Genomic DNA, 139,131 nt, shown 5'->3' with positions numbered 1-139,131 from the left:
TGGTGACTCAGAGATGGAGGAAACATGATTTGAAATGGTGATCAAGAAAAATATGAAAGAGAGGCCTTTAGGTGGCTGATGATGAGTGTTAACAGTGTGAGTAAACTCTGTGCTTCTGGGTCCCAGGAAACACCGACAGAAAGTGCCACACATGCTCTGCTGGCACAGCTGGCAGGAACAAGTGACCTCCCTTCAACCCACGCCCCCTTTATTTAGGATTCCCGGCTGCCCTGGCCCCTCTGACATCGTGAGCAGCTTCAGAAAGGAGGATCAGGACAGCCAAGGCTCCCCACCTGGGATGCCCCGGTGTCTCAGAGGCAGGAAGGCTTTGGGGTCTCGGGGCAGTATGGGACAGTGAGGGACACTCCTGAGATGGCCTCTCCCAGCTGGAAAATGACTCAGAGCCTCCAGGGGAGTTTGGTCATCATGGTGCCCACTGGGTAGGTTTGGGTGGCAACACTGACCTGCTAGGACACATCTTCACCCCACCGGGTCAGCTGTGAGAACTCAGGGCAGAGAGGCCCAGGAACAGGCGGGTCACAGCTCTTACATCAATGCAGTGGCTCTGCTCCCGTGAAGGTTTTGGGAGATGTAAGGTGGATTCGGAAAGCTCAGGCTCCACAGCAGAATGTCAGGAAGCGGAGTCGCATCTGAACCATACCTGGGGCTCCTGTCTTTACCCTCCTCACTCACTGTACAGAGGAGGGGGCACCTCACCTGGGGACAGGGGATCCACAGTCGGATCTGCTCCACACACCCGCCCTCCTCACTATGCTGATTCTGACTCACAGTCCCTCCCCTCTGTCCAATTTAGGGTCTGTGGCCCAGGCAGGGCCGGCTCAGCCACCCTCAGCATCCGAAGGTTCTGAACAAATGCCACAGCTGTCTGCACTGAGGACAGCAGCAACACTGGCAATGCTGACAGCTGGGGCCAACATGACACATTCTTCACATATACACATTGTGAGTATTTTCTGTCACTGCACTTTTTAAGTCATTTCCTTAAAGGGGACTTTTGCTACGCCAGATAGTTTCAATACTTATGTAGACCAATGCTTTTTTCTCAAGATCAGTATTTCTGTGTCCTAAAACAACTATATATGTGTGTGTGTGTATGTGTATATATATACACAACTATATATAACTGTATACATGTGTATGTGCATATATATACAACTGTGTATATACACATACACACATATGTATATAGTTGTATATATACACATACACACATATATGTTCATATAAAAAACAGAATTGTATCTCAAAGTTGTTAAAAAAAAATGAATGGCTTGATATTCTAGTGCTAAGGGATGGCTTTATTTAAAACATAGTTTCTAGTAGATTCCTTTAAAAATATAGCAGGGATTTCCAGATCCCCCTGACCCCCACCTTTTTATAATTTTTGACTATTTTCCAGAGTCTTGAATTCAATGAAGTGAAGGTGGAAAAAAGCATTTCGAAAGCCAGTGGGTACAGGAGAGCTGGGGTCGGGGGAGACAAGAGTGGGGAGGGATGCTCCTTTAAATGGAAGCCTCTGGAACCCGCAGAAAGCAAGGGTGAGGTGGGCCATCTTCCTGCAGAGCTACCAGAGAAAGGCTTTAGACCCAACACTCCTGGTTCACAAACACAGACAGAGGCACCTGTTTTCTTAAAACAATTCTTTCTATATAGAAATAGAAATAATTAAAAGGAGAAAATAGTGGTTTAGTTATTTCATTCAATTATTCACAAATAACTTATGAAACAAAAACTGTAAAAGTGGAACTCAAATTATTTAATAATCAGGACATGTGGCTCATATACAGACTGAGCAAAACAGCTGCAGACGATGCCTCAGCTGGGGAAGATGACCCCAGCTGTGGATGATGACCCTGATGCTCCAGCCGTGGATAATGACCCTGGTGCTCCAGGCGTGGATGACCTTGATACCCTACCCGTGGATGATGGCCCTGATGCCACAGCTGTGGATGATGGCCCTGATGCCACAGCCGTGGATGATGACCCTGATGCCACAGCCATGGATGATGACCCTGATGCCACAGCCGTGGATGATGACCCTGATGCCACAGCCGTGGATGATGACCCTGATGCTCCAACCGTGGATGATGACCCTGATGCACCAACCGTGAATGATAACCCTGATGCCACAGCCGTGGATGACGACCCTGATGCTCCAGCTGTGGATGATGACCCTGATGCCACTGCCGTGGATGATGACCCTCATGCTCCAGCTGTGGTTGATGACCTTGATGCCACAGCCATGGATGACACCACAGCCGTGGATGATGACCCTGATGCCACAGCCATGGATGATGACCCTGATGCTCCAGCCGTGGATGATTATCCTGATGCCACTGCCGTGGATGATGACCCTGATGCCACAGCCATGGATGGTGACGCTGATGCTCCAGCCGTGGATGACCTTGATGCCACAGCCGTGGATGATGATCCTGATGCTCCAGCAGTGGATGATGACCCTGATGTTCCAGCCATGGATGATGACCATGATGCCACAGCCGTGCAAGATGACCCAGATGCTCCAGCCGTGGAGGATGACCCTGAGGCCACAGCCGTGGATGATGACCCTCATGCTCCAGCCGTGGATGATGACACTCATGCTCCAGCCGTGATTGATGACCTTGAGGCCACAGACATGGATGATACCACAGCCATGGATGATGACCCTAATGCCACAGCCATGGATGATGCCACAGCCATGGATGATGACCCTGATGCCACACCCACGGATCATGACCCTGATGCCACAGCCACAGATGATGACCCTGATACTCCAGCCACGGATGACCGTGATGGCACAGCCGTGGATGATGACTCAGATTCTCCAGCCGTGGAAGATGACCCTGATGCCACAGCCATGGATGACCCTAATGCCACAGCCGTGGATGACCATGATGCCACAGCTGTGGATGATGACCCTGATGCCACAGCCGTGGATGATGACCCTTATGCTCCAGCCGTGGATGATGACTCTGATGCTCCAGCCGTGGATGATAACCCTGATGCCACAGCTGTGGATGACCCTGATGCTCCAGCTGTGGGTGATGACCCTGGTGCTCCTGCAATAAATGATGACCTTGATGCCCCAGCTGTGGATGAATACCCTGATGCCACAGCCATAGATGATGCCCCAGTCATGGATGATGACCTTGATGCTACAGCTGTGGATGATGCCCCAGCCATAGATGATGACCCTGATGCCACAGCCGTGGACGATGACCCTGAAGCCCCAGGCGTGGATGATGACTCAGCTGTCGATGAAAGCCAACAGCTGTTTTCAAGAAAAGTCTCGTACACAAGTCATTAGAGAGATTTATCAAGAAAAAGGGGAAATCACAAAACTAATATCAGAAATTAATAGGAAGACATAACCACAGAGAGAGCAGAGATGACAAAACAGTGAGTGGACAGTATGAAGACATAATTTGTTTTAAAGCAATGTTTAGTTTCACTTGGGCTGGTGGCCATATGCTGCAGTAGCCAGCCAACAGTGAGTGTCTCCTCATGGAGGAGGCTTGGGTCGAGGCTGAGGGTCTTCAACCCGCATGCTCAAGTGAGTTCCCACGAGGGGATGGAAACCAGACTACCACCCAAGTGCTGCACAGAGTTCCTGCCTGTCCCTCTCCTCACCATTTTCAGCTGGCAGGGCTTGAGCACTTTAGGGCTTGGGAAGATACTACTACTAAATCTACTAAAAGACACCACCGATCCTTATGTGGTCCTACCAGCTGCTGAGCAAATGAACTTCACAGCTGAAGTGGGCAGCACTGGCCCGTGTGGTCCCCCAGTCCTCTTAGAATTTGTGAGCTTGGGGCCGACTGGAGGGTGGACTGTGGGAGGAGGCGGAGGATCAGGAAAATAACATACTAGGCTTACTATGTGGCTGATTAAGTAACCTGTGCCGCAAACCCTCATGACACACGTTTTATGTATGTACCAAACCTGCTCATCATGCACAGGTTCCCATGAAATTAAAAATTAAACAGAAAAGGATCCATGAGCTGATCCAAACACATGGGTATCTTTGTGCTTTTCACACTGATGACTACACCAGAGGGTGGGAGATGTGCCTGTAACTGCCCTGGGTTGTGTGACCACAAAGGCCACTTTATAACGATGGGCAGTGTCTGGGACCTCCTTAGGGCTTATACACGACTGCTGGACTCCCTGTGTGGTGGCGAACACTCCCCGACTAAGAGCATGCCAGTAGTTTCCAGTGTCAGCACAGGCCCACACTCCTGGGCTCGTGTTTTCATATTTTCATTCAGGAACTCGGGAGCTGGGATCACCCCTTGGCCCTTCAGGGTCTCCACCTGAGCAGTGAGGATAATCAATGGCTCTGGTGAGGGTGGAGGAGTCACTATACAGACAGAGTAGAGTGGGGCTGGATTTTAGTTTTTAGAAGTGGACATGGTGAATGGGCTGTGTAAACGGGAACTCTCTCCTGAGAACACACACCGCCTCGCCTGCACAGAAGCTCCACATTCACATCACATGATGCAGCCTCACACGAGACACCGCCAATCCTCATGCACCCAACTCAGTGCCACCCAAAAGGGAGCACAGCTGCGGCCTCAAAATGTGGCCATGATTTTTCCCTGGGGAATTCAGGTTTTCACAAAACCCTTTCACTATGCTTACTCCTAACACAATCCCAGAATCAGGGTGGCACTTCACATTGAAACCAGCTTTTCTTTTTTCTTGACAATGATACCAGAATACTTACCAGAGTCACACTTCAGAGGGAACACCGGCACTACCTGCAATGCAGAAACAAAGCTTTATGAGGGCACGTCGTGCTGTGGATCATTTGCACAACGTTCTGTTTCTCTCAATGAATACTGAAAACCTGATCAGAAACGTAGTCAACTGCTACAGTAATCAGAACAGCATGGTACTGGTACCGAAACAGAGACTTAGACCAATGGAACAGAACAGAGCTTCATTGGACAGGACAGAACGGGCAGCCACAGAGGCCTGGGATAGATGTTTTGTCCCCACAACACAGCAGGGAGCACACTTCATGGCGTGCTGATGCTTACTGAATGGTACAACTGAGGACTGGGTGATTCTGTTTGACACGGCAAGTCTACTTCGCCACGACAGGCAGTGCAGCACGTTAGTTTATAGATTAGCCTTTGGTGTTAGAGAGATCCAGCTCTGGGTGTGTCTCGTGAATAATTTACTTACCTGAGACTCACATTCCTCATCTGTATAATGAATAGAACCGAACTAATAATGCCTCAAAGTGATTGTGATGCTTCAAGGAGGCAACATAGAGAAGCGATCATGTAGTATCCAAGACTCAAATGTGTATCAGTTATCCTTTTCATTTTAATAACTTAAGCAGCTGTTACTAAGAACAGTCATGTGGCAAAGTGACATTTTGATCAATGATTACTTACATGGCTGGGGTCAGACGGGCGTACACAAACCTACTGGCCTGCATCATTAGATTAAAACAAAATTTTTGGTTAAACATTTTAAGTAAGATGCTATACAAATGAAAGACTAAGCACAGTGAAGGAATTTTTTTTTTTTTTTTGAGACGGAGTTTCGCTCGTTACCCAGGCTGGAGTGCAATGGCGTGATCTCGGCTCACCGCAACCTCTGCCTCCTGGGTTCAGGCAATTCTCCTGCCTCAGCCTCCTGAGTAGCTGGGATTACAGGCACGTGCCACCATGCCCAGCTAATGTTTTTTGTATTTTTAGTACAGACGGGGTTTTGCCATGTTGACCAGGATGGTCTCGATCTCTCGACCTCGTGATCCACCCGCCTCGGCCTCCCAAAGTGCTGGGATTACAGGCTTGAGCCACTGTGCCCGGCCCAGTGATGGAATTTTTAGGGAGAGATGAAACTAAGTTCACAAGGATTTGGAGAAATGTCTCCTCAAATATGCTGCTACAGGAGCATGAATTAGCATCACCATTTTGAAAAATATTTGGCAGTATTCATGTCAATAAAAGATATGTTCCGTTCTAACAATCTGCTTCACAGAAATGAGTGCCAGTATTATTCCAAAACCATTGACAAAAATAATCAAAGCAACAACTTCTCACGGCCATAATTATTTAAAAACAGAAAAAGAAAATTCGATGTCGATCAACAGTAGAGTGGATAAACTGTAATATGTGACTAAGGTGGAATGGTGTGCAACAGGGAAATGGAAGAACTACAGTTACACTTACGAACATGAATGAATTTCAAATCATAATGGGAGCGAAAAAGCCAGACACCGAGAAACACATACTGACTTATTCTATGTGTAACAGTCCAGACCTGGAGAGGTCTGAACAAGTCATTAGCAGTCAGAGCAGGTCCCTTAAGGGAGAAGATTAAAGGAGGGAGATTTCAGGGAGGGACAGGGATGTCTGCACTTGTGCCATCTCACCCTCTCAGACGTCACGGTCCCAAAAGAGGGTGCTGGCAATATTTAGGTGGTTCAAAGGTGTCATGAAGAAAAGCAAATGACACACAGCAGCAAACTCAGGTCTTTAATGAAGTGCCCCAGACTGGATAGAGGGTGCCCACTTAGTTTTGTATCTTATTATGTAAAATGAGGATCCTCCAAAGAGAAAAATGTCATCCGTAGCATGGACAGAATTATGTGCTATCAGCACATTTTATCATAGGAGTTTCCTGCACAACTTTTAGAAATCTGTGAATAAAAGGTCCAGAACTTAACTTATAAATATCAACTTAGAGAACACGGAAGCCTGATTTTTGAAGACAGGAAATAGTGTAATGCCATCTTCTGTGGGAAGGAACTCTTGGTTTCCCCAAAAATTAGGGGACTGGAGAGAAAGAAGCCTCATCTTAGAATCCGTGGTAGGGGTGGGAAGTGGAGGCTACAAATGTGATCAAGGTCAGACTTCTCCCGCCTTCCCAGGAGACCGGAGATGTATCAGTGGGCCCAGAGTGAACATTCACTCTGCCATCCACCCCTGGGAGACCCCTTTAAACAGAGAGGACAGAAACATAAATGTGCTCTAACAAGTCTTAAGAGTTTAGAGGGTGATTATCAATTTTCCCTCGGCACACAGCAGAACATTTTTCTCTAAGTTCAAGTAAATGCCTGTGAGAGAGATGTTCCCACAGATTCCTTCCTTCCTTTACAGATGACACTCAATGCTCAGCCCCGCATCCCTTGTGCATAATCCCAAGGAGTGCTGATTAATCCAAACCAAAGGTTTTAATGTTTCCCTGGGCAGAAAAGAGCAGGTGTACTGCAAAGATCATCTCTAATGAACACAACACCCTCACAGCCCAGAGAGACAGTTCCTACCTTTATGACAACAAACTTTGAAAAGAACAAACCCAACCTCACACACATTTTCATTTTCTTCCTGATTTCATACCCCCTTCTTCAGCCCCTCAAGCAGCAGGGATAACGTGAAGGCTCTCAGCAACCCTTTCCCATCAGGTCCTACCTGGAAAGTAGTTCCCTACCTTGGGGGTCGTCTTCAGTGAGCCTGAAGTCGCTCCCCTAAGCCAGCCTTTAGAAACAAAAACATCAGGACAAGTCATTAGAAAGAGTGACTCACCCACACCTCTTCCTCCAGCTGAAGCCACGCTGCCTCGCACATCATTCCCTGGTCTTTGCTCTGGGTAGACACACCTTCCTACAGCCTCCCTGGCTGGAGTTCTATATTGGCCAAATCACTTTCTCTCAGGAGACCCCCAATCCTCCTTCCCAGCGGGATCCCAGAATCAGGTTTCTATACACTCAAGCAGCAAGTTGGTCCCTCATGAAGTGAGTTACTTCACGGTACTTACTTCTCACTCTCTCCTGGGATAGTTTCTGCAATTAAACAAAAGAAAACATTATAAGGATGAGATTCTGCGGTGCCCTTCACATAGAGCTGTTGTTCCCTTGGCAAGGGTAGAAAACCAGAAGCGGGACAGTGGCTGAGCCACAGGTCAACAGCCCCAAAACCATGAGGATGCTTATGGAAAGATAAGATCTTTACTTACAGAACTCACCTTTAAAGAGAATTTAATGGGCAAACACACAATGTTTAATCCACGGAGGAAAATGTGTTGAGGACAGTGCCTCTGCATTACAGCCCATAATGGATGCTGCCACTTGAAAACCTCCCAGTGTATTGCGTGTTAGTTGGGAAGATATTCCCACTGAGTTGCAAACCCACAGAGAATTGCATATGCTGTACCTAATGTACAATTTCAGACTTTCATATCAAAATTAATTGAGAATAAATCACAAAAGCAAATGTCTTTAGAAGACAAAGAAAAGGAGTCTTACATAGAGGCTTTGCTCCTCCAGGTCTTCTTCCTCTTCCCAGGATCTGAGTCCGACCGTGCTCGCCTGGTCATCTGAAGACACTGGAAGGACACAGAGGAAAGCTCAGCACCCTGGTGGTTGGTGGCTGTGAGTTACTCAGGGAGCTCTGCTGGATGTGGGGTATGGAGCTGGGTGATGATCAAGCACGGACTGAGTTGCTGCTGGGCTGTCCCCATGGGTGGAAGAGGGCTGGCCAGGGAGGGCAGCAGGAAGGAGATGAGACATGGAGATCTCCGCCTCGTACTGGAGGCATCATGCAGCAACACAAGGGTCAACCGAAAATGAAACTCAAAGGCACACTAAGGTTCAATGGAAGAGTGCCCTTCTGCCTATCACACGTTTTGAAGCTCTTTTAAACAAACAGCATATTCAAGACTATGTCAGTACTCTAGGACCCAATCATGCTGGTGCCAGATTTAGCATCAGTTTTAAAGATGCATAATAAAAACCTCGGTCTACCCAGTCCCTTATCTGAACCCAGAGACTTTCTTCTATTGATTCCAGGTTTTAAAACTCTTTCAACTAATTGACAATCAGAAAATCTTGAAATCCTTCTTACGACCTGGAGCCCAAAACTTCTCCCACTTTCCGTGGTCCTGTCTTTCTAAACGGAAGAAATTTACATCTTACATGTGTTAACTGATGTCTTACGTCTCTAAAAACCAAACTGTAGCCCGATCACCTTGAACATACGTACTCAGGACCTCCTGGGGCTGTGTCACCAGCATGTCCTTAACCTTGGCAAATTAAACTTCTAAATTGAGACCGGTTTTAGATAACTTTTTGGTTTGCAATGTGTAATCATGGTGGGGTTTATTTTTTAGAAGAGGACACTAGCGATTTATTGTGTCAAACGGAAATAACAACAATATTTATTTATATGATTTACGTCCCAAGAATATTTTTCCATTTATGGATTCACATAAAGGGAAATGGCTGTCACATAAATGGCTGTCAGTGCAGTTCTGTTTTCTAAACTTTTCAATCCTTGAATAAAAGCTAAGTTGAACAGACAGATGGATTCAATTCTAGGCAAAACAGTCTATTGTAGTTATGTACTAAACTTTTGTTACAGTCGATGATGGAAGATTCGAAAATATTGGAATTATATTCTATAGAACAGCCGGTGTTAATCATGCGAGAGTCCCTTCTTCAGTCCACCTTTCCTTTGTCATGCATGTGTAGTAATCGCCTAGGGAGGATCCTGTCTTTGTACTCGCCAGTCCATTGAGCATAGTGTATTTCAGGAAGGGAGACATGGTCTGGATGCTGACGTGTTTTAACTGCAGTGCGGAGCTGCAGTGAGTGTGGTGAACTAGTAACCCAATGCTTTTTTGCTGTCTTAATTGTCATTGTGTCTAATGAAGGTAGTTTTCAGGTTTTGATCATTTTTCGGTCTTGTGGTGATAAGAGTTTTCAACTATCTCAAAAAGTATTTCATTCATCTTATTTGTTTGGGGCCAACTGCTGAGGAATGTTCCTAGCATTGAAAGGAGTTTTTCAATATTTCTAAGTACTGCTTCCTAATATTGAGAACTTGCATTTGACCCTGTTGTCAGAGGCATATGGGACAGCTCTGTATTATTCACACCAATGGCTGTGCCATATCCTGCAGTTACATTCACTGTTGTCTGCCTTAAGCCACGTGACTGCTGCAGCCATCTTGGAATCATAGACAGTGTTTGGGATCTCCGTAGACTCATGTAAATATAGGACTAGCATGTGTGAGGGAACCAACCTATGGCGACCTGTGATGGCAGGGTTGACAGCCATCCTCCTCAGGATAATAACCGCAGTTCAACAATTCATTATCAATTCAGCGTTAGAGCAAATGGAGTGTGTGGATAGTAAACAATCACGGTTTAGGTGAGGTCTGTAGTGAGGATTGAATGGGTATATTAAAATAAACTGTGTATTGTAGATCTTCAGAATGGTAAATTGAAAAAGAACTGACTTGCTTGATATCTTAAAGCTTAACATCTTTCAGAGCTGCATGCAAACCCAAGAGATAAGCTCCCAAGTCAGGGGTGGTGCCATAATGTACAACTGCTCTGTCCAAAAACAGTCATTTCAACTTCACTCTAACCTTGGGACAAAAGAATGAGATACGAGTGTCAAAAATGCTTTTGGTGACATCCTGATTCCACACAGTAGCTACTTCTGAAAAAAACAAACAATTTAAGTGCATGTTATCTACAAAATGAGCCAGTGACCTGAAGAAAGATCAACAGATACCTATTCAAATGGAACGACCACCAGTTTACTTGGGGAGAATTATCTGCCATAATGGAAGGTTCTAAGCATGTGATATCATATCCTGTATGATTTCTTTCTCTTAAATGAAAAGTGGCTCCAACTGAGGCTGCTAACAAGTTATGGAGATGACCGTAGCTTAGCCTTGGAAAGTGCTCTGGATAGTGTCACGAGAGACCTGATTTGTGCATTCCTTCTTTCTGAGGAGGGTCATAGGTTGGGTGAAAGCATATTATTCATATCTCTGTACATAGGGAATTTTGAATAATCCACAAAAGTATGTTTAAAACTATGTTTTGGTAAGTAACCTGGCCTAGACACAGATATTATCAGTATGTATTTGGGAAAACTTATGATATGAGAAGCAACACGCTCTCAAATACTGTGAACGAAACATACATTCAGGCTGATGTAAGGAGGGACGCCATGGGAATAGCAACATTAGGTTTCTTTCTTGTGCATTTTCCTTCACACTTCCACGTTCCAGATTCACTTCAGATTCTGAAGTCTAGAGTTTAAAAGATAATTGATGGTGGAAAGACAGAAGCATAAGAGATGTTCCTATATTCTTCCAATCAACACGAAGAGGGAAGTTAGGTATGCAGAATCTAACCAGAAATACTGCATGTTACTCTATGGAAAAATAATAAATACAACAGCATGAACAAAGAATTAAAACTAGAAATTATGGAATAAGTAGGCAAAGTATTTCCCGAACAACCTTACAATGCCAATTGGAAGGTCACCATTCAGTAGGTGAATATTAACAGACCTTCACAGTAACAATATACTTGAGAAGAGAGGTATGAAGCTGAGAACTTCTTGAATATTCTGTATATGGAACATCGGAGATAGTCTACAAGAGTGCTATTCATGCTAATAAATGCATCAAAATTGCAGAGTACAAGGTTAACACTCAAACGGCAGTTGTTTTAATATGCACTCAATATAAACAATTCAATAGAAAGATTACCAATGTAATTCCATGGATAACCTCTGAAATCATTAGATACTTAGAAATAAATCTAACCAATGAGAGAAAATACTCGTAACCTGGTAAGAACAGAATGTGACTGAAAGAAGTAGAGAGGGTACAAATAAAAGAAAAGGCATCCTGTATTCACAGACAGGAAGACAAAACCTGACTAATACACAATACTACAAAATGATCCAAAGACGTACAACTACTACTATCAAACTGGTAACAGCCATCTGTGCAGAAATGGAAAAGACAACCCAAAATTTCTTATGAATTCTTATATGTCTCAAATAATCATAATAATGTTGAAAAAGAACAGCGTTGGAAGATACGCATTCATGAGACTGAAATCTACGAGAGGAAAAGATACAGAAATTCAGACAGCAGGGTCCTAGCATGGGGGCACCAATAAGTATTGGAGATATGGAACAGAGAGCCCAAAATTCAATGCATGCATACACAGTCAACTGATCTTCAACAAAGCTGCTGAGAATACACAATGCGAAAAGGCAGGCCTCTTTAGCAAATGATGGTAAAATTCCATATTCTCATTTAAATAACGAAGTTGAGCAGCGTGCACAAGGTTGTGCTTCTTCCTCCGTTTACAAGACACTGGAGCTCTGCAGTGAGCCCAGAGCGAATCTTCATCCTGTCCCCCACACCCAGAGAGGGCCCTTGATATCAGGAGTAAACAGCAAGGACAGACAAATGAATGTGCTGCCATGAAACCTAACCGTTCAGAAGATGAGGATCAGTTTCTCCCAAGCATCTGGGCACACTGTGGAAGAACTGTTGTCTCCAGGATTAAGTAACTGCCATGACAGAACTGTGTCCCAAACCAAGGGCTTTAACAGTTTGCAGTGGCAGAGGCAGAAGAGAGGTGTCCTCAGAAAGACCATCTTTAAATAATAAAGCAAGAAGAGGTGATCGCAGACAGGTACTCACACTTCTCACCACTATAACATTAAACTTTGACAAGAACAAACCTCGTCCATACTTTCTTTCTCTTCTCTTTCTACATGCTCGCTCAGCCTCCCAAGCAGCAGGCGGAAGCTGAAGATTCCTGGGAACCTGCTTTATTAGATTCCACCTATAATCTTGTTGCCTACCTGGAAAGGCATCTTCTTCACTGTTGAGATTTTCCAGAGTCCATTCTTTAGAACCACGAACATCAGAGTAAGTCAGAGAGGTGCACTCACTTCTACTCCCGCTGAAGCCACGTAGGCTCACACAACATCCCCTGGCTGGTCCTCTGGGTTCACATGCATTCATACAGCTCCTCTGACCAGTTATACACTTGCACAATTATTTGCTCTCACTAGACTCCCAATATTCTTTAACCGAAACCCAGATCAGGTTTCTATATATTAAAACCAGCCAGTTTGTTCCTCAGCAGGTGAGCTACTTCAGGGTACATACCATAACCACGGAGTGATGAAATCTGCAATTAGACAAAAGACGATGCTATGAGGATCAGATTAATTTTTCTGCACGCCCCCTCCCCGCCCCAGATCTGTTAGTCTCTTGATGACTTCAGAAAACTAGTTGTAAGACAATGGTTGAGTCAAAGACCAAGAACCAAACGTGCTAGTATAGAGGACACCTGTGGAAAAGACAAGCCCTTTTCCCACAGAATTTATCTATGAAGTTGATTTACATTGGCAAATACATAATGCCTAAACCAAAGAGGAAAACTGGTGTTGAGGAAAATTCCTCTGCATTACAGTTGATAATGGATGCTGTCATTTAAAAACATTCTAATATATAATGTATCCGACGGGAAGACACTCCCACTGAATTCCACCCCCACAAAGAGAATTGGACATGTCCTACATAATGTGCCTTCTCAGATTATCATAATTAACAGAAGGAAAGGAATCAGGAAAGAAACAATTCTTTTTAAATTTTGTTTTCTTTTGAGTTTAAGTCCCAGGATGCATGTGCAGGACTATGTAGGTTTATGACATCGGTGAACATGTGCTATGGTGCTTTGCTGCATGTATCAACCCATCACCTAGGTGTACGCCCCGCGTCCATTAGCTATTTATCCTGATGCTCTCCCTCCCCGATCCCCACCTGACAGGGCATTCTTTAGAGGACAAAAAAAGGGGTTCCTACCTCGTCATCATCCTCAGAGATGGTGCTCCTGGAATCCTCAGGAGGAGCTGGAGGGAGACAGAGTAAAAGTCAGTGCCCTGGTGGCTGGAGACTGTGAGTAACTCAGGGAGCTTTGCTGCACGTGGCATATGGAGTGTGGGACTGAAGATTCTGAGACCATCTCAGAGAAACAACTATGTTCAAATAGTACCGGGAGGGAGTCTCACTAGGTATCTTTCATCTTAAACAATCCCAAGACCTATTCATACTCTTGCTTATTCCCAATTCCCAAGAGATATTAACCAATCAAAAAGCAAGGTTTAGATATCTGCTATGACATAGGCAGGAAAAACTGGTCTCCTGGGAAAAGTAATCACTAAATATCAGAGCAAGAAACGATGGTTACAAACACAGCCCACAAAGCCCATGGACACACATCCTCTCATCTCTATCTTATTAAAATACAACAGGAACAAGTCAGACCTCTACAGCTTTTATTTATTTTTTTTTGGTTCTGGCTTCATAGCCCCCTTCCTAGGTTCCAAAGCAACAGGTGTAACCCAACTACTCCCAGAAATACTCCTAGGGTATCATTTTTGTTTGTTTGTTTGTTTGTTTAAGACAGAGTCTTGCTCTGTCACCAGGCCCCAGGCTGGAGTGCAGTGGCGGGATCTCGGCTCACTGCAACATCCGCCTCTTGGTTTCAAGCAATTCTCCTGCCTTAGACTCCCGAGTAGCTGGGACTACAGGCGCACGCCACCACGCCCAGCCAATTATTGTATTTTTAGTAGAGATGGAGTTTCAGTATGTTGGCCAGAATGGTCTTGATCTCTTGACCTCGTGATCTCCCGACCTCAGCCTCCCAAAGTGTTGGGATTACAGGCTTCAGCCACTGCGCCCAGCCTAGGGTATCATTTATACCTGCAAATTGTCCTATTGCAGCTTCCCTCATGGATGGTGCCCACTGGCCAGTCTCTAGAGACACACATGTCAGCAAGAAGTTATTTCAGAGAGTGACTCGCCCACCCTCCTACTCCAGGTGAGGTCACACTGGATTACATGAGATCACCCTGAGCTTTCCTCAGTCTTCTCAGAATCTCTCTAGGCTCTGTGGAGCCAGACGCCTTCAACAAGGCATTGCTCACACTTTCCAGCATTCAAGTGAGAATGAAGAGCTGAAGGAATCACCTTTCCATTTTTCCTTCCACTGGCCCATTACAGTTCTCACCTCCAATCCCACAACCCTGAGATCCCGACTTCTATGTGCACGCTTTCAGTGAGATGAGTCCAACAATCAGACCCTGGGCCAGGCTCACAGCAGACATGCAAGATAGCGTTCTGTGGGGATGGAAATGCTCTCTGCTGTATGGCTGCTGGGCCATTGCATGGTGGCTGTTGCGAGGAGGTTTTGAATATTTCATTGTAGATATTTTAGTTTATTTAACCAGAAAGAGACATGTATATGACAGAAGCACACTAGATGGGGCAGCTCCAGAGATCCAGACATGAGGAAGAGCTGACTCCCCTATTCTGGTGTTTTTTGCAGAATCGTTTGCGGCTCTGATCCTACCACACATTTACGGTTACTTCCTGGGCATCTGCACAAGGGCCAGGCACTGTGTGGGGCTGGGGGCATAGGACAGTGTGGACAACATCCAGGTCCAGAAGGATTCTAGCAGGGATGCGCTTACACCCAGTGGAAGAGGGAGGCCCTGCACATCCTGTCTAGACTAGATCAGAGCAGCAGGAGCAGAGGCGTGGGGGCATCTCACTGTCCTCAGGAGCTTGCCCTCATCTCCAGGGACCCTGACTCAGAAGCGGGGCAGGCTCCAGGATGAGTGCGGGGCTCAACAGGCTGGGCAGGCTGAGAAGAACACCTTTCCACACCTGCACGAGATCCCAGCCCAGGGGTGACCTAGAGCTCATCCCAGGCATGTGTTCATTAACACATCCATGGAGCCTAACATGTCCTTCCCAGGACTGAGCTCTGGGGTAAGGACAAATGAGGAAGACACGGTCACTGCCCTGCTAGTAAACACCCACAGCCAGGGTTCCTCTATTCACCTGTGGGAAGACTCTGACTTTGAGACGGAAGATTTTAAACCATCTCCAAAATAAGTGGAAACTGAGATGTTATGGATTCTACGCAAGAGTTGAAAGGATGACCTGGACTCTGGGATCAGTCCCCATCGTTTGCTGAGATCACCCTGCACTGGAACTCATGTCCCTCCCCACCTGCCCTGCTACTTGGGAGTGCCACAGCTGCCCAGGCCAAGAGCTGGGGGACTCTGTCCAGTTCAAAAGCATTTCTGGGCCAGAAGACCCTTGGCCAACAGGGTCTATTGAAGAAACATTCCTCAGGAGACTTCCAGAAGAGGTGAAAAATAAAAACTTACCTGTCTTAGCCCCAAAAAGATCAGGCCTGGGACCTCTGTGTGTCTGGCCTGATCCTGAGGTCCATTCCTACTGACTCGTGTCCTGTCTGCTCTGTGTCAGAAAAATGGGGACCTGATTCCTGTTCTGCCCTTCTCAGCAATTTCTGCTGGGGTCATTGCCATCATCACACAGAGATGGAGAGGACATGGGTCAGGAAGGAAGCTCCTTTCTCAAGGCATTTAGAGTGATGTTCACACCAAGCTTTCGACAGAGAGGAAGGCCAAGTGCTACTCACTCCTCCGCAGAAGGGGTCTCATATCCAGCTTGGGCCCCAGTGATGATGCTTAACTGATGCTCCTAATACTGCAACCTTGACATTCTCTTTTAACAATGTCCTAAATGTCCTCACTTTTTCCCCTCTGATCCTCTAAATCATGTTCCCCTTCATGTCTAGCGTGAGGCTCTCTCTTGCTCTCTCCCTTGGAGCCCAGTGAGCAGCTGTCCATGAATTCTGAGAACCTCAATGTTGGTAACACTGACATTTTCCTTGACTCACAAACAGCAGCGCCCCTGTAGCATTGGTAACACTGACATTTTCCTTTACTCACAAACAGCAGCGCCCCTGCAGCACCACTGGGAAGCTTCGTCTAGCTCAGGCATCCCCAAACTACGGCCCGTGGGCCACATGCGGCCCCCTGAGGCCATTTATCTGGCCCTCTGCTGAACTTCAGGAAGGGGCACCTCTTTCATTGGTGGTCAGTGAGAGGAGCACAGTATGTGGCGACCCTCCAACGGTCTGAGGGACAGTGAACTGGCCCCCTGTGTAAAAAGTCTGGGGATACCTGGTCTAGATTAAAGATGTCTAGGACAACGCAGTCATGAGAAAAATCACTTCTGGTGTGAACAAGTGACACTGCCCAATGAAACAGTTTCATTTTTTTGTTCCATTGGAAAAATACTGACACAAATAGGACAATCAAATTTTACTGAAAAGCAAATACATTTCTACAGAATGCATGCTCCAAAAAAACCCCTCAAGGACGGAAGGCAGCAAAGCACACTGCCATGTGTGTACCTATGCAACAATCTTGCATGTTCATCACATGTACCCCAAAACCTAAAATGCAATAAAAAAAAGAAAAAACAAACAAACAAACAAACAAAAAACAAAAACAAAAACCCTCAAACCATCATGTGGTCCACGTGATCTTCATCATGACCTAAAGCAGCTATCTTGGCTCTGTGTGTGTGTGAAGGTTTTCAGAAGGAAACAAAAACCTATTTCAACAGTAGCATCAATAGGGCATGATGGAGATTCTCCCATCCTAGAGCCGCGTGCTTCATGGAGACATCTGTTTCTCACACCACGCCCCAGATCCTCACACCTATCAGGAACCTGAAGCCAGGGGGTTCTCCAGACAAAAGCGAGCAAGAAAATCCCCCAACTCATCACGTAGATTTCTCATTAGGAAGAAAGTGGTATTAGAATGTGTACAATGTTAGAGAGGGGAACAACACACACTGGGGCCTGCTGCGGGGGAAGTGGGAGGGAGAGCAGCAGCATAAAGAGCTAATGCACGCGGGGCTTAATACCTACGTGGTGGGTTGACAGGTGCTGCAAACCACACCACACTTTTACCTACGTAGCAAACCTGCACATCCTGCACATGTATCCCGGAAATTAAAATCAAATTTAAATTAAAAAGGAAATTGCCAGAGTAGGCAAATCTAGAGAAACAGAAAGTAGATTAGCGGCTGCCGAGGGCCAGGGCTGTGGGGCTTGGGAAAAATGAGAAGTGACTACTAATGGCTATGGGGTTTCTGTGAGGGGGAATGAAAAGATTCTAAAATTAGATTGTGACAATGGCTGCACAATCCTGTAAATACAGTAAAAACACTACATCACCCACTTTAAATAAGTGAATTGTTTTGCATGTCAACTGTGTCAATAAAGAGGTTTAAAAGAAAAAGAACACTTACGGTGGTCACTTGGGGCTGCAGCGGTGTTCTGCAACAAGAGAAACAAACACAAAACACCATGAGCATCAGATCATGCTGGCTGCGGCTGGTGCTGGTCTTTCCACTTGGTGACATTAGAAAACCACATGTCACTGGTCCCCAAATAAAGCACAGAAGATGCTTGTTGAAAAGGTAGCGGGTGTTTTGGAATATTTAGCAAGTATTCGTGTCAGCTGGCAAATACAAAATAATTTTTGAAAAAGACAAGGGCGCTCCAGAGAGATATGCTCATGACCAGTTTGTAGGTGATGCCCTCTTTTGATGGACATCGTCCATCAGGCCTCAGTTGGTCATAACCTCCAGTGACCAGTCGCTAGAGTCCACGACCCCCTAAGGCCTGATTTATGATGGCAGTCAAAATCATATTCATTTCATAGTCTAGAAGTCCCACACACAAAAAAATTCCAGACAAAGAAATGTAGGTACCATGTCAGAGGCCACCTCCTCCTCCTCACTGCCAAATGGACACTCCTCTGGATGGTCAACAGGAGCTAGGAGAACATAGAGTGACAGTCAGTGCATTGGTGCTGCTGAGGAATCTCACAAGGAGCTTTGGGGAATGTGGACGGGGGCTGGAGTGTGTGGAGCAGGGCGGCTGACAAGCACGGACTGAGCTGCTGCTGGACCATTCTCCTTGGTGCTGAAGGAAGGCAAAGGAGAGGGACAGAGAGAAATGAAAGAGCCTTGGCTTCCTATGTGAAACAGTCACCTTAAGAACCGGTTAATACAGAAGGGCAGTGTACTATAGAAATAGGAATTAGATTAGGGCTGCCTAGAACCATGGGTGTGGGGTTTGGGGAAAACAGAAGAGTCACTACTAATGCAGTTTTCTGAGGGGGAATCAAGAGATTCTAAAATTAGATTGTAACAATGGCTGCACAACCCTGTAAATATAGTAAAAACACTGAATCACCTACATTAAATAGATGAATTGGTTTGCATGTCAACTACATCTCAGTAACTCTTTAAAAGAAAAAGAATACGTACGGTGGTAATACTGGGCCGCAGGCTTCTCCTGCAATAAGAGAAAAAGAAACACCGTGAGGATTACATCATGCTGGGTCCCATTGGCACAGGTCTTTGATTCATTGGTGACATTAAAAAAAAAAAAAAAAAACAGATGGCAGGCTGGGCGTGGTGGCTTACGCATGTAATCCCAGCAGGTTGGGAGGCCAAGGTGGGCAGATCATGAGGTCAAGAGATTGAGACCATCCTGGCCAACATGGTGAAACCCCGTCTACACTAACAACTACAAAAAAGCTGGGTGTGGTGGTGACGAGCCTGTAGTCCCAGCTACTCGGGAGGCTCAGGCAGGAGAATTGCTTGAACGCAGTAGGTGGACGCTGCAGTGATCTGAGATCACAGCAATGAACTGTAGCCTGGTGAAAGAGAGACTCTGTCTCAAAAACAAAACAAAAGAAAACAAAACAAAAAAACTAAACAAAACACAAAACCAGATGTCAAACAGTGATCAAGTCACTACCGCAAATGACAGATAGAGGATGCTTGCAGAAAATGCAGTGTGTTTGGAATATTTAGCAAGTATCTATGTTGGCTGGGAAATACAAAATTATTTTTCAAAAAGAAAATGGTGCTACTGGGCTGGTCGCGGTGGCTCACGTCTGTAATCCCAGCACTTTGGGAGGCCGAGTCGGGTGGATCATGAGGTCAAGAGATCGAGACCATCCTGATCAACGTGGTGAAACCCGGTCTCTACTAAAAATACAAAAAATTAGCTGGGCATGGTGGAGCGTGCCTGTAATCCCAGTTACTCAGGAGGCTGAGGCAGGAGAATTGCCTGAACTCAGGAGGCGGAGGTCGCGGTGAGCCGAGATCGCGCCATTGCACTCCAGCCTGGGAAACAAGAGCGAAACTCCGTCTTAAAAAAAAAAAAGAAAAGAAAAGAAAAAGAAAATGGTGCTACTGAGTAATATGCTTACAGCCAGTTTTTAAGTTATGTCATCTTTTGACTGACATCGTCGATCAGGCCTCAGTTGGTTGTACACTCCAGTGACTGGTCACTGGAGTCCATGACAACCGAGGCCTGATTCACAATGGCAGACAAAAATGATATTCACTTGATATTCTAGAAGCCCCAGAAAAAAACATTTCTCTTCAAGATGAAGAAATGCATCTCACCAGGACAGAGGGCAGCTCCTCCTCCTCCACGTCCTCCAAAACCAGGTCCTGCAGGACCTCAACAGGACCTAAGAGAACACAGAGTGACGGTCAGGGCATGGGTGCTGCTGAGGAATCTCACAAGGAGCTTTGGGGAATGTGGACGGGGGCTGGACTGTGTGGAGCTGAGCGGCTGACAAGCACGGACTGAGCTGCTGCTGGACCATTGTCCTTGGTGCTGAAGGAAGGCAAAGGAGAGGGGCAGAAAGAGATGAAAGAGTTTTGGCTTCCTGGCTAGGGCAACCTCATCAACGTGAAATACTCATTTGAAGAACCGGTGAAAACAGAAAGGCAATGTACTATAGAAACAGGAAGGAGATTAGGGCTGCCTAGAACGAGGGGTGTGGAGGTTGGGGAAAACAGAGGAGTCACAACTAATGGGGTTTTTTGAGAGGGAATCAAGCTTCTAAAATTAGATTTTAACAATGGCTGCACAACCCTGTAAATATAGTAAAAACACTGAATCAGTTTTTTTTTTTCACTGAATTTCACTGAATCAGTGAATTGGTTTGCATGTCAACTATGTCTCAGTAACTCTATAAAAGAAAAAGAATACGTATGGTGGTGATACTGGGTGGCAGCCTTCTCCTGCAATAAGATTAAAAGAAACACCGTGAGGATTACATCACGCTGGGTCCCGTTGGCACAGGTCTTTTATTCACTTGGTGACATTAGAAAACCAGATGGCAGGCCAGGTGCGGTGGCTTACACATGTAATCCCAGCAGGTTGGGAGGCCAAGGTGGGCAGATCATGAGGTCAAGAGATTGAGACCATCCTGGCCAACATGGTGAAACCCCGTCTACACTAAAAACTACAAAGAAGATGGGCATGGTGGTGGCGTGAGCCTGTAGTCCCAGCTACTCAGGAGACTGAGGCAGGAGAACTGCTTGAACTCAGTAGGTTGAAGGTACAGTGATCTGAGATCACACCACTGCACTGTAGCCTGTTGAGAGAAATGCTGTCTCAAAACAACAGCAACAACAACCACAACAATGAGATAACCAGATGTAGAACAGTGATCAAGTCACTGTCCCCAAATAACACACAGAGGATGAGGGGCAGAAAGAAATGAAAGAGCCTTGGCTTCCTAGCTAGGGCAACCTCATCAATGTGAAATAGTCTAGGAACCGGTGAATACAGAAAAGCATTGTATTACAGAAATAGGAAGTAGATTAGGGCTGCCTAGAACCAGGGGTGTCGGGGTCGGGGAAAACAGAGGAGTCACTACTAATGCAATATTTTGAGGGAAAATCAAGAGCTTCTAAAATTAGATTGTAACAATGGCTGCACAACCCTGTAAATACAGTAAAAACATTGAATCAGCAACATTAAATGGGTGAATTGGTTTGCATGTCAACTATGTCTCAGTAACACTTTAAAAGAAAAAGAATACGTACGATGGTGATACTGGGCCTCAGGCTTCTCCTGCAATAAGAGAAAAAGAAACACCGTAAGGATTACATCACACTGGGTCCCACTGGCACAGGTCTTTTATTCACTTGGTGATGTTAGAAAACCAGATGGCAGGCCGGGCGCGGTGGCTCACACATGTAATCCCAGCAGGTTGAGAGACGAAGGTGGGCAGATCATGAGGTCAAGAGATTGAGATCATCCTGGCCAACATGGTGAAACCCCGTCTATAATAAAAACTACAAAATAGTGGGACATGGTGGTAGCATGAGCCTGTAGTCCTAGCTACTTTGGAGACTGAGGCAGGAGAACTGCTTGAACCCAGTAGGTGGAGGTTACAGTGATCTGAGATCAGACCACTGCACTGTAGCCTGGTGACAGGGACTTTGTCTCAAAACAACAACGACGACAACCACAACAATGAGAAAACCGGATGTAGAACAGTGACCAAGTCACTGGCCCCAAATGATGCATAGAAGACGCTTGCAGAAAATGCAGTGGGTTTGGAACATTTAGCAAGTGTCTATGTTGGCTAGGAAATATGAAATTATTTTTTCAAGAAGGTAACACCGCTAATGAGAAATATGCTCACGACCAGTTTGTAGGGATGCCCTCTTTTGATGGACATCATCCATCAGGCCTCAGTTGGTCATAATCTCCAGTGACCAGTGACTAAAATCCATGACCCCCTGAGGCCTGATTTAACATGGCAGTCAAAAATTGTATTCACTTCATAGTCTAGAAGCCCCATATACAAAAAATTCCCAGGCAGGGCCGGGCACGGTGGCTCAAGCCTGTAATCCCAGCACTTTGGGAGGCCGAGGCGGGTGGATCACAAGGTCGAGAGATCGAGACCATCCTGGTCAACATAGTGAAACCCCGTCTCTACTAAAAATACAAAACATCAGCTGGGCATGGTGGCGCATGCCTGTAATCCCAGCTACTCAGGAGGCTGAGGCAGGAGAATTGCCTGAACCCAGGAGGCGGAGGTTGTGGTGAACCGAGATCGCGCCATTCCACTCCAGCCTGGGTAACAAGAGCGAAACTCCGTCTCAAAAAAAAAAAAAAAAATTCCCAGACAAATAAATGTATGTTACCATGTCAGAGGCCACCTCCTCCTCCTCACTGTCAAATGGACACTCCTCTGGATGGTCAACAGGAGCTAGGAGAACACACAGTGACAGTCAGGGCATTGGTGCTGCTCAGGAATCTCACAAGGAGCTTTGGGGAATGTGGACAGGGGCTGGAGTGTGTGGAGCTGGGCGGTTGACAAGCACGGACTGAGCTGCTGCTGGACTATTCTCCTTGGTGCTGAAGGAAGGCAAAGGAGAGGGGCAGAGAGAAATGAAAGAGCCTTGGCTTCCTGGCTAGGGCAACCTCATCAGTGTGAAATAGTCTAGGAACCGGTTAATACAGAAAGGTACTGTATGGCTCAGCGAGAGCATCTCATCACACCTGCTGTCCATGTGAAGGTCCAGGCAAATCCCCACGTTTTAGGAAAGGTTACAGGTTTATTTATCTTCTGTGGACCTACATATCCTGCTACTACATTTATCATCTAACATGGTGTATTTTAAAAATTGTAGTAAATATATTTATTATTTTAATTAAGTGTGCCTTTTTATGATATTTTATGCAGTGAGTCATATTCATGATGATGTGTCAATAATGAGAAAAATCTACATTCACAATCTAGCTTCCACCTGTGGCAATGAAAGAAAAACAGCAGTGTAATGTCCAACAGAGAAAAAATAAATAATGACTGCAAAAATTAATGGAATAAAAAACAGGAAATCATCAGAGAAAAGCAACGAAACAAAAAACCCGTTCTTTTAAAAGATCAGTGACGTTGATAAACCTCTAACTTGTCTAACCACAAAGGAAAGAAGGAAGTTTCAATGTAGTAATAGTATCAGTTCAAGAGGAGTGAACTCAAAAAATAATAATAAAGGAATATTCTGAACACATATGTGCTCACACTTAGATACATCATACGAAGTGAGCTAATTTTTAGGATCTGTTTCAGAGGGTTAAGTCTTCTCAGGACAAATTAATCAACTGAATAGGCCTATATTTATTTTAGAAACTGAATCAATAATTAGTATCTTCTCAAAAGAACAAAAACACTACCTTCAGATGATTTTACCAGTAAATTCTACCAAAATTCTTACAAAGAAACATGTAGTCTTGCCATACAAGCAAGTAATCATAATTTTAGCATTGCCTTAGTTACATTTTTGAAATTATGTTTCCAAACAAGACACAAGAAGGTTTATAATTGCTGTATTCATAACTGCCCAAACTGAAAGCAAATGTCTAAACATTTGAGATGCCCTTTACCATCAAAAGTGAACCAAACCTGGGCAACAGGGTGAAACCCCGTCTCTACAAAAGAAATTAAATTTAAAATAAAAAGCTTGGTATAAAGGCATGTGCATTACAGCCATCTGCTTGGGAGGCTGAGGTAGAAGAATCACCTGAACATGGGAGGTCAAGATTGCAAGGAGCTGTGATTGCACCAATGCACTCCCAGTGACAAAATGAGACCTTTTCACAAAAACAAACAAACAGACAACGTAACTTTACTTGTCTGTAAAAAACTAAGTAACAAACTAAGTTGTCAATGTAAGTTTCCTTGTGTAGTTGCATCACCCACCATTGATTTAATGCATTTAAATGGGCACAAATGCAATAAATGAAGAATATGACATAGCATTTACTGACTTTCTCTAATATGGGACACTGGATGAGTAAACTCTACCCTACCTTCACTTTCAGTGCGGCAAGTTTTCTTAGGCTTCCACTTTTTTTTTACCCAGCTCTTGGCGCGGCCAGCCAAACCTGCAAGGTAGAAATGTATCATAATAAAGACAGTGCTTGACATCTTGCTGGCAGAGGACCACAAAGAAATTAGTAAAAACTTATTCACAGTTTAAACTTTTGATCCTGTTTTTCACCAACTGCTTTTCAACTCTACCTGAATTAGATCTGGGTTCTAGGAAGATTTGTTTGTGTAGGCAGATACCTTTATTCAGATGAGACAATATAGAAAAGCAGAAGATCCAAGTTACCGAGAACAGGCTGGGTTCAAATCCTACTTGGAATCTGCACATACCTGGGAGAGGGATAAGAACCCATCTGTGCCTCTCTTCCCTATTCTGAAATATGGAAACCTTAGTAGGTCTGTGCTACAGACCTACTAAGGTCCATAGCGCCTGAAAGAATGAAATGCAGATAAAGACGTAAAAGGACTCAATGTTTTTGTAAATGCCCTAAAATGTTCAATCAATGTTGAGAAGAATAATCCAGATATTTGGTAGAGGTTGAATACAGAGAGGGAGCCTGCATGTCTCCTGTGCAGGGGAGGATCGGATGGAAAGTGACTTCTGTGATTTCCCTGATCCCCACATCAGACCCAAGGGACAGGCAGGGAAGGGGCTACAACCCATATTTTCCAATTCAGTGAATTAAAACTCAGACATTTTGAGTGACTTGTCCAGAGTCACCACAGTGAGGAGTGACAGATCTGAGGTAAGAATGTAGTTGGTTCCCTGGGGATAGAGATCCCGGAACACCTGAGTCCTCTAGATCATGGCCTGAACCCTGGACCGAGAGCTCTTCTCACAAGCTTTGTTAAATCCTGCTGCCCAATATATCTGTGGGATGGTTGATGCTCTGGAGACATGGCAGGTGGCTTACCGCATTCACTGACCTACTCTTTTATCTGTATGTTGTCGCTTTTACTACTTTTATGACCCATAAGGCAAACATTTTAAGTCTCTCAGTTACGATACACGGTCTGAGATTTTACCTGAATCTACTCTTTCCACCCGTCAGGTGATTCTCATCTGCTGGGCTGCAGCTGGTCTCCCGTAAAAGAGGACACACGGCACACCACGGAGCCGCTGCGTGCCCCACTCCCGCGTACACGGCACACCACGGAGCCGCCGCGTGCCCCATCCCCGTGCACGTGGCACACCACGGAACCGCCGCGTGCCCCACTCCCGTGCTCACGGCACACCACGGAGCCACCGCGTGCCCCACTCCCGCGCACACGGCACACCACGGAGCCGCCGCGTGCCCCACTCCCGCGCACACAGCACACCTCGGAGCCACCGCGTGCCCCACTCCCGTGCTCACGGCACACCACGGAGCCGCCGCGTGCCCCACTCCCGTGCTCACGGCACACCACGGAGCCGCCGCGTGCCCCACTCCCGCGCACACGGCACACCACGGAGCCGCCGCGTGCCCCATTCCCGTGCACGCGGCACACCACGGAACCGCCGCGTGCCCCACTCCCGTGCTCATGGCACACCACGGAGCCGCCGCGTGCCCCACTCCCGCGCACACGGCACACCACGGAACCGCCGCGTGCCCCACTCCCGTGCTCGCGGCACACCACGGAGCCGCCGCGTGCCCCACTCCCGCGCACACGGCACACCATGGAGCTGTTGCGTGCCCCACTCCTGTGCACACTCTTACCTTGCTTTTGCTTTCCCAGCTCTGACAATCCTAATTCTGGCTTCCAAACCAATCCTGTACGTCCCTCTCAGTTCTCAGAGGTGCCTGAACCGTTGGATATTTTAATCACTGCTGTAGTGACCATGACTGAATTGTGAATTTCATTTACCATAGTACATGTTTATCTTTTTATATATTTCTTTTTTTTTTTGAGATGGAGTTTCGCTCTTGTTACCCAGCCTGGAGTGCAACGGCGCGATCTCGGCTCACCGCAACCTCCGCCTCCTGGGTTCAGGCAAGTCTCCTGCCTCATCCTCCTGAGTAGCGGGCACTACAGGCACGCGCCACCATGCCCAGCTAATTTTTGTATTTTTAGTAGAGACGGAGTTTCACCATGTTGACCAGGATGGTCTCGATCTCTTGACCTCGTGAGAGACCTGCCTTGGCCTCCCAAAGTGCTGGGATTACAAGCGAGAGCCACGGCGCCCAGCAAGCCACCGCGCCCGGCCTACATATTTCTTAATAGCATTTAACTTATTTCTTCAGACTTTTACGAACATTTCTGGGCTAGGTGTGCTGGCCCATGGCTGTAATCCTGACATTTTTGGAGGCTAAGGCAGGACGATTGCTTCATGTCAGAAGTTTGAGACCAACCTGGGCAACACAGTCAGACCTCGTCTCTACAAAAAATCTTCTAAACATTACCAGATGTGGTGGTTAGCCCTTGTATCCCCAGCTACATGGAAGACTGTTGTGGGAAGCTCATTTGAGCCGAGGAGATTGAGGCTGCAGTGAGCTATGATCACGTCACTGCACTCCAGCCTGGGTGGCAAAGCAAGACCCTGTCTCTTCAAAATAAAAAGCATTACTGTGTTACAAGTATACCCATTTCATTTCTAACTATGTAATATTGCTGTTTTTATCCTGAGGCTTAATTGCTTTAGTAAGCTAAAAAAAAAAAAAAAAAAAAAAAAAAAAAAGTTTTTTTTTAGAAAAGGTAGTATTTGAAGCAGGCCATATGCACACCTTTTTATAAATTATAGTTGTATATGCCATATATTTAGAATTACATTCTTGATATACTCAGTCTTCTTAAAACCAGCCTCCTCATATGTAACACAAGCATAATTCCCATTTTACTCCTAACTCAAAACATTGAGAGCATAAAATAAAATTAAAGAGCTGTGTGTATACTACGTAATGCACAATAAATTACAAAGCAAAGCTTTCTCTAATTAACTCAAAGGCGAAAAGTGCACAGTTAACATCCTTTGCAGAACCCAGAGCAAAATAACATTTTGAGAAAACACGCACTTTGGCTGCCCAGTGAAGTTAAGGAGAAAGCTGTCACAGGTCTTCATCGAGACCTCAAAAACGTTGGCTTTTATTTTTAAATAATGAAATACACATCATTTTCCCTGCTTTCTTTCATGTATATTAATGCATGTTCTTTTTTCTTTTCTGCGTACCCTATCTTGGGAATCACTCCATAGCAATAAAAAGACATCTTACTCTTTTTGACAGCTCCATACTTCTCCTCTATGTAGAAGCACCAGCTCACTTTACTAGTCCTTTACTAGGCATGTCAGTTATTTCCAATATTTAACTATTGAAAATAATGCAACGAGAACTTTGTGCATAGTTTGTTTTACATTTATGGAGTATATCTTCAGGACAAAATTCCTCAATGTTGGATGTCTGGTTTAAATGCATTTGCAAGGTTGTGAGATTGTTGCCAAATTCCCCTTCATGGAGCTGAGCCTTTTTGCATTTCCACCAGCAATCTAGGAATGCAACTTTTCTTACAGCCAAACCAAAGAACGTTCTGCCATGTTTTTGGAATTTCCCTCCATAGGAGAGACAGTAGAGCTGTCATTTGCCTTTCTCTTATGAGTGAAGATGTGTTTAAAAATCGCCTGCATTTCTTTTTCTGTGACTGGTCTATTTACCGCTTTATCATCTACTTTGAGATTCACTTGATTTTCTCAAGTCAGCCTCTTTCAGGTCATCGTTACTCTCCTCTTCGCTGTCGGCTCTCACCTGAACTACTGCACCAGGCTCCGAGCTGCTCTTCTGCTTCCACCCGTGCCTGTATTACAGCATATTCGCACGGAGCCGCTGCTCAGCCTTTTTCTTAGAGAATTAACAGTAACCCCTGGGCTATAATCCTCCAGTGGTTTTCCATCGCAACTGAAGTCCACCTTCTCTGTGAGTGCTCACTACGTGTACAAGGCCGTCACCCACCTTATCCATCCCAGCGCCCTTTCACTCTGCTGCAGCCACCCTTGTGTCTTTCTGTCCTTTGCCTAAAACGACGTTTCTATTTCAGGAATTCCAAAGCAGATATCCCTCCTGGAAGCCCTCTCCCATCATCCTCACAAGGTTCCCTTCACTTTTTTATTTTTAAAAACTATCAAGATGGGGTGTCTCTGTGTTGGCCAGGCTGGTCTTAAACTTCCAGCCTCAAGGAATCCCCTCATCCTGGCTTTCCAAAGTGCTGGGATTAAAGGTGGGAGCCCCTACACACAGCCCATTTCACTTTTAAGACTGTTCACGTGTCACTTAAAGAGAACATCCAGCTCTTACCCAAAACCCTCCATAAAACTGCCCTCCTCTTTAATCGATCACCCTGTTTTACTTTCTTCCCAGCACGTCACTACCTTCACTGTTCATGTGCTATCTGCCCTTACCTCCCGATCGAATGTAAGGGTCAGACTTGGAATGGGGCTCTATGTTGTGGTCCACTGTATGCCCCGCATCTGCAACACTGCCAGGCCATTTAAAAGTGCTCAAGAAATAGATTTCATTTTACCCCAAACTAGAATTCTCCCAGATCTGCTAAAGTTGTCTTTTGATTCACCATCTAAGACAGCATCAGATTTTTTAAACTGGTAGCTCTTTAGAATTAAAGACACAAGCTATCAAGATCCACAAAAACATAAATGAAGAATGTTAATGTCTATTTAAAAGTCAACGGTAACTGCAGTTTGACACAAGTGTATTTAATACTAAAATACCTTAAATACAAAATGACTCATCTCTTGGGTTTAATTATGTCACAGAAAAAATAGATTATCTGAATTTTATCACAAGATATCATGCATCTGTCATCAAGATGTGCTTTATGTGCGTTCTTAGAATCAAACTAACAGGATTGTGTCTGACTTTATGAAAAAAGACGGCCAATCGCAAAGGGTAGGTAAATAAATAATGCTCTAACCCGTCCGTAGTACACCAAGCAGTAATTCAAAGTCATCAGGTAGAGCAGGGTGCCCTGGCAGGCAAAGACATCCTGGAATGCTCGCTAGGTGTCAAGTACAGTTTGAGAAACTTATGCCATTATTTCACTGCTTTAAGAAAAAATTACAAGGCAGCACATAAAATGATCAAAAGGTTTTATTTTGGCTGGGCGCGGTGGCTCAAGCCTGTAATCCCAGCACTTTGGGAGGCCGAGGTGGGTGGATCACGAGGTCGAGAGATCGAGACCATCCCGGTCAACATGGTGAAACCCCATCTCTACTAAAAATACAAAAAATTAGCTGGGCATGGTGTCGCGTGCCTGTAATCCCAGCTACGCAGGAGGCTGAGACAGGAGAATTGCGTGAACCCAGAAGGCGGAGGTTGCGGTGAGCCGAGATCGCGCCATTGCACTCCAGCCTGGGTAACAAGAGCGAAACTCCGCCTCAAAAAAAAAAAAAAAAAAAAAGTTTTATATTACAAAAAAAGTTTGTCGAATAAAATATGATATTCGAATGCATACCAAAAATTTCCAAAAGAACCAGTACTCAAATAGTAACACAAGTGAGCTCTGGGTATTCTGAGTATAATAAATAATTTTTCTTTATTTTCTACTTCTTTTACATGAAGCACACTGATAGTTATTTTAAAAGGAGGGTTGAAAATAGCTACTAGAAAGCAGAAAGACCTGCTGCTCAGAGGTGTCTACATCGTATGCCCATTCTTTCCCTTCCCTGACCCCTCACTTGAGAGAGCCCGCAAATTAGCAGCGCTCCTAAGGTGAGAACACAGAAGGCTGCATGGAGAGTTGATGGGTCATGATAAAATGGGATATGAGCTCTTACTATCTTAATCTGTGTTACTTATATTACCCCCAGTCATATTAGATACACTGCTAAACAAAGGCAAGATAAGAGGAAATATGCTTGAGTCTGTCTGAGATCTAAAGTAGGTTCTTAGAACGTCTCTTTGAAATGGCTTCATGACACAACGTTCTTTTGAAATACTTCAGAAGAGAACAACGAAGCAGAGCATCATTTATGGCATGAGTTCCTGAAACTGGACTTGCCACCTAGAGAGCACTCCAGGATGTCTTTCCACAGCAGTGTGCCCTGCTCTACCTGATGACTTTACATGACTGTTTAGTGTGCCACAGAATGGTTGGAGCACTGGTTGCTGTGATAATTTGTGTAAGTCACCAAAAGAATTCAATTCCTCATTACAGAAACGCTAAAATGTTTCACATCTAAATAGGAATGTATCACTTTCCAAGAAAAGTGATACACAATTTTCTGAATAAAGATATTAACAACAAACTTGGAATGTGCCTATACTTTATATTGAGTGTTCTCAACATGTTTCTTTCTTGTTTTATTTGCCCAGCCAGGCTGGAGTGTATTGGCGCGATCTCGGCTCCCTGTAACCTGCAACTCCCGGATTCAAGCGATTCTGCTGCCTCAGCCTCCCAGGTAGCTGGGATTACAGGTACGTGCCACCACGCCTCAATAATTTTTTGTATATTTAGTAGAGACGGGGTTTCATCACGTTGGCCAGGCTGGTCCCCAACTCCTGATCTCAGGTAATCCGCCCACCTCGGCCTCCCAAAATGCTGGGATTACTGGCATAAGCCGCCACGCCTGGCCAAAGAATAAACACTAAAATTGAGGTTTCTGTTATCCCTCTATTGAATACCACAAAAATACATTTGAAGAGACATATGGAAACTGACTCTCATGCACATACACATAAAACAGTAGATTCTGTGCTCACAAACTACTTTTCCTTCAACTGCTCTGACCTAACACTTCTGACTCGTATCCTGTGCTGAATGTGTGGGGCTTTACCTGCCCTCTGGCCAGCTTTTCCTGACCATGGCATTCTCAGCTTCAAATCAGTTAGCAGAAGAAACTCTCCAACATTTATTAAACTGTTGATTTGACTGGTAAATTTAGGCCATTTTGTTACCTCTATTTTTATCCTTATCCATTTCGATAAATGTATAGACAGAAGGCAGAGCCAGGAGAGACGGTACAGGCCTGTACTGTCAGCTCTTCTACAGGCTGAGGCAGCAGGAGTGCTTAAGCCCAGGCCAGGAGTCAGAAGCCGGCCTGTGCCTCACAGCGAGGACCCATCTCTTTAGGACGAAAAATGGAGAGGTAAATGTTGCCTGTACGTTGTGTAAAATAAAATGCAAAAGGAACTAATCAAGATGAAAGTAACTTCTAAGAGAGCTCTATGTTATGGGTAGACCTTACAAAATAAGGCATTCTGGAGTTTGTCAAGTTCTTTAAGAACTGAGTTTGGCATCGCTATGACCTCCATGTCTACTTTGACGACTTAGAACCTCAGTTCTGTTCAGTAGCTGTCTCACAGTCCCTCCAGATCTCTAAGCCTTCCTTTCTGCATCAGCAACATAGGGAGAATACACACAGGTCTTATGGTACTTGGAAGGTTCCGATAAGATGTACATGAAAACACGTTTTACATCCAAAAGAATAATGAAAAGGCTCACTTTGTTCTTTCACTACCTCATCTACCAAATTGTACAGACTATGACACACAGGCTTCCCGTACACACCAAGCAAGGAGTTTCCACAGCTACTTGCATGCTTGTGTATAAAGTACAGTCTATTTTTTTTTTGTAGACGGAGTTTCGCCCTTGTTACCCAGGCTGGAGTGCAATGGCGCGATCTCGGCTCACCGCAACCTCCGCCTCCTGGGGTCAGGCAATTCTCCTGCCTCAGCCTCCTGAGTAGCTGGGATTACAGGCACGTGCCACCATGCCCAGCTAATTTTTTGCACTTTTAGTAGAGACGGGGTTTCACCATGTTGACCAGGATGGTCTCGATCTCTCGACCTCGCGATCCACCCGTCTCAGCCTCCCAAAGTGCTGGGATTACAGGCTTGAGCCACCGTGCCCGGCAAGTACAGTCTATTAAGTCTCATCATTATTTGTTCATTCTTTCACAGTTTTTCAATATTCTGAAAAGGGAGTACAGCACTTCCTCGTTACAAAGGCACACCCATTGTGAGGCTTAATTATTCTGTGAAAGAAAGTAAGAGCTAAACGGAAGTTTAAATACAAGAGCGGTTAAGACATTTTCTCCATACTAATAAAATCTTTGCCATTAAAATGAAAGAAATGAGCTGATCATATTGCTGTGTCTTTATGATATAATGTTTTCTATTTCAGTGGACTTAGATTTTGTTCAAGGAACTGGTTACCCAGAATTATCTGTAGCTAGATTCATCTATTTCTAAAATTCTAAGGGATTTTAGACTGAAGGCTGCTGGCCCTGGCTGATGCCTATCACCCAAAAAGCCTATGTCACCCGGTTACCAGGAAACAACCAAGTCAGGCTAGTGGCTCTCAATGCCCCGCCCCACAGCCCCACCCAATGGCTCACAATGCCCATCCCTGCTGCTGCCCACCTTGTGGTCACCTGCCCCAATGTGTGACTGCATTATTCATCCTGGGCTGCCTGAGCTTTCCACTCCTGAGAACAGTGTGTGTGTGGAGGGGAGGGTGGTCGTTATCCGAAGTCACTCTGGGCGCTGAACTCAGCAGAAAACCCTCGTTACTAATGTCAGTTCCATTAGCATCTCGGGTTTTCTGAGTCCGGTAGCTTTCATTTGCTCAACAGGTGCAGTGATACACAATGTTTGACTGATTTTGTAACTGAATGCTCCTCTCCTGTCCTACAAGTGTTCGTTTTTGGCTTCAATTTGACCATAGCAAAAAAATGGAACGTTTCCTCCCTCCTCCCCTTTCCCATCCTGTAGGAAGGGGAGCCATGAAAGCAAACTGTCCTCCACAGGCAGGGGCTGCCTTCCCACTCTCAAGTCTCTACCCTACAAATTCAAGTCTGAAGTCATTTCATCTCTTTTGGAACCTGTAACCATGAGCTAGCTCTATCTGTCTCTCAGAACAAGGAGGTGAACAAAGCCCATGAAGTTACTGGGGTAGGGCTGAAGAGTCATTCATGTCAAAGTGGGAATTTTAAAGTACTCAGAGCTCCACGGCTAATCTTTTGGGTACAACCAAAACAAAAACCACTTTTTTTTTTTTTTTTAGAGATCTGGCAGCAACATTTCAAACCTTTTGCAGTCATTTTAAGCATGTCCCTCAAGTTTGCCTTCAGTTTTCAAATTACAATTGGAAGAAATAAAGCTGCTTCTGTCAAGGTGACTTAAAACCATCTATTAAGAACAACATGTAATCTCTTCCATGGCAAAGTCTGTTTTAAATTTAAGAAGTCTCCAAATATTTGAGTCTGAATTATCCCAATTAGTAGCTTCCTTATCGAATAGGAGAAAAGAAACGGCCGGGCCTTTAACCGGCTCCTTCAGTGAGGTACCAGCCTAGCTGGATAGGCCAGGCCAGAGGATGGGATGGAGACTCCAAAACTGGAGTCTTTGAATTTTCATCGAGGAAAGAGAGAGACTAGACCAAAAAGGCCTCAAACAAGAAGGCTCAACACCAAAGACAAGAGGCAGGACTAGCCTTTGCCCCCCATGCCCAGCCCTGGGAAAGGTGGCTATAGGCAGGAGGGAGCTGGAAGCTGAGGATGTCTCTGGGGTGACGGGATGGGAAGGAAGTGGGAAGGTGGTGGCCAGAGATGTGCCAGAGAGCAAATGGCACCCGTGGCTTCTTTACCTTTGCGCCTCTCTGAGTTGATGCGCCGCAAATACTGGACATCCACCACTCTGGGATATGACATGGCAGGCTCTGCAGTGGTGGATGCTGGCCCTGCAGCTGCCACAGACCGAGTCTCGGATTCACAGCACGGCACCACCTTCTGCCTGCAGCAGGCACAACAGAGGCCAGCCCTGGGGCCTACGCAGGAAAGGAATGTATTTCCCATGCTGATATAGAAGGGGACCTTCAAAACAAAGCGCCACACACACAAACACACACACAAAAATCAAAACGAACAAACAAACACAAAAAACAACAAAGGGAAAAAAAACAAAACAAAGCAACACACACACACAAACACACACACACACACACACACACAAAAAACGACCAACAGAAAAGAAACAAAGCAACAGAGCAAGCGCCAAGGGCACAGACGCTTCCGTGAGAGCAATCGGAGCTCCTCCTCTCCCCACAAACAGCTTCCGACTGAAGGCTGCTGGCCCTGGCTGGTGCCTGTCACCCACAAAGCCTCCTATGTCACCTCGTTACCAGGAAACGACAAAGTCAGGCCAGTGGCTCACAATGCCATGCCCCACAACCCCATCCAATGGCTCACAATGCCCATCCCTGCTGCTGGCCACCTGTGGCCACCCTGCCCCTCTTGGTGACGGCATTACTCATCCTGGGCTGCCTGAGAAATTCCATTTTCACTATACGCCTCAAAGGGCTCTGAAATGTCCCTTCATAGATTCTGTACAGAGAGCGTGTCTAACCTGTGAATAAAAACTAAGGTTTCATTCTGCGTGATAAACCCACAAACACAAAGCATTTTCCCAGAATCCTCTGGGGCCCACCTCTCGCCTTCAGCTTCCTGCTCCTGGTTATCTGGGCTTCTGTCTTGTGTGCTCTGTCAGGTTTAGGCCTTGTAAGGGTGGGTTCCATGTCTCCACTCATTTATACCTGCCCAGTAGGGCTGGCTCTTGGGAGGGTCTTCATGGTGACTGAGGCCATGGATCCTTCACACTCTTCCTTGAATACACTTGACATGAAATACTCATCCTGAAACGATGCTTTGAAAGTGATGCTTCCAGTGAATTATGGGTCCACTGTATTATGGGTCCCTAGCACCCAATACATGGCACGTAAGAAACAAATGAAAAGTAGTGAGTGAATGAACAAGTGTGCCTACAAGGTGAGAGAAAAGTGGTCCTACTTACTAGGTGTGCTACAAAGGCATGTGGGACTGTTGGATTCGCTATTTCATAGTAGGCCTGGGGCTTTGAAGCCTGGCATTTCCTCATTCTAAGCCTCAAATTCCAATAAATTACCACCAAGTGGACAGAGGTCCACGGGCCAGAGCTCTTGGTGTGAACAACGGACCTTTTTTGGGTGTGATTAATGGACAGGGACTACACAAAACTAAAAACAATGGTTGTGTGCTGACTACCTGCAAGCCACGGTGATAAAGCACTCTGTATACATGATCTTATTCAATGCTTGTTACAAATCCATGAAGTGGATTTTTAGACAAGCTTTCTATTCTGGAGCTTTTTGAACAAGAGGCTAGTGTAGTGAGCTTTCCCCTACTCAGCAGCAGATTCAGATATTTGTTATCTCATGGCCAATCTTGTTACATGTACACTCCTACATGCTTCTCCTCTTCCTCTCATGATTTTATAGCAAATCCCACACATCATATAACTTCCCCCCGACTGTCTTGGTATATGTCTGTAAAAGGTATGATTCTTGTTTGTTCGAGACAAGGTCTCTGTCACCCAGGCTGGAGTTCAGTGGAATGATTTTGGTTCACTGTGGCCTCTTCTGCCTCAGCTTCCTGAGTAGCTGCAACTACAGACTCACACCACCATGCCCAGCTAATTGTTTTATTTGAATTTTAGTAGAGACAGGGTCTTGCTATGTTGCCCGGGCTGGTCTAAAATTCCTGGATTCAAAGGATCTTCCTGCCTTGACCTCCCACACTACTGAGATTATAGGTGAGAACCACTGTGCCCGGAGACAAGAACTCTTTAAAAAATGTAATCCCAATACCATCATCAACCAACCTTCTCACACCACTGCTCTTTATCACTGTCAACTCTCCTGCTAGCTCCAGATTTCCAGTCATTTCATATATTTATAGTTTGAATCAGGATCCAAATAAAGTCTCTCTTTGGCATTGTTTGATTCACCTCTTGGGTTGTTTTTGATCATGACAGCTTCCCACTTTGATCTCTGTGTTGTCCCTTGCAGTTCATTTATTGAATAAATCAGGTCGTTTCCCCATAGTTTGGATTATGCTAAGTGTATTCTCATTATGCTGTTTCCCATAATGTGAATTTTGCTAATTGTATCTTGCGATGTTGGTTAACTTGCTCTTCACTTTGTTCTCGTTTTTATAAATTAGTAGTTGGATCTCAACACTTGGTCATATTCAGGTTGGACTTGAGGGTCAGGACAAAAAGACTGTGCTAGTTTCTTCTGAGAGGAGGTGTGTACTCACTGAACATCTTTTCTTTTTTAATCAGTGATGTTAATGGCCATTGATCAATGATGGATTGAACAATGAAGGTATTGCTGTATCATTCCTTCTTCATTTATGAGCTGCCATACTTCCAGAAAGAGATACTGCTACCCTAAGAAGGGCCTTGCATGAAGAAAACAGTAACGTAAATATAAAAAAGAGATGCTGCTTCTTATAAATGGTATTACTCACTTGTACAATTTATATAGAAAACGCCAGTTCGTGGCTTGATTTCTTCTGTTTACCATTTTTCAAAATGATGGGCTGTTTCATTTACATCCTTCAATGGTCACCACTTCTATTAGTTAATTTATGTAGACAGGGAGGGTCTAGCTGTGTTGCCCAGGCTGGTATGCAGAGAAGCAGTCATGCCACTACAGCCCCAATCTTCTAGGCTCAGGTGACCCTCCCATCTCAGCTTCCTGAGTAGCTGGGACCAAAGACACGGGCCCTCATACCCGAGTAATTTTTAAAATGTTTTGTAGAGACAAAGTCCCCCTGTGTTGCACAGGCTGGTCTTGAACTCCTGGATGAAGTGATCCTCCTAACCTAGCCTCCTAGAGTGTTGAAATTACAGGCATCAGGAACTGTGCCAGCCCACTTTTATTTTTTCAAAAGGATCACTATGAATGCAGACATTCAAACATATCTGATATACCTCAATTCACTGAAACTATTATCCTGATTAATGCACAAAATGTCCTATCGTTGGTTAGAAGGAGTCCCTTCAGATTGGCCCTTCAGACATGTTGAAATCATCCTAATGATCTTTGATGGATTCTCTGCTCTCCAGAGTGACAGTATGTTCCAGGCTCCTTACACATTTCTGACCTAGACCTGGAATCAGCACTTTCTCCAGGAAGGCTTGTTTTCTTTCATTGGGCAATGGTATTTTGAGCCTACAACCTTAGCGCTAGGGGTAAATAGTTTAATTTTAAAACTTAAAACACTGCCTGGCTCATGCCTGTAATCCCAGCACTTCGGGAGGCTGAGACGGGTGGATCACCTGAGGTCATGACTTTCACACCAGCCTGGACAACATGGTGAAACCCCATCTGTACTAAAAATACAAAAAATTAGCCAGGCATCATGGTGGGAGCTTGGGAGGCTGAGGCAGAAGAATCACTTGAATCTGGGAGGCGGACGTTATGGTGAGCTGAGATTGCGTCATTGTGCTCCAGCTTGGGCAAAAACAGCAAAACACTGTCTCAAAAAAAAAAAAATTAAAAGAATTAACAGCTTTATAGAGGTGTAATTTACATATTAAAATTTACCCATTTTAAGTGTACAATGATGTGTGTGTGTGTGTGTGTGTGTCAGAGAGAGAGAGAGAGAGAGAGAGCAAGCGAGCGAGCCAGGGTTCTCGCTCTGATACCAAGGCTGGAGTGCAGTGGTGCCATCATGGCTCACGGCAGCCTCAAGCCCTTGGGATCCGGTCATCCTCCTGCCTCAGCTTCCTGAGTACCTGAGACTACAGGCTTGTGCCACCACACCTGTTTAAGTGTTTAAATTATTTGTAGAGATGGAGTCTCTCTCTGTTTCCCAGGCTGTTCTTGAACTCCTGGGCTCAAGTGATCTTCTTGCCGTGGCCTCCCAAAGTGCTGGGATTACAGGTGTGAGCCACTGTGCTCGGTCCAATTCAATGATTTTTAGTATATTTACCGAATTATGTAACAATCACCAAAATCTAGTTTAAGAGCATTTCATCATCCCAGAAAGAAACCTGTGCCCATCAGAGTCACTTTTCAGTCTCATTCCCAGCCCTAGTCAAACAGTAAGCTGCTTTCTATCTCTATGTTAGGCTGTTCTGGACCTCTCATATAAACAAAATCATGCGATGTGTGTTCTTCTGCATCTGGCTTCTTTCACGAAGCATTGCGTTGTTGAGGTTGACCACTGTGGTAGCAGGCCTCAGAACTCATTTTTGATTGCTGCATAGTATTCCTTTGTATTTCCCACATGTGAATTCCTTTATCAGTTGATGGGCATTTGGCTCGTCTCCACTTTTTGGTTCTTGAGAGTGTTGTTGTGAACATTCACCTACAAGTCTTTGTGTGAACAACATTTTCATTTTTCCTGGTTTGATACCTAGAAGTAAAGTTGCTGACTTTAAGGCAAATTTGACTTTATTTTACTAGGATTTTTGTCTTCAGCCCTTGGCAGTTCTGCTAGAGAAGGCAATCTTATTTTTAACAATTTTGAGAAACTGTCAGACTATCTTCCAAAAAAGTGGCTGTACCATTTTACATCCCCACGGGCAGTGTATGAGGGTACTGTCCTCCACATGCTCTCCAGTGCTTGGTGTTATGCGTCTGCTTGGTTGTAGTTATTCTAGTGGGTGGAAAGAGACATCTCATGATGGATTAATTTGCATTTTCCTAGTGACTAACGATGTTGAACACTTTTTAATGTGCTTATTGGACATTAAAATATTATCTTTGGAGAAACGTTTCTTCATGTTCTTTTCCCATTTTCAATTGGATTGTCGTTTAATATTGAGTTGTAAGAGTTCTTCTGGATATCTCAGTTATTAGACATATGATTTATAAATATTTTCTCCCATTCCGCGGGCTGTCTTCCCCTTTCCTGATTGTATCTTTTCATGTGCCAAAATTTTAAATTCAGCTGATGTTCAGTTTTTTTTTTTCTTGCTTTTTCCCTCTCCTCCTTTTCCAGGTCTCATTAGGTAGCCCTGACTGGTCTTCAACTGTGCTTTCAATGTTGTATCTAAGACATCAGTGCCTTACACAAGAGCACAAGAATTTACTCTCATGTTTTCTTCTAAGAGTTTTATTGTTTTAGTTTTACATTTAGGTCTGTGATCTGTTTTCAGTTAATTTTTGTGTATGGTGTTAGGCAGGGACCCAGATTAATTTATTTGTACATGAATACCCAGTTGCCTCAGCACCATTTGTTGAAAAGTCTATTTGTGGTTGGAAACCGTGGTTCATGACTGTCATCCCAGCACTTTGGGAGGCCAAGGACGGAGTACTGCTTGAGTCCAGGAGTTTAGGGCTAACATTTGCCTAATTCTCCCCAGAATTTCTCCAACAACTGCCTAATTCATCCCCCACACCCAGCCCTGGGTAACCACCATTCTACTCTCTGCTTCTGTGAGTTCAACATTTTTTCTTTTTCTCCTTCCGTTCCTTCCTTTCTCCCTCCCTCCCTCCCTCCCTTGCTTTCTTTTTTTATCAGTTCCTAAGCCATTCTACTCTCTGCTTCTATGAGTTCAACATTTTTTCTTTTTTTTTCTATTTCTCCTTCCCTCACTCCTTTCTTTCTCTCTCTCGTTAATTAATCAATTCCTAAGCAGAGTTCAACTTTTTTTTTTTTTTTTTTTTTTTGAGACTGAGTTTCGCCCTTGTTACCCAGGCTGGAGTGCAATGGCGCGATCTCGGCTCACCGCAACCTCCGCCTCCTGGGTTCAGGCAATTCTCCTGCCTCAGCCTCCTGAGTAGCTGGGATTACAGGCACGCGCCACCATGCCCAGCTAATTTTTTGCACTTTTAGTAGAGACGGGGTTTCACCATGTTGACCAGGATGGTCTCGATCTCTCGACCTCGTGATCCACCCGCCTCGGCCTCCCAAAGTGCTGGGATTACAGGCTTGAGCCACCGCGCCGGGCCGCAGAGTTCAACTTTTTAAGGATCCACACATGAATGACATCATGCAGTATTTGACTTTTGGTGCTCTGCTTATTTCACTTAGCATAATGTCGTCCAGTTTCTTCCATGTCATCGCAAATACAACAATTTTTTTTCTATTTTAAGGCTGAATAATATTCCATTGTGAATACAGAAACATATATTCCTCTATTCCTCACAATTCTGTGTTAAGCCTCAATAGTATGCCATTGTGACTACAGGCATACATATTCCCTTTTTCCTTACATTTTATTGTATGCAAGGATTGTATTTTCTCCACATCGTCACCAACACGTGTTATCCTAATCCCTGTCACAATTCCAGTGGTATTCCCCATTGAAATAGAAAAAACTATGTCTAAAACTTATATGGAAGCACAAAAGATCCTGAATAACCAAAGCAATTTTGACTGAACACAAGAACAAAGCTGGAGGAATCACACTACCTCATCTCAAAGTCTACTATAAAGCCATAGTAGTGAAAAAAGCATGGTACTGCTACAAAGATAGACATGATCGACCACTGGAACAAAACAGAGAGCCCGGAAATAAATCCATGGATTTACAATGAACGAACCTTCCACAAAAATGCCAAGAACATGTAGCCCAGAAAAGACATTCTGTTCACAAAATACTGTTGGGAAAACCTAATATCCACAGGCAAAAGAATAAAATTGAACCTCTCTTTCACCCCATATATAAAAATCAACTTGAAATAGGTTAAATGCTTAAATGTAAGACCTGAAAAGATTCTTGACATTGGTGTAGCAAAGATTTTATGGATATGACCCCAAAAGCACACGGAACAGAAGCAAACACAGACAAATGGGCTTTCATCAAACTAAAACTTACACGGAGCACAGGAAACAACAGAATAAAGAAACAATCTACAGAGTCGCACTTCAGAGGGAACACCGGCACTACCTGCAACGCAGAAACAAAGCTTTATGAGGGGCACGTCGTGCTGTGGATTGTTTGCACAACGTTCTGTTTCTCTCAATGAATACTGAAAACCTGATCAGAAACGTAGTCAACTGCTACAGTAATCAGAACAGCGTGGTACTGGTACCGCAACAGAGACGTAGACCAATGGAACAGAACAGAGCTTCATTGGACAGGATAGAACGGGCGGCCACAGAGGCCTGGGATAGATGTTTTGTCCCCGCAACACAGCAGGGAGCACACTTCATGGCGTGCTGATGCTTACTGAATGGTACAACTGAGGACTGGGTGATTCTGTTTGACACGGCAAGTCTACTTCGCCACGACAGGCAGTGCAGCACATTAGTTTATAGATTAGCCTTTGGTGTTAGGGAGATCCAGCTCTGGGTGTGTCTCGTGAATAATTTACTTACCTGAGACTCACATTCCTCATCTGTATAATGAATAGAACCAAACTAATAATGCCTCAAAGTGATTGTAATGCTTCAAGGAGGCAACGTAGAGAAGTGACCACATAGTATCCAAGACTCAAATGTGTATCAGTTATCCTTTTCATTTTAATAACTTAAGCAGTTGTTATTAACAACAGTGACGTGATATAGTCACATTTTGATTAATGATTACTTATATGGCTGGGGTCAGACAGACGTACACAAAACTACTGGCCTGCATCATTAGATTAAAACAAAATTTTTGGTTAAACATTTTAAGTAAGATGCTATATAAATGAAAGACTAACCACAGTGATCGAATTTTTAGGGAGACATAAAACTAAGAGTTGACAAGGATTTGGAGAAATGTCTCCTCACATATGCTGCTACAGAAGCATGAATTAGCATCACCATTTTGAAAAATATTTGACACTGTTCATGACAATAAAAGATATGTTCCCTTATAACAGTCTACTTCACAGAAATGAGTGCCAGTATTATTCCAAAACGACTGACAAAAATACTTAAAGCAACATTACTTCTCACAGCCATAATTACTTAAAAACAAAAAAAGAAAATTCTGTGTCAAACTACAGTAGAGTGGATAAACTGTAATATGTGACTACAGTGTAATGGTATGCAACAGGGAAATGGAAGAACTACAGTTACATTGACGAACATGAATGAATTTCGAATCATAATGAGAGCAAAAAAGCCAGACACCGAGAAACACATACTGACTTATTCTATGTATAACAGTCCAGACCTGGAGAGGTCTGAACAAGTCATTAGCAGTCAGAGCAGGTCCCTTAAGGGAGAAGATTAAAGGAGGAGGGAGATTTCAGGGAGGGACAGGGATGTCTGCACTTGTGCCATCTCACCCTCTCAGACGTCAGGGTCCCAAAAGAGGGTGCTGGCAATATTTAGGTGGTTCAAAGGTGTCATGAAGAAAAGCAAATGACACACAGCAGCAAACTCAGGTCTTTAATGAAGTGCCCCAGACTGGATAGAGGGTGCCCACTTAGTTTTGTATCTTATTATGTAAAATGAGGATCCTCCAAAGAGAAAAATGTCATCCGTAGCATGGACAGAATTATGTGCTATCAGCACATTTTATCATGTGGGGTTTTCTGAATAATTTTTAACAATCTGTGAATAAAAGGTCCAGAACTTAACTTATAAATATCAACTTAGAGAACAACGGAAGCCTGATTTTTGAAGACAGGAAATAGTGTAATGCCATCTTCTGTGGGAAGGAACTCTTGGTTTCCCCAAAAATTAGAGAACTGGAGAGAAAGAAGCCTCATCTCAGAATCCGTGATAGGGGTGGGAAGTGGAGGCTACAAATGTCATCAAAGTCAGACTTCTCCCCTACCTCCCAGGAGACTGGAGATGTACCAGGGAGCCCAGAGTGAATATTCACTCTGCCATCCACCCCTGGGAGACCCCTTTAAACCCACAGAGAGGACAGAAACATAAATGTGCTATAACAAGTCTTAAAAGTTCAGAGAGTGATTACCAATTTCACCTTGGCACACAGCAGAACTTTTTCTCTAAGTTCAAGTAAATGCCTGTGAAGAGAGATGTTCCCACAGATCCTTTCCTTTTATTACAGATGACATTCAATGACAGCCCTACATCCCTTGTGCATAATCCCAAGAGTGCTGATTAATCCAAAGCAAAGGTTCTGATGTTTCACTGGGCAGAAAAGAGCGGGCATAGGAGCAAAGATCATCTGTAATGAACACAACACCCTCACTGACCAGAGAGACAGTTCCTACCTTTATGACAACAAACTCCGAAAAGAACAAACCCAACCTCACACACATTTTCATTTTCTTCCTGATTTCATACCCCCTTCTTCAGCCCCTCAAGCAGCAGGGATAACGTGAAGGCTCTCAGCAACCCTTTCCCATCAGGTCCTACCTGGAAAGTGGTTCCCTACCTTGGGGGTCGTCTTCAGTGAGCCTGAAGTCGCTCCCCTAAGCCAGCCTTTAGAAACAAAAACATCAGGACAAGTCATTAGAAAGAGTGACTCACCCACACCTCTTCCTCCAGCTGAAGCCAGGCTGCCTCGCACATCATTCTCTGGTCTTTGCTCTGGGTAGACAAACCTTCCTACAGCCTCTCTGGCTGAAGTTCTATATTGGCCAAATCACTTTCTCTCAGGAGACCCCCCAATCCTCCTTCCCTGCGGGATCCCAGAATCAGGTTTCTATACACTCAAGCAGCAAGTTGGTCCCTCATGAAGTGAGTTACTTCACGGTACTTACTTCTCACTCTCTCCTGGGATAGTTTCTGCAATTAAACAAAAGAAAACAGGCTAGGCATGGTGGCTCACGCCTGTAATCCCAGCACTTTGGGAGGCCGAGGCGGGTGGATCACAAGGTCAAGAGATCGAGACCATCCTGGTCAACATGGTGAAACGCTGTCTCTACTAAAAACACAAAAAATTAGCTGGGCATGGTGGCAGGTGCCTGTAATCCCAACTACTCAGGAGGCTGAGGCAGGAGAATTGCCTGAACCCAGGAGGCGGAGGTTGCGGTGAGCCGAGATCGCGCCATTGCACTCCAGCCTGGGTAACAAGAGCAAAACTCTGTCTTAAAACAAACAAACAAACAAACAAATGAAAACATTATGAGGATGAGATTCTGCGGTGCCCTTCACATAGAGCTGTTATTCCCTTGGCAAGGGTAGAAAACCAGAAGCGGTACAGTAGCTGAGCCAGAGGTCAACGGCCGCAAAACCATGAGGATGTTTATGGGAAAATAAGATCTTTATTCACAGAATTCACCTTCAAAGTTGATTTAATAGAGAAACACACAGTGCTTAATTCACGGAGGAAAACGTTTTCAGAACAGTGCCTCTGCATTACAGCCCATAATGGATGCTGTCATTTGAAAACCTCCCAGTGTATTGCGTGTTAGTTGCGAAGACATTCCCACTGTACTGCAAACTCACAGAGAATTGCATATGCTGTACACAATGTACATTTTGAGATTTTTGTATCAAAATTAATTGACAAGAAATCAGAAAAGCAAAATGTCTTTAAAGACAAAGAAAAGGAGTCTTACATAGAGGCTTTGCTCCTCCAGGTCTTCTTCCCCTTCCCAGGATCTGAGTCCGACCGTGCTCGCCTGGTCAACTGTAGACACTGGAAGGACACAGAGGGAAGCTCAGCACCCCGGTGGTTGGTGGCTGTGAGTCACTCAGGGAGCTCTGCTGGATGTGGGGTATGGAGCTGGGTGATGATCAAGCACGGACTGAGTTGCTGCTGGGCCGTCCCCCTGGGTGGAAGAGGGCTGGCCAGGGAGGGCAGCAGGAAGGAGATGAGACATGGAGGTCTCCGCCTCGTACTGGAGGCATCATGCAGCAACACAAGAGTCAACAGAAAATGAAACTCAAATGCACACTAAGCTTCAATGGAAGAGTGCCTTTCTGCCTCTTAGACGTTTTGAAGCTCTTTTAAACAAACAGCATATTCAAGACTATGTCAGTGCTCTAGGACCCAATCACGCCGGTGCCAGATTTAGCATCAGTTTTAAAGATGCATAATAAAAACCTGGGTCTACCCAGACACTTATCTGAACCCAGACACTTCTATTGATTCCAGGTTTTTAAACTCTTTCTACCAATTGACAATCAGAAAATCTTGAAATCCTTCTTATGACCTGGAGCCCCGACCTTCTCCCACTTTCTGTGGTCCTGTCTTTCTAAACGGAAGAAATTTACATCTTGCATGTATTAATTGATGTCTCACGTCTCCCTAAAACATGTAAAAACCAAACTGCAGCCTGATCATCTTGGAAATATGTACTCAGGATGTCCTGGGGCTGTGTCACCAGCATGTCCTTAACCTTGGCAAATTAAACTTCTAAATTGATTGATTTAGATACTTTTTGGTTTGCAATGTGTAATCATGGTGGGGTATATTTTTTAGAAGAGGACACTAGGGATTTATCGTGTGAAACAGAAATAACAACAATATTTATTTATATGATTTACGTCCGAAGAATATTTTTCATTTATGGATTCACATAAAGGAAAATGGCTGTCACATAAATGGCTGTCACTGCAGTTCTGTTTTTTAGACTTTTCAAACCTTGAATAAAAGCTAAGTTGAACAGACAGATGGATTCAATTCTAGGCAAAACAGTCTACTGTAGTTATGTACTAAACTTTTGTTACAGTCGATGATGGAAGAATCAGAAATACTGAAATTATATTCTATAAAACAGCCAATGTTAATCACGCAAGAGTCCCTTCTTCAGTCCACCTTTCCTTTGTTATGCATGTGTAGTAATCGCCTAGGGAGGATCCTACCTTTGTACTCGCCAGTCCATTGAGCATAGTGTATTTCAGGAAGGGAGACATGGGCTGGATGCTGACATGTTTTAATTCTGCAGTGCAGAGCTGCAGTGAGTGTGGTGAACTAATAACCCAATGCTTTTTTGCTGTCTTAATTGTCATTGTGTCTAATGAAGGTAGTTTGCTGGATTTGATCATATCTAGGTCTTTTGGTGATAAGAGTTTTCAACTGTCTCAAAAATATCTCATTCACCTTATTTGTTTGGGGCCAATTGCTAAGGAATGTTCCCAGCATTGAAAGGAGTTTCTCCGTATTTCTAAGTACTGCTTCTTAATATTGAGAACTTGCATTTGACCCTGTTGTCAGAGGCATATGGGGCAGCTCTGTATTATTCACACCAATGGCTGTGCCATATCCTGCAGTTACATTCACTGTTGTCGGCCCTAAGCCACATGACTGCTGCAGCCATCTTGGAATCATAGACAGTGTTTGGGATCTCCGTAGACTCATGTAAATCTAGGACTAGCATGTGTGACGGAACCAACCTATGGCTACCCATGATGGCAGGGTTGAGAGCCATCCTTCTCAGGGTAATAACTGCAGTTCAAGAATTCATCAATTCAGCGTTAGAGTTATATCCGTAGGTTCATATCTTGCCTCCTTCCTTTAGGGGCTTAGAAGCAAGGGCACATTCATTAGCCCTTTGGTTTCTCCATTCAAGGTGTGTGTGGATAGTAAACAATTACTGTTTAGGTGAGGTCTGTAGTGAGGATTGAATGGGTGTATTAAAATAAACTGTGTATTGTAGATCTTCAGAATGGTAAATTAAAGAAGAACTGACTTGCCTGATATATCAAAGCTTAACATCTTCCAGAGCTGCATGCAAACCCAAGAGATAAGCTCCCAAGTCAGGGGTGGTGCCATAATGTACAACTGCTCTGTCCAAAAACAGTCATTTCAACTGCACTCTAACCTTGGGATAAAAGAATGAGATACGAGTGTCAAAAATGCTTTTGGTGACATCCTGATTCCACACAGTGGCTACTTCTGAAAAAAAGAAACAATTTAAGTTCATGTGGTCTACAAAATGAGTCAGTGAATTGAAGAAAGATCAACAGATACCTGGTCAAATGGAATGAACGTCAGTTTACGTGGGGAGGAGAATTATCTACCATAATGGAAGGTTCTAAGCATGTGATATCATATCCTGTATGATTTCTTTCTCTTAAGTGAAAAGTGGCTCAAACTTGAGGCTGTTGCCAAGTTATGGAGATGACCGTAGCTTAGCCTTGGAAGGTGCTCTGGATAGTGTCACGGGAGACCTGATCTGTGCATTGCTTCCTTCTGAGGAGGCTCACAGGTTGGGTGAAAGCATATTATTCATATCTCTGTACATAGCAAATTTTGAATAATCCACAAAAGTATGTTTAAAACTATGTTTTGGTAAGTAACCTGGCCTAGACGCAGATATTATCAGCATGTATTTGGGAAAACTTGTGATATAAGTAGAAGCAACACGCTATCAAATACTGTGAACTAAACATACACTCAGGCTGATGTAAGGAGGGACGCCATGGGAATAGCAACATTAGGTTTCTTTTTTGGGCATTTTCCTTCACATTTCCATGTTCCAGATTCACTTCAGATTCTGAAGTCCAGAGTTTAAAAGATAATTGATGATGAAAAGACAGAAGCACAAGAGACATTCCTATATTCTTCCAGTTAACATGAAAAGGGAAGTTAAGTATGCAGAATCTAATCAGAAATACTGCATTTTACCCTATAAAAAAATAATAAATACAATAGCATGAACAAAGAATTAAAACTATAAATTATGGAATAAGTAGGCAATGTATTTCTTGAACAACCTTACTACACCAATTGGAAGGACACCATTCAGTAGGTGAATATGAACAGACCTTCACAGTAACAATACGCTTGAGAAGAGAGGTATGAAGCTGAGAACTTCTTTGACATTCTGCATATGGAAAATCGGAGAGTCTACGAGAATGCTATTCATGCTAATAAATTCAACAAAATTGCAGAGTATAAGTCTACCCATCTGACAAGGGGCTGATATCTAGAATTTACAAAGAACTAAAACAGATCTACAAGAAAAAAACAAACAAGCCCATTCAAAAATGTGCGAAGGATATGAACAGATACTTTACAAAAGAAGACATACAGGAGGCCAACAAACATATGAAAAAATGCTCATCATCATTGGTCATTAGAGAAATGCAAATCAAAACCACATTGAGATACCATCTCACACCAGTTAGAATGGCCATCATTAAAAAATCTGGAAACAACAGATGCTGGAGAGAATGTGGAGAAATAGGAACACTTTTACACTGTTGGTGGGAATGTAAATTAATTCAACCATTGTGGAAGACAGTGTGGCGATTCCTCAAGGACCTAAAAATAGAAATCCCATTTGACCCAGCAATCCCATTACTGGTATATACCCAGAGGATTATAAATCATTCTAATACAAGGACACGTGCACACAAATGTTCATTGCAGCACTGTTTACAATAGCAAAGACCTGGAACCAACCCAAAAGCCCAACGATGATAGACTGGATAGGGAAAATGTGGTACATATACACCATGGAATATTACGCAGCCATCAAAAACAATGAGTTCACGTCCTTTGTAGGGACATGGATGAACCTGGAAACCATCATTCTCAGCAAACTGACACAAGAGCAGAAAATCAAACACCGCATATTCTCACTCATAGGCGGATTCTCACTCATAGGCAGGTGTTGAACAAGGAGAACACAGGGACACAGGGAGGGGAGCACTACACACTGGGGTCCGTTGGGGGGAAATGGGGGAGGGACAGGGGGGTGGGGAGTTGGGGAGAGATAGCATGGGGAGAAATGACAGATACAGGTGAGGGGAAGGAAGGCAGCAAACCACACTGCCATGTGCGTACCTATGCAACAATCTTGCATGTTCTTCACATGTACCCCAAAACCTAAAATGCAATATATATATATATATATAATTGTTTATATAAAAAAAATTTAAAAAAAGAGACTGCAGTCTAGAAAGCTGAAACCTACATTATGAGAGACATTCCAAAAATGATTAAAGCCTTTTTTCTTTTTTTCTTTTTTTGGTGAGAGTTTCACTCTTGTTGCCCAGGCTGGAGTACAATAGCATGATCTTGGGTCACTGCAACCTCCACCTCCCGGATTCAAGCGATTCTCCTGCCTCAACCTCCCAAGTAGCTGGGATTACAGAGATACACCACCACATCTGACTAATTTTTGCATTTTTTTGTAGAAACAAGGTTTTGCCATATTGCCTAGCCTTGACTTGGACTCTTGAGCTCAAAGTGATCTGCCTACCTTGGTCTCCCAAAGTGCTGGGAATACAGGTGTGAGCCATGGCACCTGGTCAGTTTCTGTTTTTTTTTTTTTTCTTTTTATTGTTACTTTGTTTGTTTGTTTAATAAAACAGTAGTATGAGAATTAGGACACTGGAGAAGCAATATGAGCCAGAATCCTTATAGATTTATACAAATTCCCATCTCTTAACTTGGTAGTTATAATTCCCACACCTCATTTGAGATTAAAAATAAATTGCCAGGTGAGGTGGTTCACAACTGTAATCCCAGCACTTTAGGAGGCAGCGGCGGGTGGATCATGTGGTCAAGAGATGGAGAGCATCCTGGCCAACATGGTGAAACCCTGTCTACTAAAAATATAAAAATTAGCTAGGTGCGGTGGCACACACCTGTAGTCCCAGCTACTGGGGAGGCTGAGGCAGGAGAATCACTTGAACCTGGGAGGTGGAGGTTGCACCGAGCCCAGATCGCACCACTGCACTCCAGTCTGGCAACAGAGCAAGACTGTCTCAAAAATTAAAGAAGCCGGGCAAGGTGGCTCAAGCCTGTAATCCCAGCACTTTGGGAGGCTGAGGCGGGTGGATCATGAGGTCCAGAGATCAAGACCATCCCGGTCAACATGGTGAAACCCCGTCTCTACTCAAAATACAAAAAATTAGCTGGGCATGGTGGCACGTGCCTGTAATCCCAGCTACTCAGGAGGCTGAGGCAGGAGAATTGCCTGAACCCAGGAGGCAGAGGTTGCGGTGAGCCGAGATCGAGCCATTGCACTCCAGCCTGGGTAACAAGAGTGAAACTCTGTCTCAAAAAAAAAAAAAAGAAAAAATTATCTTTAATGGTGCTTTCCAAAGGATTCAACTTAAATTTGGTATTCAAAGCTCACCTATTTACATATTTTTATATTATTTTAAATTATATCTCATAAATGCACAGCTGGCATAAACTGGACTGGAAATACTGCTGACTTGCTGAGTATTCAACTGGTAATTGGATATATTAATAACAGGCATAGCCTACTTAGTGGTACTTGGATATATTAATAACAGGCATAGCCTACTTAGCCTGTATGTGAACATCAGTGGTGTTCTTTTTTTTGAGACGGAGTCTCACTGTCATCCAGGCAGGAGTACAGTGATATGATCTCAGCTCACTGCAACCTCCGCCTCCAGGGTTTGACCAATTCTTCTACCTCAGCCTCCCAAGTAGCTGGGACTACAGGTACATGCCACCACGCCCGGCTAATTTTTTATATTTTTAGTCGTGTTAGCCAGGATGGTCTTGATCTCCTGACCTCGTGATCTGCCCGCTTTGGCATTCCAAAGTGCTGGGATTATAGGCGTGAGCAACCGTGCCAGGCCAGTGATGTTTTTTAGAGAGAATGTATGCTTTCCCTTAACTGGTTAAGATAAGGGATCTGTCTACAGTAGGCCAGTGAGATTAAATAGCTGTAAGTGGCCGGCTAGTTTGGTTAAATGGCTCAATTAGTAATTAAATTCAGAGCTACAAAATGAATTTTGAGCCATTCAAGTTAATTTCATAAAGATTAAGAAACCAATTATCAGAAAGGATTACTATCAAAAGGCAAATAGGTGTGAATAAACCTCCACGACTCACATTTGGTATTTGTACAGGTTTCCCACTTGTCACTGTCATCAGTTTATATCTGATAATTGCATCAGTCATGATTCAATTACCCATAGTAGACACTGCTCTGGTTAACTTAAGCAGAAAGGGATTTGATATTGACTAGTGTTAGAGCACTGTTGAAGGTTGCAGGAGCCGGCTTTCATCTGGATCCCCACGGGGTGTCGCCCAGAACATTGTTGCAGCAAGAGCTGTCAAGGGAACTGTCATTGCTACTACAAATAGAAAACTGAATAATCAGGGTCCACGTTCATAGAACCTTTACTGAGATGTGGGGAGCAGGAAGTTGCTGTTTCAACTGTTTCATGAACACACCATATTAGTTAAGATTTGGGGGTCAGGAATTGTGCCACAACTATTTCTTCAGAACCAAGCTACTTCTGCTAGATCTGCTCCAGTAAGAAGAATGCCTTACAGGTGTCCACTCTCTTCATTCTACTCAGTTATGAATTCAAGTCTTTCCATGCTGAAAGACTTTAATCAGACCTGTGAAGTGGTCATGCCTATAATCCTAACACTCTGGGAGGCCAAGGCAGGTGGATCACCTGAGGTCAGGAAATCAAGACCAGCCTGGCCAACATGGTGAAATCTCGTCTCTACTACTGCACACCAGTCTGGACGAATGTGAGACTCTTTCTCATTAAACACACACACACACACACACACACACACACACGGCGAATGTGAGACTCTTTCTCATTAAACACACACACACACACACACACCTGCCCCTCAAACTTCTACCTAGATAGATGAATCTCATAAATGTAACATTGTTGAGACAGTCTTGCTCTGTCGCACAGACAGGAGTACAATGGTGCAATCACAGCTCACTGCAACCTCTGCCTCTTGGGTTCAAGCAACTGTCTTGTCTCAGCCTCCCAAGCAGCTGGTAGTACAAGCGTGAGCCACCAAGGTGGACTCTAATTTTTGTATTATTAGTAGAAACTGGGTTTCACCAGTTGGCAAGGCTGATCTTGACCTGACCTCAGGTGATCCACCCTCCTCAGCCTCCCAAAGTGCTGGGATTATAGGCATGAACCACCACCCCAGCCTTAGAAAAATTATTTGATAAATCTTTGTATTTAGGTACAGGAAGTAGAGAGTTATCACTTGAGTGAATGAATTATTTAGTTACAAAGGCCTAAAAACCAGGATGGGTGGGGTGGCTCATGCCCATAATCCCAGGACTTTGGAACGCCCAGGTGGGAGGATGGTTTGAGGCCAGGAGTTCAAGACCAGCCTGGGTCACAGACCCTGTCTATGTAAATATTTTTAAAAATTAAAAGGCTGGGTACGGTGGCTCGTGTCTGTAATCCCAGTACTTTGGGAGGCCAAGGTGGGTGGACTGCCTGAGATCAGAAATTCAAGACCACTCTGGCCAACATGGTGAAACCCCGCCCTCTACTAAACACATAGAAACTAGTTGGGTATGGTGGCATATGCCTGTAATCACAGCTACTAGGGAGGCTGAAGCAGGAGAATTGCTTGAACCCAGGAAGCAGAGGTTACAGTGAGCCGAGATCTTGACACTGCACTCCAGCCTGGGTGACAGAGCAAGACCTGGTCTCAAAAAAATAAAAACAAAAATTAGCCAGGTATGGTGGCAAGCCTGTAACCAGCAGGAGGCTGAGGTAGGAGGATTCCCTGAGCCCGAGTTCAAGGCTGCAGTGAGCTATGACTATGCCACTGCACTGCAGTCTGGAAAAAAGAGTAAGATCCTCTGTATGGGGGGAAAAAAAGAAAGGCCCCAAAATTTGTATGTTTTGAAGAAAAATGACGGGACTAGTTAACTTGACTGTCAAACTGAAAATTTTCAAGTTAAAATGGTTTGCAACTGGAAACCATTTTAGTCTTCAATTATAAACCATTTTAAATCTAGAGGATGGCTTGTTAAGAATGTTACATTTGAGGCCGGGCACGGTGGCTCAAGCCTGTAATCCCAGCCCTTTGGGAGGCCGAGGTGGGTGGATCGCGAGGTCAAGAGATTGAGACCATCCTGGTCAACATGGTGAAACCCCATCTCTACTAAAAATACAAAAAATTAGCTGGGTGTGGTGGCGTGTGCCTGTAATCCCAGCTACTCAGGAGGCTGAGGCAGGAGAATTGCCTGAACCCAGGAGGCGGAGGTTGCGGTGAGCCGAGATCGCGCCATTGCACTCCAGCCTGGGTAACAAGAGCGAAACTCCGTCTCAAAAAAAAAAAAAAAAAAAAAAAAGAATGTTACATTTGATTAGCCAAACATGGTGGAGGCAGGTGGAGGTTGCAGTGAACCAAGATCTCCCCACTACACTCTAACCGGGGCAACGGAGCAGGACTCAGTTTAAAAAATTAAAAAAAAAAAAAAAAAAAAAGGCCAGGTGCAGTGGCTCTCACCTACAATCCCAGAACTCTGGGAGGCCAAGGCAGGTAGATCACGAGGTCAGGAATTCAAGACCAGCCTGGCCAAGATGGTGATAACCTGTCTCCACTAAATATACAAAAAAAAAAATAGCCAGACATGGTAGCGGTCACCTGTAATACCAGCTACAGAGAACTGCTTGAACTCGGAAGGCAGGAGTTGCAGTGAGCCAAGATCAAGCCACTGCATTCCAGCCTGGGTGATAGAGGAGACTCAAAAAATAATAATTTCAAGGACCTGGGGGCAGTAAGGAGGAGAGAGATAACAACTTGTTTGTCTCACACAGGTGAAGGGAACAATCTCAAAAATGTAAAACACAGGCACTGACGACTGAAAGAGCTACACCCACTGCAGAGAAGACAAAAGGAAGCACAGGACATCGTCATTCTAAAAAGGCCTCCCATCAGTCCTGGAGATGTGCACAGGCTGAAGCTGAAGGAAGGATGTTTGTGTAACTAACAGTTGGGGCAGCTAACATTTAAGTACTTAACATGAATATCAAGAGGTGAGCAAACTACTCAAAATCAGCCTTGAAAAGGTAAAAATCTAGGAGTTACTGAGATCCTGCTGAGAACTTAAGTAGCAGAAAGGTGTACAGAGCTTTGGGTGCTTCAGGTTGGCTTCCACCCTGCTGTAGGTGAAGAAGTCAGAAGTATATTAATAAAAAAAAATTCTTCCCAGATAGCTGCCTAAATTGACCAGAATCCAAAGGAAATCAACAACAGCAATAGAGATTAAACAACTGACAAGATTCCCTTCCTCATTGTTACAAAGTGAAAACCCTTGAGCAGAACAAATTTTACTGAATGGCTGGAAAAACAAAACAAAACACAACAGTGAAAACCCATTGTTTCCTTACTTGAGGACGGGGTGAAAATACATCAGGACGAGGAATCCTGGCAAAGTTGACAAGACAACAAAAACTTCAGAGTCAAATTCAAGATACAAACGTAAGTGCTATAGGAATTCCTGGGGAAAAGACAAGACTACACATGGGCACTGTAGGAGAAGGCTTTAAAGCGTGGGTTTCAGATGGGCCATGAAGATAAATGGGACATGAGCCAAAGAAAGATGTGCTGAGCTGGGCATGGTGGCATGCACCTGTAAAGCCTATAGTTCCAGCTACACAAAAGGCTGAGGTGGGAAACTACCTTTAGCCCAGGAGCTCAAGGATTCAGTGAGCTATGATCTCACCACCACACTCTAGCATAGGAGACAGAGTGAGCCTCTGCCTCTAAAAAGAAGAAAAGGAAAACTTGTGTTCTCCTTCATGGGGTATAGAGAACACACAAAAATAATTTTTAATTGTTCATGTATCAAAAGTAACAATGGGCTGGGCCCAGTGGCTCACACCTGTAATATCAGCACTTTGGGAGGCCAAAGTGGGAGGATCGTGAGGTCAAGAGTTCGAGACCAGCCTGGGCAACATGCAAAACCACATCTCCACTAAAAACACAAAAAATAAAAATTAGCTGGGCATGGTGTCAGGCACCTGTAATCCCAGCCCAGCTACTCAGGAGGCTGAGGCAGGAGAATTGCTTGAACCCAGGAGGCAGAGGTTGCAGTGAGCCAATATTGCCCATTGCACTCCAGCCTGGGCAACAAGAGTGAAACTCTGTCTCAAAACAAAAAAAGCAACAACGGTTCTCAGCCAGGGGTGATTTTGTATGCTTGGGAACAATGGCAATGCCTAGACACATCTTTGTCACAACATGAAGAGTACAAGCGGCATCTAATGGGTAGAGGCCAGATATGCTGTTAAACATAGGAAAGTACCCGCAACGAATAATTATCAAGCCCCAAAACATCACTAGTTCAACTGTTTAAAAAGCATTTGAAAGGGCCTAGAGAAATTCTAGCAAATGTTCAACAGTAGACATGTACAGTAATGTTCATTGCAGCATCTTTGTAAGAGCTGGTCTCAAACGATCTGCCCATCACTCAAGCAATCCCTCACAAAATGCTGGGATTACAGGCATGAGCCACACCACGCCTGGCCTAAAACTATTCTTTAAGAAGAAATTCTTCTAGGACTGGGCGCCGTGGCTCACGCCTGTAATCTCAGCACTGAGAGAGGCAGGCGGATCACCTGAGACCAGGAGTTCAAGACCAGCCTGGCCAACATGGTGAAACCCCGTCTTTAATAAATAAATTTTTTAAAAATTAAAAAATATAAAAAATAAAAATAAAAAAAGAAATTCTTCTATATGCTAAACAATTACTCGAGTTTTTAATCTTGACAATTCCATATGTTTGTATATTACCTAAAGCAAGACAAACCTGCAAGGTGAATGAAGACCCCAACAGAAGACTGTAAACTGTTTTGCATTCTATTTTGTTACATTACTTTAATTTTTTTTTTTTTTTTGAGATGGACTCTCACTCTGTCACCGAGGCTGGAGTGTAATGGTGAGATCTCAGCTCACTGCAACCTCCACCTCCCGGGTTCAAGCAATTCTCCTGCCTCAGCCTCCGAAGTAGTTGGGACCACAGGCGTGAGCCACCACTCCTGGCTAATTTTTGTATTTGTAGTACCGATGGGGTTTCACCATGTTGGCGAGGATGCTCTCCATCTCTTGACCTCATGATCTGCCCACCTAGGCCTCCCAAAGTGTTGGGATCACAGGAGTGAGCCACCCCACCCAGTCCATATATTACTTTAATTTAAATGCCTAGGGCAGGCGTCCCCAAACTACAGCCCGAGGGCCGCATGCGGCCCCCTGAGGCCATTTATCCGGCCCTGCCACACTTCAGGAAGGGGCACCTCTTTCATTGGTGGTCAGTGAGAGGAGCACAGTATGTGGCGGCCCTTCAACGGTCTGAGAGACAGTGAACTGGCCCCCTGTGTAAAAAGTTTGGGGATGCCTGGCCTAGGGTGTCTCATCGATAGGCTGAGAAGAAAAAAAAATGCCTACGGTGGCCAGGCATGGTGGCTCACAACTGTAATCCCAGCACTTTAGGAGGCTGTGGCAGGTGGATCACTTGAGGTCAAGAATTCAAAACCAGCTCGACAAATATGGTGAAACCCCATCTCTCCTACAAGTACAAAAATCAGTCAGGTGTGGTGGCGTATGCCTGTAATCCCATCTACTCAGGAGACTGAGACAGGAGAATTGCTTGAACTCAGGAGATGGAGGTTGCAGTGAGCTTAGATCGTGCCACTGCACTCCAGCCTGGGCGACAGAGCAAGACTCCTCTCATAAATAAATAAATAAAATAAAATAAAGTAAAAGCTGAGGGTTTGGTTATGATTTGTATCCAAGCCCTTAAAATACAAATAACTTGCCTAGGTCTCTTCCCCCAATTTTACTGTATTACACAACCAGTTAACACATCTAATACATACATACATATATATACTTTTTTTTTTTTTTTCGAGAAAGAGTCTCACTCTGTTGCCCAGGCCGGAGTGCAGTGGTGCCATCTTGGCTCACTGCAACCTCCTCCTCCAGGGTTCAAGCAATTTTCCTGCCTGAGCCACCCAAGAGTAGCTGGGACAAATGGCATGCACTACCACACCTAGCTAATGTTTGTATTTTTATGCGAAACAAGATTCCACCATGTTGAGCAAGGCTGGTCTCAAACTCCTGGCCTCAAGTGACCCGCCCATCTGGGCCTCCCAAAGTGTTGGGATTCAGCATGAGCTACCGACCCTGGCCTATTAATACTTATACAGATTAAATTGGCAGATTAAATGAACAATCAAGTATAGCTCATTTAGTAAAATAACTTGAATTTCATATAAACTGTAACATCAACAATGACATTAGCATTAAACAAAGTAATTTGTCTGAAGTATCTGCTTCTGTTTTAAAAAAAATGGTAATGTGCAGTATCATCTGCACATTGTGGCCAGGCACAGGCTGTAATCCTAGCACGATGAGAGGGTAAGGTAGGAGGATCACTTAAGCTCAGGAGTTCAAGACCAGTCTGGGCAATATAGGGAGATCCTGTCTCTACAAAAAATACAAAAATTAGCCAGGTGTGGTAGTGTGTACCTGTAGTCCCAGCTACTCAGGAGGCGGAGGCAGGAGGATCACCTGAGTCTGGGAGGTCGAGGCTGCAGTGAGCCATGATCTCACCACTGCACTCTAGCCTGGGTGACAGAATGAGACCTTGTCAAAAAGAAAAAAAGAAAAAGCAAGGTACAGTGGATCATGTCTGTAATCCTAGCACTTTGGGAGGCCAAGGCGGGTCGATCACCTGAGATCAAGAGCTCGGGAACAGACTGGCCAACATGGTGAAATGCTGCCTCTTCTAAAAATACAAAAATTACCTGGGCATGGTGGCAAGCACCTGTAATCCCAGCTACTCGGGAAGTTGAGGCAGGAGAATCGCTTGAACCCGAAGGCCGGAGTTTGCAGTGAGCCAAGATCGCACCACTTCACTCCAGCCTGCGCAAAAGAGTGAAATTCCATCTCAAAAATAAATAAATAAATTGAAAAAAAAAAGTCATTTGTACATTATGCAACCTACCAATACCTTTTGATCTGGTAGGAAATCTTGACATAAAGGTACCATTACTGGCAGTGGGGGAGGGGCAAGAAAATTTACAAACAGCAATAATTCTAATTAAGAAATCTGTTTATCTAGGAAATGGTATTTCATAAAAACAATTTCTCACCTCGGGTACAGTGACTCACAACTGTAATCCCAGCACTTTGGAAGGCTTAGGCAAGTGTATCACAAGGTCAGGAGATTGAGACCATCCTGGCTAACACAGTGAAACCCTGTGTCTACTAAAAATACAAAAAATTAGGCAGGTGTGGTGGTGGACAACTGTAATCCCAGCTATTCTGGACGCTGAGGCAGGAGAATCACTTGAACCCGGGAGGCAGAGGTTGCAGTGAGCCGAGATCACGCCACTGCACTCCAGCCTAGGTGACAGAGTGAGACTCTGTCTCAAAAATAAACAAAGAAAAAATTCCTCAGATGGCAATGAAGAAAATGTCATGATGATGTTACAATTTGTCAGTGGTACAGAATGCAAACAATGTTAAATCGTGTTTTCAAAGAAGAGAGTAAATAATGAAGTTATTTCTAAAGTAACATGGGTACTACATTTAATTTAAATGTACCTGACAATAATCACAAGGTGAAGAAAATGCCATCAGAACATGAGGTTTATTTTTAAGAATAAAAAATACCCAATAAAAATGAACAATATTTTCTTTACTGCTGAATTCTCCTTCCAAATCTTTTACTTTACATTAAAGCCAAGAATCACTTATCTGAATATCAATAAAATTTCCAAGCTGTAACAAAAATGCTTTTCAAAGTTAAGAAAACTGTTAAAATCGCTTTTTAAAACTTGGAAACTTAACATTATATCCAATGAGGTATTTGCGATCCTGATAAAGTTAAAAAATAAAAATTCTGAACAATTTTCAGTAAATTTGTGCTTAAAAAAAAAACTTAATTCTTCATTAATTCCAATTTCTAGGAAAATTACAAAACTATGCTAAAATTTGGGTCCAGACAGGACCAAATATCTATGAATCAATGCCAACAAATATTTCTGCTTGAATAGAAAAAGAGACTGTTCTCCTACGAATATTAACTTGTAAAGCTAACTCATTCACTTTCTAAATTCTTATTTTTACGTAACTGGATTGACAGAAGGTAGCCAAACAAAGGCATTCGAAAAGTTTTCAAAATTTGCATTTCACAGGATTGTGGGTTCACACTAAAAGTCTGCTGGGCTCGCACTGTCTCCCTCGGGGGGCCTGGAAAGAGAAGAGGCTTCCTCGCCCCTGCCCTGCAAGAGCTACCTGAGTCTCCCAGGTAGGTCCCAACCTGCTGTGGCTTCCTTGCAACCACCACCCAGGTTGCCCACTGAGGCCCTTCAGCACTCAGCCAGGGCAGCAAGTCCCTCGCCAATAGCAGACGGCACTGCCCCTCCATCCACCTGTTACCTGGACTACCTCTTTCCAGCAATTCTACATGGAAACCTGTGTAACTTTTACGAGCCTATTTAGTCCTATCAGAATGACTCATGGGAGGCCATGTAAAGTACTTATTCTTAGTTTCAAACATAAAAACTAAGCCTTAAAATGTAAATACTTAGAAAACACATTTCAAGACAACTTAATATGCAAAATTTCAAATTATTCCTAGAGATTCACAATTGGGTCAGGAGCAGTGGCTCACGACTGCAATCTTTGCACTTTGGGAGGCCGAGGCAAGATGAAAACTTGAAATCAGGGGTTGGACTTTCATGGGGAAAAATAAAATAAAAGCCTATACTTTCAGTCACCCACTCAAAGGGATACCTGGGACCATTTGAAGAATCTGATGGACTCTCAGAACAGAATAGAAGTAACAATATACTAATAATCAGATAAAACACGTTCTCAGGACTGGAATTTAAACAAACAACTGGTTTAAAAACGAATGAAAAAACGGAAGTAAAAAGGGAACAAAGGCTGGTTTGGTGGCTCAGGCCTGTAATCCCAACACTTTGGGAGGCTGAGACGGGTGGATCACAAGGTCGGGAGATACAGACCTTCCTGGCCAACATGGGAAAGCCCGTGTCCACTAAAATACAAAAAAAATTAGGTGGGCATGGTGGCACACGCCTGCAACCCTAGCTACACGGGAGACTGAGACAGGGAAATCGCTTAAACCCAGGAGGTGAAGACTGCAGTCAGTCGAGACTGTGCCACCACACTCCAGTCTGGAGTCAGAGCAAGACTCCGTCTCAAAAAAAAACAAACAGGCGGGGGGTGGGAACCACGGCGGGGCGCGGTGGCTCACGCCTGCAACGAAAGGCCGAGGTGGGTGGATCACCTGCGGTCAGGAGTTCAAGACCAGCCTGGCCAGATGAAACCCCATCTTAAAAATAAAGGCGGGGGGCGGGGGGGACAGCAGATGAAGGAATTTATCTGCTGCTTTAACTTTGTTCAACAGGAGAAAACACTGGGAGCGAAGAACGCTCTGAAGGCGGGGCAAAGGGTCAACGTCCTCCAGCAGCTCTAGGAGGACGTGCCCCCGAAGCTGCTCCAGGCCTCCACCCTCCGGGACGCCACAGGAAGACCCGCCCGCGAGCTTCTTCCCCAGAGCCCGCCAGAGCAGGGCTGCGGCCGGCGAGGAGCCCCACGCAGGGAACTTCGGCGCTCGGGGCCCGCGGCGCCCGCCCCTCGGACAGGCCGGGCGGACTCCCCCTGCACCCCGACTTCCCGCTGCACCTTGGACTCCCAGTGCCGATCCCGGCCGCCGCCCCGCTCGGCACGCACCTCGGAAACGCGGCGCGGACGTCCCGGTGAAGCCTGACTCCGGTGGGCGGCCCGTGCCTGCCGCCAGGCTGACGCCCAGTCACCGCCGACGCGCCCACCGCGCCTCGGACGTCCCCGACACGCCGCAGATGCCGCCCGAGCCGCGGAGCCCGCGGACGCCGCCGACGCCGTTACCGCACGGGAAGCAGCCAGCGCACGGCGGGCGCCCCTGACGCGCCGACCTGGACGCCGCCGACGCCCCCGACACCCCGACCGCGCCGCGGCCGCCCCCGACAAGCCTGCCGTGCCGCCGACACTCCCGACGCGCCGCCGACGTCCCCAGCACGCCGCGGACGCCCCCGACACGGAGCGCGCCGCGCCCGCCGTCAGCGCCCGGGACGCCGCGGACACCCACGACGCGCCGACCGCGCCGCCGACGCCACTGACGCGCTCAGCGCTTGGGACGCCGCCGAGCCGCTGACCGCGCCGTGGATGCCCCCGACCGGCCGTCCGCGCCGCCGACACTCCCGACGCCGCCGTCGCCCTTAGTGCATGGGACGCTGATGACGTCACTGACGCGCCGACCCCGCTGCGGACGCCACTGACCCTCTGGACGGCCCCGACGCGCGGACCTTGCCTAAGACGCCGCCGTCGCGCCGCAGACCCCGCGGACGCCGCGGACGCCCATTGCGCGCCGACGCCCCTGAGACGCCGCCGCTGACCGCGCCGCGGGCGCCCCCGAGGAGACCGCCTCGCCGCCGGCACTCCCGACGCGCCGCCCGCGCCGCCGACGCCATTAGCGCGTGGGACGCCGCGCACGCCGCCGACGCCGTCGGCCCCCGGGGCGCCGCCAGCCCGCTGACCGCAGTAACAGGTTTGGCTAGGATTCGTTTCTCTTCCTGCCTTAACGGAGAAATCAGTTCGGAGTTCCTCTGACGGGCTGACCAGCGGTCCTCGCCTCACGTGGCGTTGAGGTTCGTGCTTGGCGGTCCCAGCGTGGCCCGGAGAAGGTCCGTCCTGACTCTCCTTCTCGGACGGTCTGCGGGGATTCGGACATGCAGGAGGCCGCGGTTCGACCCTGCACGGCGGCCGCGTGCCGACAGCGCTTCCCGGCGTCCTCCGCGTCGGGGCCCCTCGCTGGGGCGACGTCACCTGCGCGGACCGTCGGGACGGGCGGCCGCGTGCGCGGAGTGACTCGCCGCGCCGGGCCGTGCAGGGGTGGGCTGGAAAAGTCTCACGAGCTTGAAAACTTTATACTAATCAAAGAGTAAAATCATGTTGCATTTGTTTTATTTATTCTGTATTTGCCTTTTTTAAAAAGTGTACTTTTCTCTAAATTTTGTATTTTGGAAGTCTCAAACCTACGGAAAAGGGCAAGAATAGCAGAGTGAAGACTCACATTTTTATTCACACCAGTTATTAACATTCTGCCACATTTGCCGTATTTCTTTGTATGTACACGCATGCATATGTGGATGTAATGTATTTTCTGAACCGTTGGAGAATTTCTTGCAGAAATCGTGACACTTTATGCTGCACACGTCGCTATTTCCTAAGAACAAGGGCACTCTCCTACATAGCTACAATATAATTATCATACTTAGAAAATTTAACCTTGAGACGGGCTTAGTATCTAATACGCAGTCCACATTCAGAGTTCCTGTTATCCCAATAATGTTGTGTATAGCTACTTTGATTCCCCTCAGCCCAGGGCTTATGCATTGTGCTTAGTTGTCATGTCTCTTAGTCTCTAATCTAGAACAATTGTTTAGCTTTTCTTTTTCTTTCTTTTTTTCTTTTTAATTTTTTTTTTTTTTTTTTTTTTTTTTTTTTTTTTTTTTTTTTTTGGAGACGGAGACTTGTTCTGTCACCAGGCTGGAGTGCAGTGGAGCAATCTCGGCTCACTGCAGCCTCTGCCTCCTGGGTTCAAACGATTCTTCTGCTTCAGCCTCCCGAGTAGCTGGGACTACAGGCGCGTGCCACCACACCCGGCTAATTTTTGTATTTTTAGTAGAGACGGGGTTTCATCATGGCCAGGATGGTCTTGATCTCTTGACCTCGTGATCCGCCCACCTCGCCCTCCCAAAGTGCTGGAATTTCAGGCATGAGCCACCACGCCTGGCCTAGCTTTTCTTTCTTTTTAGCGAGACTGGCATTTTTGAAGAATTCAGGACTTCGAATATTATTCTCTCTTTTTTCTAAGAATCTGTCATTGCCCAGCCTGGATTGCAGTGGCGCCATCTCAGCTCACTGCAGCCTCTGCTTCCCCGGTTCAAGCGATCTTCTCTCTTAAGCGGATCTAGAACTACAGCCATGCGTCACCATGCTTGGCTAGTTTGTTTGTTTTGTTTTGTTTTTTTAGAGATGGGGTTTCACTCTGTTGGCCAGGCTGGTCTAGAACTCCTAGCCTCAAATGATCCACCTGCCTCAGCCTCCCAAAGTGCTGGGATTACAGGTGTGAGCCTGGATGACATCTTTCTTAGTACATCACATCAGTGCATGATAATCGGTTTGTATCATCCTTGGTGATATGAAATTTAGTCATTTGGTTAAGGTTGGAGCTGCCAAATCTCTCCATTGTAAAAGGTTCATTTTTCTCTTTATATGTAAGCCATCTGCTGGCTGAATTTGAGACCTTGACAGTTCTGTTTTCCAACAATCATTCACTCAGTGGCTGTAGTATCATTTGAGCCTTGCTTGAACCAACTCTTACATTGGTAGCTTAAAAATAGTGATTTTTTCAGGGCTAGGAATACTGGCTCATGCCTTTAATCCCAGCACTTTGGGAGGCCCAGGAAAGTGGATCACTTGAGCTCAGGAGTTTGAGGCCATTCCCGTCAATATGATGAAACTCCATCTCTACTAAAAATACAAAAATTAGTCGGGCGTGGTGGCACATGCCTGTAATCCCAGCTATGCAGGAGGCTGAGGCAGGAGAACCGCTTGAATCCGGGAGGCAGTAAGATTGCCCCACTGCACACCAGCCTTGGCGGCAGAATGAGACTCGGTCTCAAAAAAAAAATTACAATTTTCTGTTTGTAAAATTTCTTCTTTTTTTCTTTGTGGATATTATTTTATAAAGAAGAGCTGTCCTTTCCCTACCTCTGTACCCCATTTGTTTTATCAATATGGATTTTCAGAAATCATTATATTACTGATTTCAGTCATTATTTCCTTTACTCCTCAAATTAACCCAGATTTGGTCAGTGGGAACCTCGTCGAGCTGTGTCTCTGACCCTTTGCCATGTCCCCATCGGTTTTTTTGGCTTCTTTGTTTTTTGTCCTTGCATAGTTTCTGGCACAGTAAGATGTTCTATGATTACCTATTACTTTACCTGCCTCAGTTCCAGAATCAGCCATTATCCTAAAGAGCTCCCTGGTTCCTTTTGGTGGGTAACGGCATTGACAAACTGTAATCTGGGCACAAGATGTCTTCATTGCCACAGTAATACTTTTTTTTTTTTAACAGTAAATAACTAGTGTAAATAGGAAGTATTGTGTGATTGCTGCTTAGAGTTATGACATTAGACCCATGTAATTAGTTTTAGAAACATGAAACAAGAGAAACTTGAGTATAGTCAATGTTTAGTGAGTACTCATATGCAATGTACTGTGCTGGGTATTTAAATTAGCACTAATGATTAAAACTACATGAAGTAAATGGTGTCGGCCCCATTATTATGGATGAAGAAGCCAAAACACTGATTTCTGTTATAGAATGAGAGTGGAGAATAATCATGTAACTAATAAATGCCAAAGCTTTGATTCAAACTGTCTTTTGTGACTTCACATAATTCCTAAGATTCATTTTTCACATCTTATGCTTTAACTCTCTCGAGCATAGACTTTTCATCAGTTCTTTTAGAAGAGGCCTTTCAGCCTTAGAGATTCGCACCCCCCTGCCTTTCCTATATATGTTTATATATAGTCTAATGTACCTACAGAGTCATGAGTAAGGAGTAAAATGGCTGATACTCAAGTTGGAAAAGCAGGCAGGAACCAGATCACTAGGTTTGTTAAAAGAATTAAATATAGACAGGAAATAGGTATTTCCTAAATATGTACACAGCTAGCTGCGTATTCAACTGTGATGTTAAGGAAATAGGACCACAGCACAGAGTTACAGACTAAAACTAAAAGCTTGTTTGTTCCTCTGGCATCTCTTTTAGAAGGTCAGTCGGTGTCCTGGCTTCCTAAATTCACTTTAGCTAGCTAGTCTAAATAGCTCCTGAGGTTTTTTCTACCTTTTGCCGTAGCTAGATCTGTAATACGGAACCTGTGTTTGTATTTGTGCCGGAATTAACATATTTTATCTTCTGATTTCATTACCATATTTCTGCTTACAGACAGACTCATGTTTTTGACTCACTTGTTTTTAGGATATGAGAATGTGTGGCATCGAAGAAATACCAGGTTTTAAATTCCCCTAGTCTCTTTTCCTTTTCGTGGTTCTACCTTAGCCGTTATCCGATTATTCATGCCACGTATTTTAGTTTCCACATGCTCTTCCTGTTTTTTTCACATATGCCAAATCCAGAGTAATGTTAGTTTTGGGTTCTGTCCTGTTTTCAGGATCATGAAATTCTAATGCCTATGAATGGGTGTTTTGAGGGGCTGATACTTAGGTATTGCTAACTAGCTTTAGAGAGTTTATTTAAAATAACTTGCCCTTACCGTAAAGCAGGCGTCCCCAAACTACGGCCCGCGGGCCACATGCGGCCCCTTGAGGCCATTTATCCGGCCCCCCGCCGCACTTCAGGAAGGGGCACCTCTTACATTGGTGGTCAGTGAGAGGAGCACAGTATGTGGCGGCCCTCCAACGGTCTGAGGGACAGTGAACTGGCCCCCTGTGTAAAAAGTCTGGGGACGCCTGCTGTAAAGACAGTATGGATACGTGGCATCTACTGAGAAGACGTGATAGCCTAGTGGCTCTGAGTCAGCTTCCCTGAGTTCACATTCTAGATTTACCACTCACTAGCTAGCCCTGTGTTTGTTTGTTTTTTTTTTTTTTTTTTTGAGATGGAGTTTTGCTCTTGTTACCCAGGCTGGAGTGCAATGGCGCGATCTCGGCTCACCACAACCTCCGCCTTCTGGGTTCAGGCAATTCTCATGCCTCAGCCTCCTGAGTAGCTGGGATTACAGGCACGTGCCACCATGCCCAGCTAATTTTTTGTATTTTAGTAGAGACAGGGTTTCATCATGTTGACCAGGATAGTCTCCATCTTTTAACCTCGTGATCCACCTGCCTCAGCCTCCCAAAGTGCTGGAATTACAGGTGTGAGCCACCGCGCCCCGCCCGTGTTTTTTTTTTTTTTTTTTAAAGATGGCATTTCACCATGTTGGTCAGGCTTGTCTTGAACTCCCGACCTCAGGTCATCCGCCCGCCTTGGCCTCCAAAGTGCTTGGATTACAGGCGTGAGTCACCGCGCCTGGTCTTCTTTTCTTTTCTTTTTTGTTTAGCCCTGTGATTTTTGAACAAATTCCTTAGTTTCTCTCAGTCTCAATCACCTTGTGTGTAAATTGAAGAGTCGAAGTCACCTTATGTATAAATCAAAGAGGAGTTATCTCAGGATTGTTGTGAGGATTCACTCCTTCATTCATTAGCTATATGGGAACCTTCTCTCAGCTTGGGCTCGTGCTGGGGACGAGGTAGTGAATGAAATCTGCAAAGTCGCTGGCTCTGTGTAGTTAATTTCCACTGGGGAGATACAGACAATAAACAAATAGATATAATTGGAGATGATAGTAAGTGATAGGAGGGAAATGATAGAAAGTAGCGTGGATGGAGACCATCTTAAATAGGGTCGCCAAAGAAGGCTTCTCTGAGCAGATGACACGTAAGCTGAAACCTGAGGATCAGAAAGAGCCCTGGGAAAGATGTTTTAGGCAAAGGGAGTAGTAGTTGTAAAGGCCTTGAGTTAAGAGAATGTCTGGTGTTCCTAGAACAGAAAAAGTCTAGTGTACCTACAGAGTCATGAGTGAGGAGTGAAATGGCAGATACTAAAGTGGGAAAAGTAGGCAGGAGCCAGAGCACTAGGTTTGTTAAAGGAGTTAGCTATATACAAAGCATTTGTTAGAGAGCCGGTGACGTAGTAAACGTTAGCAGGTATGGTTATTTGATTGTTTTTTTTTTTTTTTTTTTTTTGAGACAAGAGTCTTGCTCTGTCACCCAGGCTAGAGTACAATGGCATGATCTCCACTCACTGCAACCTCCACCTCCCAGGTTCAAGCAGTTCTCCTGCCTCAGCCTCCTGAGTAGCTGGGATTACTGGCATTCACCCCCATGCCTGGCTAATCTTTGTATTTTTAGTAGAGACGGGGTTTCACCATTTGGGTCAGGCTGCTCTCGAACTCCTGACCTCATGATCCGCCCGCCTGGTCTTCCCAAAGTGCTGGGATTACAGGCGTGAGCCATGGCACCCAGCCTATGATGAGTTTTAATGAACTTTGTCATAACCAGGTATTTGTCATTTTCTGTTGAGAACACTGAAAGTTCAGGGCATGTAGCACTAGCTTTTGGCAGCATTCCTTCAGAGGTGGTGGCATGTTCTTCCATCTGGAGGCATGTAATGTTTGGTGATCTCTTGTGATGTTAGCAGCTTTTGTGGTTTGATGCCTAATCCATTAATTCATTAAGGGTTGCAAAATGGAGACATCCTAATGCTATCATTTTTTTCCTCTATTAGCTGAAGTACTTAAAAGCTTCATCTCTTCTTGCTTCTGCTAATGGTCACCATTCTTTTTCAGTAACATAATAAGCTCGTTAAACAAATTTGGTGTGTTTTATGGTGCCAGTTAAGGTGGAAAACATCATTAAAAAGAACTATTACATCTTCCCATAAAACATCCTTTATTACCATACTACATTACTACATGGATTTTTTATTTGATCCTGTAGAGCCCTATTCTTTTTTTTTTTTTTTTTTTGAGACGGAGTTTTGCTCTTGTTACCCAGGCTGGAGTGCAATGGCACGATCTCGGCTCACCGCAACCTCTGCCTCCTGGGTTCAGGCAATTCTCCTGCCTCAGCCTCCTGAGTAGCTCGGATTACAGGCATGTGCCACCATGCCCAGCTACTTTTTTTGTATTTTTAGTAGAGACAGGGTTTCACCGTGTTGACCAGGATGGTCTCGATCTCTTGACCTCGTGATCCACCTGCCTCGGCCTCCCAAAGTGCTGGGATTACAGGCTTGAGCCACCGCGCCCAGCCTGTAGAGCCCTATTCTTGTCTCATTTTCTCTTGCATTACTGGCTGATAGTGATAGGATATGCAAAAGCGTTTGCCTCCGTGTTAAAATGTAAACATGCCACATAATGTTTCCTGTATTCACAGTTGGAACTTTCTGCTCTACAGTCCATGATGGCTGTGCAAGAAGAAGAGCTGCAGGTGCGAGAAGAGGAGCCCCAGGTGCGAGAAGAGGAGCCCCAGGTGCGGGAATTAGAGCTGCAGGTGCGAGAAGAGGAGCCCCAGGAATGGGAAGAAGAGCTGCAGGTGCAGGCTCCTGATATGGAGCCTCTGACCAGGAAAATACAGATTAAAGAAGACCTCATAAAGATCCTTCAAAACTTTTTAAAGATCATTGGAAATGTTCACATCTCAGATTACCTGTAGGGCATCTTCAGACACTATGCGCACATTGAATCCCTTGCCTGGTGCTTATCAGTATCCCTCTTGAAAGTACAGGCAGACTGTCTCAAGAACATTTGTTCCTCTGCTCCTCAAATGAATAATACTTTTATTACTATTTTCATGTTTACACTTACTTTTTGACTCCTAGGACCTGCAAATACAACTGGTTATCCTGAAGACACACCAGCTGTGGAACGCCTGACCCAGAAAGTATTACATCTTAGGGAAAAAGTTGCTTCAGTAGAACCCCAGGGTCAAGAAATTTCAGGAAAACAAAGACAATAGTTAAGTCATTGGAATATAGACACATTCTCTCTCTCTCTGTCTCTTTCAATGTCTCTCTCTCCACACACACACACACACACACACACACACACACGGAGTCTCATTGTGTCACCCAAGCTTGAGTGCAGTGGTATGACCTTGGCTCACTGCAGCCTCAAACTCTGGGGCTCAAAGCATCTTCCTGCCTCAGCCTCCTGAGTAGCTGGAGCTGCAGGTGCATACCACAACACCCAGCACAAACCTTGTTTTTCTACTGTGAAATAAACCGTGGTATTGGTTTTTCATAAATGGTATTTCATCGGGAAACCTCTAAAGATTCCAGCTTTGATCAGTAGCAGCTATAGATGCCTCTTTCTGACGTGTGGTTCTGTAAAGAGCAGCAGTTCATTTGGACACACACCAATAGTTATCCCTCACACTCATACATAAGTCACCTCCCTCTCAACTGAATCTTTCTCCTCTATCTGCACTTTACCATGTTAAAATCTCTCCCAGTTTAAAAAAAGAGAAGCCCCTGCCTTTGCCCCAGCTTTCTCTGTAGCTCAGCCCCGTTTAACCTTTCATTTCCAGCAGACTTACTTGCCTGTCGTCCCTGTCTCCATCAGCATCTCTCTCACTACCTATTCACCCACTCCATTCTGGCTTTCAACTCTACCTTAAACAGCTCTCTGTTGGTTATACATGATCATAGCTCGTTATCTTTATAGCACTATTATACTCACAATGGCACACGTCTATGATTAATGAATGTCTTTTTCCTCCACTAGATAGTAGGCTTTCCCTTAGAACATGGAATGGAGTCTTTCCCATAGAAGGTGCTCAATAAATATTGATTGAATGAATGAAGAATACTGGTAACTCCTATTGTATCTGTTTCCCTCCTGCCTGTCCCGTTTCCCTCTTACTCCTTTCTCTCAGCTGCTTTCCTGTGCTGCTAGCTTCTCTCTCCTTTTTCTCCTTTTTGCTCCCATGTTTGAATTCCACCTTACAGGGTTTTAAAGATTTAAAAAATAGTGAATATGACATTGATTTGAAAACTATACAATACTGTCAAAAGCTTAAGTACTAACGTAGTGGACTTTTTAAGTCATAGTACATGCTAATGCATTTTCTTGCTTCTTGGGAAAACTGTAGAATACTATCAAAAGCTTAAGTACTAAGACAGTGGGCTTTATAAGTCACAGTACGTGCTGATGCATTTTCCTGTTTCTCAGGATGAACTGTGGCTTCATGTCTCACTGAGCCATTTTTGTATTGCTGCTTCTCTCTTCTTTTCTCAGTTGCTTCTGATGCTAGAAGGACTAGTAGATGGACAGAGTCAGTTCAGTTAGGACTTAGAAGCAAAGAGACAGCTCTCGCAGTCTGGTGAAGTTCCATGCTCATCCAGAGAGGTAAGAGAACGGCTATTTTTCCTTTCATTCTTCATTGAAATTTTTATTTCTTTTACTGTTGTATTCTTTTTGTGCCTTTTCTTCTTCCTGAAGTGTAGATGCTTATGATACTGAACAGGGGATAAAAAACAGGGACATGACTGGGGCTACCCGCGTTGTCATTTGTTTTGTGGATTGCTCTGAGCCTCTGTCAAAATAAGTCAGGAATAGTGCCTGTTTCACACAGCGATTGCAGAGATTAAATGAGGAGACAGCTTTGGTGTCTAAAACAATGCCTTGCATATAGTCAGCACTCCATGTATGTTCCTTTCCTTTTGTGATCCATGTCCTGTTAGAGCCTGTTCTATTATAAAAGTAAGGCTACACCCTGTCTCTACTGAAAATACAAAAATTCGCAGGGCATGGGAGTGTGTGCCTGTAGTCCAGCTACTTGGGAGGCTGAGGCAGGAGAATTGCTTGAAACCAGGAGCCAGATGTTGCAGTGAGCCGAGATCCCGCCACTGCACGCCAGCCTGGTGCCTGGTGACAGAGCAAGACTCTGTCTCAAACAAACAAACAAATGAAAATGATACCCTAGGAGTATTTCTGGGAGCAGTTGGGTTACACCTGTTGCTTTGGAACCTAGAAAGGGGCTGTGAAGCCAGAACCAAAAAAAAAAAAAAAAAAGCTGTAGAGGTCTGACTTGTTCCTGTTGTATTTTAATAAGATAGAGATGAGAGGATGTGTGTCCGTGGGCTTTGTGGGCTGTGTTTGTAACCATCGTTTCTTGCTCTGGTATGACCAGTTTTTCCTGCCTATGTCATAGCAAACATCTAAGCCTTGCTTTTTGATTGGTTAATACCTTTTGGGAATTGGAAATGCAAGAGTATTATTAGGTATTTGTCTGAGATAAAAGATATCTGGTGAGACTTCCTCACGGTACTATTTGAACATAGTTGTTTCTCAGAATCTTCAGTCCCACACTCCATATGCCACGTGCGCAGCAAAGCTCCCTGAGTTACTCACAGTCTCCAGCCACCAGGGCATTGACTTTTACTCTGTCTCCCTCCAGCTCCTCCTGAGGATTCCAGGAGCACCACCTCTGAGGATGATGACGAGGTAAGAACCCCTTTTTTTGTCCTCTAAAGAATGCCCTGTCAGGTGGGGATCGGGGAGGGAGAGCATCAGGATAAATAGCTAATGGACGCGGGGCGTACACCTAGGTGATGGGTTGATACATGCAGCAAAGCAGCATAGCACATGTTCACCGATGTCATAAACCTGCACAGTCCTGCACATGCATCCTGGGACTTAAAAGAAAACAAAATTTAAAAAGAATTGTTTTTTTCCTGATTTCTTTCCTTCTGTTAATTGTGATAATCCAAGAAGGCACATTACGCATGACATGTCCAGTTCTCTTTGTGGGGGTGGAATTCAGTGGGAGTGTCTTCCCATCGGATACGTGATATATTAGAATGTTGTTAAATGACAGCATCCATTATCAACTGTAACGCAGAGGAATTTTCCTCAACACCAGTTTTCCTCTTTGGTTTAGGCATTGTGTATTTGCCGATGTAAATCAACTTCATAGATAAATTCTGTGGGAAAAGGGCTTGTCTTTTCCACAGGTGTCCTCTATACTAGCATGTTTGATTCTTGACCTTTGACTCAACCATTGTCTTACAACTAGTTTTCTGAAGTCATCAAGAGACGAACAGATCTGTGTGTGTGTTGAGAGGGAGGCGCAGAAGAATTAATCTGATCCTCATAGCATCGTCTTTTGTCTAATTGCAGATTTCATCACTCCGTGGTTATGGTATGTACCCTGAAGTAGCTCACCTGCTGAGAAACAAACTTGGTGGTTTTAATATGTAGAGACCTGATTCTGGGCTCCGGTTATAGAATATTGGGAGTCTAGTGAGAGCAAATAATTGTGCAAGTGTATAACTGGTCAGAGGAGCTGTATGAATGCATGTGAACCCAGAAGACCAGCCAGGGGATGTTGTGTGAGCCAACGTGGCTTCAGCTGGAGTGGAAGTGAGTGCACCTCTCTGACTTACTCTGATGTTCGTGGTTCTAAAGAGTGGATTCTGGAAAATCTCAACAGTGAAGAAGATGCCTTTCCAGGTAGGCAACAAGATTATAGGTGGAATCTAATTAAGCAGGTTCCCAGGAGCCTTTAGCTTCCGCCTGCTGCTTGGGAGGCTTAGTGAGCATGTAGAAAGAGAAGAGAAAGAAAACATGGACGAGGTTTGTTCTTGTCAGAGTTTAATGTCATAGTGATGAGAAGTGTGAGTACCTGTCTGTGATCACCTCTTCTTGCTTTGTTATTTAAAATAAGATGGTCTTTCTAAGGACACCTCTCTTCTGCCTCTGCCACTGCAAAATGTTAAAGCCTTTGGTTTGGGACACAGTTCTGTCATGGCAGTTACTTAATCCTGGAGACAACAGTTCTTCCACAGTGTGCCCAGATGCTTGGGAGAAACTGACCCTCACCTTCTGAACGGTTAGGTTTCATGGCAGCACATTCATTTGTCTGTCTTTGCTGTTTACTCCTGATATCAAGGGCTCTCTCTGGGTGTGGGGGACAGGATGAAGATTCGCTCTGGGCTCACTGCAGAGCTCCAGTGTCTTGTAAACGGAGAAGAAGCACAGCCTTGAGCACACTGCTCAACTTCGTTATTTAAATGAGAATATGGAGTTTTACCATCATTTGCTAAAGAGGCCTTCCTTTTCCCATTGTGTATTCTCGGCACCTTTGTTGAAGATCAGTTGACTGTGTATGCATGCATTGAATTTTGGGCTCTCTGTTCCATATCTCCAATACTTACGGGTGCCCCCATGCTAGGACCCTGCTGTCTGAATTTCTGTATCTTTTCCTCTCGTAGATTTCAGTCTCATGAATGCGTATCTTCCAACGCTGTTCTTTTTCAACATTATTATGATTATTTGAGACATATAAGAATTCATAAGAAATTTTGGGTTGTCTTTTCCATTTCTGCACAGATGACTGTTCCAGTTTGATAGTAGTTGTTGTGCGTCTTTGGATCATTTTGTAGTATTGTGTATTAGTCAGGTTTTGTCTTCCTGTCTGTGAATACGGGATGCCTTTTCATTTATTTGTACCCTCTCTACTTCATTTCAGTCACATTCTGTTCTTACCAGGTTATGAGTATTTCATGTCATTGGTTAGATTTATTTCTAAGTATCTAATGATTTCAGAGGCTATCCATGGAATTACATTTGTAATCTTACTATTGGATTGTTTATATTGAGTGCATATTAACACAACTGCCGTTTGAGTGTTCACCTTGTGCTCTGCAATTTTGATGAATTTATTAGCATGAATAGCATTCTTGTAGACTCTCTGATTTTCCATATGCAGAATGTCAAAGAAGTTCTCAGCTTCATACCTCTCTTCTCAAGCATATTGTTTCTGTGTAGGTCTGTTCATATTCACCTACTGAATGGTGTCCTTCCAATTGGTGTAGTAAGGTTGTTCAAGAAACACATTGCCTACTTATTCCTAATTTATAGTTTTAATTCTTTGTTCATGCTGTTGTATTTATTATTTTTCCATAAGGTAAAATGCAGTATTTCTGATTAGATTCTGCATACCTAACTTCCCTTTTCATGTTAACTGGAAGAATATAGGAATGTCTCTTGTGCTTCTGTCTTTCCACCATCAACTATCTTTTAAACTCTGGACTTCAGAATCTGAAGTGAATCTGGAATGTGGAAGTGTGAAGGAAAATGCACAAGAAAGAAACCTAATGTTGCTATTCCCATGGCGTCCCTCCTTACATCAGCCTGAGTGTATGTTTAGTTCACAGTATTTGATAGCATGTTGCTTCTACTCATATCACAAGTTTTCCCAAATACATACTGATAATATCTGTGTCTAGGCCAGGTTACTTACCAAAACATAGTTTTAAACATACTTTTGTGGATTATTCAAAATTCCCTATGTACAGAGATATGAATAATATGCTTTCACCCAACCTATGACCCTCCTCAGAAGGAAGCAATGCACAAATCAGGTCTCCCGTGACACTATCCAGAGCACCTTCCACGGCTAAGCTACGGTCATCTCCATAACTTGGCAACAGCCTCAAGTTTGAGCCACTTTTCATTTAAGAGAAAGAAATCATACAGGATATGATATCACATGCTTAGAACCTTCCATTATGGTAGATAATTCTCCTCCCCACGTAAACTGATGTTCATTCCATTTGACCAGGTATCTGTTGATCTTTCATCAATTCACTGGCTCATTTTGTAGACCACATGAACTTAAATTGTTTCTTTTTTTCAGAAGTAGCCACTGTGTGGAATCAGGATGTCACCAAAAGCATTTTTGACACTCGTATCTCATTCTTTTGTCCCAAGTTTAGAGTGCAGTTGAAATGACTGTTTTTGGACAGAGCAGTTGTACATTATGGCACCACCCCTGACTTGGGAGCTTATCTCTTGGGTTTGCATGCAGCTCTGGAAGATGTTAAGCTTTAAGATATCAAGCAAGTCAGTTATTTAATTTACCATTCTGAAGATCTGCAATACACAGTTTATTTTAATACACCCATTCAATCTTTACTACAGACCTCACCTAAACAGTAATTGTTTACTATCCACACACTCCTTGAATGGAGAAACCGAAGGGCTAATGAATGTGCCCTTGCTTCTAAGCCCCTAAAGGAAGGAGGCAAGATATGAACCTAGGGATATAGCTCTAATGCTGAATTGATAATGAATTGTTGAACTACGGTTATGACCCTCAGGAGGATGGCTCTCAACCCTGCCATCATGGGTAGGCATAGGTTGGTTCCCTCACACATGCTAGTTCTAGATTTACATGAGTCTACGGAGATCCCAAACACTGTCTGTGATTCCAAGATGGCTGCAACAGTCACTTGGCTTAGGGCCGACAACAGTGAATGTAACTGCAGGATATGGCACAGCCATTGGTGTGAATAATACAGAGCTGTCCCAGATGCCTCTGACAACAGGGTCAAATGCAAGTTCTCAATATTAAGAAGCAGTACTTAGAAATACTGAGAAACTCCTTTCAGTGCTAGGGACATTCCTCAGCAGTTGGCCCCAAACAAATAAGGTGAATGAGATATTTTTGAGACAGTTGAAAACTCTTATCACCACAAGACCTAGAAATAATCAAATCCTGCAAACTACATTCATTAGACGCAATGACAATTAAGACAGCAAAAAAGCATTGGGTTACTAGTTCACCACACTCAGTGCAGCTCCGCACTGCAGAGTTAAAACACATCAGCATCCAGCCCATGTCTCCCTTCCTGAAATACACTATGCTCGATGGACTGGCGAGTACAAAGACAGGATCCTCCCTAGGCGATTACTACACATGCATGACAAAGGAAAGGTGGACTGAAGAAGGGACTCTTGCGTGATTAACATTGGCTGTTCTATAGAATATAATTTCAGTATTTCCAATTCTTCCATCATCGACTGTAACAAAAGTTTAGTACATAACTACAATAGACTGTTTTGCCTAGAATTGAATCCATCTGTCTGTTCAACTTAGCTTTTATTCAAGGTTTGAAAAGTCTAAAAAACAGAACTGCAGTGACAGCCATTTATGTGACAGCCATTTCCCTTTATGTGAATCCATAAATGGAAAAATATTCTTGGGACGTAAATCATATAAATAAATATTATTGTTATTTCTGTTTCACACGATAAATCCCTAGTGTCCTCTTCTAAAAAATATACCCCACCATGATTACACATTGCAAATCAAAAAGTATCCAAATCAATCAATTTAGAAGTTTAATTTGCCAAGGTTAAGGACATGCTGGTGACACAGCCCCAGGACATCCTGAGTACATATGTCCAAGATGATCGGGCTGCAGTTTGGTTTTTACATGTTTTAGGGAGACATGAGACATCAATTAATACATGCAAGATGTAAATTTCTTCCGTTTAGAAAGACAGGACCACAGAAAGTGGGAGAAGGTCGGGGCTCCAGGTCATAAGAAGGATTTCAAGATTTTCTGATTGTCAATTGGTAGAAAGAGTTTAAAAACCTGGAATCAATAGAAGTGTCTGGGTTCAGATAAGTGTCTGGGTAGACCCAGGTTTTTATTATGCATCTTTAAAACTGATGCTAAATCTGGCACCGGTGTGATTGGGTCCTAGAGTACTGACATAGTCTTGAATATGCTGTTTGTTTAAAAGAGCTTCAAAACGTCTAAGAGGCAGAAAGGCACTCTTGCATTGAAGCTTAGTGTGCATTTGAGTTTCATTTTCTATTGACTCTTGTGTTGCTGCATGATGCCTCCAGTACGAGGCGGAGACCTCCATGTCTCATCTCCTTCCTGCTGCCCTCCCTGGCCAGCCCTCTTCCACCCATGGGGACAGCCCAGCAGCAACTCAGTCCGTGCTTGATCATCACCCACCTCCATACCCCACATCCAGCAGAGCTCCCTGAGTGACTCACAGCCACCAACCACCAGGGTGCTGAGCTTCCCTCTGTGTCCTTCCAGTGTCTTCAGATGACCAGGCGAGCACGGTCGGACTCAGATCCTGGGAAGGGGAAGAAGACCTGGAGGAGCAAAGCCTCTATGTAAGACTCTTTTTTTTGTCTTCTAAAGACATTTGCTTTTGTGATTTATTCTCAATTAATTTTGATATGAAAGTCTGAAATTGTACATTAGGTACAGCATATGCAGTTCTCTGTGAGTTTGCAATACAGTGGGAATGTCTTCGCAACTAACACGCAATACACTGGGAGGTTTTCAAATGACAGCATCCATTATGGGCTGTAATGCAGAGGCACTGTCCTGAAAACGTTTTCCTCCGTGAATTAAGCACTGTGTGTTTCCCTATTAAATAAACTTTGAAGGTGAATTCTGTGAATAAAGATCTTATTTTCCCATAAACATCCTCATGGTTTTGGGGCTGTTGACCTATGGCTCAGCTACTGTACTGCTTCTGGTTTTCTACCCTTGCCAAGGGAATAGCAGCTCTATGTGAAGGGCACCGCAGAATCTCATCCTCATAATGTTTTCTTTTGTTTGTTTGTTTGTTTGTTTGTTTTGAGACAGAGTTTCGCTCTTGTTACCCAGGATGGAGTGCAATGGCACCATCTCGGCTCACTGCAACCTCCATCTCCTGGGTTCAGGCAATTCTCCTGCCTCAGCCTCCTAAGTAGCTGGGATTACAGGCACGTGCCACCATGCCCAGCTAATTTTTTGTATTTTTAGTAGAGACGGGGTTTCACCATGTTGACCAGGATGGTCTCAATCTCGGCCTCCCAAAGTGCTGGAATTACAGGCGTGAGCCACCATGCCTAGCCTGTTTTCTTTTGTTTAATTGCAGAAACTATCCCAGGAGAGAGTGAGAAGTAAGTACCGTGAAGTAACTCACTTCATGAGGGACCAACTTGCTGCTTGAGTGTATAGAAACCTGATTCTGGGATCCCGCTGGGAAGGAGGATTGGGGGTCTCCTGAGAGAAAGTCATTTGGCCAATATAGAACTCCAGCCAGAGAGGCTGTAGGAAGGTTTGTCTACCCAGAGCGAAGACCAGGGAATGATGTGTGAGGCAGCGTGGCTTCAGCTGGAGGAAGAGGTGTGGGTGAGTCACTCTTTCTAATGACTTGTCCTGATGTTTTTGTTTCTAAAGGCTGGCTTAGGGGAGCGACTTCAGGCTCACTGAAGACGACCCCCAAGGTAGGGAACTACTTTCCAGGTAGGACCTGATGGGAAAGGGTTCCTGAGAGCCTTCACGTTATCCCTGCTGCTTGAGGGGCTGAAGAAGGGGGTATGAAATCAGGAAGAAAATGAAAATGTGTGTGAGGTTTGGTTTGTTCTTTTCAGAGTTTGTTGTCATAAAGGTAGGAACTATCTCTCTGGGAAGTGAGGGTGTTGTGTTCATTAGAGATGATCTTTGCTCCTATGCCCGCTCTTTTCTGCCCAGTGAAACATCAGAACCTTTGCTTTGGATTAATCAGCACTCTTGGGATTATGCACAAGGGATGTAGGGCTGGTCATTGAATGTCATCTGTAATAAAAGGAAAGGATCTGTGGGAACATCTCTCTCACAGGCATTTACTTGAACTTGGAGAAAAAGTTCTGCTGTGTGCCAAGGTGAAATTGGTAATCACCCTCTGAACTTTTAAGACTTGTTATAGCACATTTATGTTTCTGTCCTCTCTGTGGGTTTAAAGGGGTCTCCCAGGGGTGGATGACAGAGTGAATATTCACTCTGGGCTCCCTGGTACATCTCCAGTCTCCTGGGAAGGCGGGAGAAGTATGACCTTAATGACATTTGTAGCCTCCACTTCTCACCCCTACCACAGATTCTGAGATGAGGCTTCTTTCTCTCCAGTTCTCTAATTTTTGGGGAAACCAAGAGTTCCTTCCCACAGAAGATGGCATTACACTATTTCCTGTCTTCAAAAATCAGGCTTCCGTTGTACTCTAATTTTGATATTTATAACTTAAGTTCTGGACCTTTTATTCACAGATTGTTAAAAATTATTCAGGAAACCCCACATGATAAAATGTGCTGATAGCACATAATTCTGTCCATGCTACGGATGACATTTTTCTCTTTGGAGGATCCTCATTTTACATAATAAGATACAAAACTAAGTGGGCACCCTCTATCCAGTCTGGGGCACTTCATTAAAGACCTGAGTTTGCTGCTGTGTGTCATTTGCTTTTCTTCATGACACCTTTGAACCACCTAAATATTGCCAGCACCCTCTTTTGGGACCGTGATGTCTGAGAGGGTGAGATGGCACAAGTGCAGACATCCCTGTCCCTCCCTGAAATCTCCCTCCTCCTTTAATCTTCTCCCTTAAGGGACCTGCTCTGACTGCTAATGACTTGTTCAGACCTCTCCATATCTGGACTGTTATACATAGAATAAGTCAATATGTGTTTCTCGGTGTCTGGCTTTTTCACTCCCATTATGATTTGAAATTCATTCATGTTCGTAAGTGTAACTGTAAATGTAACTTCCATTTCCCTGTTGCATACCATTCCAGTGTAGTCAATTATTATACTTTATCCACTCTACTGTAGATTGACATAGAATTTTCTTTTTTTGTTTTTAAGTAATTATGGCTGTGAGAAGTAATGTTGCTTTAAGTATTTTTGTCAGTTGTTTTGGAATAATACTGGCACTCATTTCTTTGAAGTAGACTGTTATAAGGGAACATATCTTTTATTGTCATGAACAGTGTCAAATATTTTTCAAAATGGTGATGCTAATTCATGCTCCTGTAGCAGCATATGTGAGGAGACATTTCTCCAAGTCCTTGTCAACTCTTAGTTTTATCTCTCCCTAAAAATTCAATCACTGTGGTTAGTCTGACGCCAGCCATGTAAGTAATCATTGATCAAAATGTCACTATGCCACATGACTGTTCTTAATAACAGCTGCTTAAATTATTAAAATGAAAAGGATAACTGATACACATTTGAGTCTTGGATAATATGTGGTCACTTCTCTATGTTGCCTCCTTGTAGCATCACAATCACTTTGAGGCATTATTAATTTTGTTCTCTTCATTATACAGATGAGGAATGTGAGTCTCAGGTAAGTAAATTATTCACGAGATACACCCAGAGCTGGATCTCCCTAACGCCAAAGGCTAATCTATAAACTAACGTGCTGCACTGCCTGTCGTGGCGAAGTAGACTTGCCGTGTCAAACAGAATCACCCAGTCCTCAGTTGTACCATTCAGTAAGCATCAGCACGCCATGAAGTGTGCTCCCTGCTGTGTTGCGGGGACAAAACATCTGTCCCAGGCCTCTGTGGCCGCCCGTTCTGTCCTGTCCAATGAAGCTCTGTTCTGTTCCATTGGTCTACGTCTCTGTTGCGGTACCAGTACCATGCTGTTCTGATTACTGTAGCAGTTGACTACGTTTCTGATCAGGTTTTCAGTATTCATTGAGAGAAACAGAACGTTGTGCAAACAATCCACAGCACGACGTGCCCCTCATAAAGCTTTGTTTCTGCGTTGCAGGTAGTGCCGGTGTTCCCTCTGAAGTGTGACTCTGTAGATTGTTTCTTTATTCTGTTGTTTCCTGTGCTCCGTGTAAGTTTTAGTTTGATGAAAGCCCATTTGTCTGTGTTTGCATCTGTTCCGTGTGCTTTTGGGGTCATATTCATAAAATTTTTGCTACACCAATGTCAAGAAGCTTTTCAGGTATTACATTTAAGCATTTAACCCATTTCAAGTTGATTTTTTTTTTTTTTTTTTTTTTGAGACGGAGTTTCACTCTTGTTACCCAGGCTGGAGTGCAATGGCGCGATCTCGGCTCACCGCAACCTCCGCCTCCTGGGATCAGGCAATTCTCCTGCCTCAGCCTCCTGAGTAGCTGGGATTACAGGCACGTGCCACCATGCCCAGCTAATTTTTTGTATTTTTAGTAGAGACGGGGTTTCACCATGTTGACCAGGATGGTCTCGATCTCTCGACCTCGTGATCCACCCGCCTCGGCCTCCCAAAGTGCTCGGATTACAAGCTTGAGCCACCGCGCCCGGCCTTCAAGTTGATTTTTATATATGGGGTGAAAGAGGTTCAATTTTATTCTTTTGCCTGTGGATATTAGGTTTTCCCAACAGCATTTTGTGAACAGAATGTCTTTTCTGGGCTGCATGTTCTTGGCATTTTTGTGGAAGGTTCGTTCATTGTAAATCCATGGATTTATTTCCGGGCTCTCTGTTTTGTTCCAGTGGTCCATCATGTCTATCTTTGTAGCAGTACCATGCTTTTTTCACTACTATGGCTTTATAGTAGACTTTGAGATGAGGTAGTGTGATTCTTCCAGCTTTGCTCTTGTGTTCAGTCAAAATTGCTTTGGTTATTCAGGATCTTTTGTGCTTCCATATAAGTTTTAGACATAGTTTTTTCTATTTCAATGGGGAATACCACTGGAATTGTGACAGGGATTAGGATAACACGTGTTGGTGACGATGTGGAGAAAAGACAATCCTTGCATACAATAAAATGTAGGAAAAAGGGAATATGTATGCCTGTAGTCACAATGGCATACTATTGAGGCTTAACACAGAACTGTGAGGAATATAGGAATATATGTTTCTGTATTCACAATGGAATATTATTCAGCCTTAAAATAGAAAAAAAATTGTTGTATTTGCGATGACATGGAAGAAACTGGACGACATTATGCTAAGTGAAATAAGCAGAGCACCAAAAGTCAAATACTGCATGATGTCATTCATGTGTGGATCCTTAAAAAGTTGAACTCTGCTTAGGAACTGATTAATTAACGAGAGAGAGAGAGAAAGAAAGGAGGGAGGGAAGGAGAAATAGAAAAAAGAAAAAATGTTGAACTCACAGAAGCAGAGAGTAGAATGGTGGTTACCCAGGGCTGGGTGTGGGGGATGAATTAGGCAGTTGTTGGAGAAATTCTGGGGAGAATTAGGCAAATGTTAGCCCTAAACTCCTGGATTCAAGCAGAACTCCGGCCTTGGCCTCCCAAAGTGCTGAGATGACAGTCATGAACCACTGTTTCCAACCACAAATAGACTTTTCAACAAATGGTGCTGAGGCAACTGGGTATTCATGTACAAATAAATTAATCTGGGTCCCTGCCTAACACCATACACAAAAATTAACTGAAAACAGATCACAGACCTAAATGTAAAACTAAAACAATAAAACTCTTAGAAGAAAACATGAGAGTAAATTCTTGTGCTCTTGTGTAAGGCACTGATGTCTTAGATACAACATTGAAAGCACAGTTGAAGACCAGTCAGGGCTACCTAATGAGACCTGGAAAAGGAGGAGAGGGAAAAAGCAAGAAAAAAAAAAACTGAACATCAGCTGAATTTAAAATTTTGGCACATGAAAAGATACAATCAGGAAAGGGGAAGACAGCCCGCAGAATGGGAGAAAATATTTATAAATCATATGTCTAATAACTGAGATATCCAGAAGAACTCTTACAACTCAATATTAAACGACAATCCAATTGAAAATGGGAAAAGAACATGAAGAAACGTTTCTCCAAAGATAATATTTTAATGTCCAATAAGCACATTAAAAAGTGTTCAACATCGTTAGTCACTAGGAAAATGCAAATTAATCCATCATGAGATGTCTCTTTCTACCCACTAGAATAACTACAACCAAGCAGACGCATAACACCAAGCACTGGAGAGCATGTGGAGGACAGTACCCTCATACACTGCCCGTGGGGATGTAAAATGGTACAGCCACTTTTTTGGAAGATAGTCTGACAGTTTCTCAAAATTGTTAAAAATAAGATTGCCTTCTCTAGCAGAACTGCCAAGGGCTGAAGACAAAAATCCTAGTAAAATAAAGTCAAATTTGCCTTAAAGTCAGGAACTTTATTTCTAGGTATCAAAGCAGGAAAAATGAAAATGTTGTTCACACACAGACTTATAGGTGAATGTTCACAACACTCTCAAGAACCAAAAAGTGGAGACGAGCCAAATGCCCATCAACTGACGAAGGAATTCACGTGTCGGAATACAAAGGAATACTATGCAGCAATCAAAAATGAGTTCTGAGGCCTGCTACCAAAGTGGTCACTCAACAACACAATGCTTCGTGAAAGAAGCCAGATGCAGAAGAAAACACATCGCATGATTTTGTTTATATGAGAGGTCCAGAACAGCTTAACATAGAGATAGAAAGCAGCTTACTGTTTGACTAGGGCTGGGAATGAGACTGAAAAGTGACTCTGATGGGCACAGGTTTCTTTCTGGGATGATGAAATGCTCTTAAACTAGATTTTGGTGATTGTTACATAATTCGGTAAATATACTAAAAATCATTGAATTGGACCAAGCACAGTGGCTCACACCTGTAATCCCAGCACTTTGGGAGGCCACGGCAAGAAGATCACTTGAGCCCAGGAGTTCAAGAACAGCCTGGGAAACAGAGAGAGACTCCATCTCTACAAATAATTTAAACACTTAAACAGGTGTGGTGGCACAAGCCTGTAGTCTCAGGTACTCAGGAAGCTGAGGCAGGAGGATGACCGGATCCCAAGGGGTTGAGGCTGCCGTGAGCCATGATGGCACCACTGCACTCCAGCCTTGGTATCAGAGTGATAACCCTCTCTCTCTCTCTCTCTCACACACACACATACACACATCATTGTACACTTAAAATGGTTAAATTTTAATATGTAAATTACACCTCTATAAAGCTGTTAATTTTTTTAATTTTTTTTTTTTTTTGAGACAGTGTTTTGCTGTTTTTGCCCAAGCTGGAGCACAATGACGCAATCTCAGCTTACCATAACGTCCGCCTCCCAGATTCAAGCGATTCTTCTGCCTTAGCCTCCCAAGCTCCCGCCATGATGCCTGGCTAATTTTTTGTATTTTTAGTACAGATGGGGTTTCACCGTGTTGTCCAGGCTGGTGTGAAAGTCATGACCTCAGGTGATCCACCCGTCTCGGCCTCCCGAAGTGTTGGGATTACAGGCATGAGCCAGGCAGTGTTTTAAGTTTTAAAATTAAACTATTTACCCCTAGCGCTAAGGTTGTAGGCTCAAAATACCATTGCCCAATGAAAGAAAACAAGCCTTCCTGGAGAAAGTGCTGATTTCAGGTCTAGGCCAGAAATATGTAAGGAGCCTGGAACATACTGTGATCTGGAGAGCAGAGAATCCATCAAAAATCATTAGGATGATTTCAACATGTCTGAAGGGCCAATCTGAAGGGACTCCTTCTAACCAACGATAGGACATTTTGTGCATTAATCAGGATAATAGTTTCAGTGAATGGAGATATGTCAGATATGTTTGAATGTCTGCATTCATAGTGATCTTTTTGAAAAAATAAAAGTGGGCTGGCACAGTTCCTGATGCCTGTAATTTCAACACTCTGGGAGGCTAGGTTAGGAGGATCACTTCATCCAGGAGTTCAAGACCAGCCTGTGCAACACAGGGGGACTTTGTCTCTACAAAACATTTTTTAAATTACTCGGGTACGAGGGCCCATGCCTTTGGTCCCAGCTACTCAGGAAGCTGAGATGGGAGGGTCACCTGAGCCTAGATGATTGAGGCTGTAGTGGCATGACTGCTTCTCTGCATACCAGCCTGGGCAACACAGCTAGACCCTCCCTGTCTACATAAATTAAGTAATAGAAGTGGTGACCATTGAAGGATGTAAATGAAACAGCCCATCATTTTGAAAAATGGTAAACAGAAGAAATCAAGCCACGAACTGGCGTTTTCTATATAAATTGTACAAGTGAGTAATACCATTTATAAGAAGCAGCATCTCTTTTTTATATTTACGTTACTGTTTTCTTCATACAAGGCCCTTCTTAGGGTAGCAGTATCTCTTTCTGGAAGTATGGCAGCTCATAAATGAAGAAGGAATGATAAAACAATACCTTCATTGTTCAATCCATAATTGATCAATGGCCATTAACATCACTGATTAAAAAAGAAAAGATATTCAGTGAGTACACACCTCCTCTCAGAAGAAACTAGCACAGTCTTTTTGTCCTGACCCTCAAGTCCAACCTGAATATGACCAAGTGTTGAGATCCAACTACTAATTTATAAAAACGAGAACAAAGTGAAGAGCAAGTTAACCAACATCGCAATATACAATTAGCAAAATTCACAATATGGGAAACAGCATAATGAGAATACACTTAGCATAATCCAAACTTTGGGGAAACGGCCTGAATTATTGAATAAATGAACTGCAAGGGACAACACAGATCAAAGTGGGAAGCTGTCATGATCACAAACAACCCAAGAGGTGAATCAAACAATGCCAAAGAGAGACTTTATTTGGATCCTGATTCAAACTATAAATATATGAAATGACTGGAAATCTAGAGCTAGCAGGAGAGTTGACAGTGATAAAGAGCAGTGGTGTGAGAAGGTTGGTTGATGATGGTATTGGGATTACATTTTTTAAAGAGTTCTTGTCTCCGGGCACAGTGGTTCACACCTATAATCTCAGTAGTGTGGGAGGTCAAGGCAGGAAGATCCTTTGAATCCAGGAATTTTAGACCAGCCCGGGCAACATAGCAAGACCCTGTCTCTACTAAAATACAAATAAAACAATTAGCTGGGCATTGTGGTGTGAGTGTGTAGTTGCAGCTACTCAGGAAGCTGAGGCAAGAGAGGCTACAGTGAACCAAGATCATGCCACTGAACTCCACCCTGCGTGACAGAGACCTTGTCTTGAACAAGCAAGAATCGTATCTTTTACAGACATATACCAAGACAGTCGGGGGGAAGTTATATGATGTGTGGGATTTGCTATAAAATCACGAGAGGAAGAGGAGAAGCATGTAGGAGTGTACATTTAACAAGATTGGCCATGAGATAACAAATATCTGAATCTGCTGCTGAGTAGGGGAAAGCTCACTACACTAGCCTCTTGTTCAAAAAGCTCCAGAATAGAAAGCTTGTCTAAAAATCCACTTCATGGATTTGTAACAAGCATTGAATAAGATCATGTATACAGAGTGCTTTATCACCGTGGCTTGCAGGTAGTCAGCACACAAACATTGTTTTTAGTTTTGTGTAGTCCCTGTCCATTAATCACACCCAAAAAAGGTCCGTTGTTCACACCAAGAGCTCTGGCCCGTGGACCTCTGTCCACTTGGTGGTAATTTATTGGAATTTGAGGTTTAGAATGAGGAAATGCCAGGCTTCAAAGCCCCAGGCCTACTATGAAATAGCGAATCCAACAGTCCCACATGCCTTCGTAGCACACCTAGTTAGTAGGACCACTTTTCTCTCACCTTGTAGGCGCACTTGTTCATTCAGTCACTACTTTTCATTTGTTTCTTACGTGCCATGTATTGGGTGCTAGGGACCCATAATACAGTGGACCCATAATTCACTGGAAGCATCACTTTCAAAGCATCGTTTCAGGATGAGTATTTCATGTCAAGTGTATTCAAGGAAGAGTGTGAAGGATCCATGGCCTCAGTCACCATGAAGACCCTCCCAAGAGTCAGCCCTACTGGGCAGGTATAAATGAGTGGAGACATGGAACCCACCCTTACAAGGCCTAAACCTGACAGAGCACACAAGACAGAAGCCCAAATAACCAGGAACAGGAAGTTGAAGGTGAGAGGTGGGCCCCAGAGGATTCTGGGAAAATGCTTTGTGTTTGTGGGTTTATCACGCAGAATGAAACCTTAGTTCTTAGTTTTTATTCACAGGTTAGACACGCTCTCTGTACAGAATCTATGAAGGGACATTTCAGAGCCCTTTGAGGCGTATAGTGAAAATGGAATATCTCAGGCAGCCCAGGATGAATAATGCCGTCACCAAGAGGGGCAGGGTGGCCACAGGTGGCCAGCAGCAGGGATGGGCATTGTGAGCCATTGGATGGGGTTGTGGGGCATGGCATTGTGAGCCACTGGCCTGACTTTGTCGTTTCCTGGTAACGAGGTGACATAGGAGGCTTTGTGGGTGACAGGCACCAGCCAGGGCCAGCAGCCTTCAGTCGGAAGCTGTTAGTGGGGAGAGGAGGAGCTCCGACTGCTCTCACGGAAGCGTCTGTGCCCTTGGCGCTTGCTCTGTTGCTTTGTTTCTTTTCTGTTGGTCGTTTTTTTTTTTTTTTAATTTTGTGTGTTGCTTTGTTTTTTTATTTGTTGTTCTTTTTTGTGTTTATTTGTTCGTTTTTTTATTTTTTTATTTTTTATTTTATTTTTGTGTGTGGCTTTGTTTTGAAGGTCCCCTTCTGTATCACCCATGGGAAAAACATTCCTTTCCTGCCTAGGCCCCAGGGCTGGCCTCTGTTGTGCCTGCTGCAGGCAGAAGGTGGTGCCGTGCTGTGAATCCGAGACTCGGTCTGTGGCAGCTGCAGGGCCAGCATCCACCACTGCAGAGCCTGCCATGTCATATCCCAGAGTGGTGGATGTCCAGTATTTGCGGCGCATCAACTCAGAGAGGCGCAAAGGTAAAGAAGCCACGGGTGCCATTTGCTCTCTGGCACATCTCTGGCCACCACCTTCCCACTTCCTTCCCATCCCGTCACCCCAGAGACATCCTCAGCTTCCAGCTCCCTCCTGCCTATAGCCACCTTTCCCAGGGCTGGGCATGGGGGGCAAAGGCTAGTCCTGCCTCTTGTCTTTGGTGTTGAGCCTTCTTGCTTGAGGCCTTTTTGGTCTAGTCTCTCTCTTTCCTCGATGAAAATTCAAAGACTCCAGTTTTGGAGTCTCTATCCCATCCTCTGGCCTGGCCTATCCAGCTAGGCTGGTACCTCACTGAAGGAGCCGGTTAAAGGCCCGGCCGTTTCTTTTCTCCTATTCGATAAGGAAGCTACTAATTGGGATAATTCAGACTCAAATATTTGGAGACTTCTTAAATTTAAAACAGACTTTGCCATGGAAGAGATTACATGTTGTTCTTAATAGATGGTTTTAAGTCACCTTGACAGAAGCAGCTTTATTTCTTCCAATTGTAATTTGAAAACTGAAGGCAAACTTGAGGGACATGCTTAAAATGACTGCAAAAGGTTTGAAATGTTGCTGCCAGATCTCTAAAAAAAAAAAAAAAAAGTGGTTTTTGTTTTGGTTGTACCCAAAAGATTAGCCGTGGAGCTCTGAGTACTTTAAAATTCCCACTTTGACATGAATGACTCTTCAGCCCTACCCCAGTAACTTCATGGGCTTTGTTCACCTCCTTGTTCTGAGAGACAGATAGAGCTAGCTCATGGTTACAGGTTCCAAAAGAGATGAAATGACTTCAGACTTGAATTTGTAGGGTAGAGACTTGAGAGTTGGAAGGCAGCCCCCGCCTGTGGGGACAGTTTGCTTTCATGGCTCCCCTTCCTACAGGATGGAAAAGGGGAGGAGGGAGGAAACGTTCCATTTTTTTGCTATGGTCAAATTGAAGCCAAAAACGAACACTTGTAGGACAGGAGAGGAGCATTCAGTTACAAAATCAGTCAAACATTGTGTATCACTGCACCTGTTGAGCAAATGAAAGCTACCGGACTCAGAAAACAGAGATGCTAATGGAACTGACATTAGTAACCAGGGTTTTCTGCTGAGTTCAGCGCCCAGAGTGACTTCGGATAACGACCACCCTCCCCTCCACACACACACTGTTCTCAGGAGTGGAAAGCTCAGGCAGCCCAGGATGAATAATGCAGTCACACATTGGGGCAGGTGACCACAAGGTGGGCAGCAGCAGGGATGGGCATTGTGAGCCATTGGGTGGGGCTGTGGGGCGGGGCATTGAGAGCCACTAGCCTGACTTGGTTGTTTCCTGGTAACCGGGTGACATAGGCTTTTTGGGTGATAGGCATCAGCCAGGGCCAGCAGCCTTCAGTCTAAAATCCCTTAGAATTTTAGAAATAGATGAATCTAGCTACAGATAATTCTGGGTAACCAGTTCCTTGAACAAAAACTAAGTCCACTGAAATAGAAAACATTATATCATAAAGACACAGCAATATGATCAGCTCATTTCTTTCATTTTAATGGCAGAGATTTTATTAGTATGGAGAAAATGTCTTAACCGCTCTTGTATTTAAACTTCCGTTTGGCTCTTATTTTCTTTCACAGAATAATTAAGCCTCACAATGGGTGTGCTTTGTAATGAGGAAGTGCTGTACTCCCTTTTCAGAATATTGAAAAATTGTGAAAGAATGAACAAATAATGATGAGACTTAATAGACTGTACCTTATACACAAGCATGCAAGTAGCTGTGGAAACTCCTTGTTTGGTGTGTACGGGAAGCCTGTGTGTCACAGTCTGTACGATTTGATAGATGAGGTAGTGAGAGATCAAAGTGAGCCTTTTCATTATTCTTTTGGATGTAAAACGTGTTTTCATGTACATCTTATCGGAACCTTCCAAGTACAATAAGACCTGTGTGTATTCTCCCTATGTTGCTGATGCAGAAAGGAAGGCTTAGAGATCTGGAGGGACTGTGAGACAGCTACTGAACAGAACTGAGGTTCTAAGTCATCAGGGTAGACATGGAGGTCGTAGTGATGCCAAACTCAGTTCTTAAAGAACTTGACAAACTCCAGAATGCCTTATATTGTAAGGTCTACCCATAACATAGACCTCTCTTAGAAGTTACTTTCATCTTGATTAGTTCCTTATGCATTTTAATTTACACAACGTACAGGCAACATTTACCTCTCCATTTTTCGTCCTAAAGAGATGGGTCCTCGCTGTGAGGCACAGGCCGGCTTCTGACTCCTGGCCTGGGCTTAAGCACTCCTGCTCCCTCAGCCTGTAGAAGAGCTGACAATACAGGCCTGTACTGTCTCTCCTGGCTCTGCCTTCTGTCTATACATTTATCGAAATGGATAAGGATAAAAACAGAGGTAACAAAATGGCCTAAATTTACCAGTCAAATCAACAGTTTAATAAATGTTGAAGAGTTTCTTCTGCTAACTGATGTGAAGCTGAGAATGCCATGGTCAGGAGAAGCTGGCCAGAGGGCAGGTAAAGCCCCACACATTCGGCACAGGATACGAGTCAGAAGTGTTAGGTCAGAGCAGTTGAAGGAAAAGTAGTTTGTGAGCACAGAATCTACCGTTTTATGTGTATGTGCATGAGAGTCAGTTTCCATATGTCTCTTCAAATGTATTTTTGTGGTATTCAATAGAGGGATAACAGAAACCTCAATTTCAGTGTTTATTCTTTGGCCAGGCGTGGCGGCTTATGCCAGTAATCCCAGCATTTTGGGAGGCCGAGGTGGGCGGATTACCTGAGGTCAGGAGTTGGGGACCAGCCTGGCCAACATGATGAAACCCTGTCTCTACTAAATATACAAAAAATTAGCGAGGCATGGTGGCACGTACCTGTAATCCCAGCTACCTGGGAGGCTGAGGCAGGAGAATCGCTTGAATCCGAGAGTTGCAGGTTACAGGGAGCCGAGATCGCGCCAATACACTCCAGCCTGGCTGGGCAAATAAAACAAGAAAGAAACATGTTGAGAACACTCAATATAAAGTATAGGCACATTCCAAGTTTGTTGTTAATATCTTTATTCAGAAAATTGTGTATCACTTTTCTTGGAAAGTGATACATTCCTATTTAGATGTGAAAGATTTTAGCGTTTCTATAATGAGGAATTGAATTCTTTTGGTGACTTACACAAATATCACAGCAACCAGTGCTCCAACCATTCTGTGGCACACTAAACAGTCATGTAAAGTCATCAGGTAGAGCAGGGCACACTGCTGTGGAAAGACATCCTGGAGTGCTCTCTAGGTGGCAAGTCCAGTTTCAGGAACTCATGCCATAAATGATGCTCTGCTTCGTTGTTCTCTTCTGAAGTATTTCAGAAGAACGTTGTGTCATGAAGCCATTTCAAAGAGACGTTCTAAGAACCTACTTTAGATCTCAGACAGACTCAAGCATATTTCCTCTTACTTGCCTTTATTTGGCAGTGTATCTAGTATGACTGGGGGTAATATAAGTAACACAGATTAAGACAGTAGGAGCTCATATCCCATTTTATCACGACCCATTAACTCTCCATGCAGCCTTCTGTGTTCTCACCTTAGGAGCGCTGCTAATTTGCGGGCTCTCTCAAGTGAGGGGTCAGGGAAGGGAAAGAATGGGCATACGATGTAGAGACCTCTGAGCAGCAGGTCTTTCCACTTTCTAGTAGCTATTTTCAACCCTCCTTTTAAAATTACTATCAGTGTGCTTCATGTAAAAGAAGTAGAAAATAAAGAAAAATTATTTATTATACTCAGAATACCCAGAGCTCACTTGTGTTACTATTTGAGTACTGGTTCTTTTGGAAATTTTTGGTATGCATTTGAATATCATATTTTATTCGACAAACTTTTTTTCTAAAATAAAACTTTTTTTTTTTTTTTTTTTGAGACGGAGTTTCACCCTTGTTACCCAGGCTGGAGTGCAATGGCGCGATCTCGGCTCACCGCAACCTCTGCCTCCTGGGTTCCAGCAATTTTCCTGTCTCAGCCTCCTCAGTAGCTGGGATTACAGGCACACGCCACCATGCCCAGCTAATTTTTTGTATTTTTAGTAGAGACAGGGTTTCACCATGTTGACCGGGATGGTCTCGATCTCTTAACCTCGTGATCCACCCGCCTCGGCCTCCCAAAGTGCTGGGATTACAGGCTTGAGCCACCGCGCCCAGCCAAAATAAAACTTTTGGATCATTTTATGTGTTATCTTGTAATTTTTACTTAAAGCAGTGAAATAATGGCATAAGTTTCTCAAACTGTACTTGACACATAGCGCGCAATCCAGGATGTCTTTGCCTGCCAGGGCACCCTGCTCTACCTGATGACTTTGAATAACTGCTTGGTGTACTACGGACGGGTTAGAGCATTATTTATTTAACTACCCTTTGCGATTGGCCGTCTTTTTTCATAAAGTCAGACACCATCCTGTTATGTTTGATTCTAAGAACGCACATAAAGCACATGTTGATGACAGATGCGTGACATCTTGTGATAAAATTCAGATAATATATTTTTTCTAGTGACATAATTAAACCCATGAAATGAGTCATTTTGTATTTAAGGTATTTTAGTATTAAATATACTTGTGTCAAACTGCAGTTACCGTTGACTTTTAAATAGACATTAACATTCTTCATTTATGTTTTTGTGGATCTCGATAGCTTGTGTCTTTAATTCTAAAGAGCTACCAGTTTAAAAAATCTGATGCTGTCTTAGATGATAAATCAAAAGACAACTTTAGCAGATCTGGGAGAATTCTAGTTTGGGGTAAAATGAAATCTATTTCTTGAGCACTTTTAAATGGCCCGGCAGTGTTGCAGATGCGGGGCATACAGTGGAAGACAACATAGATCCCCATTCCAAGTCTGACCCTTACATTCGATCGGGAGGTAAGGGCAGATAGCACATGAACAGTGAAGGTGGTGATGTGCTGGGAAGAAAGTAAAACAGGGTGATCAATTAAAGAGGAGGGCAGTTTTATGGAGGGTTGGGGGCAAGAGCTGGATGTTCTCTTTAAGTGACACGTGAAGAGTCTTAAAAGTGAAATGGGCTGTGTGTAGGGGCTCCCACCTTTAATCCCAGCACTTTGGAAAGCCAGGATGAGGGGATTCCTTGAGGCTGGAAGTTTAAGACCAGCCTGGCCAACACAGAGACACCCTATCGTGATAGTTTTTAAAAATAAAAAAGTGAAGGGAACCTTGTGAGGATGATGGGAGAGGGCTTCCAGGAGGGATATCTGCTTTGGAATTCCTGAAATAGAAACAAAGTCGTTTTAGGCAAAGGACAGAAAGACACAAGGGTGGCTGCAGCAGAGTGAAAGGGCGCTGGGATGGATAAGGTGGGTGACGGCCTTGTACACGTAGTGAGCACTCACAGAGAAGGGGGACTTCAGTTGCGATGGAAAACCACTGGAGGATTATAGCCCAGGGGTTACGGTTAATTCTCTAAGAAAAAGGCTGAGCAGCGGCTCCGTGCGAATATGCTGTAATACAGGCACGGGTGGAAGCAGAAGAGCAGCTCAGAGGCTGGTGGAGTAGTTCAGGTGAGAGCCGACAGCGAAGAGGAGAGTAACGATGACCTGAAAGAGGCTGACTTGAGAAAATCAAGTGAATCTCAAAGTAGATGATAAAGCGGTAAATAGACCAGTCACAGAAAAAGAAATGCAGGCGATTTTTAAACACATCTTCACTCATAAGAGAAAGGCAAATGACAGCTCTACTGTCTCTCCTATGGAGGGAAATTCCAAAAACGTGGCAGAACGTTCTTTGGTTTGGCTGTAAGGAAAGTTGCATTCCTAGATTGCTGGTGGAAATGCAAAAAGGCTCAGCTCCATGAAGGGGAATTTGGCAACAATCTCACAACCTTGCAAATGCATTTAAACCAGACATCCAACATTGAGGAATTTTGTCCTGAAGATATACTCCATAAATGTAAAACAAACTATGCACAAAGTTCTCGTTGCATTATTTTCAATAGTTAAATATTGGAACTAACTGACATGCCTAGTAAAGGACTGGTAAAATAAGCTGGTGCTTCTACATGAAGGAGAAGTATGGAGCTGTCAAAAAGAGTAAGATGTCTTTTTATTGCTATGGAGTGATTCCCAAGATAGGGTACGCAGAAAAACAAAAAGAACATGCAGTAATATACATGAAAGAAAGCAGGGGAAATAACCTGTATTTCATTATTTAAAAATAAAAGCCAACGTTGGTGAGGTCTCGATGAAGACCTGTGACAACTTTCTCCTTAACTTCACTGGGCAGCCAAAGCGCATGTTGTCTCAAAATATTATTTTGCTCTGGGTTCTGCAAAGGATGTTAACTGTGCACTTTTCGCCTTTGAGTTAATTAGAGAAAGCTTTGCTTTGTAATTTATTGTGCATTACGTAGTATACAGACTGCTTTTTCATTTTATTTTATGCTCTCAATGTTTTGAGTTAGGAGTAAAATGGGAATTATGCTTGTGTTACATATGAGGAGGCTGGTTTTAAGAAGACTGAGTATATCAAGAATGTAATTCTAAATATATGGCATATACAACTAGAATTTATAAAAAGGTGTGCATATGGCCTGCTTCAAATACTACCTTTTCTAAAAAAAAACTTTTTTTTTTTTTTTTTTTTTTTTTTTTTTTTTTTTTTTTTAGCTTACTAAAGCAATTAAGCCTCAGGATAAAAACAGCAATATTACATAGTTAAAAATGAAATGGGTATACTTGTAACACAGTAATGCTTTTTATTTTGAAGAGACAGGATCTTGCTTTGCCACCCAGGCTGGAGTGCAGTGACGTGATCATAGCTCACTGCAGCCTCAATCTCCTCGGCTCAAATGAGCTTCCCACAACAGTCTTCCATGTAGCTGGGGATACAAGGGCTCACCACTATATCTAGTAATGTTTAGAAGATTTTTTGTAGAGATGAGGTCTGACTGTATTGCCCAAGTTGGTCTCAAACTTCTGACCTGAAGCAATACTCCTTCCCTACCCTCCAAAAATGTCAGGATTATAGCCATGGGCCAGCACACCTAGCCCGGAAATGTTTTTAAAGTCTGAAGAAATAAGTTAAATGCTATTAAGAAATATGTAGGCCGGGCGCGGTGGCTGGCCGGGTGCGGTGGCTCACGCCTGTAATCCCAGCACTTTGAGAGGCCGAGGCCGGTGGATCACGAGGTCAAGAGATCAAGACCATCCTGGTCAACATGGTGAAACCCCATCTCTACTAAAAATACAAAAATTAGCTGGGCATGGTGGTGCGTGCCTGTAGTCCCAGCTACTCAGGAGGCTGAGGCAGGAGAATTGCCTGAACCCAGGAGGCGGAGGTTGCGGTGAGACAAGAGCGCGCCATTGCACTCCAGCCTGGTAACAAGAGTGAAACTCCATCTGAAAAAAAAAAAAAATGTAAAAAGATAAATATATACTATGGTAAATGAAATTCACAGTTCAGTCATGGTCACTACAGCAGTGATTAAAATATCCAACGGTTCAGGCCAGTCTGAGAACTAAGGGATGTACAGGATTGGTTTGGAAGCCAGAATTAGGATTGTCAGAGCTGGGAAAGCAGAAGCAAGGCAAGAGTGTGCACAGGAGTGGGGCACGCAGCGTCTCCGTGGTGTGCCGTGTGCGCGGGAGTGGGGCACACAGCGGCTCCGTGGTGTGCCGTGTGCGCGGGAGTGGGGCACGCAGCGGCTCCGTGGTGTGCCGCGAGCACGGGAGTGGGGCACGCAGCGGTTCCGTGGTGTGCCGTGTGCGCGTGAGTGCGGCACGGAGCGGCTCCGTGATGTGCCGCGTGCGCGGGAGTGGGGCACGCAGCGGCTCCGTGGTGTGCCGTGTGTCCTCTTTTACGGGAGACCAGCTGCAGCCCAGCAGATGAGAATCACCTGATGGGTAGAAAGAGTGGATTCAGGTAAAATCTCAGACTGTGTATCGTAACTGAGAGACTTATGTTTGCCTTATGGGTCATAAAAGTAGTAAAAGTGACAACATATGGATAAAAGAGTAGGTCAGTAAATGCGGTAAGCCACCTGCCACGTCTCCAGAGCATCAACCATCCCACAGATGTATTGGGGCAGCAGGATTTGACAAAGCTTGTGAGAAGAGCTCTCGGTCCAGGGTCCAGGGCATGATCTAGAGGACTCAGGTGTTCCGGGATCTCTATCCCCAGGGAACCAACTACATTCTTACCTCAGATTTGTCACTCCTCACTGTGGTGACTCTGGACAAGTCACTCAAAATGGCTGAGTTTTAATTCACTGAATTGGAACATATGGGTTGTAGCCCCTTCCCTGCCTGTCCCTTGGGGCTGATGTGGGGATCAGGGAAATCACAGAAGTCACTTTCCATCCGATCCTCCCCTGCACAGGAGACATGCAGGCTCCCTCTCTGTATTCAACCTCTACCAAGTATCTGGATTATTCTTCCCGACATTGATTGAACATTTTAGGGCATTTACAAAAACATGAGTCCTTTTAAGTCTTTATCTGCATTTCATTCTTTTAGGCGCTATGGACCTTAGTAGGTCTATAGCGTAGACCTGCTAAGGTTTCCACATCTCAGAATAGGGAAGAGAGGCACAGATGGGTTCTTTTCCCTCTCCCAGGTATGTGCAGATTCTAAGTAGGATTTGAACCCAGCCTGTTCTCGGTAACTTGGATCTTCTGCTTTTCTGTATTGTCTCATCTGAATAAAGGTATCTGCCTGCACAAACAAATCTTCCTAGAACCCAGATCTAATTCAAGTAGAGTTGAAAAGCAGTTGGTGAAAACCAGGATCAAAAGTTTAAACTGTGAATAAGTTTTTACTAATTTCTTTGTGGTCCTCTGCCAGCAAGATGTCAAGGACTGCCTTTATTATAATACATTTCTACCTTGCAGGTTTGGCTGGCCGCGCCAAGAGCTGGGCAAAAAAAAAGTGGAAGCCTAAGAAAACTTGCCGCACTGAAAGTGAAGGTAGGGTAGAGTTTACTCATCCAGTGTCCCATATTAGAGAAAGTCAGTAAATGCTATGTCATATTCTTCATTTATTGCATTTGTGCCCATTTAAATGCATTAAATCAATGGTGGGTGATGCAGCTACACAAGGAAACTTACATTGACAACTTAGTTTGTTACTTAGTTTTTTACAGACAAGTGAAGTTACATTGTCTGTTTGTTTGTTTTTGTGAAAAGGTCTCACTTTGTCACCGGGAGTGCATTGGTGCAATCACAGCTCCTTGCAATCTTGACCTCCCCATGTTCAGGTGATCCTTCTACCTCAGCCTCCCAAGCAGATGGCTGTAATGCACATGCCTTTATACCAAGCTTTTCGTTTTAAATTTAATTTCTTTTGTAGAGACGGGGTTTCACCCTGTTGCCCAGGCTTGGTTCACTTTTGATGGTAAAGGACATCTCAAAGTTTAGACATTTGCTTTCAGTTTGGTCAGTTATGAATACGGCAATTATAAACCTTCTTGTGTCTTGTTTGGAAACATAATTTTAAAAATATAACTAAGGCAATACTAAAATTATGATTACTTGCTTGTATGGTAAGACTACATGTTTCTTTGTAAGAATTTTGGTAGAATTTACTGGTAAAATCATCTGAAGGTAGTGTTTTTGTTCTTTTGAGAAGATACTAATTATTGATTTAGTTTCTAAAATAAATATAGGCCTATTCAGTTAATTAATTTGTCCTGAGAAGACTTTTAACCTTCTGAAACAGATCCAAAAATTTAGCTCACTTCGTATACTGTATCTAAGTGTGAGCACAGATGTGTTCAGAATATTCCTTTATTATTATTTTTTGAGTTCACTCCTCTCGAACTGATACTATTACTACATTGAAACTTCCTTCTTTCCTTTGTGGTTAGACAAGTTAGAGGTTTATCAACGTCTGGTTTTTTGTTTTGTTGCTTTTCTCTGATGATTTCCTGGTTTTTATTCCATTAATTTCTGCAGTCATTGTTTATTTTTTCTCTATTGGACATTACACTGCTGTTTTTCTTTCATTGCCACAGGTGGAAGCTAGATTATGAATGTAGATTTTTCTCATTATTGACACATCATCATGAATGTGACTCACTGAGTATATCATTAAAATGCACACTTAATTAAAATAATAAATATGCATACTTTACTACAATTTTTAAAATACACCAGGTTAGATGATAAATGTAGTAGCAGGATATGTAGGTCCACAGAAGTTAAATAAACCTGTAACCTTTCCTAAAACGTGGGGATTTGCCTGGACCTTCACATGGACAGCAGGTGTGATGAGATGCTCTCGCTGAGCCATACAGTACCTTTCTGTATTAACCGGTTCCTAGACTGTTTCACACTGATGAGGTTGCCCTAGCCAGGAAGCCAAGGCTCTTTCATTTCTCTCTGCCCCTCTCCTTTGCCTTCCTTCAGCACCAAGGAGAATGGTCCAGCAGCAGCTCAGTCCGTGCTTGTCAGCCGCTCAGCTCCACACACTCCAGCCCCCGTCCACATTCCCCAAAGCTCTTTGTGAGATTCCTGAGCAGCACCAATGCCCTGACTGTCACTCTGTTCTCCTAGCTCCTGTTGACCATCCAGAGGAGTGTCCATTTGACAGTGAGGAGGAGGAAGTGGCCTCTGACATGGTAACATACATTTCTTTGTCTGGAAATTTTTTGTATATGGGGCTTCTAGACTATCAAGTGAATATAATTTTTGACTGCCATGTTAAATCAGGCCTCAGGGGGTCATGGAATCCAGTGACTGGTCACTGGAGATTATTACCAACTGAGGCCTGATGGATGATGTCCATCAAAAGAGGGCATCTCTACAAACTGGTCATGAGTATATTTCTCAGTAGCAGTGTTATCTTCTTGAAAAAATAATTTCATATTTCCTAGCCAACATAGACACTTGCTAAATGTTCCAAACCCACTGCATTTTCTGCAAGCATCTTCTATGCATCATTTGGGGCCAGTGACTTGATCACTGTTTGACATCTGGTTTTCTCGTTGTTGTGGTTGTTGTTGTTGTTTTGAGGCAGCGTCTTTGTCACCAGGCTACAGTGCAGTGGTGTGATCTCAGATCACTGTAACCTCCACCTACTGGGTTCAAGCAGTTCTCCTGCCTCAGTCTCCTAAGTAGCTGGGACTACAGGCTCACGCCACCACCATGCCCCACTTTTTTGTAGTTTTCAGTATAGACGGGGTTTCACCATGTTGGCCAGGATGGTCTCAATCTCTTGACCTCATGATCTGCCCACCTTGGCCTTCCAACTGGGATTGCATGCGTAAGCCACTGCACCCGGCCTGCCATCTGGTTTTCTAATGTCACCAAGTGAATAAAACACCTGTGCCAACAGGACCCACCATGATGTAATCCTCACGGTGTTTCTTTTTCTCTTATTGCAGGAGAAGCCTGTCGCCCAGTATCACCACCGTACGTATTCTTTTTCTTTTAAAGAGTTACTCAGACATAGTTGACATGCAAACCAATTCACCCATTTAAAGTAGGTGATTCAGTGTTTTTACTATATTTACAGGGTTGTGCAGCCATTGTTACAATCTAATTTTAGAAGCTCTTGATTCCCCCTCAAAAAACCCCATTAGTAGTGACTCCTCTGTTTCCCCAAACCCCACACCCCTCGTTCTAGGCAGCCCTAATCTCCTTCCTGTTTCTATAGTACACTGCCTTTCTGTATTCACCGGTTCTTCAAATGACTATTTCACACTGATGGGGTTGCCCTAGCCAGGAAGCCAAGGCTCTTTCATTTCTCTCTGCCCCTCTCCTTTGCCTTCCTTCAGCACCAAGGAGAATGGTCCAGCAGCAGCTCAGTCCGTGCTTGTCAGCCGCTCAGCTCCACACACTCCAGCCCCCGTCCACAATCCCTAAACCTCCTTGTGAGATTCCTCAGCAGCACCCGTGCCCTGACCGTCACTCTGTGTTCTCCTAGCTCCTGTTGAACACTCAGAGGAGTTTACCCTTGGCAGTGAGGAGGAGGAGGTGGCCTCTGACATGGTAACATACATTTCTTTGTCTGGAATTTTTTTTTGTGTTGGGCTTCTACACTGTGAGGCCAATATAATTTTTGACTGCCATCATAAATCAGGCCTCAGGGTGTCATGGGCTCTAGTGACTGGTCACTGGAGATTATGACCAACTGAGGCCTGGTGGACGATGTTCGTCAAAAGAGGGCATCACCTACAAACTGATCGTGAGCATATTTCTCAATAGCACCATTATCTTGTTGAAAAAGTAGTTTTATATTTCCTAGTCAACATAGACACTTGCTAAATGTTCCAAACCCACTGCATTTTCTGCAAGTATCCTCTATGTGTTATTTGGGGCCAGTGACTTGATCACTGTTCTACATCTGGTTTTCTCATTGTTGTGGTTGTTGTTGCTGTTATTTTGAGACAGCATTTCTCTCAACAGGCTACAGTGCAGTGGTGTGATCTCGGATCATTGTAACCTCTACCTACTGGGTTCAAGCAGTTCTCCTGCCTCAGTCTCCTGAGTAGCTGGAACTACAGCCTCACGCCACCACCACGCCCAGCTTTTTTGTAGTTTTTAGTGTAGATGGGGTTTCACCATGTTGGCCAGAATGATCTCAATCTCTTGACCTCATGATCTGCCCACCTTGGCCTCCCAACCTGCTGGGATTACATGCGTAAGCCACCGCACATGGCCGGCCATCTGGTTTTCTAATGTCACCAAGTGAATAAAAGACCTGTGCCAACGGGACCCACCATGATGTAATCCTCACAGTGTTTCTTTTTCTCTTATTGCAGGAGAAGCCTGCGGCCCAGTATCACCACCGTACGTATTCTTTTTCTTTTATAGAGTTACTGAGACATAGTTGACATGTAAACCAATTCACTGATTCAGTTAAAATCAGTGAAAAAAAAAACTGATTTAGTGTTTTTACTATATTTAGAGGGTTGTGCAGCCATTGTTACAATCTAGTTTTAGAAGCTCTTGATTCCCCCTCAAAAAACCCCATTGGTAGTGACTCCTCTGTTTTCCCCAACCCCCATGCACCTCGTTCTAGGCAGCTCTAATCTACGTCCTGTTTCTATAGTACTGCCTTTGTGTATTCACCAGTTCTTCAAATGACTATTTCACACTGATGAGGTTGCCCTAGCCAGGAAGCCAAGGCTCTTTCATTTCTTTCTGCCCCTCTCCTTTGCCTTCCTTCAGCACCAAGGAGAATGGTCCAGCAGCAGCTCAGTCCGTGCTTGTCAACCGCTCAGCTCCACACACTCCAGCCCCCGTCCACATTCCCCAAAGCTCCTTGTGAGATTTCTCAGCAGCACCAATGCACTGACTGTCACTCTGTGTTCTCCTAGCTCCTGTTGACCACCCAGAGGACTTTACCCTTGGCAGTGAGGAGGAGGAGGTGGCCTCTGACATGGTAACATACATTTCTTTGTCTGGAAATTTTTTTTGTGTGGGGCTTCTACACTATGAGGCCAATATGATTTTTGACTGCCATCATAAATCAGGCTCAGGGGGTTGTGGGCTCTAGTGACTGGTCGCTGGAGATTATGACCAACTGAGGCCTGGTGGACGATGTTCATCAAAAGAGGGCATCACCTACAAACTGGTCGATAGCATATTTCTCAATAGCAGCATTATCTTCTTGATAAAATAATGTCGTATTTCCTAGCCAACATAGACACTTGCTAAATGTTCCAAACCCACTGCATTTTCTGCAAGCATCCTCTGTGTGTTATTTGGGGCCAGTGACTTGATCACTGTTCTACATCTGGTTTTCTCATTGTTGTGGGTGTTGTTGCTGTTGTTTTGAGATAGCATTTCTCTTAGGAGGCTACAGTGCAGTGGTGTGATCTCAGATCACTGTAACCTCCACCTACTGGGTTCAAGCAGTTCTCCTGCCTCAGTCTCCTGAGTAGCTGGGAGTACAGCCTCACGCCACCACCACGCCCAGCTTTTTTGTAGTTTTTAGTGTAGACGGGGTTTCAACATGTTGGCCAGGATGGTCTCAATCTCTTGATCTCATGATCTGCCCACCTTGGCCTCCCAACCTGCTGGGATTACATGCGTAAGCCACCGCACGTCGCCTGCCATCTGGTTTTCTAATGTCACCAAGTGAATAAAAGACCTGTGCCAACGGGACCCAGCGTGATGTAATCCTCACGGTGTTTCTTTTTCTCTTATTGCAGGAGAAGCCTGCCGCCCAGTATCACCACCGTACGTATTCTTTTTCTTTTAAAGAGTTACTCAGACGTAGTTGACATGCAAACCAATTCACCCATTTAAAGTAGGTGATTCAGTGTTTTTACTATATTTACAGGGTTGTGCAGCCATTGTTACAATCTAATTTTAGAAGCTCTTGATTCACCCTCAAAAAACCCCATTAGTTGTGACTCCTCTGTTTTCCCCAACCTCCACACCCCTCGTTCTAGGCAGCCCTAATCTCCTTCCTGTTTCTATAGTACTGCCTTTCTGTATTCACCAGTTCTTCAAATGACTATTTCACATTGATGAGGTTGCCCTAGCCAGGAAGCCAAGGCTCTTTCATTTCTTTCTGCCCCTCTCCTTTGCCTTCCTTCAGCACCAAGGAGAATGGTCCAGCAGCAGCTCAGTCCATGCTTGTCAGCCGCTCAGCTCCACACAGTCCAGCCCCCGTCCACATTCCCCAAAGCTCCTTGTGAGATTCCTCAGCAGCACCCGTGCCCTGACCGTCACTCTGTGTTCTCTTAGCTCCTGTTGAGGTCCTGCAGGACCTGGTTTTGGAGGACGTGGAGGAGGAGGAGCTGCCCTCTGTCCTGGTGAGATGTATTTCTTCATCTTGAAGAGAAATGTTTTTTTCTGGGGCTTCTAGAATATTAAGTGAATATCATTTTTGACTGCCATTGTGAATCAGGCCTCAGTTGTCATGGACTCTAGCGACCAGTCACTGGAGTGTACAACCAACTGAGGCCTGATCGACGATGTCAGTCAAAAGATGACATAACTTACAAACTGGCTGTAAGCATATTACTCAGTAGCACCATTTTCTTTTTGAAAAATAATTTTGTACTTCCCAGCCAACGTAGATAACGTGCTAAATATCCCAAACAAACTGCATTTTCTGCAAGCATCCTCTATGCGTCATTTGGGGCCAGTGACTTGATCACTGATTGACATCTGGGTTTTTGTTTTGTTTAGTTTTTTTTGTTTTGTTTTGTTTTGTTTTTGAGAGAGTGATCTGAGATCACTGCAGCGTCCACCTACTGGGTTCAAGCAGTTCTCGTGCCTCACCCTCCCAAGTAGCTGGGACTACAGGCTCTCGACACCACCATACTCAGCTTTCTTTGTAGTTTTTAGTATACATGGGTTTTCACCATGTTGGCCAGGATGGTCTCAATCTCCTGACCTCATGACCTGCCCACCTTGGCCTCCCAACCTGCTGGGATTTCATGAGTCAGCCACCGCACCCGGCCTGCCATCTGATTTTTTTTCTAATGTCAACAAGTGAATAAAAGACCTGTGTCAACGTGACCCAGCGTGATGTTATCCTCATGGTGTTTCTTTTTCTCTTATTGCAGGAGAAGCCTGCGGCCCAGTATCACCACCGTAAGTATTCTTTTTCTTTTATAGAGTTACTGAGACATAGTTGACATGCAAACCAATTCACCCATTTAAAGTAGGTGATTCAGTGTTTTTACTATATTTACAGGGTTGTGCAGCCATTGTTACAATCTAATTTTAGAAGCTCTTGATTCACCCTCAAAAAACCCCATTAGTAGTGACTCCTCTGTTTTCCTCAACCCCCACACCCTGGTTCTAGGCAGTCCTAATCTCCTTCCTGTTTCTATAGTACACTGCCTTTCTGTATTCACCAGTTCTTCAAATGACTATTTCACATTGATGGGGTTGCCCTAGCCAGGAAGCCAAGGCTCTTTCATTTCTCTCTGCCCCTCTCCTTTGCCTTCCTTCAGCACCAAGGAGAATGGTCCAGCAGCAGCTCAGTCCGTGCTTGTCAGCCGCCCAGCTCCACACACTCCAGCCCCCGTCCACATTCCCCAAAGCTCCTTGTGAGATTCCTCAGCAGCACCCGTGCCCTGACCGTCACTCTGTGTTCTCTTAGGTCCTGTTGAGGTCCTGCAGGACCTGGTTTTGGAGGATGTGGAGGAGGAGGAGCTGCCCTCTGTCCTGGTGAGATGCATTTCTTCATCTTGAAGAGAAATGTTTTTTTTTTTCTGGGGCTTCTAGAATATCAAGTGAATATCATTTTTGACTGCCGTTGTGAATCAGGCCTCAGTTGTCATGGACTCTAGCGACCAGTCACTGGAGTATACAACCAACTGAGGCCTGATTGATGATGTCAGTCAAAAGGTGACATAACTTACAAGCTGGTTGTAAGCATATTACTCAGTAGCACCATTTTCTTTTTGAAAAATAATTTTGTACTTCCCAGCCAACGTAGATAACGTGCTAAATATCCCAAACAAACTGCATTTTCTGCAAGCATCCTCTATGCGTCATTTGGGGCCAGTGACTTGATCACTGTTTGACATCTGGTTTTTTGTTTTCTTTAGTTTTGTTTTGTTTTTGAGACAGAGTCTCTCTGTCACCAGGCTACAGTTCAGTGCTGTTATCTCAGATCACTGCAGCATCCACCTACTGGGTTCAAGCAATTCTCCTGCCTCAGCCTCCCAGGTAGCTGGGACTACAGGCTCTCGGCACCACCATACTCAGCTTTCTTTGTAGTTGTTAGTGTAGACAGGGTTTCACCATGTTGGCCAGGATGGTCTCAATCTCTTGACCTCATGATCTGCCCACCTTGGCCTCCCAACCTGCTGGGATTACATGCATCAGCCACCGCGCCCGGCCTGCCATGTGGTTTCCTAATGTCACCAAGACGTGTGCCAACAGGACCCAGCATGATGTAATCCTCACAGTGTTTCTTTTTGTCTTATTGCAGGAGAAGTCTGTGGCCCAGTATCACCACCGTACGTATTCTTTTTCTTTTAAAGAGTTACTCAGATGTAGTTGACATGCAAACCAATTCACCCATTTAAAGTAGGTGATTCAGTGTTTTTACTATATTTACAGGGTTGTGCAGCCATTGTTACAATCTAATTTTAGAAGCTCTTGATTCCCCCTCAAAAAACCCCGTTAGTTGTGACTCTTCAGTTTTCCCCTAACCCCACACCCCTGGTTCTAGGCAGCCCTAATCAACTTCCTGTTTCTATAGTACACTGCCTTTCTGTATTCACCGGTTCTTCAAATGACTATTTCACACTGATGAGGTTGCCCTAGCCAGGAAGCCAAGGCTCTTTGATTTCTCTCTGCCCCTCTCCTTTGCCTTCCTTCAGCACCAAGGACAATGGTCCAGCAGCAGCTCAGTCCGTGCTTGTCAGCCGCCCTGCTCCACACACTCCAGCCCCCGTCCACATTCCCCAAAGCTCTTTGTGAGATTCCTCAGCAGCACCCGTGCCCTGACTGTCACTCTGTGTTCTCTTAGGTCCTGTTGAGGTCCTGCAGGACCTGGTTTTGGAGGACGTGGAGGAGGAGGAGCTGCCCTCTGTCCTGGTGAGATGCATTTCTTCATCTCAAAGAGAAATGTTTTTTCTGGGGGTTTTAGAATATCAAGAGAATGTCATTTTTGACTGCCATCATAAATCAGGCCTCAGTTGTCATGTACTCTAGCGACCAGTCATTGCAATTTATGACCACCTGAGGCCTGATTGACGATGTCAGTCAAAAGATGGCATAACTTACAAACTGGTCGTGAGCATATTACTCAGTAGCAACATTTTCTTTTTGAAAAATAATTTTGTACTTCCAAGCCAACATAGACACTTGCTAAATATTTTAAACCCACTACATTTTCTGCAGGCATCCTCTATGTGTCATTTGGGGCCAGTGACTTGATCACTGTTTGACATCTTTTGTTTTGTTTTGTTTTTGAAACAGAGTCTCTCTATCACCAGGCTACGTTTCAGTGCTGTGATCTCAGATCACTGCAGCGTCCACCTACTGTGTTCAAGCAGTTCTCCTGCCTGAGCCTCCTGAGTAGCTGGGACTATAGGCTCTCGCCACCACCACACCCAGCTTTTTTGTAGTTTTTAGTGTAGACGGGGTTTCACCATGTTGGCTAGGATGGTCTCAATCTCTTGACCTCATTATCTGCCCCCCTTGGCCTCGCAAAGTGCTGGGATTACATGAGTGAGCCACCGCGACCAGTCTGCCATCTGCTTTTCAAATGTCACCAATTGAACACAAGACCTGTGCCAACAGGACCCAGCATGATGTAATCCTCACCATGTTTCTTTGTCTCTTATTGCAGGAGAAGCCTGAGGCCCAGTATCACCACCGTACGTATTCTTTTTCTTTTAAAGAGTTACTGAGATGTAGTTGACATGCAAACCAATTCACCCATTTAAAGTAGGTGATTCAGTGTTTTTACTATATTTACAGGGTTGTGCAGCCATTGTTACAGTCTAATTTTAGAAGCTCTTGATTCCCCCTCAAAAAAACCCATTAGTAGTGACTCCTCTGTTTTCCTCAACCCCCACACCCCTCGTTCTAGGCAGCCCTAATCTACGTCCTGTTTCTATAGTACACTGCCTTTCTGTATTCACCAGTTCTTCAGATGACTATTTCACACTGATGAGGTTGCCCTAGCCAGGAAGCCAAGGCTCTTTCATTTCTCTCTGCCCCTCTCCTTTGCCTTCCTTCAGCACCAAGGAGAATGGTCCAGCAGCAGCTCAGTCCGTGCTTGTCAACCGCCCAGCTCCACACACTCCAGCCCCCGTCCACATTCCCCAAAGCTCTTTGTGAGATTCCTCAGCAGCACCAATGCCCTGACTGTCACTCTATGTTCTCCTAGCTCCTGTTGACCACCCAGAGGAGTGTCCATTTGGGAGTGAGGAGGAGGAGGTGGCCTCTGACATGGTAACATACATTTCTTTGTCTGGAACTGTTTTGTGTGTGGGGCTTCTAGACTATGAAGTGAATATGATTTTTGACTGCCATCATAAATCAGGCCTCAGGGGGTCGTGGACCCTAGCGATTGGTCACTGGAGGTTATGACCAACTGAGGCCTGATGGACGATGTCCATCAAAAGAGGGCATCACCTACAAACTGGTCATAAGCATATTTCTCAGGAGCGCCCTTGTCTTCTTCAAAAATTATTTTGTATTTGCCAGCTGACATGAACACTTGCTAAACATTCCAAAACACCCGCTGCCTTTTCCACAAGCATCTTCTGTGCTTTATGTGGGGACCAGTGACATGTGGTTTTCTAATGTCACCAAGTGGAAAGACCAGCACCAGCCGCACCCAGCATGATCTGATGCTCATGGTGTTGTGTGTTTGTTTCTCTTGTTGCAGAACACCGCTGCAGCCCCAAGTGACCACCGTAAGTGTTCTTTTTCTTTTAAACCTCTTTATTGACATAGTTGAAATGCAAAGCAATTCACTTATTTAAAGTGGGTGATGTAGTGTTTTTACTGTATTTACAGGATTGTGCAGCCATTGTCACAATCTAATTTTAGAATCTTTTCATTCCCCCTCACAGAAACCCCATAGCCATTAGTAGTCACTTCTCATTTTTCCCAAGCCCCACAGCCCTGACCCTCGGCAGCCACTATTCTACTTTCTGTTTCTCTAGATTTGCCTACTCTGGCAATTTCCTTTTTAATTTAAATTTGATTTTAATTTCCGGGATACATGTGCAGGACGTGCAGGTTTGCTACGTAGGTAGAAGTGTGGCGTGGTCTGCAGCACCTGTCAACCCCCCACGTAGGTATTAAGCCCCGCGTGCATTAGCTCTTTATTCTGCTGCTCTCCCTCCCACTTCCCCCGCAGCAGGCCCCAGTGTGTGTTGTTCCCCTCTCTAACATTGTACACATTCTAATACCACTTTCTTCCTAATGACAAATCTACGTGGTGATTCGGGAGATTTTCTTGCTCACTTTTGTCTGGAGAACTCCCTGGCGTCAGGTTCCTGATAGGTGTGAGGATCTGGGGCGTGGTGTGAGAAACAGATGTCTCCTTGAAGCACGCGGCTCTAGGATGGGAGAATCTCCATCATGCTCTATTGATGCTGCTGTTGAAATAGATTTTTGTTTTCCTTCTGAAAACCTTCACACACACAGAGATTCAAGACAGCTGCTTTAGGTCATGATGAAGATCACGTGGACCACATGATGGTTTGAGGGGTTTTTTTGGAGCATGCATTCTGTGGAAATGCATTGCGTTTCAGTAAAATTTGATTGTCCTGTTTGTGTCAGTATTTTTCCAATGGAACAAAAGAATGAAACTGTTTCATTGGGCAATGTCACTTGTTCACCCCAGAAGTGATTTTTCTCATGACTGCATTGTCCTAGACATCTTTAATCTAGACCAGGTGTCCCCAGACTTTTTACACAGGGGGCCAGTTCACTGTCCCTCAGACCGTTGGAGGGTCGCCACATACTGTGCTCCTCTCACTGACCACCAATGAAAGAGGTGCCCCTTCCTGAAGTGCAGCAGAGGGCCGGATAAATGGCCTCAGGGGGCCGCATGTGGCCCATGGGCCCGTCGTTGGGGGATGCCTGAGCTAGACGAAGCTTCCCAGTGATGCTGCAGGGGCGCTGCTGTTTGTGAGTCAAGGAAAATGTCAGTGTTACCGACGTTGAGGTTCTCAGAATTCATGGACAGCTGCTCAGTGGGCTCCAAGGGAGAGAGCAAGAGAGAGCCTCACACTAGACCTGAAGGGGAACGTGATTTAGAGGATCAGAGGGGAAAAAGTGAGGACATTTGGGACATTGTTAAAAGAGAATGTCAAGGTTGCAGTATTAGGAGCATCAGTTAAGCATCATCACTGGGGCCCTAGCTGGATATGAGACCCCTTCTGCGGAGGAGTGAGTAGCACTTGGCCTTCCTCTCTGTCGAAAGCTTGGTGTGAACATCACTCTAAATGCCTTGAGAAAGGAGCTTCCTTCCTGACCCATGTCCTCTCCATCTCTGTGTGATGATGGCAATGACCCCAGCAGAAATTGCTGAGAAGGGCAGAACAGGAATCAGGTCCCCATTTTTCTGACACAGAGCAGACAGGACACGAGTCAGTAGGAATGGACCTCAGGATCAGGCCAGACACACAGAGGTCCCAGGCCTGATCTTTTTGGGGCTAAGACAGGTAAGTTTTTATTTTTCACCTCTTCTGGAAGTCTCCTGAGGAATGTTTCTTCAATAGACCCTGTTGGCCAAGGGTCTTCTGGCCCAGAAATGCTTTTGAACTGGACAGAGTCCCCCAGCTCTTGGCCTGGGCAGCTGCGGCACTCCCAGGGCAGGTGGGGAGGGACATGAGTTCCAGTGCAGGGTGATCTCAGCAAAGCAATGGGTACCGATCCCAGAGTCCAGGTCATCCTTTCAACTCTTCCGTGGAATCCATAACATCTCAGTTTCCACTTATTTTGGAGACAGTTTAAAGTCTTCCGTCTCAAAGTCAGTCTTCCGACAGGTGAATAGAGGTACCCTGGCTGTGGGTGTTTACTAGCAGGGCAGTGACCGTGTCTTCCTCATTTGTCCTTACCCCAGAGCTCAGTCCTGGGAAGGACATGTTAGGCTCCATGGATGTGTTAATTAACACATGCCTGGGATGAGCTCTAGGTCACCCCTGGGCTAGGATCTAGTGCAGGTGTGGAAAGGTGTTCTTCTCAGCCTGCCCAGCCTGTTGAGCCCCGCACTCATCCTGGAGCCTGCCCCGCTTCTGAGTCAGGGTCCCTGGAGATGAGGGCAAGCTCCTGAGGACAGTGAGACGCCCCCACGCCTCTGCTCCTGCTGCTCTGATCTAGTCTAGACAGGGTGTGCAGGGCCTCCCTCTTCCACTGGGTGTAAGCGCATCTCTGCTGGAATCCTTCTGGACCTGGATGTTGTCCACACTGTCCTATGCGCCCAGCCCCACACAGTGCCTGGCCCTTGTGCAGATGCCCAGGAAGTAACCGTAAATGTGTGGTAGGATCAGAGCAGCAAACGATTCTGCAAAAAACACCAGAATAGGGGAGTCAGCTCTTCCTCATGTCTGGATCTCTGGAGCTGCCCCATCTAGTGTGCTTCTGTCATATACGTGTCTCTTTCTGGTTAAATAAACTTAACTATCTACAATGAAATACTCAAAACCTCCTCGCAACAGCCACCATGCAATGGCCCAGCAGCCATACAGCAGAGAGCATTTCCATCGCCACAGAACGCTATCTTGCATGTCTGCTGTGAGCCTGGCCCAGGGTCTGATTGTTGGACTCATCTCACTGAAAGCGTGCACATCAAAGTTGGGATCTCAGGGTTGTGGGATTGGAGGTGAGACCTGTAATGGGCCAGTGGAAGGAAAAATGGAAAGGTGATTCCTTCAGCTCTTCATTCTCACTTGAATGCTGCAAAGTGTGAGCAATGCCTTGTTGAAGGCGTCTGGCTCCACAGAGCCTAGAGAGATTCTGAGAAGACTGAGGAAAGCTCAGGGTGATCTCGTGTAATCCAGTGTGACCTCACCTGGAGTAGGAGGGTGGGCGAGTCACTCTCTGAAATAACTTCTTGCTGAGATGTGTGTCTCTAGAGACTGGCCAGTGGGCACCATCCATGAGGGAAGCTGCAATAGGACAATTTGCAGGTAGAAATGATACCCTAGGCCGGGCGCAGTGGCTGACGCCTGTAATCCCAGCAGTTTGGGAGGCTGAGGTGGGGGGATCACGAGGTCAAGAGATCAAGACCATTCTGGCCAACATACTGAAACTCCATCTCTACTAAAAATACAAAAATTAGTAGTCCCAGCTACTCGGGAGTCTGAGGCAGGAGAATTGCTTGAAACCAGGATGTTGCAGTGAGCCAAGATCCCGCCACTGTACTACAGCCTGGTGCCTGGTGACAGAGCCAGACTCTGCCTCAAACAAACAAACAAACTAAAATGATACCCTAGGAGTATTTCTGGGAGCAGTTGGGTTACACCTGTTGCTTTGGTACCTAGGAAGGGGGCTATGAAGCCAGAACCAAAAAAAAAAAAAAAAGCTGTAGAGGACTGACTTGTTCCTGTTGTATTTTAATAAGATAGATGAGAGGATGTGTGTCCGTGGGCTTTGTGGGCTGTGTTCATAACCATTGTTTCTTGCTCTGGTATTTAATGAATACTTTTCCCAGGAGACCAGTTTTTCCTGCCTATGTCATAGCAAACATCTAAGCCTTGCTTTTTGATTGGTTAATATCTCTTGTGAATTGGGAATAAGCAAGAGTATGATTAGGTCTTGGCATTGTCTGAGATGGAAGATACCTAGTGAGACTCCCTCACGGTACTATTTGAACATAGTTGTTCCTCTGAAACGGTCTCAGAATCTTCAGTCCCACACTCCATATGCCACGCGCAGCAAAGCTCCCTGAGTTACTCACAGTCTCCAGCCACCAGGGCACTGACTTTTACTCTGTCTCCCTCCAGCTCCTCCTGAGGATTCCAGGAGCACCACCTCTGAGAATGATGACGAGGTAGGAACCCCTTTTTTGTCCTCTAAAGAATGCTGTCAGGTGGGGATCGGGGAGGGAGAGCATCAGGATGAATAGCTAATGGATGCGGGGCGTACACCTAGGTGATGGGTTGATACATGCAGCAAAGCAGCATAGCACATGTTCACCGATGTCATAAACCTGCACAGTCCTGCACATGCATCCTGGGACTTAAACTCAAAAGAAAACAAAATTTAAAAAGAATTGTTTCTTTCCTGATTCCTTTCCTTCTGTTAATTATGATAATCTGAGAAGGCACATTATGTAGGACATGTCCAATTCTCTTTGTGGGGGTGGAATTCAGTGGAAGTGTCTTCCCGTCGGATACATTATATATTAGAATGTTTTTAAATGACAGCATCCATTATCAACTGTAATGCAGAGGAATTTTCCTCAACACCAGTTTTCCTCTTTGGTTTAGGCATTGTGTATTTGCCAATGTAAATCAACTTCATAGATAAATTCTGTGGGAAAAGGGCTTGTCTTTTCCACAGGCGTCCTCTATACTAGCACGTTTGATTCTTGGCCTTTGACTCAACCATTGTCTTACAACTAGTTTTCTGAAGTCATCAAGAGACTAACAGGTCTGGGGCGGGGAGGGGGCGTGCAGAAAAATTAATCTGATCCTCATAGCGTCGTCTTTTGTCTAATTGCAGGTTTCATCACTCCGTGGTTATGGTATGTACCCTGAAGTAGCTCACCTGCTGAGGAACAAACTGGCTGGTTTTAATATATAGAAACCTGATCTGGGTTTCGGTTAAAGAGTATTGGGAGTCTAGTGAGAGCAAATAATTGTGCAAGTGTATAACTGGTCAGAGGGGCTGTATGAATGCATGTGAACCCAGAGGACCAGCCAGGGGATGTTGTGTGAGCCGACGTGGCTTCAGCAGGAGTAGAAGTGAGTGCACCTCTCTGACTTACTCTGATGTTCGTGGTTCTAAAGAATGGACTCTGGAAAACCTCAACAGTGAAGAAGATGCCTTTCCAGGTAGGCAACAAGATTATAGGTGGAATCTAATAAAGCAGGTTCCCAGGAGCCTTCAGCTTCCGCCTGCTCCTTGGGAGCCTGAGCGAGCATGTAGAAAGAGAAGAGAAAGAAAACATGGACGAGGTTTGTTCTTGTCAGAGTTTAATGTCATAGTGGTGAGAAGTGTGAGTACCTGACTGCAATCACCTCTTCTTGCTTTGTTATTTAAAGATGGTCTTTCTGAGGACACCTCTCTTCTGCCTCTGCCACTGCAAAATGCTAAAGCCTTTGGTTTGGGACACAGTTCTGTCATGGCAGTTACTTAATCCTGGAGACAACAGTTCTTCCACAGTGTGCCCAGATGCTTGGGAGAAACTGACCCTCACCTTCTGAACGGTTAGGTTTCATGGCAGCACATTCATTTTGTCTGTCTTTGCTGTTTACTCCTGATATCAAGGGATCTCTCTGGGTGTGGGGGACAGGGTGAAGATTCGCTCTGGGCTCACTGCAGAGCTCCAGTGTCATGTAAACGGAGGAAGAAGCACAGCCTTGAGCAGGCTGCTCAACTCCGTTATTTAAATGAGAATATGGAATTTTACCATCATTTGCTAAAGAGGCCCTCCTTTTCCCATTGTGTATTCTCGGCACCTTTGTTGAAGATCAGTTGACTGTGTATGCATGCATTGGATTTTGGGCTCTCTGTTCCATATCTCCAATACTTACAGGTGCCCCCATGCTAGGACCCTGCTGTTTGAATTTCTGTATCTTTTCCTCTCGTAGATTACAGTCTCATGAATGCGTATCTTCCAACGCTATTCTTTTTCAACATTATTATGATTATTTGAGACATATAAGAATTCATAAGAAATTTTGGGTTGTCTTTTCCATTTCTGCACAGATGACTGTTCCCAGTTTGATAGTAGTTCTTGTGCGTCTTTGGATCATTTTGTAGTATTGTGTATTAGCCAGGTTTTGTCTTCCTGTCTGTGAATACAGGATGCCTTTTCAGTTATTTGTATCCTCTCTACTTCCTTTCAGTCACATTCTGTTCTTACCAGGTTACGAGTATTTCATCTCATTGGTTAGATTTATTTCTAAGTATCTAACGTTTTCAGAGGTTATCCATGGAATTACATTTGTAATCTTACTACTGGATTGTTTATATTGAGTGCATATTAACACAACTGCCGTTTGAGCATTAACATTGTACTCTGCAATTTTGATGAATTTATTAGCATGAATAGCACTCCTGTAGACTCTCTCCAATTATCTATATGCAGAATATTCAAGAAGTTCTCAACTTCCTACCTCTCTTCTCAAGTACATTGTTACTGTGAAGTTCTGTTCATATTCACCTACTGAATGGTGTCCTTCCAATTGGCATAGTAAGGTTGTTCAGGAAATACTTTGCCTACTTATTCCGTAATTTATAGTTTTGTTTCGTTGTTCATGCTATTGTATTTATTATTTTTCCATAGAGTAAAATGCAGTATTTCTGGTTCGATTCTGCATACCTAACTTCTGTCTTCGTGTTGACTGGAGGAATATAGGAATGTCTCTTGTGCTTCTGTCTTTCCACCATCAATTATCTTTTAAACTCTAGACTTCAGAATCTGAAGTGAATCTGGAACGTGGAAGTGTGAAGGAAAATGCACAAAAAATAAACTTAATGTTGCTATTCCCATGGCTTCCCTCCTTTCATCAGCCTGAGTGTATGTTTAGTTAATAGTATTTGAGAGCATGTTGCTTCTACTCATATCACAAGTTTTCCCAAATACATGCTGATAATATCTGTGTCTAGGCCAGGTTACTTACCAAAACATAGTTTTAAACATACTTTTGTGGATTATTCAAAATTCCCTATGTACAGAGATATGAATAATATGCTTTCACCCAACCTATGACCCTCCTCAGAAGGAGGGAATGCACAAATCAGGTCTCCCATGACACTATCCAGAGCACCTTCCAAGGCTAAGCTACGGTCACCTCCATAACTTGGCAGCAGCCTCAGTTGGAGCCACTTTTCATTTAAGAGAAAGAAATCATACAGGATATGATATCACATGCTTAGAACCTTCCATTATGGTAGATAATTCTCCTCCCCACGGAAACTGGTGGTCGTTCCATTTGAATAGGTATCTGTTGATCTTTCATCAGGTCACTGGCTCATTTTGTAGACAACATGCACTTAAATTGTTTCATTTTTTCAACAGTAGCTACTGTGTGGAATCAGGATGTCACCAAAAGCATTTTTGACACTCGTATCTCATTCTTTTGTCCCAAGGTTAGAGTGAAGTTGAAATGACTGTTTTTGGACAGAGCAGTTGTACATTATGGCACCAACCCTGACTTGGGAGCTTATCTCTTGGGTTTGCATGCAGCTCTGGAAGATGTTAAGCTTTGAGATATCAAGCAAGTCAGTTCTTTTTTAATTTACCATTCTGAAGATCTGCAATACACAGTTTATCTTAATACACCCATTCAATCCTCACTACAGACCTCAGATAAACAGCGATTGTTTACTATCCACACACTCCTTGAATGGAGAAACCGAAGGGCTAATGAATGTGCCCTTGCTTCTAAGCCCCTAGAGGAAGGAGGCAAGATATGAACCTAGGGATATAGCTCTAACGGTGAATTGATAATGAATTGTTGAACTGCGGTTATTACCCTGAGGAGGATGGCTCTCAACCCTGCCATCACGGGTAGCCATAGGTTGGATCCCTCACACAAGATAGTCCTAGATTTACATGAGTCTACGGAGATCCCAAACACTGTCTATGATTCCAAGATGGCTGCAGCAGTCACGTGGCTTAAGGCAGACAACAGTGAATGTAACTGCAGGATACGGCACAGCCATTGGTGTGAATAATACAGAGCTACCCCAGACGCCTCTTACAACAGGGTCAAATGCAAGTTCTGAATATTAGGAAGCAGTACTTAGAAATACTGAGAAACTCCTTTCAATGCTGGGAACATTCCTTAGCAATTGGCCCCAAACAAATAAGATGAATGAGATATTTTTTGAGATAGCTGAAAACTCTTATCACCACAAGACCGAGAAATGATCAAATCCTGCAAACTATATTCATTAGACGCAATGACAAGACAGCAAAAAAGCATTGGGTTACTAGTTCACCACACTCAGTGCAGCTCCGCACTGCAGAGTTAAAACACATCAGCATCCAGCCCATGTCTCCCTTCCTGAAATACACTATGCTCAATGGACTGGCGAGTACAAAGACAGGATCCTCCCTAGGCGATTACTACAAATGCATGACAAAGGAAAGGTGGACTGAAGAAGGGACTCTCACATGATTAACACCGGCTGTTTTATAGAATATAATTTCAGTATTTCCGATTCTTCTACTGTAACAAAAGTTTAGTACATAATGACAATAGACTGTTTTGCCTAGAATTGAATCCATCTGTCTGTTCAACTTAGCTTTTATTCAAGGTTTGAAAAGTCTAAAAAACAGAACTGCAGTGACATCCATTTATGTGACAGTCATTTCCCTGTATGTGAATCCATAAATGGAAAAGTATTCTTGGGACGTAAATCATATAAATAAATATTGTTGTTATTTCTGTTTGACACAATAAATCCCTAGTGTCCTCCTCTAAAAAGTAAACCCCACCATGATTACACATTGCAAACCAAAAAGTTATCTAAAACCGGTCTCGATCAGTTTAGAAGTTTAATTTGCCAAGGTTAAGGACATGCTGGTGACACAGCCCCAGGAGGTCCTGAGTACATATGTCCAAGGTGATCAGGGTACAGTTTGGTTTTTACATGTTTTAGGGAGACATAAGACATCAGTTAATACATGCAAGATGTAAATTTCTTCCGTTTAGAAAGACAGGACCACAGAAAGTGGGAGAAGGTCGGGGCTCCAGGTCATAAGAAGGATTTCAAGATTTTCTGATTGTCAATTGGTTGAAAGAGTTTTAAAACCTGGAATCAATAGAAGAAAGTCTCTGGGTTCAGATAAGGGACTGGGTAGACCGAGGTTTTTATTATGCATCTTTAAAACTGATGCTAAATCTGGCACCAGCATGATTGGGTCCTAGAGTACTGACATAGTCTTGAATATGCTGTTTGTTTAAAAGAGCTTCAAAACGTGTGAGACGCAGAAGGGCACTCTTCCATTGAACCTTAGTGTGCCTTTGAGTTTCATTTTCGGTTGACCCTTGTGTTGCTGCATGATGCCTCCAGTACGAGGCGGAGATCTCCATGTCTCATCTCCTTCCTGCTGCCCTCCCTGGCCAGCCCTCTTCCACCCATGGGGACGGCCCAGCAGCAACTCAGTCCGTGCTTGATCATCACCCAGCTCCATACCCCACATCCAGCAGAGCTCCCTGAGTGACTCACAGCCACCAACCACCGGGGTGCTGAGCTTTCCTCTGTGTCCTTCCAGTGTCTACGGTTGACCAGGCGAGCACGGTCGGACTCAGATCCTGGGAAGGGGAAGAAGACCTGGAGGAGCAAAGCCTCTATGTAAGACTCCTTTTCTTTGTCTTTAAAGACATTTTGCTTTTCTGATTTCTTGTCAATTAATTTTGATATGAAAATCTGAAATTGTACATTATGTACAGCATATGCAATTCTCTTTGTGGGGGTGAAGTTCAGTGGGAGTGTCTTCCCAACTAACATGCAATGCACTGAGAGGTTTTCAAGTGGCAGCATCCATTATGGGCTGTAATGCAGAGGCACTGTCCTCAACACGTTTTCCTCCTTGGATTAAACATTGTGTGTTTGCCCATTAAATCCACTTTAAAGGTGAGTTCTGTGAATAAAGATCTTATCTTTCCATAAGCATCCTCATGGTTTTGGGGCTGTTGACCTGTGGCTCAGCCACTGTACCACTTCTGGTTTTCTACCCTTGCCAAGGGAACAACAGCTCTATGTGAAGGGCACTGCAGAATCTCGTCCTCATAATGTGTCCTCTTGTTTAATTGCAGAAACTATCCCAGGAGAGAGTGAAAAGTAAGTACCTTGAAGTAACTCACTTCATGAGGGACCAACTTGCTGCTTGAGTGTATAGAAACCTGATTCTGGGATCCTGCTGGGAAGGAGGATTGGGGGTCTCCTGAGAGAAAGTGATTTGGCCAATATAGAACTCCAGCCAGGGAGGCTGTAGGAAGGTGTGTCTACCCAGAGCAAAGACCAGGGAATGATGTGCGAGGCAGCGTGGCTTCAGCTGGAGGAAGAGGTGTGGATGAGTCACTCTTTCTAATGACTTGTCCTGATGTTTTTGTTTCTAAAGGCTGGCTTCTGGGGAGCGACTTCAGGCTCACTGAAGACGACCCCCAAGGTAGGGAACTACTTTCCAGGTAGGACCTGATGGGAAAGGGTTCCTGAGAGCCTTCACGTTATCCCTGCTGCTTGAGGGGCTGAAGAAGGGGGTATGAAATCAGGAAGAAAATGAAAATGTGTGTGAGGTTTGGTTTGTTCTTTTCAAAGTTTGTTGTCGTAAAGGTAGGAACTGTCCCTCTGGGTTGTGAGGGTGCTGTGTTCATTAGAGATGATCTTTGCTCCTATGCCTGCTCTTTTCTGCCCAGGGAAACATCAGAACCTTTGGTTTGGATTAATCAGCACTCCTTGGGATTATGCACAAGGGATGCGGGGCTGAGCATTGAGTGTCATCTGTAAAGGAAGGAAGGAATCTGTGGGAACATCTCTCTCACAGGCATTTACTTGAACTTAGAGAAAAAGTTCTGCTGTGTGCCAAAGGAAAATTGATAATCACCCTTTAAGATTTGTTATAGCATATTTATATTTCTGTCCTCTCTGTGGGTTTAAAGGGGTCTCCCAGGGGGTGGATGGCAGAGTGAATGTTCACTCTGGGCACGCTGGCACATCTCCAGTCTCCTGGGAAGGCGGGAGAAGTCTGACCTTGATCACATTTGTAGCCTCCACTTCCCACCCCTAGCACCGATGCTGAGATGAGGCTTCTTTCTCTCCAGTTTTCTAATTTTTTGGGAAACCAAGAGTTCCTTCCCACAGAAGATGGCATTACACTATTTCCTGTCTTCAAAAATCAGGCTTCCGTTGTTCTCTAAGTTGATATTTATAAGTTAAGTTCTGGACCTTTTATTCACAGATTTCTAAAAGTTGTGCTGGAAACTCCTGTGATAAAATGTGCTGATAGCACGTAATTCTGTCCATGCTACGGATGACATTTTTCTCTTTGGAGGATCCTCATTTTACATAATAAGATACAAAACTAAGTGGGCACCCTCTATCCAGTCTGGGGCACTTCATTAAAGACCTGAGTTTGCTGCTGTGTGTCATTTGCTTTTCTTCATGACACCTTTGAACCACCTAAATATTGCCAGCACCCTCTTTTGGGACCGTGACGTCTGAGAGGGTGAGATGGCACAAGTGCAGACATCCCTGTCCCTCCCTGAAATCTCCCTCCTCCTTTAATCTTCTCCCTTAAGGGACCTGCTCTGACTGCTAATGACTCGTTTAGACCTCTCCAGGTCTGGACTGTTATACATAGAATAAGTCAGTATGTGTTTCTCGGTGTCTGCCTTTTTTGCTCCCATTATGATTTGAAATTCATTCATGTTCGTAAGTGTAACTGTAGTTCTTCCATTTCCCTGTTGCACACCATTCCTCCATAGTCACATATTACAGTTTATCCACTCTACTGTTGATCGACATCGAATTTTCTTTTTCTGTTTTTAAGTAATTATGGCTGTGAGAAGTAATGTTGCTTTGAGTACTTTTGTCAATGGTTTTGGAATAATACTGGCACTCATTTCTGTGAAGCAGATTGTTAGAAGGGAACATATCTTTTATTGACATGAATACTGCCAAATATTTTTCAAAATGGTGATGCTAATTCATGCTCCTGTAGCAGCATATTTGAGGAGACATTTCTCCAAATCCTTGTGAACTTAGTTTCATCTCTTCCTAAAAATTCCATCACTGTTGTTAGTTTTTCATTTGTATAGCATCTTACTTAAAATGTTTAACCAAAAATTTTGTTTTCATCTAACGATGCAGGCCAGTAGGTTTGTGTACGCCCGTCTGACCCCAGCCATGTAAGTAATCATTGATCAAAATGTCACTTTGCCACATGACTGTTCTTAATAACAGCTGCTTAAGTTATTAAAATGAAAAGGATAACTGATACACATTTGAGTCTTGGATACTATGTGGTCACTTCTCTATGTTGCCTCCTTGAAGCATCACTTTGAGGCATTATTAATTTGGTTCTATTCATTATACAGATGAGGAATGTGAGTCTCAGGTAAGTAAATTATTCACGAGACACACCCACAGCTGGATCTCCCTAACACCAAAGGCTAATCTGTAAACTAATGTGCTGCACTGCCTGTCGTGGCGAAGTAGACTTGCCGTATCAAACAGAATCACCCAGTCCTCAGTTGTACCATTCAGTAAGCATCAGCACGCCATGAAGTGTGCTCCCTGCTGTGTTGCGGGGACAAAACATCTGTCCCAGGCCTCTGTGGCCGCCCGTTCTGTCCTGTCCAATGAAGCTCTGTTCTGTTCCATTGGTCTATGTCTCTGTTTCGGTACCAGTACCATGCTGTTCTGATTACTGTAGCAGTTGACTACGTTTCTGATCAGGTTTTCAGTATTCACTGAGAGAAACAGAACGTTGTGCAAACGATCCACAGCACGACGTGCCCTCATAAAGCTTTGTTTCTGCATTGCAGGTAGTGCCGGTGTTCACTCTGAAGTGCGACTCTGGTAAGTATTCTGGTATCATTGTCAAGAAAAAAGAAAAACTGGTTTCAATGTGAAGTGCCACCCTGATTCTGGGATTGTGATAGGAGTAAGCATAGTGAAAGTGTTTTGTGAAAACCTGAATTCCCCAGGGAAAAATCATGGCCACATTTTGAGGCCGCAGCTGTGCTCCCTTTTGGGTGGCACTGAGTTGGGTGCGTGAGGATTGGCGGTGTCTCGTGTGAGGCTGCATCATGTGATGTGAATGTGGAGCTTCTGTGCAGGCGAGGCGGTGTGTGTTCTCAGGAGAGAGTTCCCGTTTACACAGCCCATTCGCCAGTGTCCACTTCTAAAAACTAAAATCCAGCCCCACTCTACTCTGTCTGTACAGTGACTCCTCCACCCTCACCAGAGCCATTGATTATCCTCACTGCTCAGGTGGAGAACCTGAAGGGCCAAGGGGTGATCCCAGCTCCCGAGTTCCTGAATGAAAAAGTGAAAACATGAGCCCAGGAGTGTGGACCTGTGCTGACACTGGAAACTACTGGCATGCTCTTAGTCAGGGGGTGTTCGCCACCACGCAGGGAGTCCAGCATTCGTGTATAAGCCCTAAGGAGGTCCCAGACACTGCCCATCGTTATAAAGTGGCCTTTGTGGTCACACAACCCAGGGCAGTTATAGGCACATCCCCCCACAGACCGGCGTAGTCATCAGTGTGAAAAGCACAAAGATCCCCAGGTGTTTGGATCAGCTCACACGTCCTTTTCTGTTTAATTTTTCAGTTCAGGGGAACCTGTGCATGATGAGCAGGTTTGGTACATACGTAAACGTGTGTCATGAGGGTTTGCGGCACAGGTTATTTCATCATCCACATAGTAAGCCTAGTATCAGTTATTTTCCTGATCCTCCGCCTCCTCCCACTGTCCACCCTCCAGTCGGCCCCAAGCTCACAGATTCTAAGAGGACTGGGGGACCACACGGGCCAGTGCTGCCCACTTCAGCTGTGAAGTTCATTTGTTCAGCAGCTGGCCGGAGCACATAAGGATCGGTGGTGTCTTTTAGTAGATTTTTTTTTTTTTTTTTTTTTTTTTTGAGACAGAGTCTCATTCTGTCGCCAGGCGCTAGGCTGGAGTGCAGTGGCACAATCTCGGCTCACTGCAACCTCCGCCTCCTGGTTTCAAGCAATTCTCCTGCCTCAGCCTCCCGAGTAGCTGGGATTACAGGCACGCGCTACCATGCCCAGCTAATTTTTGTATTTTTAGTAGAGACGGGGTTTCACCATGTTGGCCAGGATAGACTCGATCTCTTGACCTTGTGATCCACCCACCTCGGCCTCCCAAAGTGCTGGGATTACAGGCTTGAGCCACCGCGCCCGGCCCTTTTAGTAGATTTAGTAGTAGTATCTTCCCAAGCCCTAAAGTGCTCAAGCCCTGCCAGCTGAAAATGGCGAGGAGAGGGACAGGCAGGAACTCTGTGCAGCACTTGGGTGGTAGTCTGGTTTCCATCCCCTCATGGCAACTTGCTTGTGCATGCGGGTTGAAGACCCTCAGCCTCGACCCAAGCCTCCTCCATGAGGAGACTCTCACTGTTGGCCGGCTACTGCAGCATATGGCCACCAGCCCAAGTGAAACAAAATGTTGCTTTAAAACAAGTTATGTATTCATACTGTCCACTCATTGTTCTGTCATCTCTGCTCTCTCTGTGGTTATGTCGTTCTATTAATTTCTGATATTAATTTTGTGATTTCCCTTTTTTCTTGATAAATCTCACTAATGACTTGTATACTAGACTTTTCTTGAAAACAACTGTTGGCTTTCATCCACAGCTGAGTCATCATCCAGGGCTGGGGCATCAGGGTCATCATCCACCGATGGAACATCATCCACCAAGGGGTCATCATCCACCGATGGAACATCATCCACCGATGGAACATCATCCACCAAGGGGTCATCATCCACCAATGGGACATCATCCACCCACCGCTGGGACATCATCCACCCACCGCTGGGACATCATCCACCCACCGCTGGGACATCATCCACCCACCGCTGGGACATCATCCACCGAGGGGTCATCATACACTGATAGGGCATGATCCACCGATGGGACATCATCAACTGCTGGGGCATCATACACCAATGGTACATCATCCACCGAGAGGTCATCATACACTGATAGGGCATCCACTGATGGGACATCGTCAACTGCTGGGGCATCATACACCGATGGGTCATCATCCACCGATGGGATATCATCAACTGCTGGGGCATCATCCACCAATGGGTCATCATCCACCAATGGGACATCATCAACAGCTGGGGCATCATCCACCGATGGGGCATCATCCACTGATGGGACATCATCCACCGATGGGACATCATCAACCACTGGGGCATCATCCATCGATGGGACATCATCAACCGCTGAGGCGTCATCCACCGATGGGACATCATCAACTGCTGGGACATCATCCACCGATGGGACATCATCAACCGCTGGGACATCATCCACCGATGGGACATCATCCACCGATGGGAAGTTATCCACCGATGGGACGTCATCCACCGCTGGGGCATCATCCACCGATGGGGCGTCATCCACCGATGCGTCATCATCCACCGATGGGACACGGTCGGGGGTGTCATCCACACCTGGGGGCATCATCCACACCTGGGAGCGTCATCCACGGCTGGGGGTATCATCCACGGCTGGGGCATCTTCCACGTCCACTGCTGGGGCATCATCCATTGATGGGTCATCATCCACCGATGGGGCGTCATCCACCGATGGGGCGTCATCCACCGATACGTCATCATTCACCAATGGGACACGGCCAGGGGTGTCATCCACACCTGGGGGCATCATCCACACCTGGGGGTGTCATCCACACCTGGGGGCATCATCCACACCTGGGGGCATCATCCACACCTGGGGGCATCATCCACAGCTGGGGGCATCATCCACGGCTGGGGCATCTTCCACGTCCACTGCTGGAGCATCATCCACCGATGGGTCATCATACACCGATGGGGCGTCATCCATGACTGGGTGCATCATCCACGGCTGGGGCATCTTCCACACCTGAGGGCATCTTTCACAGCTGGGACATCTTCCACGGCTGGGGCATCATCTATGGCTGTTTTGCTCAATCTGTATCTGAGCCACAGATCCAGATTATTAAACAATAATTTGAGTTCCACTTTTACAGTTTTTGTTTGTTTCGTAAGTTATTCATTAATAATTGAATGAAATAACTAAACCGCAATTTTCCTCTTTTAATTATTTCTATTTCTATATAGAAAGAGTTGTTTTAAGAAAACAGGTGCCTCTGTCTGTATTTGTGAACAGGAGTGTTGGGTCTAAAGCCTTTCTCTGGTAGCTCTGCAGGAAGATGGCCCACCTCACCCTTGCTTTCTGCGGGTTCCAGAGGCTTCCATTTAAAGGAGCATCTCTCCCCACTCTGCCTCCCCCGACACCAGCTCTCCTGTACCCACTGGCTTTCGAAATGCTTTCTTCTACCTTCACCTCATTGAATTCAAGACTCTGGAAAATAATCAAAAATAATAAAAAGGTGGGAGTCGGGGGGATCTGGAAATCCCTGCTATAATATTTTTAAAGGAATCTACTAGAAACTATGTTTTAAATTAAGCCATCCCTTAGCACTAGAATATCAGGCCATTGATTTTTTTTAACAGAACTTTGAGATATAATTCTAATGTTTTTTATATGAACATATATGTGTGTGTGTATATATACAAATAGTTGTATATATATGCACATACACGTATACAGATATATAGTTGTGTATATATATACACATACAAACACACATATATATAGTTGTTTTAGGACACAAAAATACTGATCTTGAGAAAAAAGCATTGGTTTACATAAATATTGAAATTATCTGGCATAGCAAAAATCCCCTTTAAGGAAATGACTTACAAAGTGCAGAGTGACAGAAAATGCTAACGGCGTGTATATGTGAAGAATGTGTCATGTTGGCCCAGCTGTCAGCATTGCCAGTGTTGCTGCTGTCCTCAGTGCAGACAGCTGTGGCATTTGTTCAGAACCTTCGGATGCTGAGGGTGGCTGAGCCGGCCCTGCCTGGGCCACAGACCCTAAATTGGACAGAGGGGAGGGACTGTGGGTCAGAATCAGCATAGTGAGGAGGGCGGGTGTGTGGAGCACAGCCGACTGTGGATCCCCTGTCCCCAGGTGAGGTGCCCCCTCCTCTGTACAGTGAGTGAGGAGGGTAAAGACAGGAGCCCCGGGTATGGTTCAGATGCGACTCCGCTTCCTGACACTCTGCTGTGGAGCCTGAGCTTTCCGAAGCCACCTTACATCTCGGAAAACTTTCACGGGAGCAGAGCCACTGCATTGAAATAAGAGCTGTCACCCGCCTGTTCCTGGGCCCCTCTGCCCTGAGTTCTCACAGCTGACCCGGTGGGGTGAAGGTGTGTCCTAGCAGGTCTGTGTTGCCACCCAAACCTACCCAGTGGGCACCACGATGACCAAACTCCCCTGGAGGCTCTGAGTCATTTTCCAGCTGGGAGAGGCCATCTCAGGAGTGTCCCTCACTGTCCCACACTGCCCTGAGACCCCAAAGCCTTCCTGCCTCTGACACACCGGGGCATCCCAGGTGGGGAGCCTTGGCTGTCCTGATCCTCCTTTCTGAAGCTGCTCACGATGTCAGAGAGGGGCCAGGGCAGCCGGGAATCCTAAATAAAGGGGGTGTGGCCGGGCGCGGTGGCTCAAGCCTGTAATCCCAGCACTTTGGGAGGCCGAGGCGGGTGGATCACGAGGTCAAGAGATCGAGACCATCCTGGTCAGCATGGTGAAACCCCGTCTCTACTAAAAATACAAAAAATTATCTGGGCATGGTGGCGCATGCCTGTAATCCCAGCTACTCAGGAGGCTGAGGCAGGAGAATTGCCTGAACCCAGGAGGCGGAGGTTGCGGTGAGCCGAGATCGCGCCATTGCACTCCAGCCTGGGTAATAAGAGCGAAACTCCGCCTCAAAAAATAAATAAAAAATAAAGGGAGTGTGGGTTGAAGGGAGGTCACTTGTTCCTGCCAACTGTGCCAGCAGAGCATGTGTGGCACTTTCTGTCGTTGTTTCCTGGGACCCAGAAGCACAGAGTTTACTCACACTATTAACACTCATCATCAGCCACCTAAAGGCCTCTCATATTTTTCTTTATCACCATTTCAAATCGTGTTTTCCTCCTTCTCTTGAGTCACTAACTCAAGTGTAAATCATGTGGTTCCACTCCGACTTCCAAATCATCCCTAGAGATACTTAGAGAATTCATAATGTGTTTCCATTTCTTAAGCGAATAATTTTTCCTCTTTAGGCCTCATCTGGTTTATTTGTTATTTTTTCTAAGATTTAAACTCAGACTTAAACATTTAATTTCATCCACATATGCATATGAACCATTTCCATCACTTCCAGCGGGTCAGCATTGTGTAAACTACACTTTAGTTTAAACCCTGTGCTGAGCAGCCAGGTCACTGCCGACACCACGTGACCAGTGAGGACTTCCCCCTGCGCGTTTCCCTCCGTCTCTGAACCACAGTGGACTAGCTGCATGGCGGGTGCACACTTAGTGTTACTATGTGCTGAGGGACGTCCTGCCGGATCGCTGACCTCGTTATCCCAGTTGTGAGTAAGAGCTTCTGAAGCTCCACAGCCTGGCTGGAAATTTATTTTTGTTTTTTAAATTGCAACATTAGTTGTCTGCTCAACACTCACTGGTTTCATGCCTCACTCAGAGGTAACTACACAATCCTAGGGCATCCACAGGAACCTATAGGTTTTGCCGACCCCTGCCCCTGGCTGGCTGATCTCTACACCCTCTCCCTGGCTTCCTGCTGAGGGGGCTCTGGCAGCTCCTGCCGCTCCCATCCTGCTCCCCACAAGCCCTTTTGCTTTGCTCTCTGCCCTTCCAGGCAGCTCCTCCCACACAGACGCGCTGGGCTCCCCAAGGGTTTCTTTCACCTCAAAAGGATCAGAACATGTGTTCATGTGACTTTTATTCACCCACAGTTTGCCTTCTCTAAATTGCTTTGTTGTGATATTTGTGCATTTTTAGTGACGTGTCCATTTTATGTCTTTTCCATTTTTTTTTTTTTCTGAAATCTAGAGTGACCTCGCTAATATCTTTCCATTGTTCCATATCCCTCTGCAATTTGGCCTGTTGGATCCTTCTTCTAACAAAGCACCTTAAATAGTCATTCAGGAACTCAGAAGGTTATGTGACTTATCAAAATCCTAGAAACCTCAGCAAGTTCAGCTCATGACAGTGCACTCAATCCCAAGTCATTAGCAGAGTCCACACTGAAACTAGTTTCTCACTCTTACACCCGCCCGAATAGGCACGTTATCAGAGACAAAAATGCAAAGGGTGGTGAGGATGTGGAGGACCTTCAACTGTCAGGTTACTCCGGGAGCATACTTAGTTTCAACCATTTTGATAAGTGGCTTTCTAGTGTGCACTACAGTCATCAGCACCTGTGACCCTACAGTCTCACTCCTGCCATCTGTGTCCAAGAGACATGTAGGAGCCCAGGATGTTGGTGTCCATCTGGGGGACTTCACAGACGCCTTGTTTCAAGCAACCATCGTGAGAAACAGCAGAGTGAAGGTAAAAAACACGGAAGTGTAAACTAGTTGTGCCAACTTTCTACAACGTTATATACTGACTCAGCAGAACAAAATGACGGATGCTTCATCACGTGGTACGTGGGTGAAATTCACATATTCACATGTAATTTTCAACCAGAAACAAAAGAGTACATACTGTGGGTTTGCATTTATATGATGTTTAAACATAAAGTTAAAATGTGTTGATCATGATCAGGGTAGGTATGTCCTGGGGTTCCTGCCCGGAAATTAGCTGCAGAGGGACTGCTAGGGATTTACATCTGGGTGGTGGTAACAGTGTTTCTAAGAAGGCAGCAGTCTGTGCATGTCACATGTGTGCACTGCGCCACAGGTAAACAACCATCACCTAAAAATTAATGCAAGTAATATCTTTCCATCATGCAAACGTCGATCCTTATTGTCTCCCGGTGAGTCTATCTATATTTTAAATAGAAGTAACTTCAATTTTGTATGTACAAGAACACGCTCACACTGCTCTCTTTTAACTGGGAAAATCATGATAGCAAATTCTGTAAAAGACATGACAAGAAAGGTGAATTAAAAGTCAAACTCGGCCCGGCGCGGTGGCTCAAGCCTGTAATCCCAGCACTTTGGGAGGCTGAGGCAAGTGGATCACGAGGTCAAGAGATCGAGACCATCCTGGTCAACATGGTGAAACCCCATCTCTACTAAAAAAAAATACAAAAAAAAATTAGCTGGGCGTGGTGGCTCTTGCCTGTAATCCCAGCTACTCAGGAGGCTGAGGCAGAATTGCCTGAGCCCAGGAGGCGGAGGTGGCGGTGAGCCGAGATCGCGCCATTGCACTCCAGCCTGGGTAACAAGAGCGAAACTCCGTCTCAAAAAAAAAAATAAAAAAGTCAAACTCTTGAATACTGTTGCCAAAATATCACACAGTACTTTAGCAATCTTGATTCCGAGGTTTGTTTTTTTAATGTTCCTTTAAGTTTGGGATACACGTGCTGAATGTGCAGGTTAGTTACACAGGTACACATGCGCCATGGTGGTTTGCTGCACCTATCAACCCGTCTTCTAGGTTTTAAGCCCACACGCATTAAGTATTTGTCCTAATGCTGCCCCTCCCCTTGCCCCCTGCCCCTGACAGGCCCCAGTGTGTGATGTTCCCCTCCCTTTGTCCATGTGTTCTTATTGTTCAAGTCCCACTTACGAGTGAGAACATGCGGTGTCTGGTTTTCTGTTCCTGTGTTAGTTTGCTGAGGATGATGGCTTCCAGCTTTATCTATGTCCCTGCAAAGGACATGAGCTCACTCTTTTTTATGGCCGCACAGTATTCCGTGGTGTATGTGTGCCACATTTTGGTTTTGTAAAGGAAAGACTGGGGTTTTGATATTCATATAAATGTGGTGGGATGAGGACAGGATCCCTACTGTTTAGGGCGCTGCTGGGGAGAGTGGTGAGAAGAGACAGGGCCCTCAGGTTAGAGGAATGGACATTTGCTTAGAAATAGGACCTGGGTGGTCCTCAGCGACAGTCCTGGGGTGGGCTGTCCAGGCTGTAGCTGTGGAGGATTCCCTCTAAGAGGAGAAGGGACTCTGTGCATTGTCCCTGCAGGGCTCGGGATGCAATAGGAGTCTGAAGACGCTGACTTTGGTTTGGAAGAAATGAACAGGAAGAAAGGTCCACCCTGTGCTGGTGCAGCCACTGCCCGTCCTCAGCCAGGCCTTAGTCCAGCTGCACAGACAGTGGCTCAGATCAATAGTAAGTCAGGCGGGAAGCTTTATAAACCGAGTTCATCAAGCCACTGACACTCCAGCTCAGGTGCCCCTTATCAGACAAGGGCATTAGCTGCTCACCCAGGGCTGGTCAAGTGGAGGGAATCGAAGCGGTCATGTGACCGTTTAGAATGTTGCTTTCTAATACAGCTGGGTGTTACAAAGCCTAATACAGTTAGGGGTCAGTTGGCTGCAGGGGTCCCTTGTAACCAACTTATCATTGGAAACGTGTAGCCCATGGCAGCTGCCTGGGACGCTGCTATGAAAGGATTGCCCTGTTTTGAATCACCCTCGTCTTTCCAAGGGGCTTCATTTGAGATAAACCCACATCCTGTTTGGGGTCTGGGATGGCAAGGGAGAGACAGAGGCCGGGTCTTGTGTCCAAGCTCTTTTCAGGGCTCAGGCATCTATTCCAGGACATCAGCCCTCCCACAGAAACCCTGGGTCAGGACGTCTTGAGAGTCAACGGAGTTCGTGTTTTGGGGGGTCTAGAGCACGATCTGGAGGTCTGGAGCGTGAAGACATCTCTGGCCCCGAGGCCTCAGGTACGTTTCTGCCCCAGGTGCATCACACAGCAGTGTGGTGACTGGAAGGTCACACGCCTTTTTTTTTTTTTTTTTTTTTTTTTTTTTTTTTTTGAGACGGAGTTTCGCTCTTGTTACCCAGGCTGGAGTGCAATGGCGCGATCTCGGCTCACCGCAACCTCCGCCTCCTGGGTTCAGGCAATTCTCCTGCCTCAGCCTCCTGAGTAGCTGGGATTATAGGCACGTGCCACCATGCCCAGCTAATTTTTTGTATTTTTAGTAGAGACGGGGTTTCACCATGTTGACCAGGTTGGTCTCGATCTCTCGACCTCGTGATCCACCCGCCTCGGCCTCCCAAAGTGCTGGGATTACAGGCTTGAGCCACCGCGCCCGGCCGGTCACACGCCTTTAAGAGAATTTCTTCCAACTGTGAAGCGCAGGCCACAGCTCCTGCTCTGCCCACCCTCAGGGCTGACGTGGGCGTCACAGGAGATGATCACATGTACTGTCCGTGCGCTGTAAAGCCTCCCACACAGGCAAATGAAGAAAAGCCAACCTCCACCCTCCCTGCCCTGGAGCATCCATGTCCCCTCTCTGGTCACCCGCTGTCAAGTGTGTAGCTTCTCCCAGGCATTTAATGATGGAGGAATCGTGGAGCATTGAAGAATCAGCCGCTTTTTCTAAAGCTTTAACTCTGTTCAATGATCTTCGGCCTCATCGTGCTAACCAGTCAGCCCCATTGAAGTGTTTGGACGGCAGTGCAGAGAACTGGAGGCTGAGGGGTTGCAGGACGTTCCCCGGTTCTCGTGGCTCTAAGTGGGACTGAGCCCAGGCCCTCGGGCTCCAGCCTCCATGCTCAGTCACTCTGTTCAGCTGCCTTTCTGGACCGTCTCATCATAAAGGCATTTTCCACACAACCTGTCTCTTAGGTGTTTCAAGTGCACGTGAAAACCCAGGATCTTCTGAAAGCCCAGCGTTGGCTCAGAGGCCATCGGGGAGTCAGTGCTGCGGGACCCACCGTTTGAGCTCTGCATAAAGTATGGTCCGTTTCCTCTGGTCTTCTGCCAACAAGATGTCAGCAGCTCTCTTTACTGTGAGTGCATTTCCCAGGTTCTTAGCTGATGAATTTGAGGAGAAAAGCATTTTCCTCCTTCAAGAATCTATACAGCCCCAGACCAGCAGCAAGTCAAGAAGGGGTCCCCGACCAAGCACAGGCGCACCTGCAGACGGTGAGCTGACCGCACTGCGGAGACTCAGCCATTCTGCTGATTCAAGAATAACGATTGCAGGTTTGTTTCAAAGTTGCATATTTAAAATAAATCAATAAAAATGCTAAGCCATATTGTTATTCATGTGAGAAAATTTTAATTTACTATTCAATCAGTAGTGTTTCACTACCGGAGGAAGATACACTCACAGCTCAACTTTGGTTCACATTTAATAGCGAAACACATCTGAAGCTCCTGATTAGACATGAGCTGATTGTTCAACATTTGCTGCAGTAGATCGGCCCCCAAAATAGTGTTGCAAAATGACTCTTTAATTAATAGACGTTATTATCTGGATAACTTTTACATTAGCAAAAGTTAGATACTGAAGTTAGCACAGGCCCCTTTCCTCCATTTCCCTTGTAATTCACATATCAGAATGGTGCATTTGTCATGGTTAATGAACCAACATTTACACACTATTATGTCTTAGCATTACGGATTACTTTTTATTTTGCATTTTCATGTTTTGTTTTGTTTTTTTTTAATTTTCAATGTCTGGCTCCACCTTGCATGTGCACTCATTGTTCTCTGCTGACAACCCCCTGGGCTTCACCTGTTATTCTGTCTGTTCCTTGGAAACAGCTTTTTTTTTTTTTTTTTTTTTTTTTTAAGACCAATCTCACTCTGTTACCCAGGCTGGAGTGCAGTGGCACGATCTCGGCTCCCTGCAACCTCCACCTCCCAGGTTCAAGTGATTCTCGTGCCTCAGCCTCTCAAGTGGCTGGGATTACAGGCACCCAGCACCACACTTTTAGTAGAGACGGGGTTTCCCCATGTTGGCCCAGCTGGTCTCTGACTCCTGACCTCGAGTGATGTGTCCACCTCAGCCTCCCAGAGTGCTGGGATTACAGGCATGAGCCACCACACCCAGCTGGAAACAGCTGATTTTTTAAATTGTCTCTAGAGTTTGCCTTTTTACAAAATGACACCTAGCTTGAATCATAGAATATGTAGCTTCTTCAATAGACATTAAGGATCATGCCATGTTGGTCCATGGTGCCAGCACCTTGCTCTGAAACATCCCAGCCTCCAGAACTGCGAGAAAGAAAAAACTGTGTTTATACCACCCAGCCCATGGTATTTTGTTACCTTTTCTTTTCTGGGGACAGGGTCTCTGTGTTGCCTAGGCTGGAGTGCAGTGGTGCGATCTGAGTTCATTGCGGCCTTGACCTTCTGGGCTCAAGTGATCTTCCCATCTCAGCTCAGACCACAGGCGTACACCACCATGCCAGGCAAATTTTCTTTCTATTTTTGTAGAGATGGGGGGGTCGTACTATGTTGCCTAGGCAGGTCTTGATCTCCTGGCCTCAAGCAATGTTGGGATTCACTCAGGGTGGCTGGCAAGATATTAAGGGAAATATCAGGGAAAGTTATAAGATATAGTCTCAAACCTTTTGGAAGGCCAGAAGGTTTTCATAACTTGTAATAATGGAACAGGCTGAAGGCAGCCGGCTCTTACCTCAGAGCATGAGGTCACGGGTACAAACTGGGGGTAATAGAGGCTTCCCCAGTTAGGTCTGTTCACTGCACGTTCCTTTGTCTCTAACTCCCTTGTTTACTCACGTGGTCTGAAAACTAACCTTTGAGCCCATGGCCGTCTGGGGGAAGGTCAAAGGCAGATTACCCCTTAATGGTGTTTGCTCTGGGCCCTGGAACCAAACCTTTAACGTGTTAATTATCCACGAGCATGTTGACTTAGAACTTCTGTCATTAAATCTAAACTGAATCAATGCGAGGAGGGACAGCTGTTGGAGGGCTGGGTAGCCCAATGGCCCTCTGAGAGCAGCTGACTTGTTCACGGTACTTTGTGTGTGGAGGGTATTTATTCATCTGTCACAGGGTCAGGGTTTGCAGGACAGGCCCCCGCAGGTGGGGATCAACGTCTCAAAGCAATCCACCTGCCTCGGCCTCCCAAGGTGCTGGGGTAAGAGCGGGGAGCCTCCTCGCCCAGCCAGCCTTGTTCTAGCAGCCTGCACTGCCCCTGGCCGACTCTTCCAGATGACACTGGTTGGAGAGGGCAGTCGGGAGGGGCAGTATCAGGCTTTGAGCTGTGTGAAAGGGGAAGTTTTGCCCAGCCGCAAATTCTCTCTGGATTAAGAGGGTGATGATTGGCAGCCACGTGAACTACAGAGACGCCTCCTCCAGGGAAAGCCTGCACCTCCCCCAGGGTGTCTGTGCTGGCTTCTGGGGCCTCTGACCACCGCTTTCCATCTGGGGCTCTGTGTTCACGGGGCAGGGGGCAAAAGGCCTGAGAAACTCCACGCGGCGTGACTGGTCCTCGTGGTCTCTTCTCTCCTGTAATTGTAGGTGACCTCAGGAAAACAGCCTGGATTCTGCAATCACTGACTCGCTGATGAAAAATCCAGATGGAAAGAAAGGCGGGGCTTTCCTGCGGCCTTCAGTCTGGAGATCCGATTCCAGCTTCCCGCTGGGCACAAGGCGGGGCGGTGGAAGGAGAGGTTTTTGCAGGTGAAGAACCCTGGCCTCATTGTACAGTCCCTGGAGGAGCCATGTCCCTCGAGGTGGGTGGGTTTGTGTGCGTGGGACTCTGGGGGGGTCTTTATGGGTGTCATGCAGTGTGACTGAGTGTGTGTGGGAGCGTGTGGGTGGGAGCGTGTCTCCTCAGGAGACGTGTGTGGGAGTGTGTGTGGCAGTGTGTCTCCTCAGGAGACGTGTCCCACCTACACAGCACAGGTGTCACATCAACGTTCTCTAGGGGAACCCCACCACCACTGTGTGCTTTCCACACATTGACACATTCATGGCTCACCACAGCCTTGCCCAGGGGCTCACTTTCTAGCCCTGTGCCTTGGAAAATGAGGCACAGAGAATGACCCACGCTCCTGAGCTTTTCTGTGAAAGAGATGCAGGTGAGTGAGGGGCGGGGCCCCGTGCGGAAGCTCAGGACCACTGGGTGGCATTCCCCCCTCAGCAGCGGGCTCCTGGGTCGCAGGGCAGGGGTGATCCAGCCCCATGCATATGCCTGGAGGTACCTGGGCATGTGGAGTTCCAAGACACCACCCACGGTTGAAAGGCGGCCCCAGGGCTCACATAGCCCAGGTCATCTGTGCAGATGTCACAGATTTTCACCCAGCCATTAGCCTAAAAAGTCCAAGTCATGGACACAGAGTAGAAGGGTGGTGTCGGAGAGTGAAGAACATGGAGAGCTGGTGAAGGGCACCGAGTTTCGGTTATGTGATGAATGCGTTCTGGAGACCTGGCACACAGCATGGCGGCCGTGGTTGATAGTGACGAGCTGCACGCTCGGAATCTGCTGAGAAAGCGCACCTGGAATATTCTCACCACACACACAAATGGCAGCCATGTGAAGGGACGGGAATGTTTATGAGCTTGATGGTGGTCACCATTTCATATTGTCTGCGTATACCAAAACTTCACATTGTATAACATATATATATATATATATATATATATATATATGTATATATATATATATGTATATACATATATATATATTTATTTATTTATAATTGTTCAATTCTGTCTCAATAAAGCCAGGAAAATATCCTCAGAAATGCTCTGTGAGCTACACATCCTGGAAGTGATTAATTGTGAGCTACACATCCTGGAAGTGATGCATTAGAACCGGCAGGACCCCTGGTGATCAGTGGGGCCCGTCAGCCTGGCTGAAGCGCCCCAGGACGGCAGAGTTAGAGCACCGGCTCCCGGCCCACACCTCCCCCTGTAAGGAGCCGCCCTTCCGGCCTGTGTGAGCAGGTCCAGGGAGATGTCAGGAAGATACTGGCAGTTTTGCAGCAGTTAAACATGGCAGGAGAGGCCAGGGGACTTTCTTGTTGCATCACAGTGTAGAGTTGGGCACATGGGGACACTGAGCACTTCCTGATGATTTAGGTGACCTCTCGCTCCACAGCTGAGGACTCTGAGCCTCATCCCAGTCCTGCTTCTCTTTTCCAAGCCTCTTCCACCCAGGAGGATGACCCAGCAGCAGCGGAGCCCATGCAGAAAACCCACCACGCCCATGCGCGGCAGGGCTGCGTCCATCTCAAGCCAGGGCCCCGAGCCATCCCCAGCCAGCCCCTCTGTCCTCCTAGCCTCCCTGAGAGGCTGCTTGGGGGAGTCCCACCTCACAGCAAGGAAGGAGTGCCTGTCTTTGTCCAAAATAGGGGCGACACTTTGTTGATGTATTTCATTTCAAGTTGGCTCATGTATGAAAATCTGGCAATCTACATACCATGTGATACATGCTGTTTCCTGGCAAGACAGGGTCCGTCATGGACGGCAGCCTCAGCTCATAAACAAACCGGGAGAGGGGCTGCCCTCAGCACCTGTGCTTCCTCCTTCTGGGATTACGAATTTCCCAATTGCCAGCCAAAATAGACTTGGGAGACCCACCCTCCAGGGAAAGCTCCTGCATGTCCCACGGGTGTCCTCACCCTCCCTGTGGGGTTTTGACTGGACTACAGTCTCCCCTCTGTTTTTCTAAAGCAACCCGTTCTGTAATTATGATACAGAAGTGCTGGGAGGGGAAGAGCGTGGTCCCTTTAAATGATATGAAACAGGAGAAGGGAAGGGCTGGGTAGAGGAGGGTGAGGTCCCTGGTAGGGCTCCACCCCCACGGACCTAGGTGAGGACAAGCACTCCTGCCTTTGTGCTCAAATGTTGCATTTCCCACGACCACCCTGGCCCACCACGTTGAGAGAAGCGTATCAATGGAGCAACACCGAGGCGGCTGGACACTGAGAGGGATGCCCTGTGAGGTGCCAGCACGCGGGCAGGCCACGGGCAGAGGCAGAATGACGTGGCGTTTGGCCAGAGTGGTCGAAGAAGAGTCCCACCGCTGGGGAAGGGCTGGGCCGCCACTGTCCCACCTCCAGGGGAAAGCCATCTCCCTGCCAGCTGCCCGATCTGCTGGGAGCTTCTCCCACTCAGTAAAACCTCGCACTCATTCTCCAAGCCCACGTGTGATCCGATTCTTCCCTACGCCAAGGCAAGAAGCCCTGGGACTGAGAAAGCCCCGTGTCCCTGTGACAAGTAGAGGGTCTAACTGAGCGGGTTAACAGGTGCCACCTGTAGACAGCAAGACACCCTGTGACACACGCCCACTGGTGCTTCAGATGCAAACTCTCACCCCTAGACACCGCCGTGGGGCCAGAGCCCCACAGCCTGCCCGTCCGCAGAAGTGGGCCGCGCCCCCACCACACGCCCTGTGCGGGGAACAAGGGAACCCTTCCTGTTTCCATCACAGATCATCCGAGAATGAGTAAAAGGGGTGCGTGATCTGGAATCACGCACTTGCTGAGAAGAAGTGGAGGTGACGTGGAAAGTGGAACTTTCCTTCCGGCTTTGGTTGGGAAGGCGCCTTGATTCTGGGTTCCTGTGAGAGGGGAGGATCAGGGAAGTGGTGATGGAAGCTGACTTTCCAGATAAAGAGCAATGTGCGCATTTCAGAGAGCAGGTGAACTCCCTTCAGAGGGTGGGAGGCTGGCGTACAGGGTGGGCGCCTGCGTGTGGATGCGCCCGCTGCTCTCTGAGTGCGGCTGTCTGCGAGGCCCTGCATTCGTGTCCCCTCGGCAGCACAGCCACTATGGTCAGTTTCCAAATGAAAAACTCGCATCTCCATGATCGTGTATTTATTTATTTAAATATTATCGAATTTATGCTTTGTATGTGTGTAGTTCATGACGCTCCAGGCTGTGGCCAGGGCCAGGGGAGATGAGGGTGGGCTCCTGGGGACAGCGAGGTGTCCCCTCCCCTCTGCTGCCACCTCCCTGATTTTCCAGCACAGGTCTGCAGGGCCATGCTCTTCACTCTGCTTACAATTTGCCCCCAGCTGTGAACCCCTCTAGGACCTGGATACGACCCAGTGTTTAGCACCCCCAGGGCCTCACAGAGTGGCCAGTACTTGTGGCTGTGTGCAGGAAGTACCTACTAGATGAAAGATAGCATGTGTCCACTGATAGCTGCTCTGCAAGGAAAAACCCAGGGAGGTGGGGTGATGTCCCCCACGTGTCCGGATCCCCGGCACTGTGCTCTCCAGGGTGGCAGTCATTAGCCGGGGTATCTATTTTAATTAATGTTTTAAATGTATTATCTAGTCCCTCATCATGCTGGGCACGTTTCCAGCACCCAGCAGCCCTGTACACAATGCAGAGAGAACGTTCCCGTCTGCACAGGATAGTCTTGCAGCAGCGGCTCTGACCTGGCACAGGGTCTGCTTGTTGGATCACCGACCTGAAGCCTGCCCGTAGCAGTTGGAGCCCCACATTGATAAGGCTGGTGGTGAGAGCCGTAATGACCTAGAGGACAGGGGAGTGGCAGGTTGAAAGGCGGTCCTCTCTTGATAGGAAAGTTTGCAAATGTGAGCAGTGACTTGATGAAGGCCTCTGATGCCAGAGAGCCCAGATCAGTTCTGAGAAGGCAGAGGACAGAGCAGGCAGTTGCTGTGGGAGCCAGTGTGGCCTCCCCTGCAGCAGGCAGGACGGGTCAGCTCCTCCGGGTAACGCCTTTCTTGCTGGTGTTTTTGTCTCCAGAGCTTGATTGGCCGCAGGAGACATGGTTCCAGCAGTGACAATGAAGACACTCCAGGTAGATGCACACACTGGAGAGAAGGTGCCACAGAAGAGGCTTGAGACGTCAACCGCCACCCACAGGGGGCTGTCCTGCAGTCCCGGACTCAACGATGGGTGAATAAATGCACTCACACCTGCTTCAGTGATTCAAGTGGGCTCGGGATGGTCGTCGGCTGCTTTCAGAGGGTGACTGCAGCCAGTGGACAGACCCCTGTCCATCCTCACGTTTATTCAGGATGAATTCCATCACAGGGGTTCTAAGCCAACATACCCGTGGATAATTAACATGGTGAAAAGAGTGGCCCAGAGCAAACACCGTTAACCGGTAATTCCCCTTTCACCTCCCCCTGACTGGACCACCCAGCACAAAGTTTATAGGAGGAAAAAGACTAGAGACAAAGGGATGTGGGATCGACACACTTAACTGGGAAAGCCTCTTATCGTCTTTTCCCTAACGTAATGGACCGGCTGCCTTCAGCCTGTCCCCATAAAACCTTTCAGCCTTCCAAAAGGCTTGAGACGAATCTATAACTTTCCGTAATTTTTCCCTAATATTTTGCCAGCCACCCCAAGTGAATTCCAGCAGAGGCTTCCCAGGGGCAGCCCAGCCAGGCCTGCTGCTTCAGAGACGAGGAAGGGGGAGGGGGATGAAACCAAAAAAAAAAGGAAATACGTGTAATTTGTAAAACGTTAATGATACAATTTAAAAAGCAATTATGTCTATGGCCGTGGAGTGTCTTGTTTCTCACCTTCTTGCTTTGCTCCTCAAAGATTCTCTTCGCCACACGACCTGATCTTTTCTGCCTCTGCCACCACCAAATATCAGACACTTGGGTGTTGTGGGTTATCATCTCTTGAGAACTGGGCATAGAGCGACTGGGCTGGGTGCTGGTGCCGGTCTGCACTGCGGGACGTGCACGGGCACAGCTGGCTCCCAGCCACTAGGACCTGGGACCCGGCTCTCCCAGAGAGCGTCAGCTGGGGTTGGGAGTGGACCTCTCCCGTCTGCAGTGCACTCCCACGTCTAGCAGCGGCAACTTGGCGTTTCGGCCCCTCCGCTTACTCCTGGTTTAACGACACTCCTGTGGTTGCGGAATTTCAGGAATCGGCCTCAGTGTGGAGCAGTTGTAGCAAACTCAGCGCCTTCCGTGACGACCTCCGGAGCTGGGACGGCCCCTCCAAGTCCCGACCTGGGTGAGCGGCCAGGGCCTCATCACTGCACACAGCTCGGTCATGGAGTGCCGGCGGCCCCTGGAAGTGCAATCGAGTGACCCCTTATCCAATTGCAAGACCCATAAGGCATCTCCGATGACACTGGTTGACCAGTAATACTCAGGCATTTGGGAAAGCACACGCCGCCCGGAAGAGGCGTCGTGAGGGACACCATCGAGTCCCCTAACGTCCACCCCACGCACTGCTTAGACACGCTCATTTCACGAAGCGGCTTCTCCAAGAATCTGTTTGGCCTTTTTTCCCAGAAACAAAATGTCAACAGGTCATCAGTGGAAGGAGCCATAGAACCTGCTGGTCTCCAGCGGTAACTGAGGCTCACTGTCCTCCTCCCCCACTGCCCTTCCAGCTGCCCCAGCCGGACACTGAATGTGTGTCCACAAAGCCACGTGTGGATATCCAAGCCCCAGTGCGATGGCCTCAGGAAGCACAGTCTCTATGCAATGATCAGGTCTTAAGGGTTGAGGCCTAACGAAAGAGGCTCCCATAGCTTCTCCCACCCCCGCCCGGCAAGGACGCAGCAGAAAGCCAGCTGCCCACAAAGGAAGGGGGCAGGCCCCCCAAGGCGCGGCCTCCCCAGGGCCTCCGTGTTGGACTTCCAGCTTCTGGAACACTGAGAAGTAAATTTCCATTGCGTGTACGCCACCTAGTTTACAGGACTTTACCACAGCGCCCTGCAGGGGCCATCTGCGTCCTGTGAAGAGGCTCGCTGTGCCACGGACCATGACACCGGCCTCCTGCTCAGGCTGGGCCCCGCGATGACAGGGCAGCCTTGACACCAAGCAGGGAGCCTAAAATCTGATGGGGACCCCTGGGCCCCGGTTGCTGGTGTCACCTATGAGACCCTGGGCGAAGAGATTCGGCTGGGCTTCTGATGGACGCAGCAGGCAGAGCACTGGTGATGACGGCCCCAGCACTTCAGCCACAGGGGAGTGAGCGCCCCTCCAGGAGCCGTGGACAGTGACGCTTCCTGAGTCACCACAGCCTGGGAGGTGGCTCCTGAAAACAGATGACCAAAAGGTCAGGCGGGGAGATGGGGCAGGAAGGCTCAGTGTTGCCTGCCCTCCCCCAGTGCAGAAGGTCCCCTGAGCTGCGCAGGCAGCCAGGACAGTGAGCAGGAGGAGCCTGGCCTTAGCGTAGATGGCCCAATGCGGTGCTGTTCTAGATCCACTCCTGCAGGGCCAGCCCCAGCGCCTGGGGTCACACTGGAGCCCTGTGGGGTGGAGCTCAGACACAGCAGCTCCTTTCCAGGGGACTCATGGGACAATCTCCACTACCGAGTCGCTGTATATCAGCCGCTGTGGGCTCATGGTACGCGGACCGGGAGGAGCCTTCCCACTGTCCTTGCTCTGCAGAGCCTGGCCCAAGGTGCCAGCTGCGGTCCCAGAGGCGTAGGGAGCTGTCCTTGCTCCTGCAGGTCTTTCCCGTTCCCAGTGAGCACCGCACAGGCCAGCGTGGAGGACGCAGGACGAAGAGCAGCAGCAACGCTGGCGAACCCACAGGGACTGCTCAGGGAGCACCTGTGAAGGGTGCCGCACGGCCCCTGGCCAGAGAATCTGTGCAGATGCCCACTAAGCATGTAACATGTATAGAGAGCATCGTAGTCTCAAATGGAAAATTAAGTCGTCATGCTGTCTCATTACGCAAACACAGTGATGGCGCAGAGGGAGTCGAGCGTGAAGATCTCTTGAAGGGACGTGGACAAGCTCATCTCTGTTACCCGCTGCCAGGACAACAGCCGCCCTGCAAATGCTTGCTCACTCTTCCCAAAGCTCACATAGACTCTGCCCGAAGGTATCTCATTCTAGCCTTAGTGAAGTGCCCAAGAGAAACAAAACTGTGTGTCCACATAATGATATCCAGAGGAAGGGACGTTGCAGGATTGTTCATAATGGATTAAGCTGGACACAACCCAAGTGATTGCCAGTAGGTGAACAGATTAAAATAGGTCCATCCAGAGCAGCCCTGCGCAACATAAACACACAACATGAGTGAATTTCAAAGCTGCCGTGTTGAGGGCTAGAAGGTCGGTATGACAGAGGACGTGTTACATGTTTCTACAAGATGAAATCCTACACAAGCGAAATCTCATCTGTAGTGACAGAAAGCAAATTCCTGGCACTTGGGGCCAGGGATTGTGGGTTAGTCTGTACGTTCATTGTAGAGTAGTTAAGAGATTTTCCCTCTCTGTCTCTCTCTCCACACACACACACACACACACACACACACACACACACACTCTCACACATACACTCACACACACACACACAGAGTCACTCACACACAGACACACACACACACACACTCTCACACATACACACACACACACACACAGTCACTCACACACAGACACACACACACACACTCACACATACACTCTCACACACA

At 45.3% G+C, this 139,131-nt stretch overlaps 1 protein-coding gene and 3 long non-coding RNA genes across 4 annotated transcripts; 1 reads left to right on the top strand and 3 right to left on the bottom strand.

The window, feature by feature from the left end:
* Positions 1 to 4,590: 4,590 nt before the first annotated feature.
* On the bottom strand, positions 4,591 to 7,496 carry LOC141582494 (uncharacterized). The gene is made up of 3 exons (XR_012515348.1): positions 7,471 to 7,496; positions 5,427 to 5,464; positions 4,591 to 4,781 (listed from the first exon to the last, which is right to left on the bottom strand). It is a non-coding gene; the product is annotated as an uncharacterized LOC141582494 (long non-coding RNA).
* Positions 7,497 to 7,800: 304 nt separating this feature from the next.
* Positions 7,801 to 12,998, bottom strand: LOC141582514 (uncharacterized). The gene is made up of 3 exons (XR_012515353.1): positions 12,975 to 12,998; positions 8,285 to 8,364; positions 7,801 to 7,822 (listed from the first exon to the last, which is right to left on the bottom strand). It is a non-coding gene; the product is annotated as an uncharacterized LOC141582514 (long non-coding RNA).
* Positions 12,999 to 13,673: 675 nt separating this feature from the next.
* On the bottom strand, positions 13,674 to 22,792 carry LOC141582451 (uncharacterized). The gene is made up of 5 exons (XR_012515294.1): positions 22,734 to 22,792; positions 21,624 to 21,651; positions 20,187 to 20,254; positions 18,009 to 18,036; positions 13,674 to 13,720 (listed from the first exon to the last, which is right to left on the bottom strand). It is a non-coding gene; the product is annotated as an uncharacterized LOC141582451 (long non-coding RNA).
* A 51,704-nt stretch (positions 22,793 to 74,496) lies between these two features.
* On the top strand, positions 74,497 to 117,529 carry LOC104650434 (uncharacterized). Its single transcript, XM_074390707.1, has 23 exons — positions 74,497 to 74,536; positions 76,248 to 76,327; positions 79,742 to 79,813; positions 80,331 to 80,400; positions 86,479 to 86,658; positions 95,533 to 95,607; positions 99,963 to 100,027; positions 100,800 to 100,827; positions 101,341 to 101,408; positions 102,168 to 102,195; positions 102,710 to 102,777; positions 103,547 to 103,574; positions 104,090 to 104,157; positions 104,915 to 104,942; positions 105,458 to 105,522; positions 105,962 to 105,989; positions 110,034 to 110,080; positions 110,655 to 110,682; positions 111,042 to 111,086; positions 115,484 to 115,563; positions 116,028 to 116,052; positions 116,333 to 116,380; positions 117,510 to 117,529. Exons 1-23 carry the CDS (start codon positions 74,497 to 74,499, stop codon positions 117,527 to 117,529), a joined length of 1,284 nt encoding a protein of 427 aa, XP_074246808.1.
* Positions 117,530 to 139,131: the final 21,602 nt, after the last annotated feature.

This window comes from Saimiri boliviensis, chromosome 20, assembly GCF_048565385.1.
Source record: "Saimiri boliviensis isolate mSaiBol1 chromosome 20, mSaiBol1.pri, whole genome shotgun sequence".
NCBI lineage: Eukaryota > Metazoa > Chordata > Mammalia > Primates > Cebidae > Saimiri > Saimiri boliviensis.
This window is presented reverse-complemented; position numbering and strand designations above follow the sequence as displayed.

What these genes read in the sequence shown, in the direction of transcription:
- LOC104650434 (XM_074390707.1), top strand. Translation starts at nt 74,497, where the DNA reads ATGACCCTCAGGAGGATGGCTCTCAACCCTGCCATCATGG. An exon ending in AGGAGGTGGCCTCTGACATG is followed by an intron (nt 100,028 to 100,799) that starts GTAACATACATT and finishes CTCTTATTGCAG; the next exon opens with GAGAAGCCTGCCGCCCAGTA. An exon ending in TGAAGAAGATGCCTTTCCAG is followed by an intron (nt 111,087 to 115,483) that starts GTAGGCAACAAG and finishes GTGTCCTTCCAG; the next exon opens with TGTCTACGGTTGACCAGGCG.